This window comes from Leptosomus discolor, chromosome 1, assembly GCF_034619465.1.
Source record: "Leptosomus discolor isolate bLepDis1 chromosome 1, bLepDis1.hap2, whole genome shotgun sequence".
Taxonomy (NCBI): Eukaryota; Metazoa; Chordata; class Aves; order Leptosomiformes; family Leptosomidae; genus Leptosomus; species Leptosomus discolor.
The window spans coordinates 19,068,078-19,212,256 of record NC_141391.1 but is presented as its reverse complement, the minus strand read 5'-3'; the positions used below and the strand labels follow the sequence as shown (position 1 = coordinate 19,212,256).

Below are 144,179 nucleotides of genomic sequence, written 5' to 3'. Positions count from 1 at the left end.
AGAAAAATATCCTGTGCTCAGTAGCTGGATTAAACTGAACTCTCCTCATACAAGAAGTTATTCAATGATAGGATCAATTAATGACCTTATTTTCTAACTTCAGATACTGCAATTATTACTTCTGCAAAACAACTCCAAACTGATAAATAAATTTTAAAACATTTTTACTTGCGTAATTTAAACCTGAAGTGATTTTTCTTTAACTTCAAACATTTCTCACTGGAAATCTCGCCAGACAAATCCCTTCTTTGAGTGTTTTTCTTTATTACTAACTTATAAATTTCAGAAAGTAAGGCAGTGTATCTAAATGTTAACATAACCTTTACTCTAGGCTCCCACCTCACATTGAAATAGTTATTTCTGTGGAGAAAAATAATATTGATACATAGGAAAGAAGAAAGACTGAACATAATGGCTAATTCCATGCTTGTTCAATTAAAAAAAAGAACAAACCAAGAGACTGTAGAGTACAAAATGCACTTCTATTTGCAACAGAAGCTGCCCCATATCTCAGAGAGTCTGCCCATGGTGGCACAGAGTTGCAGTCTTCCACTGAGGCAGTGCCATGCTGGTGGGCTACCATAATGATATGAAGCATCCCCATGTTGCTACTGAGTAGCCCATGGTCAGAAGTAGACCAAGATTTCTGTAGTTGCTATGAACTACCTTTGTAGTAGTAACTAAGTAAGTAACCCATGGCTGAGCTTTCCCCCAAACCCAAGAACCTGCTAGTGCTTCAGACAGATGGGCTGAAATGGGAGGACCTGAACCTGTCTGGTCCTTTGCAGCAGGTTGCATCTGGGTTCCCATGGCCTCCAGACTGGGGAGATCTTGTGAGCAGGCACGACATATCACAGTCCAGCTTTGGGGTTCAGCCAATTTTACCTAAAGTTGGCATTTTACCAAGGGGCTGGGCAGAGACTGCCCTGCTGCTGAGCTCTTACACTGCCTTCCTTGGTGGCACATGAAGTGACTTGTACAATCTAGATCACAAGCAAGACAATGTGAAGCTGAGCACCAGCTAGAAAGGTAGCTAGGAAGGGAAGCAAGAGCAGCAAGGAGGAGGGTCAGGATCTGAGGAGGAGGTGGGGATGGTGGTACCAGCAAAGGCAGACTATGATAATAGCAAGGACACCTGGCTTTGGTCAGTGTTGATTTGAGGCAGGGCTTTTCCCTCGGGGAGTGATGAGAGAGCTCTTCCCCTGCCAAAGCTGTTGATAGAGAAGGTGGCAGCTTCCATGCTTGCGCTTGGGCTGGTTGTGGTGGTGGGCAATTAGTTGCCACTCCTGTGCCAGACATACTTCTTTGCACAGCAGGAACACATCAGGACAGAACTATGCCTACAAGTCAAGCCCAGAGCACCTGCTTGTTTCTTTCAAACTCCAGATGGTTTTGCTCCTTCCCCTAGCATACGTGACCACATCCACATCTTTCAATGCATACAAGCATGCTGCTGCACTCCCACATTGTGCATTGCTCTACAGAAACATTAAGACTGGTAGAGCTGCTGTGCCTTAGTGCTGTGCACTGAGGTGCTGCACTTGGAAAAGACTGAGATGTGAGAAAAATAGGGCATTGGCTGAATCCTGCAAACTTCCCACTAATCATTCACTAGGCTGTCTGGCAAATACCCATTAACAGCCTATAATCTAATAAAGAAGGCAATTACTGTATATCTGTCTATATGCACAAGAGATAGCAAGAATTTAAGAGCTAAGATTCATTTTAACTCACAAAAGATGAAGATCTCATGTTTTGTTTTGTTTTTTTTTTATTTTTATTTTTGTCCTGGGAGATGCTGCTCTTGTCTCTGCCTTGGTCCTAAAATGGTAAAGGCTTAGCTGATGCTTTTGGGATCAGGCAGGTTCTCTTTCACCCTAGGGCTGGATTGCTGTTCTCACGCCTCTGCATTCTCTAATGAATTTCTTTGGTTTTATGAACATGTTTCGCAAGTGCCATCGTGCTGGGTCTTAGCATGTGTCTGGGCACGCAGTGTAACAGCCACTGTGAAGCTGAACAAGCAGCTTGGCAACAAAACAGGATCCCTAGGACTGTGTGCAACAGGCATCCCTGAAAGAATGGGAATGAACCTCATACTGGGCGAGTGGGAAAGCATTCAACTGCTGGGAAACGGGATGAATTTAACAAATGAATATTGCTCCTTCATTTGGACAGCGCAGGCTGCCAGCTTTTCTCAGTAGCTGCCTGACAATCAAGTCCTGTGCCCAACATCTGACATGTCATGCGTTTTCCAGTTTCTTGACCTTCACCCCAGCCTTTGACTGTGTTTCTTGGAGCCTTCACTGGTTTCTCTGGCTTCTGCTCATTATTCCCTTTTGACTTGGGAGATGCATGCCATTTCCAAACGTACTGCCACAGACAGCTGACAAAAGCCGAGCCTCTCTCAGATAAGCATTACTATATCTTCTGTTTCTTATGGCTGCTACAGTAGAAGGTAAAGGTCTTGCATTAGCTGCAGAGTCTTCTCTCAAGTTGTTTGAAATGTCTCAGCCTTCCTGAACTGTTCTCAAGTTAAAACCTTGCACTTAAGAGGTTCATGCAGAACAATGCTCTTGGAAAAATATGTCAAAGGCATAAACCCATGATTTTTAATGCATCTTTTCCATGCATTTTCCTTCAGTGTAGTGCTTCATCTATCTCCTCATACAGTCTGTTGTAGATTAACATTGGAATGGAAACTTGTGTAACATATTTTCTAACACAGAAAAAAGCAACTTGCATACATTGGTACTTGACATATCAATGTGCCTATCATCCTGAGAAAACGTCAATAGTTGGGACCAGAAATTTGATCAAGGGGAATGAAACTAAAGTGAACAAATGTAATTGTACTAATTTCCATTCTCTGGAAGAACATGCTATTGAAGGTTGTTGTAGGCAAAAAAAACAGCTTGAATTGTAAACATTAACACGCAGCAGGTGACTGGGTATGTGTGTGTGTGCGTTTGACTGTCCAAAATGGAACTTTTCAATGCTGAAGCAGAAACTTGCTACTTGCTAGCTGCGACTGGGATGGTCTGCTTGCAAATTTTGATGATACATGAACTAAAGAAAAGCAGCACAACCTGAATACTCCAGTTAATAATGAGCCATGAGACACCCAACAGGTAGGAGGCTCATCACGTGCTGGGCTTCTGCATATGGACCATTTAGGTTGGGAAAACCAGGGGCTTGGAGTTCTGGAGAGAAAAGCTGGTCCCAAAAAAGAAAGGTCCCTATCAAGAAGAGATGTCAGAAATAAAAACATTGGAGGGAAGACCCTGGAAGCAGGGGAAGATCCTGGATATCAGGGAGTTGTGTGGAGACGAGTGCCAGGGGTGCCCAGGGACCTTGGCTGCTGATGCCCAAGGCTGGAATTGGGGAGCAGCAGCACAGCAGGACCTGGCCCAGCTTTCTGTCCGAGTATCCTGGGCAGCCACAACCTGCCTGTGGGAAGGATGTGGTGGCCTGGGGGAAGCAGGGAAGTGAATGCAGGAGGTAATGATAGAGGGCAAGTGCTTGAATTGTGTCAGCTTTTAAATAAACCCCGCTACCCAGATCCAATATGTGTTGTTATTTACTATGTCTCACTCCTGACAACGCTGTAGTTAAACCTCGAGCAGAGCAGAGAGGAGTCCATAGATGAGTAATGCAAGGAGGTTTTATTTAAACAGGCATCTGTGGAACAGAAAGGGGAGAATGTCTGACCAGACATTTTCTTTTATAAATAAATTTTGGGGTTTTTTGAAATGGGAAACAGTTGGCCCAACAGCTGCCAGTTATTTGACTGCATAAGATTTGCAAAGTGGGATGAGCATATTTGGAATACAGTTTTTCTACACTATTAAAAATATGTTGGCAGGGGAAGAGACACTTAAAACTACTTTTTAAAAGCGTACAGATTTTGTTTTCTGCATCTGAAAACGTTCTTATCCCAAAAGAGTCCTGCCTGAATCTGAAGCAAGTTGTCTGGCAAGCAAATAAAGGCAAGGCAAAGAATGATAATTCTGTGTCAAAGAAAATGTAGGTATGCGAAATGCAGTTTCCTTCTGACAGGTCAGAGAAAGTGAGCTGCTCCCACAAAATGAGGAACTCCTCTTTTTTTCTGACCATCTTTACAGTCAAAACCTCTCTAGAGTTTGGAAAAGGTTATTACTCATTATTTTTGCATTGAGAAGACTTAGGAAGACCATGTAAGAAGACAGGTAAGCCATGTAAGCAGATATTCCATGACTCTGAAAACTCACAAACATGGAAAAGCAGGTGACCAGGGTAGCTAGACATAGCAAGCGGCAAGGATGCTGGCAATGACACAATCATGGCTGGCATGATGAATGACACTTCCATTATCCGGGTAACCACAGTTCTTAACTAAGTGCTCCAGAACATCATTCCCAAGGTGGACTAAAGATGCACATACACTATGAAAAGGATGAGGCTGGGGAAAAGGGCTGAGCACCAGCCCATATTTAGTGCACACCCTTTCTACTAACCTGTGACACTAGAGCTGTACCCAGCAATGTCTGGTAGTGCCTGGTAAGCACCTGGGAAATGCTCATTCTGTGCTCCTTGAGGAGCAGCTCAGCTAGAAGCTGTGAGACTGACAAGATGGAAGGTTGTGCAAGTGTAACTCTCTGTCAACACAAAGTACAAGTCCAGCAAGACACCCAGTGCACACCAGCTCTGCCGCCCAGAGCTGGCAGGAGCCACTGGGAAAGGGTTCACTATGGTTTGTAATAAATAAACATGAAGAGGTTCTCTGAGCTTGTGCCAATATTTGCCTTGTGCTGGATTACAGCATCTATTTGCATGAGCTCCCAACGCCTCAGCAGCAGTGAGCACAGCACCACTGAATTTTGGAAGGTGTCTGCAGAGGGATGCACTCGTGTACTGCTGTACCATGCCACCTATGATTTTTGCTCTGAGGCTTACTGAGGGGCCTCAGAGCGAGTTATTGGGGCAAATGTGAAGGCAGGTTTGTACAGCCTGGGACAAAGTCTGAGTAATGCACAACTCCTATTTACAGCATCTGGTCCAAGCCCTCCTTTTGCTATAGTTGAGAAGTCAGAGAGTGAAATAGTTGCTTTAAATTTATTATCACCCTGTTTAACTATCTGCTTGATCTTTTTTTCTATTATTCTCTTCAAGGCAGAGGGTTGTGCTTGTAAGTGAAGAAAACTAAATCTAAGCACCAGAAAGCTCGCTTAAACTTTCCCAGGTTTTGAGGTGGCTTAAACTGATGTTTCATTAGTGACCCCAAAAATCTGCACTTTTGCCTTTTTGCTGTTGATTAGAGCGGTTGAAAAGAAAGGTTACTTAAAATAAAGACCTTGTTGCTGGCTTTATGTGTAACTTAGTCTTGCCATTTCTGATGGTGAAGTTCATCTACTCTCCATGTGCTGGAAGCTCCAAGACATCCCTGGGAAACTCCAGCTCAGCAACTTTTCCATTTTGGTCAATAATTTATCTTCTCTTTTCCTTCATCATTTCCCATGGCAAGGCTTATGTCAGACACAAACAGTACTGCTTCTCAAATAACTCAACCTCATAGAAGGAGGTGAGTTGTCTTTTATTTTTTATTTTGCTCAAATAACTCATAATCTGAATGAGTAATTTACCCTGTGCTTGGAGAAGGACAGGAAATATCAGGTGAATGCAAATAAGTAGGCAGATTTTGCAAAGCCAACCTTCAGGGAGGCTAGCTTTCTCCATTTAAATTAATGCCCTATGCCCCCCTCACTCACTCCTTACATCCAGAGTACCCAGAGTTTCTCTCCAGCCTCAAAATGTTTTTGTACAGCTTTGCACCAGAAAAAGCCATGTGTGTTGTGCTTCTTAAAACACTATTTAAATGCTACCAAACTGGTGCACAGGCTCTGTACTGGCCCTCTGGTTTCCCCTGCCCCAGTGCAGGGGAGCCCCAGCGAGTGTGCCAAGCATGTGATCTCAGGGGCTTGGGAAATGCACGTTCCTCACAAGGAGGGATCCCGCAAATCTGCTGATACTCATAGACACTTTAATAAGCTGGATGAATGGCTGATTAAAGCCTTGCCCAGCCCTGCTGGAGACTGGGTTTCTTACTCTGCTCTGGTGGTGCCTTGGCTGAAGGAAAGTGTCTCTTGCAGCTCCACAGGGAGTCCCAGCATGATCTACCCTGTGAAGGTGTCACGTCCCAAAATGTCAGCAGGGAAATGAGCAGTGATTTTTCTGGCACTGCAAAGAGGGTTCTGTGTGTACTGCCTTGTATCACAGCAGGACTGAGCAGATGATAGACAGGGCTGGTGGGAAAAGCTATTTTCTCCTGAAGCTCACAAGACCAGAGAAAGCTCATGTCACTCCAGCCAGCTAGCTTTGTGCCAGCTCCTCCGATAAAAATCAGCTTCTTGATTGTGGGCTTTGAATAGCCCTTAAAAGGCATCTCAAGATGTAAGAAGATTAAGGTCCTTCGCAGCTTTCACTTGCTTGGAAAGCTCTCAGAGCAGGGAATTTTCTCTCTCCTGTAAGCTATCCAGTAACCATGGCGGTATAATATCTTCCCAGCAAGCAAATACATGGAGTATCTTGGAATTATTCCTCCTAACAAACCCCACTGTATGTCTTCACAGCCAGATTTGACAACAGTATCTGCCCTGAAGGCAAGATCTTGTTTCCCTTCTTGATATTGGCTCTACAGAGTAGATCATCCTGGTAAGTGACACTGGCTTACTCTTTATGCAGTTTTATAGTAGAGCAGCTCCTTTGGATTTAGTGGTTTTACTTCCACTTTAGTGAGAGAAAATCTGCCCCTTCATTTTTGAAAATGTGGTATCTGTTTCTTGATTTGGCACTGCATATGGTAATTAAGGTTATCAGTCATTTTATCTATCCATAAAACTGCATCTATGTGTGAACACACACATGCCTGTATCCAAGTGAGATGCATTTAATCCCATGCTTTTACTTGCATACTCCTGTGTGAGTAAAGCTTCATTACCATCCTTCCCTCCTCACTGCCCCTCCCTCAGAATGTGGGGAACGTTATTTCCCAGAGTCCTTGGCCCTGCCACAGGGTAATCAGAGAATCACAGAATAGTTTGGGTTGGAAAGGACCTTTAAAGGTCATCTAGTCCAACCTCCCTGCAGTGAGCAGGGACATCTTTAGCTAGATGAGGTTGCTCAGAGCCCCGGCCAACCTGACCTTGAATGTTTCCAGGGATGGGGCATCGACCACCTCTCTGGGCAGCCTGTGCCAGTGTTTCACCACCCTCATCATAAAAAAATTCTTACTTATATCCAGTCTAAATCTACCCTCTTTTAGTTTAAAACCATTACCCCTTGTCCTGTCGCAACAGGCCCCGCTAAATGGTTCTCCCCATCTTTCTTATAAGCCCCCTTTAAGTACTGAAAGTCCTCAATAAGGTCTCCCTGGAGCCTTCTCTTCTCCAGGCTGAACAACCCCAACTCTCTCAGCCTGTCCTCAGAGGAGACGTGTTCCATCTGATCATTTCTGTGGCTCTCCTCTGGACTCGCTCCAACAGGTCCATGTCTTTCCTGTGCTGAGGACCCATAGCTGGACACAGTACTGTAGGTGGTGTGTCACCAGAGCAGAGTAGAGTGGTGGAGAATCGCCTCCCTCAACCTGCTGACCACGCTGCTTTTGATGCAGCCCAGTATATGATTTGCTCTCTGGGCTGCAAGCGCACATTGCTGGCTCATATTCAGTCTTTCATCCACCAGCACTCCCAAGTCCTTCTCCGTAGGGCTGCTCTCATCCCCCAGCCTGTATTGATATCGGGGATTGCCCTAGCCCAGGTGCAGGACCTTGCACTTGGTCTTGTTGAACCTCATGAGGTTCACATGGGCCTGCTTCTCGAGCTTGTCCAGGTCCCTCTGGATGGCAACATGTCTCTCAGGTGTGTCAATCACACCACTCAGCTTGGTGTCATCTGAAGAGTGCACTCGATCCCACTGTCTAATTCATTGATAAAGATGTTAAACAGCACTGGTGCCAATATGGACCTTGAGGGACATCATTTGTCACTGATCTCCATCTGGACATTGGACCATTGACCAGTACCCTCGGGATGCGGCCATCCAGCTAATTCGTAATGTGGTAACTAAGTGAGGATTTTGCTCTGAGCAAAGGCTCATTTTCTGGAGGCTGTCCCCATAACTCGTGGCTGGTGACTCAGGGCCAGCCCGATGGTGGACACGTTCTCCATTGCCTCTGAGGATGCTGTGGATGAAAGGTGATGGGGCAAGAATACATATTACAGGTACAGAGGTTCATCCTTCACAGGGAGACTGTGACTGTGGGAGATACTTGCACATATATATTTTAATTACAGCTGGTAATGTCTCCTGCTGAGAAGTCACAGCGTTTGTGGCCAGTGCAATGGGGGCGATCTCAGTGTAATCACAGAATCACAGAATAGTGGGGGTTGGAAGGGACTTCTGGAGATCATCTAGTCCAACTCCCCTGCTAAAGCAGGTTCACCTAGAGCAGGTTACCTTCAAAGGAGTTTCAAACATTCAAAGCAGTTTCTACCAGGATCTAGTTCTGCTTTAACATCCAAAAGGGTAATTTTTTTTTTTTTTAATATTGAAACAAAATATGGTTCATATTTACACATGCAGGTGCAGTTGTCTTGAGGCTTAAAACCATGCTAAAATGGGAGAGAAAGTTGGTACCTGAAGTGATAGCTATGTCGATGTGAAAACTCTCATTACAAAGATTGCTGGAGGTGCACTTAGAGTTTGAGCATAGTCTACCTGCTCCTTAAGAGTAACAATTGCCACTCCTTCCCAGAAAACTAAATTCACAACAGCTCATTTTTTCCCTACGACAGTTCTTCCCTTGGCAAAGCAAAATGAATTAGAAGCAAGATCTCATCACAACGGTCACCCTGCTCCTGTGCTCTGTGGTTGAATATATTGTAGCAGATGTCTCTGATGCCCTCTAAGAGCACAAGAATGTAATTATTTTCAGCATAGCTGAATCCTTAATCAGAAAAAGAGAGCACAGCGCAGTGGCTGTGGGCTTCATGAGATGGAAAGAGCCAGAAACAGACTGGAAAAAAGCAGACGTCACTCCCGACTTCAAAAAGGGCAAGGAGAAGGCTGCAGGGGACCACAGGCTGGTCAGCCTCGCTGCAGCTCCTAGGAAGATTATGGAGCAAATCCTCCTGGAAGCCACATCTAGCACATGAAGGAGAAGGTGATGGGGATCCAGCCCAACCGGGCTTACCAAGGGCAAATTGTGCCTGACCAAAACTGATTGCTTTCTACAGTGAGATCTCTGTGGTCAGGAGGGAGTTGTCAGAGATTTCAGAGAGATCTTAACAGCCTGCAGACATGGAGTGGCAGAGCCCTCATAAAATTCTGTAAAGGCAAATGCAAAGTCCATAGCTGGAAGGGAGTAACCCTCTATCACAGTACAGGCTGGGGGTCCACTGGCTGGGCAACAGCTTTGCGGAGGAGGACCTGGGGATCCTGCAGACAAAAAGCTTAACGTGAGCCAGCAGTGTGCCCTTGCAGCAAAGAAGTCCAACAGCATCCCAGGTTGCACAAGGCAGAGCCTTGCCAGCAGGTCAGGGGAGGTCATCCTTCCCCTCTGTTCACCCCTGGTGAGACACATCTGGAGTGCTGGGTCCAGTTCTGGGCTCCCCAGTACAAGAGAAATGTGAACACATATGAGTGTGTCCAGAAGGGGCTACCAAGCTGGTGGGGGACTGGAGTACATGGCTATGAGGAGATGCTGAGGGAGCTGGGCTTGTCCAGCCATCAGAAGAGAAGCTTGAGGGGGTCCTAACTGCATCATTAGCTACCTAACGGGGGTTACAGCGAAGATGGAGATGGACTTTTCTTGAAGATGAATAGGGGAAGGCAATAGGCAAAGGAGACAAGTTGCAACATGGGTAACTTCTCCTGCTTAAGGAAAAAGTCTTCTGAGTGAGGATGAAGAGAATAGAGGCCCAGAGAGGCAGTGACATCTCCATCCTCAGGGAGTTTCAAAACTTATCTGGGCAACTGCTGTAACTTCGAAGTGGATCTTGCATTGAGTGGGTGGTGGTGAAGAAAGGTGAGAGTTCTTCCAGCAAAGGGGAAAAAAATGTTTCAAGGTTTTACGAGGAAGATATCATAGCAAATGGTTCCTACAGTTCATCAACTGGAGTGCTAATGATTTCATTGGTAATATTGTCTTGTCTCCATCTTCTCAGCCATGCAGAAATTGTAAGGGGTTTGTTGTGATGATTTGGAAAATGTGACCAACAGAAAGAAGAGTATAACACTGTGACTACATCACATGGGTCTTCCCAGCTAGCTGTCAATCTTGCCTTGTTTCTAAGATAAATCCCATTTCTTGAAAAACATGTTCCTTTATTTACTTTTCTTTCCCCACCTGAGTGGGGTGACACAGGCTCCTATGGAGTTTTACATGATGTCTGTTTTCACTAGTGGACAAAAATCAAATAACACAAAAGGAAGGGCCATTTCTGTGTTGTATTTAGCACAGTCTCTGGTTTCCTCAGCAGTTAGGACAACCAACATATGAAGCCAGGATACAAGCACCCGATCCAGTGACTTCATGCATGTCTGACACAACCAGGTTGCCAGATTTGCCCTTGCATTTGGAGAGTGACTTGATGATGCTGGCTTTGAAAACAGACTTTGAAAATAAGGATCTAGCTCTGGTACAGCTTGAAAAATCCCATATCACAGGGACATTTTGTACCAATGTCAAGTCTGCTCAACATCAGCGCGGGGGTGTGAACGCAACCACGAAGCCTGTCATTGCGAGCTGGGGACGCGTACCCTGAGTGTGATGGAGAGCCGGGGAGCGAGCCTCCTTCGCTGCTGCTGCAGCTAAATTTCTGCATGACTGGTGCTTGCCGCCAGCATGCTCTCAGCTGTCACCTCCCTGCCTCCTGCCCTCACCTCCAAAATCAAATTGACAAATCACCAAAACTAAACATGAGCAGCCTGACTTGCTTGTATGGAAATAATTAAGTGTCTGGATGAAGGAGTGCATTAACTCTCTGATGTCCAGGGGTGTCTGTAAGTCCATCTCTGGCAGATAAGAATTTCCTGGGGACCTTCAGGCTGAGCATGGTGGTGCTGGGGTCTAACCCATAAGGCTGAACAGGAGCTTGAGCCAGGCTGGACTCTGAGCCATCAGTTAACCCCATACATCCTTTTATTCAAGTAACAGCTGAACAGAGTCTTGGTTTCTTATTGTTTCCTGGCCAAAGCAGAAGGGACAATCAACTTTCAAGAAGGGTCAATTTACCAAAGCTGAAAATATTGATGAGAAAAATTGACTGTAAGGAAAACTGACCCAGACAAATGTAAGCAACGTTTGGAAGTTAGGACCATGTTACTATGTGTCCTAAAACCATGATCCTACAAACACGTTAGACACTTACAGAGGTAGGTTAAAAAAGTAATGTGGCATGGAAAGGAGGCGAAAGAGAGAATAAACAAGGAAGGATGGAAGTCCATCTACCTAATTTAGACACCTGACTGCAGGCAAATAACAGCAAATCTTCTCTTGGGAAACCATTGAATCCACCTATTTCTCACTGCTGACTGGGTGAGACACTTCGGTGCCTACTTCAGGAGGGTTTGTTCATTCACTGCAAACTGGAGACCCCAGCCGGACACCAAACTGGCTCTCACCACTGGAGAAACAGTAAATGATTAAGAGGAACGTTATGTCACTTATATAGTGAAGATATAAGCAGCAAGGAGAATGACAAGAGAAGTAAAAGGAACCAGTGAAAAATTTGTGTCCAGGACAACAAGGAGGATACCCTCCTGAGGTCCCTTCTCGCCTGAGTGGTCCTGTCATCCCATGATCTTAAACTTAAAAACGCTTTGGGGAGGACCTCAGTGAGATGCTAGGCAACTGGAACATGTGATCAATAACAACGCAGACAGGATGCACATGCTTAATAAACACTTCTGTGATTCATTTAGACAATATTTAGCACCATGTAGTGATAAGGAGTTTTTTTCTATCCAGCAGTAATGGAAAAGGATGTTAAACACTAACTGCTAACAAATTAAAAATCACTGATCAGTACAGCTTGTATTCCAAAGTTTTTCTGAGGTGCACTAGCACTGGGAGAGTAGATGGTACCCTTTAATAAATCTTGGACACTCAGGCAGGTTCCAGCATACAGCCAGAATGATGGGGCTGTAGCGGTGTTTAAAAGGGGGAAAAATGTAAGACACGTTTGCTAACACCACATCCCCCTTGCACAAAATGATGGAATACCTGCCTCCTCCTTGAAGTCTCCAAGTACACAGTGAAGCATAGAGAAATACCAGGGAAAATCACATAGACAAAATAATTTCTGGCCAACATCATTAGCCCTATTAGTCACCCAGTAGCTGTTCCCTTACTTAGCAAAACAAGGCTGTAAGAAATGACTGCAGTATTCTTTTGGGGATTTGTAATGGATTCAAGGGGATTCATAACTATTTCAATCTTCTTATAGGACATCACTTTAAGCAAAGGCCATCACACAATATGACCCTAAAATAATCTTGATTCCACTTGTGTTTGTTAACATGCATTATTCTGTGCTGGTAGTGCCACATTAGCTAAAGCGGACGAAGCTCAGTAATTTGGGGAGTGTTCTTTCCTGGATGCCCCTGGTACTAACTTCTTTCCAAACACTTGTTGCATTGGTTGTTTCTTAACTTCTTTCGTGTACATGTGCATTTTCCATGCGTTTGTATATTTGGATCCTATTTTGTACTTTGCATATATTTTTAGAAAGTAAATATACTGTTTAATCCAAACATTTCCATATTCTCAACAGAGACATTTTAATAGTGATTTGAACAATTTTCTTAAGAGGAAGAACAGTGTCAAGGCTGTTTTATGTTAAAGCTTTCAAACACAGTTGTTTAACTTCTTTTAAGTGTCAGAAATTTATTCTTTAAATAAAGGAGAGTTACAAAACCTTAATGGGGACTTGACAAGTACTTAAGTGTACTGTTTAAGTTTTACCTGTTTCCATTACGCATATTGTAAGGAATCTGCACAGGCTCTCCAGTAGCTGTGGTTTATGTCTTGCGGTGCCACGTACTGGTATGACACGGGCACAAAGACTCCAGATTGCAGAGGAATTACCATGATGTTTCTAGAGAGAAGGACAACAAGTCTTGCAAATGACAGCACATACTTAAAGACCACAATTGTGCATTTCTGATATCCTCAGCAGGCAGCCTGATAACAGGCTTCCAACAAAATAAAAAGAAAATGTATTTGGGTCTGGCTGACCTCTGTGCAGAAGTGACTGTCATTCCCTGCTGTGTGTTCTCTCTCCCAGGCCTGCAGAGAGATGCTGCAGCCTTCTCATGGGTTAAGGTAACTCCTAGTTGTTCAATGTCCTCCAGTTTGTAACGGACCCTCAGATGCTGCTTCACAAGCTGGCACAGGTAAGACCACAGCTTATGATGGGGACAGAGTTTTCTGGACCTTGCCAACACACTACTTAACACTACTTAGCCTCACGGCTGTCCACAAAATCAGTCTATGCACCATTCAGTCCCAAAAGCTGTGAGATGTGGGAGTGCTCTGGGGAGGCAGAAATACAAGATGGACCTTGCTGAAAATCTGAAAAAGCAGCTGTTCAGGGGCTTGCTGGGACACCACCAGGTTCGATTCCTACCCTGGTTGCGCCAAAAACAGCAAAGAGGGGTAGGGAGGACATCTGCAGAAGAAGTCTAAAGCGATTAAACACCTAATTTCAAGTGCCCAAATTAAGAGCTTAAACATAGGGGAGGTGACTCTGGGCAAAGGTATCCTTATTGCAAAAAGCACGGAGTTACCTACATTTTACTAGCAGACGTAAAGTACGTTTTGACAATAAACCCCATAGGAAGTAACACTTTCCTGTACTGCAGCTGAGAGCCAGGGTAGTGAACTGGGCTGTCTGTAGTTCTTTGCTGGTCAGGGGTCCCATCTCCAGCCTGAAAGGCCCTTTCACAGTCTTTTTGACTTCCAGCTCGTTTTTCATGGCATGTTAACTTAAGAGCAGGTTCTCGTGCTTTTATTCTTGTTCAGAAATGTTATCCTTCACATGCAGCCCCATGGAGTTACCTGAAATAATTTTTGTTGACATCAGCCTCAATAGGTATATTACTTCCCCATGTGGAAACTGCAATGAAATAAAAGGATATTTGTATCTCCTGACTTTGCAGATACCCTCTCTGAGACACACGTCAGCCTTTGATTTTGTATTTCCATGTTATCAGTGAGTTTTCTCTGGCTTCAGAAAAAAGGTACCAATTATGATTCCTGTGTCCACCCTGCTGCTGCTGGGGTCTGTGGGCAGGAGGCACACAGGTCCTGGAGAAGGGGCTGCCGGCCTTGTCTTCATCATCTGCCTGATACAGACCAAAACCTCTTGACTTTGGTAGCATGTTACAAGATCATTCTCCCCCAGTCCTGCCCCTTGGGAAGTCAAGAATGGGGGGCTAATGAGAGACTTTGATTTTTTTTTCCCCCTTTTTTTCTTCCAATCTGCCCAGTGTTGTCTGTGATAGGATATTTTAAAAACACAGTTCTGGCAAACAGTAAATTTGCAGAAAGTATATGCCCACATCATCCTGTAATTAAGCATAAAGTTAAGCTGAATTCACTAGAGGGTTTCACTTGGAAAAATATTTGTCTGGTTAGGACTTCTGTAATCACAGGGCAAGGTGCCACCATGCCTCCTGCATCCCAGGGCTCACCACATTCCTCCAAAACATGCAAAGTCTATATTTAGTGACCCCCTGCAACCTGAGAGATTTGAACCCTACCCAAAGGCAGCTGTTTGCAAAATGTAACCTAGGGAGCATTCAGGGGCAACCCAAGATGACATGTTCGCACTTGGCCCATACTTGACCAGTGCTGGGCGTAGAAGACCAAAAGCCCATCTCTGCTCCAACATGGAGTCACTCAGGAGCTCCAAGACTGGATAGTGGTTTGGAGCACTCTGTCCACTTGGGTATCCTGTGGCTCTGGGTCCTTGTGAGGGGTGGGAGCCCTTTGCTTCAAGCCATAGATTTGACTCCCGAGAGAGGGGCTGCCATGCTCGGCAAGACATTTGTCTCTCTGAACATGTTATTTGCAGAGCCCTCCCTTGCCTCTGCCAGCCAGCTGAACAGTAGAGGGGTTTCAGAGTTACCTTGCTGCAACCAGGGCATTACGCTTGAGCATTGGTGCATCAGCCCAGGCAGGAAAGGCAGAGGCAGGAGAAGATATATCCCTAACAGGGCAGGAAGGGCCATACAGACATAAGCAGCAAGGAGTGAAGGAACAGCACTGGTGGTCCTCAAACCCTCAACCACTGTTCCACAAGTGATGGACAGATGGGACCTCACTACTGGTCTTGGCTTTAAAGAAGTTTTCTCCTGTTTACACATGTATCAGGGCTGCTTTATGTAATTCCTGATGGCAGCTTGGGGGCAGGCAGCAGCTCTGGCTCAGGGTGGGCTCCTGACAGCCTGTTTGGTACCTTTTGTACCTTATTTCTCTTCCCCCCTCACCATTGCCCCATGCGGGTGAGCTGCCTGCAGAAAGCTGCACTGGGTGCGCAGGACAGCCCCCAAGCAGCTGCTGCATGATGCCCTGCTCACCTGGGATGCATGGGGAAAGCTGGCAGAGCTGCATTTTGTTAGCACCCTTCCCAGAGAAAAACTGGTCTCCATTCAGCCGGCAAGGTTTAATGGGCAAAGCAATGACACTCGCATGAAAAACAGCCGCTGGGATTCCAGCGAGGCAAGCGTGGCTGGCTGCAGCGAGTCACTTCTCACACCTGTGCGATGCCACTGACTTTAATGGAAAGCCTTTGGATTTATAGCTGTGTCGGTGGAACAAGAATCAGAGCTAGTATGTCTTTATTTCTTCCCTTTGGTCTGCTCTGGGTGAAGCACCACTAGCCACTGAAGTCAGTGCAGCAAAACCTCAGGCTGGGATGAACAGCAGCTCAGTGCTGGTGGTGACCAGCAGTATCAGGTGATGTAACTCTTTCTATGGAAACTGATTTTACCCTCTCAACTCCCTACTCTGTTCCAAAAATACTGAAGAAAATATAAAACCTAAGGTGCTGGAATGGCAGAAAAAGCACATAGCCAAAAAAAAATTAATAAATACCACGCCTTCCAAGAGCTTTGGCTCACCTACAGCTGCCACCACCGAAAGAGAAGGCTTTAAACGAAATGCCTTCAGCCTTATGCCAAAGCAAGTGGCACAAACCCCGAAGGAACCTGCCTAAAAGTAACAAAGCTCCAGCTTTAATAACCACATAAACTTTCATAAGCAATTTAAAAAATGTTCCCTCTCCTTGTTTTGTGAAGACGACGAGTTATAAAGCTGGCTTACAATAATTACTGGAAGATGGCCTATTATATTTTTGTCTGATGTAAAATGACACAGAGAAACAGGGTGGAGGTAACAAAGTCACCCACAGTTGTCCACAAACACATCTCCTGTGTTGGACGAAGGAAGACGGGGATCTAGCATATGCCTCGCCTTGAGTCCATGGGGACTGGTGGTTGCCAAAATGCCAAACAATGAGAAAGTTCACTTCTCCTGTGATATAACATAAATAGGAGCACACAGAGCTCTAGGAGCAGAGGAATTGTCCCATACTACACATTTTCTGTGCGCTGGCTGACCCATAAGTCGCTTCGCATGAAATCAAACATCAAGGTAGATGTGTTCTCACCAGAAAACAGCCAAGGAAAGAAGCACAGAATGCCAAGGAACAGCCCTGTCTTGGTTATGATTTCTAGGTTTATTAAATCAAACACGGTCCTACTACAAGCTCGCTTTGTTCCCACAGCGCCCTCATCGTGTGCATGTCGTTAAAACTTACCAAGCAAAGATAAAGCCTGATGATGAGTAGCTCTTTTAGCATGTGTTTCATGTAACCATATCCCTGGGAATGCCTGTCTGTTTAGATCAAAGTCCTGCCTTGACCTGCCGAGGTGAATAATGAGGGGCAGGGAAGTATTTTTAACTCCACGGCTGGAGCTGGAGGCACATCCCAGAAGGGAGATGTGGGGTAGCAGTGGCACCAGTCTATAAAAGGGACGGCTGAAACAGCCTGGCCTTGAGCTTGTGGGGCTGGGGGCAGTGACCTGGCTCTGCAGGACTCGCCTCAGCGCACTCTCTAGACAGGGACACTGCTGTGGGGAATGGGAAGGGGATGTTAATTTTTAGATGGGGGGGTTGATGCAAGGTCAAAGTCAGAGGGCACTGAGGAGGTGATGTACAGGTACAGGTGTACTGTGGCAGAAGTGGTGGTGCAGGGTCCTGGCTCCACCGCTGGTTGAGGTTGGGAATCAACCACCCATGCAAGTGGTAGCTAGCAGTGACCACTCCTGGCAAGGCAAAAACGGGGACCTAAAGCCAAACTTCCAATTTCATATTTAAACATCTGAATATGTGACCTGGAAAAGCTCCTTTGGAGCTGTCTGTTACTCAGCATCCCAGAAAACCACATTTAAGTGCTGTTAGCATGAATTATGAAATTAGTGTGAATTTAAAGGTCTAATTCCTGTCACCCGTGTTACGAAAATCTAAGTTTTCTGATCTAATCTGTCATGGAGAATTCTCCTTTTCAGCCTGTGCCATCTTTCTTTCCCAATGTGGCTACATCTGAGCAATGTCATGTATTTAATTTTAATTTGTGAGACACTTTGGGGCAGGGTTAAATGTTACTTGCTATTAACATGGAACTCAAATGCTAGGAGCATTTTTTAAACGAATATTATGAATAGGAAAAAAGAACCACAGAATCATAAAATACCAGTTTGGAAGGGACCTCAAAGATCATTTAGTCCAACCTTTGTTGACAAAAGCACAGTCTAGACAAGATGGCCCAGCACCATGTCCAACTGAATTGAATCTTGAAAGTGTCCAGTGTTGGGGAAACCACCACTTCCCTGGGGAGACGATTCCAATTGCTGATTGTTCTCATTGTGAAAAAATTTCCTCTTGTGTCCAGTTGGAATCTCCCCAGGAGTAACTTGTACCCATTACCCCTTGTCTTTTCCATGTGACTCCTTGTAAAAAGAGGGTCTCCATCTTCTTTCTAGCCACCCTTTAAATACTGGAACATGGTGACAGAAAATGGCGAGTGGGGGACAGAGTGGAGACATGGCATCTTTAACGAAGCAAAAATGGAAACAGTGGAGTATATATAGTTTGTACTGTACTTATTATTAATTGGACAAATCAAATGAAATGCAGTCCAAGGAGCCCGCTGTGTGAGTCTAAGAACACTAACAAGTACATGCATTTCTCATCACCCGACATCCCGGAGATTTGGGGGTTGGTTGATTTACGGCCACTGACTCAAATTAATTCTCTTTCATGGGCCTTATTTCAGTAATACGGGTAGCACTAAATTCAGTCTAGTCATAAATCCTGTGCTGGTAATTCAGTTACAAGTGATGATGCTTTGTCAGTGCTGTCTGCACATCCTTCCCGGCAGGGCTGGCTTGGTCCCCATGCACGCCTGCACCTCCGGCCCTGGCTGCCCTCTCCACCCTCACTCCTATGCAAAAGCAAGGGTTCTGGGGAAGGACCCCTGCCTGCTGGAGCAGGGAAGACACCGCTGTGCTCATGGCTGAGCTGTTTTCATGGAGAAATGTTTACTCTCACTTAGCATGAGACACAAAGTTCCTCAGATGGGAGCGATGTCCTGAGCAAGGCCCTCCAGCTGCCCCTGCTGGAGCAGGAGACAGCAATTTTATTCCAGGGAATCTGGCTGCAGTATATATTTTAGAAGGAGATTAAGTGAATTTAAAACTGTTCTGCCCTTAGGAAAAGCTGCAACACCTTCCTTACCATGAAAACACCACTCATCTGCCCCTGAGCCCAATTCCTCCAGTGCCTTGTCAGAACAATCCCTGTCTAAAACCAAAGCAAACTACTATGGTTGAAAGAGGGATGCCAGGCAGAGAGCATATCCCGAAGATATGTAAAGGACTCCATGAGGTCTGCCCACCTTTCATGCTTAATTTCACATAAAGATGCTCGGCTGTGACAGTGGTGGGGGGCAGTGGGAAGTTGGGAGGCAGTGATGTATTCAGGCAGCTTTGTAGGAAACAGTGATGTAAAATGGGACTAAGCAACAGGGGCTCCTTCAGATGTCCACTCTCTGACGAAGGTGTCTAGTCTAACATCAGCCATCCAAAATGCACATCTCATGCCTCCTGCTCTGCTGTGGTCAGTGTGGTGCTGCAGGTTCCCACACATCCCACCTACCTAAGGCACAGAGGAGTTGCTCTTGGGAGATGTCTCGCTCCCTCTGGTACTAGATGGTTAGCTTGGAAATTTATCTTTAAATTAGTTACCTTAACACTAACTAATTAATTGTCTTAAAGTCACCTTTACTAAAGAGTCAGCTAACTTTTTGACAGGTCATATTAGAAGAGACAAATCTCTCGCTTGCTGTGTTTAGCTCAGATAAGGATATTGCAAGCCCTAAAGAGTTAATATTTACAGTAAGCTGAGAATGAGGGGTTCCAAGACAACATTCACTGCAGAAGTTTTAAGCACAGTCACACAAAGGATGTGTGAGGCACATAGGGCAGCAGACTTTCCCATTTGACATTGGTTTGGGCTAGAAGATTTTAAGGGATAATCTTTCTTTTTGCCTTTGATAAAAAAAAAAGGAAAGACCAACACACAACAAATTTCTTTTCTTTGATGAGATGTGAGATTACATTCCTTTTAACCTCAAATTTTATGATATGCTGTCACGGCGAAGGGGTGATGAATCTTCTGAGTACAAACTGTTCCAGCTGTTGATAAAACCATGATCACCGATGGCTTGCTGTGGCCAAATGCTGTACACAGTCTCTGCAGTGAGATCTAGAGGAAAGGAGCAGCTGCTTTTGTCCAACTCGGGAGGCCTGTTTTACTGATGGGCTTTGCTGGGGCACACAGAAAACTAACCAAATTTAATTTAACCCACCAGTTTTCTGGAGCTGAGTTGCAGTACACCTAATTTTTAAGCCTTAATAGTTCAGATATTTTTTTGAACATTTTTCCTTCACTTTTTTCTTTGAAGTTGTGTGAGTGCAACGCAAGTTGCCTTCTGCACCCCTCGCTCCTGATGACTGTTTCCCAGGGTCACAGATAATATGGGTTTTGTGGTCTCTTCCTTGATGCAACTGAAGGAGAAGGAGGAACAGGATGACCTTTTTCATCACATTCCCCTGTTGCACAAGGCTTAGTGAAGGAGCAGTGATGGGTAAGACAGAGCAGTGACACCGCTGGGGACAACAGGCAGTGCTGGCTGGCTGGTTTTCCAGGGTCTGATGTGGAGAGAAACAGGGTACTGCTGACACCCTACCAAAACTTGACCTCTGTTTGCTCTCAGACAAGGCAGTGCTGAGAAATGCCATGATTGCTTTGCATGGAAGAAACTTCTCAGGCTGAAAGAGCATCCGTGTCCACAGGGGACAGGACAAGAAGTCCTGATGCCTTGAAAGGCATCGGGGGCAGTTTGGGCTAGACGCACAGGGTCAGTTTCTAATGGCCCAGGCAGTGAGTAGTGGAGTAGGCTGCCTGGTGAGGCATTGGCTTGCCCATTGCTGGAAATTTTTAACTGAACAGGTCAGAGGAATACACTGGGAGCTGTGGTTGCTCTTCTAGGGCAGTGGGACAGACTAGCAGGGAGCAGAGCCCACAGATACCCAGAAAACATTTCTCTATAAAATACATCATGTGGTCCAGAAAACAATGTTTCTAGGATCACTAATACATCTTTCTTCTCCACTGAGGCCATTGCAGCTGTGGGTAATAAGTATGCCTACCTAAGTAAATGAGTATGCTTAATTTTATTAAGGACTGCAGAACTGGGACAACTATGTGAGATGTAAGGGGCTGTAGTGTTTTCAGTTTAACTCTTCCCCTAAATTGCACCAGAACACATTTATGCCATTAACAGAAAAAAAAAAAAAAGCCAAATTATTTACTGCTCTTTGCCAATAGTGACACCACGTTTCTTTTCCACCCTTTCAGAGTGATACTCTCCTTACTTCTTGCTCTGAAGTTCTACCAGTCACAGCTATTTTTCTGGGCTGTGCAGAATTCATAGATGTCTGTATGCAGGTCACATGCATTTCAACGACTCGAGGCTTGTCTCACAAGGAAAAACTGCTGGAGACATTTATTTTAAAGTAATGGAAGGCTGAAATTCTGCAAAATATGTTAGGAGCTCGAGCTAGACTAACATAGTACTGCCATAAGTCGATTCCTTCCACCAGTTGAAAACAAAAGCAGGCTGTATGTTGAAATTTCCACTCTCATTTTTTAATACTTTTGAACAGCAATCATATTTGCAAAACACCTTTTCCTTGTAGTTCCTTAACAGAAACAAAGGTGTGTGTTTTGTGAGTTGGTTGTGTCCTGACCAACCTGTAGCAGACTGGACATCTCCATAGTTGGGTGCTGGAGATCTTTCACTTCTCTGTTTTGATTAAATGATTTCTGACAAGGGAAATCTGAAGTTGGTGTGTCAGAAATGCATCCCCTGGGTCTCTTCTAGGGAACAGTGGCAGTGGTGAGTCCAAAGTGCCTCTAAGTGATTACTGCCTGCTGAAATTTATTCAGAGCTCCCTGGTCTGGAAAAGAGGTTCGACATGTCATGAGAACAAGCTGTTCAATTCTTACTGAGCTTTTGACTAGGTCAGCAATAATCTAAAAACTCTGTCATACTGTATATAACCTTACCTAGTCAACCTGCCAAGGCATGTGTGCTGTGCTTATCGCCCTGGTATTAGAGTGCTTCTGCTGGGAAAATAATTGTAGTGTTGTCACCAGGAGAGCCTCAGAGTGCAGGGCAGGATATATTGGAAGAGATAATATCTTTTATTAGACCAACAGACAGAGCTGATGAAAAGACATGTGGACAGACCACTCCTTCCTCGGAACTGAAAAGAGGCTGGAGTCTTCCCATCTCTTCTCTTAGCGACATGCTCTGCTCTCCTGGATACTTCTTTCTGACCATCCAACAGATTAATATAGCCTAGACCTGCATTGGCTCCTTTTGCTGTGTCAGTCCTAAAGAAACCTCTGGTTTCCTCAAGGCTTGTTTTCTCCAACTATGCCCATCCATCTAAAGACGATATTCCTCCTTTCATTTACCTCAGTGAGGAAAACCACTTCAGCCCAGAGAGCAAACCAAGGCATAGAGAGAAATGGCAAATTAAAGTCACAATATACAGCAATATCCTATTCGATGGCTTGACCTGGTACACTGTGATTTTGTCCCTTGCCTCTGCAGAGCTCTTGACCTTGCAGATAGCAGGCAGCCCTTTACAAGCTGGCAGAGGCTAACTGCACCCGTGGGTAAATTTGGGGTTTGCCGGAGCACTCGATGCAACCCAAGCAAGGTCTTCCTGGGTTCACGTGCCCATGTTACAGAAGTGGTTCCAGAGTGTGCATGGGTCTGGGGTCAAGCCCTGCCACATACCCGCATGTTCTGGCTGCCTGGTGCCTTCCTGGAGGGATGAGAAGGGCACAGACGTCCTGTCCTGCCTGTCCCTGGGGGGAGTTGGGTCCTGTCTGCAGGCAGCAGTGACAGCTGAGTGTCTCCATGAGTCATCCCACCAAGCACCCAGATCCGTGGGAGGTTGCACTGAGAGTAATAGATGGGTTTATTTCAGTAACCAGGTTGTGCAAGTAATTCCTTTTAGAATTCCTCTTCTTGTCAGTTTTCAAGGTGTTTGTTTTTTCTCTTTCAGCTGTTTCTTAGACTTTATCTGCACAGTTTTTCTTACTGATTCAGACATGGATGCTAGGACAAGCTATTAGGAGATCAGCAGGAGCTTTCATTTTGATAGAGCTGTATTCATGTAAACGTAATAATAAAACACAGCAGCGTAGTGCAGTGTAGTGTAGCGCAGTTACACTACTACACAGAGCAGATGCCACCTAATCCTTCGGCCACAGCTAGTCTCTGTCAGCACAGCTATATAAGTCTTACCCCAGACTGAGGTTGCTGAAATAGTAATGACAATTCATATACAGCCTGTGCAGGCAAGGTGGTGCTTTCACAAGGATAGATCATTCTATCTGGGCAGAACAGCCAGCAAAGACAGGAGAGAGTCTAAACCCACTTGCTGTAGGTCCGGTATGTATACTGCCAGCAGTGCACTAGCATAGTGCTTCTTACAGTGGCCTGGCCAGAGAGTGATTCCCCTTTGAAAGAATTTGCTTACAGCACTACAAAACTACAGTTCTTCCAGCAATACTGTCCTGAGCTCCTGGTGGAATGACAACCGCCTGTGGGACTGTTAGCACCCGTCACCTGGGGAGCAGCATTCAGCCCAAAGTGTTTGGGAAGATCCAGCACGGTACAGACACCTCTGTGAGCTGCAGAAATTACTAGAAGGACTCTGTTTCCTATGTAAATGCACATGAACTTTCAGACATGTGTATCTGATGGCTATACCTTTATCTACTGCAGCGTATTGCATGCCTCACTGGTTCCTGTTGTTATTGCCTTAGAGGTCTAAGTTTTGGTCATCAGTGTTTTAGGACAGAAAAATGTTTGTTTTCCTATTTCTTTGTCCAGTTTGGCTATTTCTTTAAGCATCTGTTTCCCAAATGTACGCCTCTCATTCTGCACTGGGAAGTGGTTCAAAACTAGGTAGGATGTTTGATAGATAGATTACATCCAGGACTCTAGTTTCAGAAAAAAATTGAATAGAGGCTTGAAGGTGTGGGCTGCCTCTAATCAAAACAGTGTTTAGAGGAGATACAGCCAAATTCTGATGGTGCCTGTGTCTGGAGAGGAAGGATGGGTCTAGTGAAGCTGTGGGAACTGTGCAAGACGGGTTTGCTTCCATCTTGTACACGGGTTTTGTAAGCTTAGCAGGATGCTTTGCCTCAGTTTCCCCATCTTTACAATCAGATGTTGCTGGGTGGGTCTTAACATCAACCATTCATTGCCTAGATACTGCAAGACTTTGTTCTTCATTGTTGGCAAAGTAGCTGGAGTAGAAAGTGCATGCATATTCTGTCTTGGTGTCGGCTGATGTTTTAGCCAGAGAACATGAACTGCACCACTCTTGGTATCACCCTTAGTGTACATTAAGTCCTCCTGCTTCCCCTTCCACATTGTTGCAGCCAGGCATGCCAAGATTGAGTGCAATTCTTTATGGACTGCCAAAGAAACAAATTATTATGCACTACAAAATGAAACTGGCATTTTAAATCTAAAACACATGACATCAGCATTACATGTGGAACCAGATACCATCAAATCACATGCCACCTCATAAATATTCAGGCTGGTGGGGCAAAAGAAATGAGAGTTGGATTGTGGGCCAACAATGCTCCCTGGGGTTTACAGCTTCATAAAAGGCTTTTAAGCAATATGAGGAGTGTACAGTCCATTTTGAATAACCCACGAGGAGCTCACTCTACAGCGCTTGCAGGTTTGCTTGGGAGGCTGTAAGACAGGGCCTTTTTGCATCAGAGCATTGGGATAGGGGTGGGTGTCCAGCACAAGGGCCATGGGAGGGGACAATGGCCAAGAAGGTAGCAGCAGGAGCAAGACTAATACAAAGAGCAAAGTCATTTGGCTTGAAATCCTGCAGAAGTGTGTTGCTGTTCAGCGTCACACCTCTGACCTGCTGGTACATTTGGAAGTGTGTGAAAGTGCCTGTTTGCTATCCCTTCCCTAGAGCATCCTTCAGAGCACGGAGGGGTTGCTCAGCTTGTCCCAAAAAGCAACACCCATGGTACCTGCTGGAGGAGGACAGGGCTTCACTTCTGTCTTGCCAAGATCCCAGGAAACTGGGTTTGGTTGCCTGGAATCAGCCTGCAGTGCGAACCCCCTCCAAAGCAACTGCTAGATATTTGAGAACTAACCTGAATAAACTTAGCATTTGATTAAAATAAGGATCACAAATTTTTCTTTTTGTTTGTGGCATTGGAAAAAAATTAATTTTCAGAGAAAGATCTCATCCAGACTCCAAAATAGCTTGGTACATTAGAAATGTGATCCTCCCATTATCTCTCTGCGCAGCCTCTGTGGAAAATTCTATTTAAATCCCATTTATATAATTCTAAGAAAAGACTCTCCTGCTCTTAGCATCCATACATCCTTAATTTATTATGGGTTCACCAAATATTTGCCCTTTTTTCTGAATGTAAAAAGGATATGAATTCAGACAAGTCTTATAGCATAACTGGATGCTAAGCTTATGGAAGATTTGGAAGGCATACTCATTATAAGGCACTTAAAAACTGCTCCTAAGGGCAGTGAAGGGGGCTCTTCCAGCATTTCTGTAATAATCTATATGCTGGAAGCAATATGCTGTAGTAATAACTGTTTCCTGATTTTTGTGCTTTACTTGTGAAGTACTGTTCCCCAAATTCAGAGAAGACAAATAGAAATAGCAGAGGGCTCAGGAAAGAGAGAGAGGATGAACTAGGGTTTTATTTACTCCAGCAAGTCTCTATCAATATGGTGCCACAAGCTGTAGAAGGGAATAACTCCCCTCCGGCACTTCTAGTCACCAAAGAAATGTATGGACAATGTGTGTGTACGAACTGGAAGATGGTGAGAAGGGCAGGATGCTCCAGCTGGGTCACCTCACTGCAGAGACTTGGCAGCGCTGTCACAGCCATGGCACTCCCATGCTGGTTTTGGCTCCAATGGGGAAGGCAGGAAAGCCTTGAGGGAGCTTTCCAGTGGACAGAGCTGCGTAGCCTCTGCAGCCCAAGATCCTCATGCCGGCTAGACAGTGTTCTTCCAACAGCTTGGACGTTGGATGGAGAGTGGAGCTGGACAAAAGTGTCGTTCGAGCTAAAATTTAATGTCAGAAAAAATGTTTGATTTAATCTCGAATGACCTTGCTGGGATTTTGCAGTCATTTCTGCTGTCTCTTTGTGTGGCTAGAGGACAAGGAGTGGTGGTACCTGATTCTGTAGTGGTGGGCAGGAGACCCCTGTATGAAGGCAGGCTCTGCTTGGATAGGACCTTTATGTGGGTTTGAAGGACATGTTCATCTGTAGAGTAAAATAAATAGAGTATGCAGCTGTATTGCGGGGCTGCAGGGGAAGCCAAGGTGGAGACAATCTTCCTGGCACTGCCCACAAAACGAGTTCCCTGGGGGCTAATCACCAGAAAGGGGTGTAGAGCACAGCAGGAGATGCCTCGGCTGGAAATACTTGAAGCATGAAGGGTGGCTGTGGTGGCCCAGAGCAGACTGCTGCTGGCCCTGGGCTGGGATGTGCCACGCGTTTGCCGTCTCCTGGACAGCTGCAGCCAGAAGGGCGTTTTTCATTTCACTTCTTATAAACAGCAAATTTCCAACTGCAACGATTATCTGGAAAACGTGACCCGCAAAGGGTCAAACACCAGAAGGCAGGGAACAAGAACTCATTATTCACAACTTTTATGATATTTAGAGCCAGCCCGTGGCTGGGTGGCAGACCAGCAGTGTTTGGACAGCTGGGGCTGGGAGTGGGGTGTGGGGCAGCTCACGCCCCTGGGGCACCCAGCCACCCCTGGCCTGGGGAGGCTTCTGCCCCACCGCAATAGCCGCCTCTCCCTCTCCCCTCTAGGAGTGCACATTCATTCATAATTAATAAAAATAAAGTCATTAAGGTGCATAGCAACAAATGGCAGAAAAGCAAGCAATGAACTCACTACTAGAAATCATAGCAAGGCAAAAAATTAAGCTCTTTTAACTTACACTTTACCTTTCAGTTGACATTTATTGGCTTACAAGTGTGGGAAGGGTCTCTGTCTTCTTCCCACCTCCTGATATTTTTTTTTTAAAGAAAATGTTTTTCCCTCTGCTGCAACTGTACAACAAACCTCTGAAGAGACAGGGTGATTGTAAATACAAAGAGGCAATAGATGGCTGCCAAGAGATAGAGGGCTGTGTGAACACACAAACTGGGGGCGGGGGGGGGAAAGCAAAAGGAAAGAATAACACAGAGACTTTTAGTTCTGCCTTTTTTTCATTTATACTGAGCTATGGTTTTATTTGTAGCAAGGGACACTAGGTAATTTCCAGGCAGAGATGTGGTAATTTTTAAATTGACAGTGCCCTTGCGAGTACTCAGTTGCATTTCTAACAAATACATTCAGAGCAAATCAAGAGAATGGAGGTGACTCTTCTATAAATATGGCTTTTTGCTATTCCCACAGACCTCTGGCTTTTATCCTTTTCCCCATAGAGTGAAGGACAGAGTTAGTGTAATATTTTCCCCTCTCCACTGGTAAAGCATACAGAAACTGAAAATTAAATTTTATGTAAAGAAAAATACTAAATGGAATGGAATAATGACTAGTAAATTGCCATCGCCTTTAACAAGCATAGAGAGGATTACAGAGGTTAATAAGGACATATTTTAGAGTGCCTGCTTATCCTGAGCTCCACTCACAGTCTGTTAGCCAGTGCAGATGTTGATTAATTCAAGTGGAAAGAGCATGGCCTATTATGATTGCACATGATGAGAAGAAGCAACAGGAGAAATGCAAGAAACAAGAAGATACATGCTGTGCCATGGTTCTGTTTACCCTACTTTTTTATTACTCCCTCTCACCAGCACTTGCCAGCATTTATTGCTTGGCCACATCTATAAACAAACTTGCTGAACCACACTTTAGACCAAGGCTTTCTCCTTTTCCCTGCCCGTGGGCACCTGGAGGCTGTTCAGTTCAGGTAGGCTGTGAGCATATGATTTATGGGGGCTTCCCAAGCTATTGCCTACTTGCTCCAGTACTGAAGCTGACGAGCTGCAGCTAGCCAGCCATGGTTACACCGGTGTTAAATTACTGTAACCAGACATTGAGCACATCTCAGCCCATCTCTGACTAGAGAAAAGGAGGACATTTGGTAAGAGGACCTGTGCACCAGAAGTGTTGTTCCTACAGGTGCAGCTTTGTGTGAAACCTCTTGCAACTGTGGCACATAGCTCGCTGGGGAAGGGAAACGCATATGTGAGCGTGGGTGATATCCACGGGTATCACGGTGCTGACGAGGCTGTTGGCAGCTCAAGCCAGGACCTGGCCAACCCTGCCCTTGGCCAGCCCAAGGGTGGGGTGAGGGACAGGGGTGATGGCTTGTAGATGTTGTACTTAGGAACACGGTTTAGTGGTGTTGATAGAGCTAGGAAAAAGGTTGGACTCAATGACCTTGGAGGTCTCTTCCAACCAAAACTGTTCCATGATTCTATGACTTGCAACAAGGGCAGGAAGCTTGCGTGGCACTTGGGATACACCTCAACATTACTGATGGTGCTAAGTGAGCATGCAACTGAAGGCTGGTGCCTGCACACTGTCACTGGGGAAGCTGGCAATTCACCATCCTGACTATAAATATCATTATTATGTAAAGGGACATGATCGGTCTACCCCTCCATACACATGCACACACGCACACGGTCTCTGTTCAGCAAGGCTTTTTATTTCCAGTGACTTCTGAAACAGAGTGTGTCTGTAGTGATAGGACAAGGGCTAACAGTTTCAAACTGAAAGAGGTAGATTTATATTAGATATCAGGAAGTAGTTCTTTACTGTGAGGGTGGTGAGACACTGGAACAGGCTGGATGGGGCTTTGAGCAACCTGGTCTAGTGGAAGGTATCCCTGCCCATGGTGGGGGGGTTGGAACTAGCTGATCTTTAAGGTCCCTTCCAATCCAAACCATTCTATGATTCTAAGATTCTGTGGAAACCTGGGTGCAGGGTGAGGCTGTGGCTTCATGCTATGGCTGAGCCAGTGCAACCTGATGATGAAAGGGACAGCCTGATCCCCTGTCCCCATCCCAGCCTGTTCCTTGCTGCGGGAGAGGGGAACAAGGAGGGGTGGAGGAGGAAGGACTGTTGGGCTACTAATAGCTGACAGGTTTTCTATTTAAGCATATCCACAGCTTGGTAACACAGCATGGTGGGTGCTAGTAGAAATAAAGTCCACCTCTGTCCGTGGCAAAATTTACTGCAATACCTGTAATACTTCCATTTGGCAGAGGTGACATCACACAGACCTAGTATGGAAAATGTGCATTTTTCCCGAATGATTCCATTGCAGATTGGTCCATGGACTGCCTGACCAATTAATACCAGTGGGAAAAGACTGCAAGTTTCACTCAGAACATCCTTATTTTTTAAGCTGCTATTAGGCTCTTAAAAAACCACACAAGTCTCTAGAAGCACATTTGACATTGAATAGTCACTGCTCCAAGGCACCCACCTACCTCTATCAAACACTTAAATTGTTCATATCTCCTTCCAGATTTGTTTTTAATCATAGAATCATAGAATGGTTTGGGTTGGAAAAGAGCTTTAAAGGCCATCTAGTCCAGCCCCCCACAGTGAGCAGGAACATCTTCAATAGATCAGATTGCCTAGAGCCCCGTCCAACCTGATCTCAAATGTTTCCAGGGATGAGGCATCTACAGACTCTCTGGTCTGTTTTTCACACAAAGTTTTCTTGCAGAGGATGACACAAGTACAGGGTGAGACCTTCTCTGGACATACCTGCCTGAAGTACAGGGAACTTTCCTTTTCATTGTCAGATAGAACAATTTAAACACATGTTAGTTTGAAGTAAGGGATCCTAATCAGATCTTGATCTTGGAGATGGGTTGTGCCCATTAGCCAGCACCAGAAACTTGCCTCTCCTGTTCCTGGAGATTAATATACTAACAGGCACAATTCTTCTAAATTACAGAATGTTTATCAGCTGGTTTTGCCTGTTTTCTTTTAATAAAAAAGGGTTTAAAAGTATAAGATATTGGTCTAGTGGTGCATTGCCACTGACTCCAGTGAGGAAAATGGAGTACCTGGGCTTTTGCAGCTTCAACAGGTGTTTTCCACATGTAAAGGCTTCTCAGAAGTGATGATGCCCACTACCCAATTTACAAGGTTTTCACTCTTTCTTCATGAAGGGATGTGGCTGCTTGTCACCTCCATGTCTCAGTGTACCAGGCACCATGACATTCTTCATGGTAGAATTGGATGTTTCACATTGGGATGCATACAAGACAAACCTCAAAATGAACTCTACCAGTGCATGATTCATCCCAAAACATCTCATCAGTGAAATGAATGATGAGGAACTTCTGGTTCTAAAGAGCTCTCTTAGTGGTGGCACGTTGCCTAGAAAGAGCACAATTTCCAAAACAGTTATGGACCTTAGAACTCCAGAGGGCTGATGTTCCTCAGAGATGCTAAATTAATTACAAATATGATAGTCCTTGATTCTTCTCTTGATTTAGCTTCAACATTGACCTTCACTTAAGAATAGGAGACCAGATGTACTAAGGGTGAATATTTTAATTCAGAATGGACTACTCAGGGAAAAGCCATGATTTTGAAAGCCTGTCATTTGGTTAATGTTGCAGTAAATGATGAGATAATATCCTTTGTTAAAGACCAATTCATCATGAAGAAAAATTAATCAAAAGGAATTTAAACTGTTAGGCTAATTTTCAAATCCCTGTTGGGTTGTGCTATTCCAAGATCAGTATGCTGCTTAGCTCCAGAGCTGGATGAAGACGCCTGGGGAAAGGCATGAGCTTTTTGGAGCTGGCTGCTTTGAGTGTTTTAAAACTTTCAGATTCAATTCTCTGTAATTTTGGTATCCAAGAAGCAGTCACACTTCAAATTGTGATTGATTGTCTGAATCTGAAAGCACCACAAGCACCCTAGATATGACACACTGATTCCCCAAAATCATCACATTTTTTGTCAGAAAAGCCTTAGCAATAAGCATACCAGTTTTTGAGCCTCAATTGTCAGCTCCAGAAATGTGTTCAAAGCATCATTATTTAGCCCTGTTTTGATAAGAAAGATTCAAATTTTCATAATGGACCATTGTACCTTGTCAGCCCAGTCTGAGACTGATAGTGGCTGAACGAGTGGCAGTGCATGACAGATGGGTTTCCTTCCTTGCAGCTTCCAAACTTGTGTCTTAATAGTTGTTTCTGCAAATTGCATTCCCTCATATTTCCATTCATCCCATGTCTCATCCTGGCCTACCAGAGGGTTCCTTAGTTTCTGTGGCTTCTGTTTTCTTCAATAGCTTCTCAACACCCACATCAAGGTTCATGATGTAACTCTTCAAGGTTACAGAAGAGACCTCCAAACATGCTCTGTGACTGCTGGAATATTCCTAATTATCTATGAAAGACAGGGCTTGGGCCTGAGATCCTATGGGGACAAGTTAACCTGTTGGTTTCTAGGATTATTTTAACAAATCAATCCACAATCTTTAAATTACAGCTACCAAAGTGTCAAAATATGTACTTGATACATTTGCTGATTTGCAAAGCCAGTTTCCTTAGCGAACCAGATGACCTCCAAACCCCTCAATGGGCATGAACCTGTCAAAAAGACTTGAGACCTAAAATATTTTGAGAGAGACTGGTATACTCGGTCAGTGGGCAGGGATATGGTGGGTCAAAAAGATCCTGAGGACTAGGCAAAATCAGCTATCTACTCAGTAAATGCATAGCCCTTTTTCCCCCAGTTGCATTCAGTGGCACCCCTCCATGCCTGGCTGACCAGCTCATCAGGTGGAGTGGGAAAGAGAGGGGTCTGCGAGGCCAGGATGGAGCCATTGGAAGAGAGACCAGTGTCTCTTTCTTGCCCAATTTTGGCGCTTTGAAGAAGGAGTCCAGAGTCTGCCTTTGCCTTGGGCAAGTACAGTACTGTAGTGGCTGCTTAGGGCTGCACAGCTACAGCCATACCAATGTAGATGTGGCTTTGTTATCTTGTTCTTATTATACTGGTTTTGGCCACTGGGTGTTTGGGACTGCTGTGGAAGATAAGTGTTACAATCCATTTTTATCCAAAATGGCTTGCAATCTCTTTGCTTAGCTTGTCAGTTGGCACACTGCAAATGAGCTGAATATTCAGAGCTGAGTGGACTCTGCTCAGATCGATGGTTGCTTTGCCCGTCCATGGTTGGAGGTCAACGAGGCAGGATCATTTTTATTAAGTCCTATGACATTTATGACATTCTTATGTCCTATGGCATTTATGACATTCGTCATAAATTTGTCTTTTCGCTTCTGCATGGAGCTGCTTAGCTCTTTTGGTCTGCATTTCCCTCTGATTATCGGTGTACATGCAAGTAGCCTGGCTATCAGAAAAGTCAGATAGCTGCAAAGTTCATGAATATAAAATGTGAATCAGACCAAATGATTTCTTTTAGCCTGCTTATCACAGTGGTTGCTTATCACACCTTGGGACTGACTTTAGATGTGACTCACGTTATACTAGTACTTGCAAAAAAAAGCCCTTGAAAATATTTTGATAGTGTATCTCAAGTAATTGTCAGCGTTTCTTTTAACATTGTATCGTGTGAGTACCAGCTAACCTTTGCAAACATAGTTCAGAGCAGGTAGAAAAGAAAAAGAGAATTTGGACTGATTTTGCCAAGGCTGAAATACAGGACACCAGCTAACACAAAACTACTGCTCTGCCTGACCAGCTCATGTTGTGCTTCTCCTTGTGAGGACACCTTGCGCTACAGAAACACAGTCTTTCATAAGGTGGGCATTCTAGCCGTCAACAAATTGCTGATTAACATGAGCTACCTACATAATTAATCATGGGCCTCAAATTAAATGACTGGGGAATCGATTCAGGTCAGAAGCTGTGAAGCTAAATTAAGGTTATTGGGGTTACAGTCGCTGATCTGCGGTGGAAACTCTTCAGCACTGGAGGCTGGAAATCAGCTTGGTATGTGAGACTTGAACATAGCACTTCTCCAGTCAGAACAGTTTCCAGGCAAACGTAACTGAAATTTTGAAATGTGATGATTAAGCTGATCTGCAAGTGGTTATCATTGGTGTCCAGTGAATTGAGATGCTGCACTAGTGTCCCTGGAGCAAAGCTGATTGGTGTTGCATCAAGATCTGATGCCCTGACCTTCAGTAATCTTCATCATCCCATTTTACAATCTCAGTTGGCCTTTTGCAGCTCCTTGAATCTAATGAAAAACCTGTAAGCTGTGAATGGCTGACTGTGGGCAGCAAACCTGAGGGGAACCTTGCCATGTCACAGTGCAGGGCATGGCTCGCTGGCCAACAACTTGTACTCTTCCAAGGTAGTTTGTTCTTTCACTGGTGTCTGAATTTAATAAGGGAAAGCAGGAAAATAAAATATCTGATCTGACAGTTGGTGATCCATTGGCCATCCAGAAAATGATGAGTTGCTGAAAATAGTTCAATAAGCAGATCTTACCACAGTGTGTCTGAATGGCTGGAAAACTATTTCTAGTTTCCATAACCATTTCCCTCAAGTGTCCTCAGCCTTCCAACATCTCAGTTGTTTAGGAATCATAACATGCAAGTTGCTTGGGCAACCAAAATCTGCCTGACCCCCTATATCCAGCTGCCTAGGAGACTCTGTGTTCCAGGATGTGGATGAGTCCTGGAAAGAAACCTTGGCCAGATGTGACATGGCTTCCCCATCACAGGCTCTGACAAAGTGCTTGCAGTGAGCTGAGAGTCATGTATGCAGACCGCTTGTGCCACTACACGAGGAGGAGACTCACAGTGTGGTTTCTGGCCAGGGGGAGTCTATGGGACAGCAGAATTTAATGTTTGTACTCCTGCACACCACAAAAAGGTATGGTGGCTGTTTCCAAACGGTCACAAACCCACAGCATGAAGTCTTGCTCTCCTGTCATGTTGTCTTTTGTTTAGGTTGATGGCTGGAAAGCACCTTCCCTTCAGAGAAGAATAAGCAGAACCTACCTGCTTTTCTGAAAAGCCTTCTGGCGAACAGCTGATACATGCATCCCAGCAGCCCAATTCACTGTGATTTCCACAGGGTACTGGCTTTGGTCATAGTTTCTTTTTACTCATGTTTTTGAATTCCTTCAAGTTTTTGAACCCACAAATGTGATTTTCAGTCTGGACTCTGGATGCTGTGCTAAGGATGCATGCCTAAGGTTGAATTGAACTATTGCAGCACACATTGATTGGAGGGATTGATACTCTTGACAAATTTGGTATCATTTCACTGTTTAAAATGACACAGGTCTCTGCTACAGGCATTAGGAGATGTGTCCTTGGAGACACTAAAGACTAAACCAGGTATACCAACAAGCTGTATACTACAAAAGTAATCATGCTCTGGAAGGGGACAGGAGACACCCTAGCAGGTTTCCTCCCACGACGTCACTGCACCCTCCTTCTGGAAGTTTCATTACAGCTCAGAGGAACCTGCAGGAAAGGACCCTCTCTGTGCTGCTGCCCAGCCCCTCTGCTTGTGGTGGTTCCAATGGATGTGGGGTTTTACTTGTCCGCTTTGAGAGCCCTTCTGGACTCAGCCTGGACATACAGTTCTTTTCCCTGCCTCCATCATGGGTCCTGACCTCCATGCTGTCCTCCACATACTTTCCTGTTTCAGTGAAGGAAGCATTAGCCTCTTTTGAGAGATGGGAACACAGATCCTGTATCATTTGCACAAGACACCGAAAAATCTCTAACGGGGTAGGGAACTGAGTGCAGGCAAATCCTCAAGTAAAACCTAAATCGATGGACCCTTCTCTCAGCTTCTGGTCAGTGCTCAGAAATGAGACTTCTGCACACTCAGTAGGAAAAGGCAATAACCATTGGCTTCATTGAAGTCTTCAGGAGCTTTATTTAAGATTTCATTGGAACCATGGCCTTATCTGGCAAGATCAGCAATAACTAGTGCCTCTGCATACAATGGATCCTAAAGCATAGTTAGATGTATCATCTACAGTCATTGCATAACTATCTTAATTTATGTTGGATTTTTAAAGCACAGCTGGATTTGTGAAAAGAAAATCCTATACAGCCCCTACAATGCCAGGTGGCACTGCTGACTCTGCAGCACATCCATGTAACCTTATAATGTATATGCCCAGTTACAACACACACCATGTCAGACCCCTGTCTTATTATTCTGTCTCAAAATCATTGCTGTTTCATTACTGGTAGGTTAAATGCTCAAATAAATTTGGCAGATAGCACAGCCTTTTTTCCTGACAGATGCAAAACCAGTTGCACATGTCCTCTCCCCATAAAGCGTGGGCTGTCTTACAAAAGCAAGTAGATGTATTTTATCCCAGGAACATATTTTTTAAAAAAATGTCTATAATCTTTCCTATCATGAATTGCTAAACTATAAGGTAGAATGAATATAAAGATTATTTTTGGGAATAGAAGGCATGAGCTGCTCCCCTGGTACTGAACTCGACCCTGGCGGTTTTCAGGACCCCTTTCCTGGTTGTACTTTCATGCATGTTTTGAGCTGTAAATTCTGATGGTCAGAGGTTTGGAACACCATTCCTACAAGGACAGGCTGAGAGTGTTGGGGTTGTTCAGCCTGGAAAAGAGAAGGCTCCGGGGAGAGTTTATAGAGGCCTTCCAGTACTTAAAGGGAGCCTACAAGACAGGTGGGGAGGGACTTTTTACAAGGGCCTGCAGTAATAGGATGAGGGGTAATGGCTGGAAGCTGGGAGAGGGCAGGTTTAGACTAGAAATAAGAAGTTCTTCACCCCTAGGATGGTGAGACACTGGAACAAGTTGCCTAAGGAAGCTGTGGGTGCTCCATCCCTGGCAGTGTTCAAGGCCAGGTTGGATGGAGCCTTGAGGAACCTGGTCTAGTGGGAGGTGTCCTTGCCATGGCAAGGGGGTAGGAACTAGATGATCTTTGAGGTCCCTTCCAACCCAAACCATTCTATGATTCTATGAATCTATGATTGCTGGAAAGTTTCAGCCTGTCCCTTGAAGATACTGCACCAAAAATCTTCTCCTCTCTCTGATTTTCAAAATTGGTGTCATCCTGGTCCCTCTTAATTAATCTGATCACTTGTGCTGTGCTACTGCTTTTGCAATTATGCCTATAACCACTATTAGAAGTGTGATGAATCATTTGTCTTTTCCTGGAAATGTACTTGAATCTTCTGCAGAATTGTCTCCAGTCCATCTTCTCCCTTCCTGTCCAAAAAAACTGCATATGTCTCTGCTGTTCTCCTCGGCTGGAAAGAGTTACTGAGTTCAGGACTGAGCTGCTCTAAGCATAAATTCTCAGAGTTGTTATAACAAGATGTTCTTCTGAAAAATAATTGTTTCCACCACTTTCTCCAAAAGGACGTGCACTGACAACAGGAAAAATGTGAGCTTCTTGCTCTGAGTGTTTGTCCTGCAGGAGCATTTCAGCAAGGCAGGCTGAGGGCCCGTTGCAGCAGGTATTGTATAAATGCAGTGCAGATGGTCCTAATCCAAAGTGCTTACAAGCTAATTGCCATGTCTCTGTACTCATTAGCGTGTGGGCAGTTTTCCCAGGCCATGGTGCAGGGCTGTATGTAGGCCTGGCCAGCTGATCCAGCTAACCACACCAGTACTTCTCTGCTCTGCTTTCTCATCGCAACTGCTAGCGATGCTGGCCTCAAGCTGCCAACCTCCAGAGCTGTGTTCACAGCTCCTCCATCGTCCCAGGGATGCCTCCTGCACAGGGACTTGCGAAGCTGCTGCACAGAGCTTCTCCCATCCCTGACTTCTGTCGTGATGCTTGTCAAACAGGTCCTCTTGGGATGGGTGAGGCAGGCAGTCACGAGGATGGATCCTACTGCACTTGTTCAACCCCTTTATCAACAGCAAGAGACACCCGAGGACTTACCTAATGGTGTGCAGACTAGCCAGTGGAATGCTATCTCCTGTTATTGCCCCTAAAAACATGCATGTTACCGCAAGCAGTGGTAGCAGCAGATAATAAGGGAACACGTGTTTACCTAAAAGGCCAGTTCTTTGCCTATTTGAGGAGAACTGTTTCCCAAGACTCACTTACCCTCCTGTTATGGCTTCCTCCTGCTATGAGGGCTGCCCTGTTTATCTCTTGTTTTTTCCATACTTCTAATTTACTTTCTCTGAAAAATATCTGCAAGTTGTTAAATGGTGATAATATATATCCACCAAGGGATGCTGGAAAGTTTTTAAATGGTGCTTGGGTGTTTGGCAGGCAGAAGGCAAATTGCTCTGTCTTTCCATGATCTCACACATCACATAAGGGTGAACAAGGGATTTCTAAACTGCAAAGTCCCAGTGCTGCTATCATTCGGCAAATGCTGGAGCCACACATTGAACAGCTCCTATTTTTATTGGAAATATTTCACTACAGTAAAAGCGGGTTAAAAACCAGAATACCATCCAATTTCTCAGCCCCAGAGGTGGTATTCTCCAAGTCAGGGTTGAGTGGCTCTGGAGGATGCTATGGTTGGGGAAGTTTGCCCTGCTGCACTGGCTAGATGAAAATACAGGATTTAGTCAGGATATGATTAGCACCAAGATCTTATATTTCCCCTTTTTACTGAGCTGTGTTCCACCCTGCAGGGACAGAAGCTATCATTCTTCTGTGCCTTCATTCTAGTACTTTAGTAAAAAAAAAATCACATTAATAATATATAGAAATAAATAACCTCTCTGTGTTGCATAGACCAAAAAGATACTGCCACACACACTGTTGTGTCCTCGCTGTCACCTGTGCTACTGAGTATCACTTGCACTCAAACATCCCCAGGGCCAACAAACAGGAAAATGCGATACATGGCGATCTTTCACATGCTTTCTGGTTTTAGCTGCTTCCATACAGGGTGATTTCTCTTCCTTTTTAAACTGTACTGAAATATGCTAGCAAGTAGTTGGGGCAGAGTGGCTGTGTTTCAGCAGTTGTGGCTGGAATAGCGTTACGTTGATGCTGAGCATATGTTTATGTTAATAATAATGACACATAAGACTCATTCCTACAAAGAATTACATCCGAATTAGTCCCATGCATATAAAGCCAATTACTCATCATGCATAGGGTTAAACATGCACGTATCTGTGCAGAAGCAGGACCCTGGCTGGCAGACTGCAGAGCATGTTGCTGTTGCAGGCTGCATGGTGATGTCGAACCAGTGCATCCCAACCCATCCCATCCCATCCCATCCCATCCCATCCCATCCCATCCCATCCCATCCCATCCCATCCCATCCCTGTGTGGGCCCTGATGAGCTCCTCAGATGTGGTTTTGCTGCACAGAGAACAACCTGCTCCAAGAGCCTCGGCATGGGTTTCGCATCCAGCACTGCGTGAGTGACGGTCTAGCCTAATTATCTCCTGCTGGAGAGGGTTGCATCCCAGGGAGTGCAGCACCCCCACCGCCAAGGCCAAAGGAGAGCTTTCTACCGCTTCCAAAAGGCCCTGTCTTGGGAGCACATCCAGCAGCCAATTTGCTACACCTTTATTACTCGTGTGGAGTTACACCTGCTTCACTAACTTCTGAGCTGGAGCTGTACAGACAGCAGCCTGGGCTGGGGAAGCTTGCCGAGAAACCTTTGCTTGCTGCAGTGGCGAGTGGGTGAGAAGGGGGAATGTCAGATCAGATGTTAATTCCTGAGGCTTGCCTAAAAGTAGTTTCTCAGAAGAAGGGGAAAAAATAACTTGTTTTGTCTCTCCTTTTTTTTTTTTTTTTAATGTAATCTGACACATAATGTTCCAAGTTACCAGCATCTCATATTGTGTGTTGTTTCATCCACTCTAAATATCATCTCTTTTTGCAGTCTGGCTTGACATATTCCTCTTAGATTATCTCATTTCTGCCCTGTACAAATGCATCTGTGGCTTTACAGAAAATTACAAAGTAAATATCATGAAAATGGGTAATTCAAGGCAGAGCAACCAGAAACTAAAGATTTTCCTTAGTGTCTAAACACAAATTTCCCCATAAGGACCTTTGGTACTACAAAGGCAGTTTATTCAAGTTAAATATTAAATGTGGGTCACAATTCACCAAAAGACATTCTCAACTTTCAGTGCATGGCTGTTCCTGTAGATGTCTAGTGACGTACATCAGAATGTGCTGAAACCCTATTGAAAACACCCAGAATTTAGGGCTAAGTGCCTTTTGTGCCTTTGCTACTTGAGTGTAGAATAAAGGAAATATAGATCACAGCTTTTAGCTTTGAAAATTGGTTGCTGCATAGATACCTTTAGCAGGCAGAGTATAGAAAGCCTTGAAAGACTCGACGCACAGTTCAGTGGACAGCAGCTATAGTAGTCCCACACTATACAATCTGTAGTATCACCAACAAATACTGCCAAATGCTGCATTGTTTCCAAGGAGATATTACATCATGTTAGTGTCTCGTAGGAGTTCGAAACCTGCTCCATCTGACATGTTATTTAATATTTCCATTAATAGAGCATTGTGAAACTACCCATTTCTGGTCAGAGACTAATAACTACCCTTGCACATGGATGGGAATTTTGGTATTTTCATGTTAAAGGATGTCAAAAAAACCTGGTAGAAAGCAGAGAAGAATGCTTCAAAATGCTTTGAGGGTAGAGAAGCACCTTGTTGTGAGAGCCCTGAGCCAACTCCTTCATTTGTGAGGGGCAGGAATGAGAGCAGAGACGGTCAGAAAAGTCAGGGAAACAAATTTGTTTTCCAAGAACTTGTGTCCATCAAAAACGGAAACGTTTTGTGAAGGCAGCACTTTGCTCTTCATCTGTTTGGGAGGGAAAATGGATAAAACTCTGACTTCTGCTGTATGAAATTAACAGTTTTTTGTTTTTCAACAGTGATATCACGTTGAGTAGTGATGAGCATAGAATATACAGGGGACATGTCCAGGGCAGGTTAGAGAAGCACACTCCTCTCCTGAGCCCATAGGAGAGAGAGGAGTGGAACAGCAGCACTCACCTTCACACTCTGAGATGCTCATTCATTTTCCTGCCTGTTCTCATCCTCCAAAAAACATGACAGTGTCAATAACAGTTTCACTAGTAAGGCAATAATGAAATCCTTACTTTGGCCTGGATTTTGACCCTGAACCACCACAAAACACCAATGAGCACTCAGAGCTCCTCTTATCTATTGTTACATTACCTCCCTGGGGACCAGTCTGTCAGACAAGAGGTAATCAGCTAAATTTGCAGCCACTGACATTTAATTTTAAAACTTTCTAATTATAAAGATAATTAAAGATTTTTTTAAGACAAGGTCAGAGAACCATCCGTCAAGGACAGTCTGCATGTCTTGCAGCCTGTCTTGGTGCAGAGTTTGGACTGTGTTATCTACCAAGGTGCTTTCCAGCTGTCTGCTTTCACACCTTCTGGTTTGGTTGGATGGCTGCAGCTAGCTCAGCTCTGGATGCAGCGCCCTCCCCCACCAGCTGTGCTGTGTGAGGTTTTTTCTGATGAGGAAGATGAGAAGCTTTCCAGGTGTGAGAATGTCAAAAGCAAATACAATCTCACATGGTGAATGACAGAGCTGAATCTCTTCCCATCCATGCCAGAACCACTCACGTGTCACCTCATTGACTTCAATTTTTCTCTCACTTCATGCCAGAGGGCAGGACTGTGTCACGGACAGTGGCTGCAGAATTTGGCTGCCACTAGTAAAGCCTTGGGGCTGCATGCTTCTGCCTTCCAGCCTTGCAAGAGGCTCTCACGAATTACCATTGCTCTCCAACGAGCAATGTAGGTCATACCTGATAAATTTGCTTACTGGATTAGTGGACAAGGGGGAAACAGTAGGCATGGTGCATTTAATACTGCACTGCACAACAGATTGATTTGCAAGGTCAGAAAGCATGGCATAAAATATGCAGAAAAAAGCTGAAAGGGGTTCAAAATGGCTTAGGGGCAGAAAAAAGGCAATGTCATTAATGAGGAAAATTTTAAGTGAGTTATCTTTATTATTGGACCCCTTTTTTTGCTGCCAGACCCCTTGAGGAAGGTACTGGGAAAAAAATGAAGGGGAAGTGCTTCTCAGAAGAACTGAGGTTTCCCCCTTCGCTCCCACATCTTCTCCCTGGTCTTCCCTGCTGTTTGAAAAAGATATTTAAGCCCTTGGTTTCAATTCACCCAATAAATAATTTTTCCCTCCAACGACATCCAAGGTCTTGACTTTGCCACCTGCATGGCCAGGCTGACCAGCGCTGAACTGCAGAACAGTTTGGGAAGACCCTATAGAATGACCCTACACAGCTCAAACTCCTCTGCTTTGTAAGAATCTTCGAAAATCTTGTTAAACTGTGCCACTTCAAACCTACCTGGGCTGTAGCCCTCTTTGAGGAGTTCTGAGACTCTCTTGGCTTGAGAAAAAACACAGGCACAAAAGTGAAAATGTAGGTTCCCCGCAGTGCCATCTTGCCTCGTTACTGCCTTTCCTGACACCACTTTCGGACCAACCTCTGCATGAAATGATTAGGAGGTCTAACGTGGCTGAGACAGCATTGCTTTTGGAAACTTAGGGCTTTTTTTTTTTCCTGCTTCTTTCTGATTTTTAGATTTAATACGTTTTCTTTTATCAGCTAGGCACTAAGTAACATCAAACTGTAATGAGAGAGAATAATTTAAAAAATAACTTAAAACAGACGAGTTATAAAAATAACAAATCCTGTGGGTAGCATCCAAAAGACTTTCTATCATGCTGACTGAGTAGAAGGCTCGTTTAATTGTCTCTATGCAAATTTTGTGTCACCAATTCCTGACATTCAGAAATCTTGAGATTTTAAAATTAGCAGGTTCACACCACTTTTATTTGCCTTTTGGCTGATTTTGGGACCTCGACCCAGCAGGCTCCATTGTTTCAATATAAGGATTTTTTTTTTCTTAAAAGTTAAGGGAAAGGAGCTTTTTTAATTCTTAAAAGCAAGCTGAGAAGTGCTGATGTTCACTGGGTTTCAAGAAACGTGGTCCTAAAATATTGCAAGTGTAGCCACAAAGGCCATAAGGAACTGCAGGAGTAATTTGTTTTCGAAATAAAGAAAATACACAGATTTCAGTTTCAAAACCTCCCTTTTTCAGTATTAATATGTTTCCACCAGGAACTGAAGCAACTGGTTGCTGTTGGGCTCTCAGCTGGACAGCAGTGCAAAGTGGACAGAGCCTGGAAGGAAAAACATGCCATGCAACAGGATTTCTTAAGGGCTCCACCCTGGGGTAATTAAAATCTTGATTTCACAGTCTCCTGAAATGACTGGAAAGGGTGTCATTGCCCTTCCCTGATTCAGGTACACCCATCACTGCTTGTCATGCACACCAGGAAGGTGCCCCATTTCTTTACAACAGACTTTCAGGTATTCAAAGGGCATTGCCACCTCCATCCCGGTCCACACCTCCTTTGAGCACTTCCTGCAAGCCTGGGCTGGACCCTCTCTCAGTTGATATACGGATGGGGCCAGGAAACCGACCCCAGGGAGAGCTGGGTTCCCTGGGGAAGATGACCCCAGACCCATGGTGCTGGCAGAGCTACAGCATGGGACCTGGACCCCCATTGCAATGCTGGATCCTGAGGCAGAGGACTGAAGCTCTGCGTGGTCCTTGCCTTTGGGGAAAGGGATTTCAGGAGTGCTGATACTGTAGCATATATTTCTGGAGACCAGGTTTGCCTAGGCTCCTGCTAACTACAACTGATATCCTGGGTATTAAGCATAACTGGGAGACAATCAGTTTACTGCCCAGTATTTTCCCTGTAGCTGAAGATGTGCATTAGCCCATGGTGAAGAATGGTTTACAGAAGCAATCCCAGTAGAAGTTAAATTGTCCACAGACAAGCTTTCTTTAAAAGTTCATCATTCTCATTTCAGAGGGTTTACTTAAGGCAGGGTCACGCTTGACCAGACAGGCAGTGTGTGAAAGCTCAAGAGCTGTGTAAAAGTGATGCAAGAGGGACAGAGCTGTGTTATCAGCCCTGGTACCAAACACGGACGTGGCCGTAACTGAGTTTTGTGTATACTGGCATTGTTTAAAAACTGCGCTGAGGCCAGGCTCTCCTTGATTAAGAGCAGCCAGATGGACACCATAAATCAGCTGGAAAACCCTGGGCCAATCTCTGTGCTCGGACTGATTCAAACAGCTCTATTTAATGTCACAACTGGGATTTGTACAAATGGAGCCCAGAGCAGAATTTGGCCTTTCATGTTTGTTTAGATTAAGAAATTTGGACAGTAAAAGCTCGCTTATATTCTGGCTAGCAGGCTGGATATTACAGCACTTGAATAGTGGGAAGCCCAGACAGATGGTTACATGAATCACAGCAAGGCAGGTCTGATTATCTTGATATTTTCCATGTGATAAAGTGGAGGGACATGGTGCCATATGGTGGAATATGTCTGAAGGACCCTTGGCAGCTGGGCAGGATGCGAGCTCTTTCCAAGGCAAGGGCAGAATTCAACACCCATTCCAGCTACAAGGGGGATGGACGAGGAGGGGGTGGCTTTCTGGGACAGCCAGAGATGCTGAGTCATTAGCAGCATCCTGATCAGAGGACAAGAGAGTAAAATGGGGAAGGTTGGTCAGGTCCACCGGTGCAAAGGCACCACAGGATGCAGGGAAACAGGAAGGGAGAAGGTAAATGTGTGAGGGTGAAGAAAGAAGGAGGAGGAGGGAAGACAGTGGGGCTGAGTGTCTAAAGAAAAGGCAAGGGAACAGGAGGGTGGTGCTGCTAATGGGGAACAAGTCTGCTCTCTGTTTCCAAAGGCTGTTGTTGTTTTGCTGGACCTCAGAGTTATTTCTTATAGGCTGCCCTGGAGTAGAAACAGCCTATGGTTTGCCGCTCCATCTTATCCTGAGGGCTGCAGAAAAAAGGAAATTGCATAAAAGGAGTGGATTTCCACAGACATCTAAGAGCTGTTTTTAAAAGTGAACTCATGTACACTTTCATATGCTGTTGGCTGGGGTTGCTGGTCCTAGGCTTTCCATTTTGTGTGTAGCAAATCTATTTGCAGAACATCACATTTTAAAAAAATATGTTACCTAAAAGCAAGGAAGTTTACTCTTCTAAGGTAATCAAAGGATACAGCGGGTTTATTCTTTTGAACCCAAACAACAAGAGCTCTCTGGCAGACAGTGCCCAGGGACAGCGATGCACCTGGGCAGTGGGTGCCTATCACGTGGACAGCATAAAAAAGATAACACAGTACTGCATGAGCCACCAGAAATAGCTCTGTCCTCACATCAGCAGTGAATCCAGAGCACAGTGCTAAAAAACACATTCAGGAGTTAAAAAAGATTTTAGTTGCAACTCCTTAGTTAACCAAAGAAGCAAGAGGCTGGTCTCCAGGGCCTGGGCGCCCAAGAGGGGTGGTGGGGGCACATGGTGCAGAGAGATGTGCAGTGTGCATCGCAGCTTGACCAGCGTTTGCCAGAGGATGTTTTGGTTGGGGTTTTTTTAGGGGCTGGCAGGAAAATCTCACATGTTTAAATTGGGGAAGTGTTGTAGATGTTGTTTGGGCCTGGTCAGGGAAATGAGGAATGAGTTTTCTTTTGTTTGGGTTCTGCGGTTTGCTTGCTGAAGCCTATGGCTGGCTGTATATTTAGCAGACCTCAAGAATAAGGTTAGATACATCAGTGAGCAAGTGGAAAAGTACTGGGGAGAAAGCACGTGAGGGCTGTCTGGGAGATACCACGCGGGCCGGCTGGACTGCAAGGCAGGCACACCAAGGCTCATGCTCCACGGCACTCGATCTGGACGGTGACATGAACCCCATGGGATGCAGTGTGTGAGCCCTGGTGACACTGCATCGGGGGCCCTTCACCTCCAAGCCCTCTGCTGCCAGCAGCCAGCCCAGCCTGGCAGCACAAACTGGAAAGGGAACATGGGAAACCAGTCTAAGAGGCAAAGTATTAATAACTTGAGCAGTAAGGAAACAGCAGAGTAGATGACGCTAGTTGGAAGTAACTGGGAAGAACAGTTTCAAACCAGGTGCCTAACTTTATACTCATGTGTAATCCGGCATGCAGGTATCTGCTCTGATTTATTATCGTTAACTTATGTCCAGCAGCACAACTCCAGCATGAAGCCATAATTCCCACCTTTTTCATAACTGTAGGCATCTCTAAGGGCTGCTGGAAGTACATGTGCAGACAGTGCAGCGACAATTTTTAACATTTTCAGAGTGGAGTTACACATTTGCTGTTTCATTCTAAGAATAGGAGAGGACTATACCTTATTGCTGTAAAGTCATTACCCCATAAAAGAGCTGATTTTCTCCTGCATGTTGAGGAAATAGTAAATGTCTCTTTTTTGCCGTTAGAAAATCAAATGGACAGATTGCACAACAGAGGAACTGAGCCCTTTTCATGGAGAAGTAGCTGTGTGCAGTAAGTGATGGCTTTTTGAGTCAGCAGACAGCTTCGTCAAGAAATATGGGGTACATTTGTAGGGACGTAAAAGTGTCAGCTCTTGGCTAACCTCTTACCAGAGGTAGTTAATAAGAGGGGCCCAAGGGAATGGAAGTGGTGAGGAGCAACCTTGTTATGCTCCCACGGTGTGGCTTCTGTCACGGCACGCAGTGTGAAAGGTAGGAAAGATTAACCATGGTTGTAGAAAAAGCAGGTTTTAGGGTGAGAAAAGGGAATCGATTAGATTTAGTGTCTGAGGCTCTCCAAAGGATGACTGTGGCAATTTGTTAGCCAGATCAACATATGATTTGTTACTTAGAGAGGAAATGTTCATCTCCGCTCAACATGCCAATGCGGGGATGGATGTTAGCGGAGACAAGAAAAAGGACTGGTTTGCCTCATTTGGCCTCTTTTGCAAATGTCTTCACTTTCAGTAGTTTATAGCTTCCATCTTCTCTGCATAATTCAGAAACACCTCCAGATAAACTGTGAATTCAGAAGCCAAGCCATGAAATCACATGCCAGCAGTGAGCCAGTATGTGGCACAGCCAGGAACTGGTGGCCAGTCCTCTGCTGCTGCCATCACCAGCAAGGGTGCAGTGAGAGGCGGAGGTGTCCTCCCATTATTTCCTCTGAGCTCAGGGACAGGCGTTTGAGGGATTATGACACACTCCCAGCTGATGAGGTCTTCCTGCAAACCAGCTGCCTGGATGGGCTGTGCAAAGATGAGCTCTGGGCAGCAGGACTGAAATGATTTCTTGGAAAGCAACGTGGATTTTCTGCTTTGCTGGAGTGGCTATGACTGCAGTACCACACCTGGGGCTCTTTAGCCTGGAGAAGAGAAGACTGAGAGGGGATCTTATCAACACTTATAAATATCTAAAGGGCGGGTGTCAAGAGGATGGGGCCAGGCTCTTTTCAGTGGTGCCCAGTGTCAGGACAAGGGGCAACGGGCACAGGAAGTTCCACCTCAACATGAGGAAAAACTTCTTTACATTAAGGGTGACAGAGCACCGGAACAGGCCGCCCAAGGAGGTTGTGGAGTCTCCTTCCCTGGAAATATTCAAAACCCGTCTGGATGTGATCCTGTGCAACCTGCTCTAGGTGAACCTGCTTTAGCAGGGGGTTGGACTAGATGATCTCCAGAGGTCCCTTCCAACACCTACCATTCTGTGATTTTGTGATTCTGTGTGCTGTGAACAAACAGCAATTACCCAGTTGCAAAGCAGAGGTCACTGTCATTACTGCCAGGGATCCTTTCTGGCCACGAATGATGCAGTAAATAATGTCCATCCAGCTCATGAGTCAGACTTCCAAAGCACATCTTCTAAGGTTTGATTTTAAAGATGCTCGCCCTTACCTGGGGACTGTAGAAGCCATTTCCCAGTCAGACTGCTCTCCTGCTTGTGCAGAGTCATGTGCTGGACTCATCTTAAACCTGTGGAGAGAAAGTTGTGTGGTTTTACGAAGATCATGCCGTTTGGGTTTTATGACTGCAGATATCTCCTGTCTCTGCGGGCTTCAGGAAGGCGGTATGCACACTCTCTTCCCAGCTGGAAGTAGAGACTAACTGTTTGGTTTCTTCTGCAGCTGCCTGTGGTGCTGTTGAGCAGGTGGAACATGTGAGGGCTTGCTGGGAGAGTGGGTCAGGAGCTTGCACACCGGGGCCATGCTCCCTTGTGGGTGGCCAGAGCCCTTGGCCGAAAACTGCAGGAGAAAACCAGAGCAGGCAGTGGGCAGGAAAGTAATTACACCATCTAGGCAGGTGTCTGTGCACACGAATGTATATACAAGCATGGGGCTGAGGAAGGTGCAGAGCCAGAAATGCATACAAGCAAACCTTTCAGGACACACGGAAGAGATTATAATGCTTTTGATTTACCCTAAAGCAGATTTTCCTGTTATGTCATGTGGAAGAGAAACATGTTGTTACTGTTTTATGGCAATCAAGGTAAAAATTTGTTGATCTGCCACTGTAATGATCCAGAAAGCCTGAGCTGGTATAGTGTGATGCTGAGTTTTAACAGGTGAGGAAAGGCAACAAGAGAAATGCATGAACACACCGTGCTAATGAGCAGTCACACCTAGAAAGGACAAGGGAAGTGGTTCCGTCTTTCCTCACGGCGGGAAGTGGGAAGATCACTACAGACAAGTTTTGTCTAATAAAAGCAAGTTTCTAGAGTACCTATTTATAGAAATATGTTTTGGTTGTTACTTTGCGGGATTATTTCCCCCAACAGCTGTCACTGAGAAGGGAAGGGGCTGACCCACAGCATCCCTTGTCTGGGCTGCTCCTGAAGGTCTCCACCATTGCTGACTGCAGCATTGCTGCTGGGAGGGGTGCAAATGACAATTGAGACTCCCATCTACTGCAATGCTTGTGAAATACTTCACCAGAATACTTGATCATTTGGTTCTTTCTGAAGATTAGCCAAGGCAAGCCATCAGAAGGTTCACAGATTTTTGCAACTTCTACATATGCAGATGAATTTTATGAATTAGACTGTATTTTAGTAAATTTCTTACCTAAAGTGATCTTCAGAATATGAAACATTTTAAACCTTGACCTGCTTGGGCTTTTTTATTGTTGTTTATAATAATGGGCTTAGTGAGACAGATTGCACTCAGATTTGAGCCTGATTCTCCCCAGTTACTTCCCCTCCCCTGGACATCGCCCCTTCATTTTCATCTGGGTAGCACTGTTTCCCATTCTGCTGCTTCTGACTGTACCACTGTGAGCTGAACTTATTTATGAGTGTTATGATTTCAGAACAGAAAACAGTTTTGAGATAATTTAGTGGCTGACTCAGCAGTTTTCCAGAGGATAACTTAATTTAGAGACATGATCTCAATTCCCCATCCTTGAAGCATTGAAAAGTTGCAACGCTCTCACAGATGACTCACTGGACGTCTCAGTGAAGCCCAAAGTCTGCCCGTCTGGGCATGTGGGATGGTGATCAGTGTGGCATTCAGCTTCTCTGCAAGTCCAGCAGACTCAGTTGAAAATATTTCTGGGCCAAACTTACAAAAATGCTGAATAGCAGACAGCTACTGTCCTTGCCCACAGGACAACTGATGTAAAATACTGGTTTAGCGTAGACTTGTCTGCAGTGAAAATCCCACAATGAGGAAAAGAAACAGATTGATTCTGTCCTGACATTTGGTGTGATTATTGCTGCAGTGCTTTAAAGCGTGGCTCTCACCTCTCTTTGTCAAGTGGATGCCATAAACTCTAAATCAAGTAACATTCTCTCTGACATCTTGCCTATTATAGTACCAGATCAAAAGATTTATATCTTGCTCAATGTAAAGTACTTACATCTTGTCTCTGGTGAGGAAAAGATTCAGAAGTGGAATTTGATGTCATTAAAAAAATTTTTCTCCTTAAATCAAACTCTGTTCATTATGGTGATTTAATTCAATGTATCTCCTGTCCATACCACCAGCTGCTCAGAGATGCCTACTCAGCTTTCACTAGCAAAATAAATCTCTCTAGCAAGTCCCACCAGTGTTTTTGTGTCGTCAAGTCAAAAATAGGGACTCTATTTGAAGAAATTAAACTTCAGACATATCAGAAATATGAGCCACCCCCTTCCAAACAACCAGTTCATTTTTACATTATATACTGAATATACATCTTCCATCTCCTCAATCAAACATGTTTGTAAGACTTTGCAGGGCAAGATGTGTATACATATATACACCCCCCAAGGCTCACAGATATACGAAATGGCAATGTATCTACTTGTCCCTGTCAGTTCTCTATTATGTATATATGAGTTTATTTTGAAGTCTGTTCTCCTTGCAGTCAGTAGTAAACTATGCAGAAGCAGCTGAGTACACCCAAAGTGATCAAAAACTCTGTAAAGGCAAAATTCCTGAGTGGAGATAATATATTTAAACCTCATAAACCTCCATGCTTATGCACTCTGCATTTTCAGAGATGTATATACACCGAAAAAGGATCAGTGGGGTATAAAGGTTAAGGTTGAAAAGATAATTGACAAATTTGGACTAGCCTTTTCCAGTTTGTCAACATGCAAATATTTCCTGAGTGTCATTCTTTTTCTCCTTGCTGGGAATCTGTGATAATAATTTAAAAAATGAAAGTAAATAGAAAAGCTAAAAGAAACCAGTCCAGTAAATCTATCCCAAAACTCACACACTCACCCGCGCCCCCCCCCCCCCCCCCCCCCCCCAGTCCCCTGCCAAGCACTGTGTTTTCAAATTGGCCCAGACTTCATTTACTGATTAAAAGCATGGGTCTCTGCTAAATTGTGGCAAGCCATGGCATGGTGGTAAACCACAGCTTTGCATATAGAAAGCTCTTGAAACCATTACTGTGTTGGCACCGCTCATGCATTTTACAAGTATTAGGTCTGCGATGCAAGTTATGAAAGAAATCTTTTTTGGTTTGTGAAAGTAATAAACATCTGGGGGAAAGGATGACCTTCTCAATTAGAATTAATGATAAAATAAACAAACAGCCTAAACCACATGGAAAAATAACATAGCTTTCTTGCATATATGCTCTGCATTATAGGACATGTGTAAATGCATAAAAAATGATTGGTCAGGTAAGAAACAAATATGTGTATGTCCTCCTTTCCTCTATGTTAATATAACATTAAGATTGAAAATATAATCATCAAACATCAAGACGGCAGCGGAATTATGTTCAATAAGCCACATGTGTTTCTAAATAAAAGATCTTGACCGGCCAGTCTTGATTACATTTTATGATGGAGTTTTACCATTACTGGACAAAGGCAATGACGTAAAGGAAATATTCTGAGATTCTAGTAAAGCAAATGATAGGGTATCTCACACCAAAGAATAATAATCAAAACTGGCCTGGAAACGAACATTGTCACATGGATTGAAAACTGGCTGGAAAGCTACAAACACAGTCCTATGAAGGATAACAAAACATCTAGTAGAGAAGCCTCATGAGGGACCAGTGTTTGATTCATTGTTACAGAAAAACTGTGTCTATCAGCCAAGACTAGGGGTAGCCAACATGCAGATCGGGGCAATATACTGCCCAGAATGAAGGATCTGGCCTGCAGCCTGCTTTCTGCTGCCAGCTGCCCTCAAAGTCCTTCCAGGCACAGGCAGGACTTGAGCACCACTGAGAACAAATAACTAATGTTAACAGCTATTCAGAAAGATGAACAAACAATAAATTGGGGTGAAACAAGGGAAAACACATTTTTTTTATGCCTGGGAAAAGATTCCCTGCTGTATGTAACTGTAGAAAGCAAAGAAGAAGGAAGTGATGATGCAGAAAAAAAACTTTAACTTTGAAATCAAGCAAAAGCAAAGTTCTCAGAGGTTTTTGGTTACTACAATGCCTGTCATCCCTCATGAAAGGCAGCTAAGACACCAGTGACTTTATATCAGACACAATTATTCTACTGAGCTGCACTTTGTTTTTCGTTTTATATTTATCACCACCCTGTGAAATTTTCTTGAGTATTGTGAGAACATGAGCATTTACCCAAAAAAGTCTTTGGTGCCCCTCAGAAATGAACATTGCAACTTTACCAGTTAATATGAAAAAGAGCACCACAGCTGGTATAATGTTACAGTCTGGAACTTGTAAATTTACAATGCTGTATGCAGGGAAGTGAGTGGCATTTGAACCGAGAAAGCTCCTGGTTGGGATCATTCCCACTTGACAACAGCAACAAGTAATAGACAAAGTGATACCCACTCCACCTCGATCAATATATAGGCCAGAACAAAAATCAGTTTTACAGTGGAAATTCTTCCACGATGTCATTTAGGTATTAATTTAGCAGCAGTATATTATTATTTCCTAACGTGGCATTTATTTTACCACTATACTTTATAGCCCTGAGTAAAAGAAGGAGCTTGCAGTAATTGGCCCACTCTGATTGCTAGGCTTTTGGTGCAACTCTCTGGAAGAGTAAATAATTGTTATCCCCATTGTCATGCACATAATTCTCTAGCTAATGGTCACATGCCAATTACATATCAATCCATATACGTCAGTTAGGCACTAAAGCAACCAAAGCCACAGGCTAGCAAGTCAAGCTCACCTTCATTCCCACATTCTCTAAAACACGGAAGTTGAAGAAACACCTTTTTGGGTTGGGTTAGGCAGCAGATGAAGTCACAACTGAAAATACTTGTCCTCCTCGTCGAGTGCAGTTTAGTCTATAGCGAGCAGTGACTGCTCTGAAATGCAGAGTGGCCACCCCAAATTAGTGGGAATGGACGCAAGGGGAGATGGGGATGGGGTGTGCTGGTATCATGGGATGGTGGGTGAGGTGACACCACCAGCAGCACTCTGTTTTCAGAGGGTCTGAAAGGAGGGAGAGGCAGGCAGGGGCTGCATATCTTGGTTATTCAGCAGGTTAATGAGTCTGAAAGTCATCTTGACGGTGTGAGGAACTAGGGAAGAGATGGGCTTTTACGTTACAACTTAAAGAGCTGACATTAATACATCAGGTCAAGACTTAGGAGGCACAGAAGCAGCTCCTATGCCCTGCAAACCACCCCATCACCTAGCAAAGCACCCACCAAATTTCCTCACAAAGGCCTGCAAGGCTGCAGCATAGCTTTGCATCTGCCGTTGGGCCTCCTCCCACTCACCCAGCGCTGAAGAGGGGTCTTAAATGAATGGCATCTTTCATGTGAGGTAAGGAGCCTTTCACGCTGCTGGAGTGGTCTAAAGGGCCTAGCAGCAGATAGGAAGCAGCACGGCTGCTGTGTTTTGGGACCCGTGCGGTGGAGCAGCCAGGGCTCTGGAATTTGCAGTGTAAACTATTCATGAAATGCGATGGGGGATTTTTATTATCCTGCCAATAGAAACTTTTGAACTAAAGAGAAAGGGGAAAGCTCTTGCACTGATGTAATTCAGAGGGTTTCCACTGATAACACTGGAGGTATGCAACCATACATCAACCTCCTTTCTGGCACCGGTTCCTTCTCAAACACAGTGTTACCCTAGAGTTTTCATTAACACCAGATTATAAAACCCTGTTAAAGAAATATGATTTATGAGCATCTTGTCCATGAATGCAAAGGTGGAGGTTTCCTGGACCATTTTTAATGGGTTTGCATTCAGGTGGAGAAGAAGGAAAGGTAAGGTAGGAAAGGCCTGGACCGCTGATGACTTCATGTCTGAAATAACCTTCCTCTGGTAGCTTTTTACTTTTCCTTATCAATCCAGTGAGGTAACTGTAAAATTATGGCATCTAAATAACATTGTAAAGCATTAAATAAAGTGCAAGACCAGAAAATATTGTAGAATAAATGGATAATGGGACATCAGTGTCAGCTCAGCCTTTTGAAACCAGCAGAATTGTTCTGAGGACAAAACTATGTGCCATTATGTCATACTGCAAAGCATTAAAAATCCTGCAAAACCTAGACTGTTCATTTACATGCATTTTAATTTCAGTTCACTGAAATGGATTTTTTGCTGCCTTGGTTACCGAAATTGGCCTGGTAAACACATGACTTGTCCAAAACCCTGTAATTCACTCATTTTTCTTGACAGGCCTCTCAGGATCAACAGTTTCCACTGACCTGTAAGTTTTCGAGCCAGCAGCAAACCTCTTTAGTGCAGAATTAAGCGGTGAACCTTGAACAGCAGCAGAATCAACATGATAGTCCTGTGATTACTATTTCAGGTTTCTTTTTAATAAATGCACTGTGCTCTTCCTGACACTAATTTTAGTGCACTCTTTTTAAAACTTTTGTGGCCAAGTACACATCCCCACAGCCAACTATGTTTTGACAAGTGCAAATGCATAAGATGTGAAGCTGATAGGCTTGCATGTCATCCCGAGAAGATGGTCCCTAGGCATCTAACTCTGATTATCTATGCTATGGGTTTTATTTCTCCTCAGGCCTGCCGTTAGCTTATATCCCAATTACATCAAAATAATTGTAAGGTGTTCTTGTATTCAAGTTGTGTGCAAAGTATTCTAATTTGTGGTAACGCTATATCGCTGATGCTATACTTCATGGTGACAAGCTATCCGACCCCATGCCTGAGAGTCTTCCAGAGGGAAAGCCCCCCCTAAGAACTACATCTTCTAAGTGCAATACTTAAAAGCATCTGGCAAAAAAGAAGTCATGTTCCTTTAATAAAAAAGCACATCTTTCAGTGAAGTCACTTGAACATGCCTCACATTAATTAGCTTTTTTTCCACACTCTACCCCTGTAAGTTATAATTAATGCGTACACAATATTTACGTCTCTATTTTTAGGTTGAGGGAAGATCCAGTTGTTCCTCTGCCAAGCTGGCGCTGCTCCCTGCTCACAGCGGGGACGAGGCAAAGCAATCTGGAGCTATCCTGTCCTCCCTGTACAGGTCACCAACCTGCTGTGTGCCTACTACGATCTCCGTGACAGCAGCCCAGCAAAGCCCATGCTGCTGATGAGCAGGGCTGTGCCCAGGACACCCCTGCCACCTCCTTGTCCCCTCCTGCTGTACGTGGCATTTCTTGACTCGGCAGCACTGTGACTGCCAGCTCTGTGGCTGCCAGCTCCATGCCTCCTCTGCTCCTACATCTCCTTCCCACCCCTTCAGGTCCTCTCCTGCTGCTCCTCTGCCCAAAATCCTGTGCCTTCACGGCAATGAACTTCTTCACTCTTCCAGCATCCTGAAGGAATTTTTTAAAAAAATAGGTCAACCTTTTTTTCAAATTATTTTTCCCTACTTTGTAACCTACAAGAGTTTAATTTTTAACAAAGTTTTCAAAACAGTTTTTGTTTTGAAGGGTCTGAGACTTATTATAGTAACAAACCCTTTCTTTTTCTCAAGCTTGAATCCTAAAATAATTCAAGTCTGCAATTATAGGTTTCCATCCAAATGTATGCATTTCAGTAGCATCACCTTCCTGTTATTTTAAAAGCAATAACCATTTAGCTTCGCTTGATAACCAGGGCCCATATCCTGATGATTCAGGAGGAATGCTGGGTCACAGCTTTCATACTGAGAAATAAGTGTGACAGGAATATCTCCTGGAATCTTATCTAAACTTACATTATTCAAATATTTTAATAGCTTTATGCATGTTTTCTGGCTTCAACAGTTATAATGACACTTAGGAAATGTGAAACTAATACATTCTTCCTTGCTAAATGGCTTTCTGCATCATGAGGAATAACAAATGTTTTTGCAAAATATTAAGGATGGACCACCAATGTCCCCTCCCCACAGCTAAACCTTTCTTCAGCTAATAAAAAAGCAGAGAAACATTCGTTTTGGAGGTAGAGTGTGAGAGGAAGAGAAACACGTGCAAGTAGTCCTTACAAACAAATGTATCCTGCTTTGTAAATGATGATTTAGAAAAGAAATATACCAAATGGAAAGAATTCAGAGAACAGGACTGGTCGGAGGACCAGGATCATCAACTGCAAGGAAAAGCTGAAGGATTTGGTATTGTTTAGTCTAGAAAAGAGGGTTGTGGGGACATAGTGTCCAAACATGTAGAAAGTAGCTCTAAGGAGGAAAGAATAAACTCTTTTCATATCCCCTGGGCTTAGCACAAGTTGTCATAGGCTTAACTGAGGAGGAGGCAGTTTCAGTCAGGCATCAGGGAAAATAGTTCCCAACTGTGGGGACAATGCAGAGACAGGCTCACAAGAGAAGTTGCACGTCGCCATCACTGCTCATTTCTAAGAACAAGTTATCCAGGAGGCCTTTAGGAAGGACATAGGAAAAGCTGCTTGATGACGAGGTTAGGTGATCTTCTGAGGTCCTTCCTAAATCTGCTTCTTACAATTACCCTGTCAGAGTCAGGAACAGCTTGAATACACTCTGAAACCATCGCTTTTTCCCTTAAAACGTTAGGATCCAGGAACTATCACTTGAGAGGTGGAGGGGCTGTGGTGGGAGCCTAGCAGGGACTTCAGGCACTCTTCTGCCCTGGTCCTGCTGGCTGCCCCTTTTCGGCAATTAAACTCTCGCATTGTAGCAAAAGCCAAACTCCATTTGGAGGTCAACAGTCCCCATCGTCCACATCAGCCAGAAGATCCAGGAACTGTTGTATTACCTTTGCGTGGCAAGGTTTCGGCAGTGGGGTACCACAGGTGTGGCTCCTGTGAGAAGCTGCTAAAAGTTTCCCCCATGTCTGATACAGCCAGTGCCAGCTGGCTCCAAGACAGCCCCACTGCCCAAGGCTGAGCCCATCAGCGATAGTGGTAGCACCTCTGGAATAACGCATTTAAGAAATGGGGGGAAAAACTGCACAAGAAAACTGCAGCTAGAGAGAGGAGTGAGAATATGTGGGAGAAACAACTCTGCAGACACCAAGGTCAGTGAAAAAGGAGGGGGAGAAGGTGCCCAGGCACCAGAGCAGTGATTCCCCCACAGCCCATGGTGAAGACCATGGTGAGGCAGGCTGTCCCCCTGCAGCCCATGGAGGTTAATGGTGGAGTAGATATCCACCTGCAGCCCATGGAGGACCCCACGTTAGAGCAGGCTTCTGCCAGAACCTGTGGACCTGTGGAGAGAGAGGAGGTTACACTGGAACAGGTTTGCTGGCAGGACTTGTGACCCCATGGGGGACACATGGTGGAGCAGTCTGTTCCTGAAGGACTGCACCCCGTGGAAGGGACTCATGCTGGAGCAGTTTGTGAGGAACTGTAGCCTGTGGGAGGGACTCACATTGGAGAAGTTCATAGAGGACTGTCTCCTGTGAAAGGGACCCCATGCTGGAGCCGGGGAAGAGTGTGTGGAGTCGTCCCCCTGAGGAGGAAAAGGCGGAAGAGACAACATTTGATGAACTGCCCGCAGCCTCCCACTCTCCATCCCCGTGCGTTGCTGGCAGGGAGGAGGTAGAGAAAATCATGAGTAGAGCTGAGCCTGGGAAAAAGGAATGAGGCGCAGGAAGGTGTTTTTAATATTTGGGCTTATTTCTCATTACACTACTCACTATTACCATTTCATTAGTAATAAATTTAAACTAATTTCACCAAGTCGAGTCTGTTTTGCCCATGACGGTAATTGCTGAGTGATCTCCCTGTCCTTATCTTGACTCATGAGCCTTTTGTTATATTTTCTCTCCTCTGTCCAGCCAAGGAGGGAAGTAATGGAGCGGCTTTGGTGGGCGCCTGGCATCCAGCCAGGGTCAACCCACCACACTCATATAACAGGCCATATAATCTGTAAACTGCTAGCAGTGTGGTTAGCGGCTGAGACAGGCAGGAAAGCCAAGTCCTTGCTTGATGGAGTGCAGTGAGTTTGGGCTCCCACCTTGGCTTACAGAAGCTGAAGACATGTACATCAGGTTGTATTGAGTAATTCAACACCATGTACAAGAAAAATAGAGCCGTTTCCTCTCAGATCCCCAGTCGGCGGGAGGATGTCTAGCTGATTTTTTATTCATCTGAGTCAGTTTTGAAAGCATCCCACTCTTGCAATGAAAAATTTTGCAGTGTGTTATGAAAGGACAACTAAAAACGTTGCCCATCATTGTTTTAATGTCTGTCATTCACAGCTTGATGGTCCCACAAGCTGTTAGGAAAAGGGAGTTCTCTATGGTGAATGGAAAACAGTAAATCCATGAAGGGATCAGAAGTACAATACAATCCATCAGTATGTTAAAAACACAAACTAACAAAAAATGTGGCCCTCTGGGTTCTTAAACACACTCGCAGTAAAAACTGTCTAGGTTATGAATTAGAGAGAGAGAAAGCGATGCCTGAAATGAATCCAGAGCGAGGATGATAATGTGATAACTTTTATGGATGACTGCGTGTTACACTCGAAAGGGTCCCCTGTTCATGGGAGCTTCCTTCACATTTCCTAAAGAGCCAATGTCAACAGTCCACTTTCTGCTTGCAATAAATTTAAGTCCCAGCAGCCATAAAACAAAGATGCTCTATTCTTAATGCAACCCAAATAACTTCCCATTCTAGTTACTATAAATGTTCCTGTTACGAATGTATAATTCTCACTGGGCATATATATGCCAACCTGAGTCATGTTACCTAATTTATCACTCTGTGCCTCAACCCATTGAAACGGGAATTTGGCTGTCTACGTGGCCAATGCTTTGTGGAGCTCCAGGGAGTCCATCAGCAACACCTGGCTATACACAAAAAATAGTGCAGGTTATTTATGATCTGTATGCTGATAATCATGCTTCTCAACTGCAGTTTTGGGACAAGCATCTGAAAACACTCCCTCATCAAATTTTAGGTGGTAGGATGTCTTTTCTCAAGAATATATTGATGAACAGAAACCAACCCCAGTGCTGAGCATCACTGTGAGTGCTGTGGACTGTGGGGTTTCCAGCAGCCAACTACTGTGATGGGTACAGCAAGAGCCAAGAAAGTTCATTTGTACTGAAGAGATGAGTGTCCTGCACATACCTGAACACACTTAGTAGATGTTTCCTAAAGTTAACCTCCCTTCTCTTAATGGCACCTGCATTTTGTACTCAGGATTACACTGCAAATTCAGTTCAGTGTATTTCCATCACTACCCACCTAGCTGAGAGCAAAGTTAAACGGCTCCAGGCACAAGTGCTCAGATTTAGTTCAGAAATGTTGCTCACAAAGGGAAGAGATTAGGCCTTATCTTAAATGAAATGCTATCCTTTCATGTCTAATACTTAGCTCCTATGTGATGTCCCTCATGGATGAATATCCAGTTACTGACTTTCAACTTTGCCTCACAATTTGCAATTGAAAGGTTGAACTCTGGACAACGACTGTAAGAAAATCGTCAGCACCGAGAAACCAAAAATAAACAATCTTAAAGGTGTATTAATGTGAATAAAACAGATAATGCATTAAAAATCAAAAGTAAGATATAGGAAAACCAGGGAGAATGCAAATGGTAGGAAAATGCAAATGTTACTTGCTTATGGGTGGTGTTGATATCAGGCCATACGCATGTTGAGGTGCTTACACCAGCCTTATTTGCTCACAAGCATCATACTGGTTTAACTACACTGATTACAAAATCAAGCTTAATTAAATCAGAGCAGTATTTGCATGCAGGAAGCATGCAGCCCTTCAAAGGCAAACTTTCCTTTGATGCGTTGGACTGAATTTCACACAGCATATGTAATAAGGCTGAAAGGGATATTAAGAATTGGTAGGATCATTGGTAGGTTCCTCTGTAAGGCTGGGTCATGGAAGTCTTCCCTCATATCTAGGCAGCAGGTGTGGCCATGGGAGGATGGCTCTAGCTGGCCATAGCAGTGATGCCACGTGGAGCATCCAACACTCAGGGTCTTACAGTACTTGCACTGTCCCCATTTCTACAGCAGAGTTGTCAGCTGGGGTCCCCATTCAATGTGCACACTCATCCCTGATGCTGGAAACTCATCCCTGATGCTAGAAACACACCACGCGCTGCAAACTGGGATCCCACATTCGTATGGGGCCACCCTGTATTTCTGGGATAGAGAGAGCAGGTAGATCTTTGTTTGTTTGACAAGCTTTGGCAGAACTACCCAAGCAAGGTGCTTCTCAACACTTATGGAGTCTCTGAGGCAGAGCATCTGGCACAAAAAGCCCTGCAAACTTTAGAGCATGGGAGGGGACAGATCAGGGTATTTCTTGTTAATGTGAACCTATCTGCACAAAGCATTAGTAACTGCTGTGGCCTGAATCACAGGATGTTTGTGGATTCTACTTAGCAACTAGTCACGCAGCGTTTAACAATTTTATCAGCAAGTTGCTATCAAAACAGAAGGGCAGGGCTTGCTACCTGGGCTTTCTTCTGCCTGGGCCCTCCAGGACCACAGAGCATGAAGGATGCTCTCAGACTACTACAACCTTTTTGGCAAGGAGCAGCAGCAAACACTGTGAAGACGAGCAATGAAGGATTCACGCTGTAGGGTAAATATCTGCCGCTAAAGCTCCTGTGCTGAGTTCCAGCATCCATTCAGATCTTCTCCAACCTTTTCTTTCAGTTCGGCTTTTCTCCATCTGAGTAATTCCAATCTGTCCAGGATATGGCCCTATTTTTAGCTGCTCACGATGCATGAGCAGCACAAGATTCTAGGTATTGGGATATTAAAACGGAAAGTTGTTGCATCAGATCTCACTGAAATACAACTGCCTCTGGAGTTTCTATTCAGATCTACTGAATGGCTTTAATTGCATTAGGCACTTGCAAGGTTCATAAAATTAGTGTTCAGGCAAATGTACCCTTTTGGGGCAGATTTGGTAGAATCACATTTATTCAGTGCAAGTTAAGTACAGCTCACTCACTTCTAGCCTCACATAGTTCCTCAGATATCATGATTTTCTTGGAAGGGAATGTCTGCTAGTGCTAACGTGTTTGGAAAGCTCATAAAACCTGAAGGTAGCTGCAGTCTCTGTATCCAGCATTTGCTAACAGTTCACTGTGGGTTTCCCTAATGTGGCAGATTTACAGGGGTCACATTTCCACCTGGATAGGTTTGCCCATGAATAATTCTCCTCTGTCTTGTGCACAAACGTGATTTTCCTACAACACCCATATATTTCTCTGTCCCAATCCCCCCCTCTGTCTCCCCAGTATTTTTCTTCACACAACACTGTGGCCAAGGCAACAGAAAGAAAATCTTTCTATGAACATGCATGTTACTTTCTGAGCCTTGTACATCTTTTTTTTTAGGGCAGAGTTCAAGCAGGATTTAGGTGGTGGTGATGATAGTTGGTGCAGTTTAAGGATGGTCTGGTGCAATTATATACTTTGGCTTTTCATTGTTCAGACTGACACAGGTCAGAAACACCCAGGCTGATGTCAAAACCCAGACAACGTTGGCATTACAAGAGGAAGCGCCCAGCAGGTGCTGGGTGGCCTGGCCCATGTCAGAGCATGCGGGGTGGCAGGGACTGGGGCAGTTTGAGCAGCACCAGCAGCTCTGTCCCTGTGGCTGGCTCCGTGGGAGTTTCTGCATCCCTGGGCAAGCAGTGAGGGAGAGCTGGTGGTTTTCCCATTGAGAATCTCTGCACAGAGGCAGCACTGGGGATGCTGCACAGGCTGCAATCGCATCCTGCCCCCAGCCTCTGACACGCCACCAATTTTCAATGGTCTCTCAAAATCCAAACTAAAATCAATAAACAAAGTCCTGGTCTTCCAGAAAGAAACTGTCAGTTAACCTCTGAAGAGTCCTTTGGGAAAACCTATTCTTCTCGTTTCCCGTTTTTGGCAGTTCTTAGTGGGTTTGTTTATTTATTTTTACCCCTTGAGATTAATTATCGTAAGACATGGGACCTGCTCACCGCCAGCGCCACACCAGAGGTCTTTTTACAGGCAGGGTGCTCCAGGCTGCCTGTACACCGCTGCTGAACCCTACATGCTCCCCCCATGCCTCTGTCGTTTGTGCTGCAGCAAGGGGAAGTGAGGCTTGTAAAGCTCTGCTCCCTCCGAGTTACTCCTGCCAGCTCACACCCCCGGCGCTAAACTTCCCATCCACTTTTCTGGCAGAGCAGGTTAGCGAAAGGTATGGGAAAGTTAGTACCAGCGAAGTACTGCAGCTAACAAAAACTTGATGGCTATATGTTAGCATATGCAAACATATTTGTGCTGTGCAGAGAAGAAAGCTTCTCCGATCTTGCTCACCAAATGGCAAGATTTTTATGTATGTATGTATGTATGTACGTACGTACGTGTGTATGTATGTATGTATGTATCTATCTATCTATTTCATTGAGTAGGTGAAAGAGTGAGTACTCAACAAAGAGTGCAGGGAATGTGCTCATGGTAGTAGATAAAAGAACACCTCTAAGCATGTGCAAGCATTTTGGAAACCTTATGTAACGTTTCCTTTGCAAAATAAACATATACTTACAGCCCCATTTCCAAAATGTCACCAAGAATATCATCACTTGCAAATGTTTCTGGGGAGGAGGTTGCCAAACTGCTAAATATATTCCAGGCTTCAAATAGACATTTTGCAGCATTTTCTTTCTACCCTGATAAATCTTTTCTTAGCCTTCTCACAGAAGCTCAGAGACCTGCTTGGGGATGGCATCCCACTGGGCTGGGTGCTGTGGAGCAGTAATCGGAGACTTGCCTCCCTATTTTATAGTCGTGGGCGCCATGCCAGGGCAAGCCTACGACTCCACTTTTTCTCCACTTGCTAACCCCCCACAGGACTGGCACCCTGGTGGAAGGAGCAGAAATGGACATGACCAAGGGGATGGGAGTGGAGGGATGGGACAGCCTGCGAGAGCACTGGGACAAGGTCCGCACGGCTTGCGGGGACAGGGGCTCACCGCCCAGCCTGTCACATAGCTTGCACCAAGGCCCAGAGACACAAAAATTAGCTGACATAATGATTTTTGGAGACGCATGCTTTAAAAATTCAGAAGGTTTTTTATATGAGGGTTTGCCTTAGTGGTGCATGGCCATCTGTCTGTAAATTAGTGCAGACACCAAGAGTGCATCCTTTCAAGGTTTTTACACTTCAGCTGAAAGACTTTACAAATTCAATGAAGAAGAAAATGGTCCTCATGACACGTTAACATACATAATGCACATAAGCCTCTGCCCTAACCATCCATTTCTCTTTCCAAAGGATATTAGTGGCAGCCTGGTGGGCTTTCTGAGATGGGACACACCAGCACAACACTTTCCAAGAGCTATCTCCTAGCGGTCACAGATGGCTATGGCTTTTTTTTTTTTTTAACTGGCTAGGCATTGGGTAGGGAGGAAAAGCTAACAGTCAAGATCCAGAAAATCCCAGAAGCACTCATACTGCATCCCAGGCTTTAATATTTCATCTTTCCTTTACTTACACTTACATGATTCCACTGACTTGCAAAAATGGGAGTGCAAGGAGAGGGCAGGTGCCCACATCAATCTCAACAACGAGATCACTGAAGCACTATCACATGGACACGCTGGGTGACATAACATGGAACCAAATTCATCATTTACTGCTATTTCAGGCACATATAGCAAGAGCAGCTGCCACCAAGTTATGGAAGCAGCACATACATTTCTGCTTCCAGGAGGAAAACCAGTCTGGGTTCTCCAGATGAAACGTAACCTTGTTAAAGCTGGATCGATTCCCAATCCAGTTCATCACAGGAATGTAAGAACTCTTCTTGTAGAAGGAAAGTGATAGTATGAAAAGCTGCACATGAGATGGCAGGACCTCTCTGCTTTTTTTTGTGATCAACATGGGAGAAAATGCACGTAGAGCCTGTGACAGTTGGAAAGGCCAGAGGGAAAAAAATATCCCTCACAAAGTGTGGCAAGACCGGATCAGAAAGAACTTCCTGGGCAATCAGGAGTAACCCCTTGCTGTTCAAGACACTATATTTAATGAGGTTACATGATAATGTACAAACCCAACAGCTGTACCAAACCACCACCATTCACAGAGCTACGCCTTTCGCTCCTGGCTGGCTGGGCTCCTCCACAACCTCCTCTTCTTACCATGGGTACGCTCAGTATGCTTTCTTCCCTTCTCCAGCCGATATTTATTTATAGCCCATTTACACCCACTTGTTCTTGAGCCAACTCCATCCACTAGCTTAACTAGTGGTTCCTCCTCCTGACCGTCCACGGCTTTCTGGAGCACAATGGCAACCCCTCAGACTCCCCTGGGCTACCATGGCCACCTCTCCTTCTCACCACCAGGGACTCCCACACCGGTACCTGCACCCACACCCGCACCCAACCCGCTCCTCAAACGGGGACCATCCCTCGGGAGGGCTCTGGAGAGGGCCGTGTCCTGCGCTGACCTGCTGTCTGCGGGGAGGCGGTGGGTGAGGATAATTCCGAGGCAGCACCCACCCCACCCCACCCCACCCCACCCCACCCCACCCCACTCCTGGGCCCACCCAGCGCCCCGGGGCCCAGCAGCTCCCGCTGGCACCGCGCTCCGCCCCGCCCCGCCCCCACCCGGGGTCCCGCTGAGCGCTGCCCCCCCCCCAACCCCTCTGCAGCGCGCGCAGGCGCAGGGGGAGGCCGCGCGCCCCTTCCCCGCCACCAGCGCACTCCCCCCAGCCCGACTCCTGGCGGCGGCGCATGCGCGTCGCCTTCCCCCCGCCCCCCCCCCCCCTTCTTCCATACCCCTTCTCCCCAGAACGGGGGCGCGAACCTGCCGCGGGGCGGGACGGGGGCGTGGTCTTTTGTGAGGGGCGTGACCCGTTGGGGCGTGTCCCGCTGGCGGGGGCGTGGCCGCGGGGGGCGTGGCGCGGCGCGGCGCGCCCTGTCCATGGTGCGGGCGGCGGCGGCGGCGCGGGTGTCGTCGCGGCGGGAGGGAGGCGGCGCGGGGCTGCATGGACGTGATGTCCCCGCAACAGGAGCACCTCGGGCCGGGCCGCTCGTCCTCGGTGAGCGGCGAGAGCAGGGTCTTCGCCGCCGCCGACAGCAAGAAGGTGAGGCCGCCTCCGGGAGACCCCGAGGGAAGGCGCCCCACGGCCCCCGCCCCGGTCCTGGAGCCCCCCGCGGGTCAGCGCCACCCCACTGGCCCCATCGCCCCGGGTCCTGCGCCGCCGCTGGCAGGGCAGCGGGCTGAGAGGCGCGCCTCCGTCGGGACCGGGGCCGGGGGTAGCTGCCGGAGGAGCTGGGGCTGGGGCTGTCCGCGGGAAGGGCTTGATGCACGGCTGACCCGAGGAGCTGGGGGTCCGGCGGTGCCCGGTGGAGCTCGGGGGGCTCTGCCGGATGGGTAACCCCAGGGAACCTAAGCGGGGTTGCCGCACGGATGTCCCGGGAGCAAAGGGAGGCTGCTGCCTGGGTGTCTGGGGTAGGTGAGGAGCGCTGCTGCAGAGGTGTCCTGGGGAGCTAGGGCAGGGCTGCTGGGTGGCGTTCGGTGGGCTTTGCTGCATGGCTTTCCCGGTGAGCTGCGGGGGTGTGTGGGGGGCGTGTGTGTTGCTGCATGGATGTGCTGGGGAGATAAGGGGGTTTGCTGCATGGCTGTCCTGGGGAGACCTAAAGCGGGGCTTTGCTGGATGGATGTCTGGAGGTTTTTCTGGGTGGGTATCAGAGAGAACTGGGGGTAGGTTTGCAGAATGGTTATCCAGGGGATCTAAGAGGGATCTGCTGCATGTGTGTCTGGGGGGAGTGAGGGAAGGGTTTGCTAGAGCTGAAGGGGTTTGCTAGCTGCTCTCACACGTGCTTTGTACAAGAGAAATGTAAGAGCAGCTTCCTGAAGAAGCGCCTTGCGCTAAGTATATCACAATTGATAGCAGAAGAGCATCATCTCATCTTCAAAACTGGTTGTAAAATCTGTTTGATGTCTCAAATTGCTTTTCAGCATCTGACACGATCAAGTGTAAAATGCTCACTTCTGTGAAGAGCCAAGTACTTGTTTCAGCCTTATACTTAGCTTTGACGAGCGAGCTGTAATAACCACATTCTTCCCACTGTGTAAAACAGGAACTCTTTTTTTCCCTCTTTGGTTTAGCAAGTGCTGTAATGTTTTTCTACCCAAAGTAGAGCCGGTGCCTTCCTGCCTTACCAATTTGCCTCACAATGGCATTTAAATCTATGCACTGCCTTGTCTTTAGAGATGCACAATACTACTGACTGCCAAATAGGCTGGCAGGATTAGAATGACTGGCCAGGTTACAGTGTCCTTTACTAAATCTGTCCACCTGGTGACATGAGTTTAGGACGTGTGGTAGTAGAGGCTGAGCTTGTGTCCAGTCCCGCTGCTGAGCGGTGGTTGGGGCTTTGCTGGTGGTGGCAGAGTCGTGCGGAGAGGTGTCCTGATCCCTCTCCTCCTGCCGAAGCATCTCTTCAGGCTGGGGAGCAATGCTTTTCATTTCCATGGGATGTGTCCGTGTGTGCTGTGTCCCACCAAGGCATGCAGTGCTCCAGCGTGACCGCAGCCCTGGGGACCTCTTCTCATGGCAGCTGCTGCCAATGGTGAAATGGTTGCCTGGAGAGTGTTTGGCCAAGATTTCTACCAGTCTTTGCTGCAGTTAGTACCTGATTGGTTTCTGAAGAGGGAGCGTGATACACATACACAAAGTGGTGGAGTACCTTCTGCTGCCTAGCTGGACAAAGTGTGGAGTAGATACTCACTCTCTCCAAATACTGCGATCTAATTTGAGATGGCTAAATGTGAAGCCTTGGGTTTTCTTCTATAATTTCTTTCCTTTTTGCCGAAGACAGCGTACCATGTACCTTCCAACCTGGCAGAGCCCTGATGCCAGGCACCCACCTGAAATGAGAAGGGATGATCAAGTACTGTGAAGATGAACATTCTTTTCTTACAAGTTCTACTTCATGATTCAGCATTCTGAGGACAAATATTAATGGTAGCACTTGTGTTTCCTATTCCTGCTCCAAAGAGCCCACAGTCGAAGGAACACAGACCTTGTTTTTGCCAGCGCTGACAAGGGAGCGACGATATTACTTTTTACGGATCTTGGCAGACCTTTTGGAATTCCTCAGCCTGGAGGCACATGTGGCAGGGGTACAGATGGAAATCCTCCTGTGAAGAAGCAGCTTGAGACCCTGGCTGGGCCGTGCAGCATATGGCAGCTTTGCACACCACGAACAGCCAACACAGGCAGCTGCAACATCCAGCCAACCGCTCAGCTGCTTGTCCACGGTTGTGGTGCTCCCTTGAGACTACTAGCACGCCATCTCTTTGTGCCTGTCTGGGGAAGAAGATTACTACCTTCATGCAGCAGTGGGCTAGTCCTAATTTAGCCTGAAGCTGGATCTCAGTGACAGTTTGAATGTTTTTTTTACTACTTGAGTCCTACGGACTCTCTCTGTACCTCTGTTTTGTCTTCTGCTCAGTGCCAAAGCATCATATTTTTTTCACAATACAGAAAGTCTTTCTTACTACCGGGGAGATTACACTGCTTGCTGTGGTTACATACAGTTAAATGGAAGAATGCATTGGCAAGAAAGCAGTTTTGATACTGATTGCACCGCATGTCGAGTTGAACAATTTTGTTGCAAATATGTATTTAACATCAACTATTTTACTTTCTGGCACCAATATCCCCAAATATGGGATGCCAAGTGAACACTGAACCTTTCTTCCTTTTTATTATCATGACTGTACCTTTCTCAAATTAAATTTATTTAGCTGAGATTTGCTACATTGGTCTGTGGTTGTCTGAACTCCTACTTTATCTTCCGCTTGGCTGAAGGATCACATGCTTGCTCACATCATAAGACCAAGAGACAGAAATTGTCTAGGACTTTTTTTTCATGTATTTTGTGTGACCATTTAAACTATTTTCCTGGAAACATTGCCTTTCATTTTCTTGATGTGCAAAGTAGTTTGAACTGCTAACCTACCTCACAGACACTGGGAGGTTCTCTCTGTTAAGTGCTTACAAGGCATTCAAGACACCCTGCTAAAAGGTGACGTTGAAGTGCAGTGTTTTAGTTAATACTTTTGGAAAAATTCTGGACCAGATTTTCTCCTTTACTGGTCTTACCGGAGTCACTGGACTATGTGTGGTTGACCTACAGAGAGGTTTTGTACTGACTGTTTAGTTTAGTAACCAATACCAGTAAATTGATGCAACTCTGAAGTGGATTGAAGTAACATGAGTAAGAGTGATTATACTAGTAGAGCTTATTTCTACAAATTTATCAAAACAAACTATGCAGCAGAGACGTCTTTTATGCCAGTGTAACTGTGTCAGCAGTAGCAGCTGCGGTCATTTAACCATATTTATAAGTTCCTGGTGTTTCACTTCTCCCTTCTTAGAGGGGCTAGATTCCAGCCAACCCTGAATATTTTACACAGGACAATATTTGGTAACACAAGGAGTCACTCTTAAGATTTTTTGCCGCCTCCTTGAAGATTTCAAGTAACTACTTATAATGTTTTGGAGTCTCAGCTATTTTTAATATTTACTCATACAATGCGTGCAAAAAATTAGCCATTTTGCACACTAAGCAAAGTAGTATTTATGGTTTGAGACTTGAATATGGTATCCCATGACTATAAGATGTTTTTCTCTGTGATTCTGATCACAAATACAGCAACAGTTTACTGGCAGCGAGAGTTACAGTGTTCCCTAATAGTTTACTAAATGGATAAAATTCAAGCAAATTAACAGAATTGGAAGAGTAAGCATAGTCATACATAATCTTCATCCCTTTACTTGTCTTACTCTGCAAAGATGAATCAAGTATGTATTTGCCATTACATTTGATGATACCTTGATATCATGCCCTTATATATATGTTTTTTAACATAAAGCTCCTTAAGCAGAGATTTCTTCTTCCTGCAAGTCTCTGTCCTGTTTACTATGATCCCGGCTGAGGATTTGGTCAGTTGCTTCCAAAATCATACCTGGTAGTGCTAGGAACCTCAGCTGTCCAGGAACGCTTCTGGCACTGTTTAGTGAAGTGATGGACAACTCCTGTCATCCTTCAGACATATCCTATAGCAATTTTATCTCTGATGAGGACTGGGAGAGCCCCTGCTTTGATGAAGTCATCCGCATAGTTGATCTTGGTTTGAAATCACCTTGGCAGGCTGTGCTGCGTTACGATAACTTACTGTCGTGATGTGCCTCCTGATGCTGCTTTACTTGCAAACTAGCATTAGCAATTTTTCTTCTTGTCTGTCCATGAGAGAAATTCAAAATTATGCATAAAACAATGTATTCTAGTTCTTGAGTTTCCTAGTCTTGGAGTTCGGGTTTTTTTTTTTTTGTCCCTCATGATGTCAGTAGGAAAGAGAGGGACTTGGCAGGTCATGCAGGATCTAATACCCAAGTACTGCATACATCAAATTATTGCCTGTTTACTTAATGCTGCTTGAAGTATCCATGTGGAGTGTGGGGAATCTCCTCTCTCTGTCATCTGTAAACTGCTCCTGAGAAAGCCTTGCTGTACAGAAACATCACAGAAATGTGTTAACCTTCCTGCTTTGTGTCAGGCTTGAAAAGGAAACTTTGGGCTTCATCAAAAGCACCACAACCAGAGTTGCTGGTCTGAGCACTGTGGGTGCAAGCAGCTGACAGTGGGACCCACAGGCAATGCTCTCCTCCTCCACATTTTTAGTTGTCTTCCACATCTCCGTCTTTTGATGCAGATGGATGAGATCTTTTGAACACATCCATATCAGTGCTTCCAAAGGTTTGTATCCTTTGGGAGGTAGTTGGTAGAACATCTTTTGCTCTTTGTTTCTTTCCTCCATTTTTCTCTCTACTCTGAGATGGCCTTTAGTCTCCAGCTTTGCTGTGCTCTCTAGCAGCTGCTGTTCCATGATGATGTGCTTTTGCTTCCATTCTGTTGATAGCTCTTTCCTCTTGTGCCCCTGCAATTGTTTTCTCCTCAGTTATCCATCCAAAAATGGCTTTCTTTTTAGGAAAGTCTTTGTAAGTAAAAGTATTCTGCCAGCATAAACAAAAGCACATAGTTTTGTCACCTGTTCTGCCTTTATGGTAAATGGTCTCTCCGTGGGACCTAGACATCTCTGCTGCCTGAGCCAGCAGTTCAAATACAGTCATCTTCTCACCCTGTTTATAAGGGCTCAGGAATGTTATAGGTTAGTACAGGGCCATTTCTTGCTTTACCAAGGTGTAGGAGATTCTTGTTATTTCTGGTATTTTTAGACAACCATACACTGTAAGTCTAAGAAATACTGGGTATAGCACGTAGGAAAAAATTATTTATTACCTCTCCTAAGTAGCCCAGGGATACAGGGGAAAGGGTGATGCCCAATGCTTCTGGAAAATTTGACTGCTAGGTGTTGAGGTTTATTTTGGTTTTTTGATTGTCAGGCAGTTAGTTGAACCTTTCCTTACAATTTTTGGTAAAGGGTTGTGTTCTGTGCTTTGGTTTATGTCTGGCTAAACCAGAAATGTGTGCCACAGATAGATTTTGTTGCTCAGACAACAAGAAGAGAGTTTACATGGGTGAAATCCCTTGTAGTTATTAACTTAGATACTTTTAAAGAGTAGGCTTTGTTAAAATCAGACTTCTTTTTATAAGAAAAATAAAGCAGTGAGAGGGAGAGCTTAGCCACTTGAATGCAATCTTCAGCTCAAGGTAGTGGCACATCTGAGTGTTGTCCCTGTCACCTGGTTAAATGACCCAGGCAGATGTCCCAGCCTTAACCCACTTTGGGAGCTAGCCTGTAGATCAGGAGCCTGAAATCCTTTCATCTCTGGTGAGGCTTCTACAAGGGTGTCTGCACATTGCTGAGGAGACATTTCTGCTGTGTTGACCTGTCAGTCAGGAACTGAATACATTTTTCCACTCTTTCATGTAGAAATTGATATCAGGTAATATTTTCTTATCCTAAGCTCGAACTACTCTCTGAGAAGACAATCACTCCCTACGTTACTGATCTCACAAATTTGTCTGTTCCCTATCCTTTGCTCACATAGCAAGGAAAGGATTGAGCTCATTAACTCAATTTTCTTGGTCACCTTAGTTTTCTTCTACAGTCAGTGGAGGAAACCAGCACTTCTAGGACAAGATGAACTGTGTGCTAAATGTGTCCTTTTCTCTCTGTTGACTATAAAAGGAGCACAGGGAGAATAGCTCAGGTGTGCAAGTCTGAGGTTTGGTGAGAGGAGTCCTCCTGCACATCTCTGACCATCGTATCGGTCAGGCAACATAACCTGGCAGTGTGGGCGCTGTGCTCCTGGGGAATCACAGCACACAGCCCCTGCGTTAGCCTGCCTGCTCCGACCTCCTACACTTTCGCAGTAGCTGCAGTGGGTTATCTGCTTATTGCACAGATTTTCACTTCTCTAGATACTTGTAAAATATTATAAGCACTGTATATCTCTTACTTATTTGTCATCACAAAAGAAATAGTAAGTACCACAATTTTTTCTACGCATTCTTTATTTAATTAATGCTCTGCCATTATCTTTCTAAGCTTGAAATAGTTAAGTGATAGACACAAAGTACAAAAGCGTGCTTTATCTTCAGTTCCAATTTTTTTGAGGATGTCATGTGGATGCTGCTGTATGTTACCATTTTCACAGAATGGGGATTAATAGCCTAACTCAGCAATATACTAATTTACGTAAATTCCGTATAATATCAGTATCCACTTCAACTGCAAGGCAAAATTTGTTGGCAGTCAGGAATAGATTTCTCCTCCAACCCACGACTTGTGAGATACTTATGAAATTTTTACTGTAATCCTGTAATCCGTAGGGGTTCTGATTCCTGAGAAGAGACGGCATATTTTCAGTGATGGTTTGCAAGGTTACTGTCCTCAGCATGGTGGGCTGATCTGCTCATAAACCACCTACCATCACAGTTTACAAAACAGTGTTTCAGAATGTAGGTATGATCATTATCTGGTGTAAATTCATCCTTTTGAAATCTATAGCCCTATGTCTGTTTATACCAGATGAAAAATTAGCCAAATACTCAAGCATACCCCCAGTCCAACAACTGAAAAACCAAAAGTTTTTGTTTCTGGTAAAAATACAGTCAAGACAACCACCACCAGAAATGCAGGAAGTATGAAGTTAAACCTGAATTGGAGGGAAGGGGATCAGGAATGCAAGCTTTTGAACTGAGGCAAAAATAACTCTCGTTGGTCCTCACTGATACAAGATTATCATCTTTGCATCTGCACACTGTAAACATTCATTATGGATACTGATTTTATGATACATTTCACATGGGTGTGACTCAGCCAGCAAGTATGAGGTTTTCTCTCTGCGTTGACCTTTCTAATATTTACATGAAAAAATGGGAGGTTATGATGTGGGACACATGTTGAGAAATGCTTTTCTGTGTCCCACGCTTAGATAATTGGTGTTTGCATCTCCTTTTGCTCCCAAACATCTGCTCCCAATACAGCTGTCCAGGATGTATCTCCTCTTCTCCACATTGCCAGGGTGCATCCTTGCACATGTAAACACAGAGAAACTGAGGAGAGCAGGCAAAAATGAATTTGTCCTCTTCCTTCTCAAAGTAAATAAAAAAGCCCCTTTCTATCTGTAGTCAACGTCTCTGTGTAATGTTTTTATTTGCATACAGCTGACCTGACTCACTTCACTTGTGCTGTGAAAATTTTCCTTTTCAGATCTCATCAGTGATCTTTTTATGTTTTTGTAAGCTTTGCTTAATAGCTTAGGTCTGTATTAAGGGGCTGCCCAGAGAGGCTGCGGTGTCTCATCCTTGGAGACAGCACAGACCTGAACTGGAGGTGGTCTGGAGCAGCCTGCTTGAATGGGTTCTGCTCTCAGCAGGTCCAGAGAGGCTGGACCAGAAACCTCCTGGGATCCCCTCCAACCTGAATTATTCTGTGGCTCTCTGCCAGTCATTTGAGCTCTTATTAAACTTGCTGTAGTAATAATCTTTACATTGGTCCTCAGACATTTAAGTCAGGACTGGAATCTCACTGCCAGAGGCACTATTCAGCACTGCTAACCCAAGCATGAAAAAAATTGCTGTAATTGAGAGAGATTTTAAAATGCTGCGTTTTTTCAGTGGCTTCTTTTTCAGAGCTGAAAAGCCAAAGGATCTAAGAGCTCTTTGAAAACATAACCAAACCTCCACTGTGATCACAGGAGCTGAGATGCTCTAGTTTTAACCACCCCCTGAAAGCCACCTGCCCAATAATCAGAGTAGCTATAAATTTCCAATTGGGAGTTGATTCTTTATATAAAACTCCTACAAAAAATGCTGGTTGGGGGAAATCTGTGGCTTGTCTTCTGTAGGATGTTAGACTACATTGTTACACAGATTTCTTTTGCCTTCATTGTAGATATGCTAGTTTTAAAAATGCTAACAGCTTCTCAGATTTGCTAACAGTAAGACAAACTGATTTCCTTCACTAGAGAAATTCAGTATTTTCTTTCTTTTTTGCACAAAACTAGCAAAAATGGGCATCTACATTGTTAGTAATCTGTTAAGTTATTATCCAGTTATTTTCTGATTGGATAGAAGACAGCTAAATGTTGCCAGGCTTAATTTCTCAGTCTTGAGAAGGTTATTTTTTGATGAAAAAAAGAGGCAGGAGGGGATAATTTTTAAAGGTGAGCTGAAATTACACAGTTGAATTTATAACAATTGCTGCACGATATCTGTAAGTGAGTATCTGACAAGACAAAGAAGCGTGCTCTACATAAATAAAGGGGGAACCAAAAAATGACACAATAACAAATGCACTGCAATGAGGAAAAGAAATGCACTTGTCAAAAGCAAGTAAAGCATGTAGTACTGTAGAGTTTCATTTTTCTGAGGGGAGCATGCTGTGCACCTGCCCAAACAAAATGTGCACCACATCCAGCAGATGCATTGGCAGAAGAATCAGTTGTTCCCTAACATATCCATTCCTGGTAGTCAGTGGTTATTCTTAGTATAAAGGAAGAAGGACTTGCTTTGCCATTAGCTGAGAACAGAGACTTCGTGACTGTCAAGGTTTCACCTGTTTGTGGGCTCTCAGCAGTTACCAGGCTGGTGTAAGGGTCCGCTCCAGCATTGGATGCTGTCCTGTCGGGGTCTCAGGAGGAGTTCAACTCCGGTCCTTTGCTCACCAGTTTATTCTGAAAAATATTTGAGCTAAATATTGAGCTAAATAAGGTAACAACCACCCTTCTGGTGAAGGGTCAGTGCGAGGAGAGGTCGTGCACCTTGGCAGTAAGCTGCACAACCGGTTCTAGAGAACAGCTCCAAAGTTAGGGCCAGGACTCCCTTGTCCTGCTTCTGGCTGCAGGAGGGAGACAGTACAGTGGTGAATACATCTGTGTTCAGGGAAATGGGTGGTTTTGTTTCCTGTGGGTGCTTTTGAAAATTTCTGCCTTTGGGGAAAGGAGTGTTGTTTATTTGCTCAGTATTTTTACTGTACTATTCAACTTCCCTCAGTGGGAATCCATGCTCCCTTGATAGCTGCTGACATTTTCAGCTCTTCCCTATGCTTTGCCTTTTTTCTCCTGCTGCATTCTCTGTCTTCGAGTGTCTCCTTTTTCCCACTCACTTCCTAGTTCTGTACTGGGAACTGCCCTGCCTCTCACTCCCCTATTTTGTCCCATACATAATCAGGAATGAAAAAAATGTCATTATTGACCACCAAGACACAAGACATAATGCTCCAACTAGATTAGTAGGCAAGGAAAATGCCCTCATCTCTAAGGATCTGGAAAAAAAAGGTAGCCTAATGTAGCACATAAGGTTAGGTGGGTAGAAGCCAAACCTTAATTTATGGTAAATGTCAGACCTGACACAGAAATGTATGATGCGTTTGAAATTTGAAACACCATCTGGGTATTTGATAAATTTAAAGAACAATAGATTATTAAGGGACAAAAAGAGGTTAAGAACAGGCTCTAGGAGGTTATTTCATGTGTGCAGTGTACCTCAGGTATCTGTGTATAGACACTAATGATCAGCTTTTCTTTGTCACTGGCTTTCTGGTTGTACTCCTGTTTTTCTCAATATGTGATATTTTACAACCGTTTCCCCCCTCTGGGGTTGCTGATGACAATAACTCAGCCTTTTTCCCATGGTCTGAAATTGGAGTCTGGCTGCAACAAGTCTGCACACATGCAGTTATTGTTCTGAATCTCACCTGTGATTTCATTTTGTTTCTCTTTCTAATCAGAAAATGAAGAGTTTGGCCCAAAGACGCCAGTCTGCACCATCTTTGATCTTTGTCAAAGCACTTAACAGATCTAGATCGGTCTCAAGGTGAGTCAGTGAGTTTTGTTGGCTATAGTGTTTTGCAGTTTCTCAGACCAAAACTTGGAATGTTTTTGAGCTGTTGTCTACAGCAGGTTGTCAAACACAATGCAGGCTGCTCAGTAGCTGCACAACTATAAAGCCTGCTGGAAGATGTGATAGACCTAGCCCAGACACTGACTGATCTCCTAGAGGGGGTTTCCCCAGTGCTGCCACACTAAGCTGTTTATACCCAATTGGGTAAGCAGAGCTGCTCCGCGATTTGCAACCAGGCATGCAACATTTGGGCTCATCAGTTTTGATTAATTTGGAGCTGGCTGTGATTGCCTGCTGGGGAGATGGCATGGGCAGAAGATGAATGTTTCCTACTTTTTGTCTTGTACGCTCATGCAGGGCCAGGCATAACTCAGGAGTGGTTGTTGTGGGATTGTACAATTTAATTTGAGCTGAGTTTCTATCATGGACTGCTGCATGGTAAAGGCTCTGCAGGGCTCTGGAAGCACCTGCTGGTTTAGGACAATGCTGTGGGCCAGGATCTGGTGGTCACAGCCTTCTCCCATCCAGCGTTAACACTTGTGGGGCTGAGTATGTGGGTGTGTGCGAGTGTGAAACATTCAGCATTTTTCGTCTTCATCTTCTGCCAGGATCAGCTGTTCCTCTTCCCTCCATACCCCAATGTAAAGCTACCATAGAAATGGGAGTTTCTGTGGAGTTAGTCCCCTGTCCAGCCCCAGCCCTGACCTAACATTTGAACCACTCTGCATGCCTAACTTTTGTCTTCCTGCACTACAGTTCATTAGACTTTAAACTTAGAAAACATAAGTGTTTATCGAGAAGTGAACCATCTGGTAGGCTGTTAATGCTTCCAGCTGTGTAGAGTTCTTTAGGAAGAAACATTATTGAGGGAAATTAAAGTATGGCTTTGTAAGGAATAGTTTTTCCTACTTTGTGGTGTGTTAAGTAATCAGTATGTGAGCTTTGGAAAGTTTTTTGTGTTTGATCTAACTAATACCTGGTTTCATATTTGTCATCATGCAGAATTCCACGGTATTTCAGAAACCTGTGAAAGTATTCTGTGAAAACATTAGAGTTGCAAAATAGGAAAGGAAAATGAGTCAAAACTACTTGCAGGTCTTTTTGCTGGCTATGACATAAAAGAAGAAACTTAGAAATGAATTCCTAAAGGCTTTTGCACCTTTTTGTGTAGTCTAGTGCCCTGAGCCTAGGACTTAGAGCCAGCAACATGTGTTCTGGTTCTGTCTGTAAAATTTCTTCTGTGGCCTCTCTCTGACTTTGTTTCCAAGTCTTTAAAATAAGATGAATGGGTATTTTGTAACCCCTTCATTAGAATACTGAAATTGTTTAGATTGTCTGTACTACCATATTTATTCTCCATTTACTATTATTTCCTCATTGTACTTGTAGCTATGTTCAGAATTGTGATACCACCTTTTGGGTATAGATGACACGTTCATAACCGAGGTTGCGAAATTAGAGATGGACTTACTATGGGCAGTAGCAATAACTGGAGAGTACACGGGACAAGAGATGGGATCTCTCAGCCCTTGGACTTTAGGGTTTCCTGCAGTTTATACATCTATGTCTCCATAATGTCTTCTCTTCAAGCTGTCTTAAGACTTGCTTCTTGATATTAAGAGAATGAACTATATTCGATGCTTATATTTCAGTCTTCTGGCATTTGCCTGCTGGGGTTCAGACATGAACATTTTTCTTCAATTCTGATTTATTTTATTTGTTTGTTTTATTGCCTGCTCTGTAAGTATCAGAAGTCAGACATAGCTGGAGAGAAGCTGAGTGGGATACACACTCAGTATGTACATTTTCACCTACAAATTTTACACTTTCTTAAGTGTAAATATGTCTTGCTTGTATAGCCCAGATCAGAATTATTTCTAGATCTGCTATGTGGAAGGATTTTTTTGTAAGGCCAGTTGGCAGAAACTTTGTGGTGGACAGGACTGAAGGGGGGGAAACATTGCCTTGTTCTGCAGTAAGGGCAATGCTTTGCCTACCTGATGGACCCTCCCGATTTCACAGCTGATGGATGCTGCCTTAGTCATGTCTGTCCTCTGCCAGTGGCATGCAACAATTTAGCTGCTCCTGTTGTTCTGAAGTCTGTGGCCTTAGTGAGAGGTATTGGGTGAAGTCTGAGAACTCCGGAGCCAGAGCAGGTGATTTTGTATCTTCAAAGTCTATCAGTTAGAGGGTTACACTCTGGATGGTGTTTATTATTGTTCACAGGAGCAGTAATTCTCACCTGTGCCTGACTTCCTTATTCAGCTGTGCAAAACACATTCCTCTTCATCACCAAAGTGATGGATGAGTTTGAACTTTCCACTTGGTTTGTTGTGTAAATGCTTAACTCCTGTGAAGTGCTTTCTCTTAAGGCGAGCTGAAGAGCAACAAAACGTCTTCTCATGTTTTCTAATCTCCTCCAAATGTTTTATCTCAGACCTGTCTGAGCTCTTAGTTCCTCTTCTTGTAGACACAGCCAGCCTGCGAAGTCCATTATTCTCATCTGGCAGTAAACCTTAATACTGGGACTCCATAACACTCACTTGTTAATGGTTGATTAATGACTTGTAGATAATAAAGCTCCTATCTGAAGTTAGCAAACATCTGTGAGGGATTTATATGAATCCTTTCACCTCAGCAGCTGGCTCACCTCAATATTTGTTGAAATTAATGAACAAGTGCAAAGTTTAAAAGGGCAGGAAATACTTAGAAGCACAAGTCAGTTTGTGTTTTATACCACTTTATATGTCAGGTGTCCTTGGTTTGTATACAGGGCACTTTCATAAAATGTGGTGGCACATGCTTTGGAGAGACTTACTTTGGGGCATTTTAAAGTTTTTTAATGATATTTATTTAAAGAAACCATTGTGACAGCTGGAGATGGCTATTTAGCATTCAGAGGATTAAGGTTTTTTAATGTTCATGTTGTTGTAGCTGTGGTGGCACAAGGATGTAAGTAAGGCAAAATGATCTAGCTGGAAAAAGCAGATGCTTGTTTGTGCCATTGTCCTTCAGTCCTGAAAGAGAAGCAAATCTGGAAGTCTTGTGTGCTTAAAAGCTTGTCTTCTTTTTCTCCAGCTATATCATTTGGTTTAATGAAAGTTAAGCCTTCCTTACAAATCTTGCCTTTCCATGTCAGTTATATAAAAGGAGTTACAAGATATTTGGCCTACAGAAGAATTCTGGGATGACTGTATGGCACGGTGGTGCACAGATGTGCAACCATGCTGTAATCACTGCCTCGCTCACTGTAGCTGCAGGCAGCAGAGGAACATAGTAAATCGTACAGATATTGTAGTGGTATTTGGGCCCTTACTTCCAAGAGGTGAAAATATGCAGACTATTCATTGCCTCCTGTTCTTGGTTCTCTTCCTTTTTTTCTGTACAGTTTCTTTTTCCTCACGAAATAGTGATGAATAGGCATAGAAGGACTGTTTCATATCATCAGATGTCCTCTTTGGAAGCACTTTGAGCAAAGTTATTGTAGAAATTCATTGGAAAAGTAAGCTTTTGATATTTTTCTTGGCTGATACTCAGGTGCAAGAAAAGTAAGTTAGATTGTTAACTCCATTAATGTGTAGGAAACCAGCAAAAGGTTTGAGTTAGTTATATTTGGCCCTGGCCCTGTTCTGCAGTTGTAATTTTCCTCTTTTTCTTGGTGTCCTTTGATGAAAACTCCACGACTTAATTATATACTCAGTGCAACAGTGGGCTTGAAACAGAAATGTCTGAGGCCTGGATTTAAGCATCAGGTCTTGTAACCTCGAAATAATTGATACAGAATAATAAAGACTTGTTTCAAGTCAAATTTTCAGACTTTGTTCTGCTGTCCCCCAAAACAATTTTTGCATGTGAAAAAGCCCAAGTTACCAAGTTTCTGCTCTGCGTTGGCGGACTTCTGCTCACGTCTCAGATATTTCACAGGGACAGACAAATTCCATGCTGCAGCCACTGGCAACTTCCCCTTTCCTAATGCATGTCTCACCAGGTCTTTAAAAGTGATATTTTTACATGCTGAAACTCACTAATAATTTCACGATTTCTGAGTCTGCATGACCATTTGTAGATGTGTGTCTCTACACACTAAAGGTGTTAAAATATCGGTAATGAAACTACTCTTTATTACAGCATGAAGCATGTTTATGATGTTATTTTGGTATAAGCTAGAAGCAGGGGCTGTTTTTTAAAAAAATAAGCATAATTTTAAAAAGGTTTTAAAGAACCTAAAAAAGAAGTACCTAAAAAGTCACCCCCACCCAATTTTATTACGTAGATTTTATGGTTGAAGAAGTTAAAGTTAAAACATGAGGATTTCAGAAGTTCGCAAGGTGTTTTTTTCCCCTTCTGTACATGGAAGCAGTGTTATGCCATTCACAGAGAGGCTGCTCTTCCTTGTCCCAACACACAGTAAGTGATTCTGGCATGTTATCTTCCAGGGGTCCTGTGCCAAATGCTAAATATCCCAGATAACGAAGATCATATGTGTAATCTAGTAATACATTCCACTTGGCGCTAGTCAAATACAGAGTGTTCCCAAAGTCTTGGACATTGTGTTTTCAGGGTCTTAGTCAGGAGATATGTGGATGATCCAAGCTATGTGACTAGATGAGGACAAAAATAGAGACTTTTAATAAATGTAAATTGCCAGAAGGCCTTAACTGTCTCTTTTTCACAGGGAAGATGAGTATTTGGTGTTTCAGGCAAATCTGATTGCAGGGAGGAAGGGAATAAAAGTTCATTGCAAGTAACTAACTTGTTAAGTAGGTATTTCACTTGTAATCATTTTGCTCATTCTTCACTCGTTTCCATGGTAGCGAATAATTTCGCCTAGCTAAATAATCTCTGCGAGGCTCGTTTGGTTGGTGAGGCTCAGCACCTCGGTGCAGTACGGGGGCATCGAGAGGGAGTGCCTGTGACCCCATCGTGCCCCACAGCCATTTTATTTACCAGCTGTCGCAGGACGAGGCCTTTATGGGCAGGTACAGCCCAAGCAGCCTCTGTCCCCTCAGCCATCATGGCAGAGGTGGGTGTGGCTCTCATGCAGCCCCCTGGGCACTCTGACAGCATTTGTTGGAGTGTGGAGTGGGGATGGCACCCACCCCGCTGAGGCCACCCTGCTGCTGGGGTGCCTGTCCCCATCGGTCACCACAGTAAAACCTGTCAGGAAGAGGAGTGGGACCCTTGGCCAGGGCCGCCACAGCCTGGCTGATCGATGGTGCCATTGCTGGTGGCACATGGGGCATGGCCTAGGGATGGTGTGAGACAGGTGACGCCTTGTGGCTAAATCTGAGGCGCTTTGAGAGACAAAGGCCGCCATGTGTGTGTGTGCCCATTTCTGTGTGTGCCTTACACTTATGACCAGTGTGGGGTTTTGCCTCCGAAGCTGTTACGCACCAGCAGCAGTGGTGGTGTGAGGAGAGATGGGCTCAAGACCAGGATGGGAGGTAGCATGGCCAGGTACTGTCCCAGCCTCCATCCATTTCAAATGCAGATGTCGCAGTTTGGGTGGGAGGGGGTTCCCTTGAAGGCTGCAGAAGGGAGGTGAGGGGAGAAGATAATGGAGTAATTCACTTTATTATACCGGCGCCGCGGGCAGTAGGGGAAGAGGTACAGTGTTTGAGGCAGAAGTGGCTGTCAGGCAAGCCAAGGCCCTGCCTGGGGGTTGCTCCCTGGTGTGGCCCTCACCCTCTACCCCATGGCTTGTGAGAGACTGACTCGGGTGGCGGGGGGCCGGCTGGCACGCACAGCTGAAACTACACCTCTAAAGCCTCTCCCTGCACCCTCAGCCACCCAAATGGTGTGGGAAAAGGACTCACAACTGCCTTCATTCACCCTTAGGAAAAGGCATGGTGTGGCAGGGAGCCCTTGCGGGCAGTCTTTCTGAAGCCACAGGGCCTGTGGTTTTTTGGGAAGCACAAGGGATATTGCTGTTGTCAGAGTGCTTCCCTCAGGTGAAAATCAAAGTGGCGGCACCCCGTGGGCAGCCCTGGGTCCTCCATTCCTCGTCTTACAGTCCCTTATCTGAGAGACTCCAATACACTCAAGAATATGGAAGAGCCATTTTATGAAGGAAAGGAAGAAAAAGAGCAAAATCCCACAAAATAGAGTTTCCCAATGTGAGAAATTAGGTACAGCACTGCTCATTTTGTCTTGACTTGTGGTATTTCACGTCTTTTTCCATGTCATGTGGTTATAAAAATCACAGTTTCATTGGAAATCAAGTTTCTAGTTGCCAAGATGGAGGGAAAATCCTGTTCCTAAAGACTCAGTTAACAAAACAAAAATGCTTTGCTTCTGAGTTTAATTTTTAGATTAATTCAGCCTCAGAACTGATCAGGATTTTTTCTGCAGTTTTCCAGTTCATCAGAAGTTTTGATGTTTTAGCATTTTATGCTTAATCTGGATGGTCAGAAATCTCTGTATGAGAACTTCCCCAGGCTTCTCCCCCCAGTATGTCATGTTTCCCTATGTAAGGTAAGGATACATGAATTTGTAGAAAAATAGTGATTTTGTAAAAAAGAATCCCACTATTTTGTATTGGATTGCTCTTCCTTTCTAATGGAACTGCACATAATTGAAATAACTTGTGATGATGTTGTACAAGTTGTCATTTTTATAGTATTTCTAATTCATGCTTGATTTAAGCCAATTATGACACTGGAGTATTGTTTCCTTAAACAATGTGCTTGAACGCAAAAGTTATTTTTACATAGTAATAGCTGTGGATAAAATTTTATTAACTGTTAACAAGGAACAAAGTGAACTTTCTGAGGCCTCAAATGGCCTTTTAACTCAGAGATTGGCATTCCTGTTCCCCCGCTGTGTTTTTTCTGGTTTGTTTTGTGTGTGAGCATGTGTGTGTATGTGTGCATATGTTTGCTTTTGATAAAACCCATCAGTTCTTCATTTATGACATACAAACTGGCTTATAGCGATGTTTGTACATCTGGAGATTGAAATGAGCTGCAGCTCTCAGATATGCTGCCTTTTTTATTAAAAGAAAAGGACTAGAGGTAACAAGAAGGAAGGCTTCGAAGCAGGGTTTTGGAGGGATTGGAGTTTAAATGAGGGATTAATTTTACAATAAATGACTAATAGTTTAACACTAGTGCTTTAAGCCAATTCCTCTTTGGATAGAGTTGTGACAGTTTTAAGATGAAGACAGCAAGGGGCACTGCTCAGCGGGATGAGCACAGGGCTCTGCTTGTCCAGATGTCTTACTGTCCGCATGTGCTTTTGGCTGCAGCCCATTTTGGGGGCTTTCTGGATTAGGCCTTGAGGTCTGGCAGAATGCAGCTGTTGTCCAGCCATTGTGTATCCCTGATTTTAGACTATAAAATCTCTGCCAAATGACAGTCTGGCCAAGCAGTTTGGGCAGTGGCATACCTGAGGAAATCACAGACCGACTCGCTCAGACTGCTTTGCGACTGTTTATCTTGTATAAACAAGCAGAAAGCCTCTAATGATGTGCAGGCTGATGTGCAGCCTCTGGTGCTCTCACCTCTGACAAGGGCCAGCATTAAATACGCATTGAACTCTCCTCCTGGCTGATACAGCACTGCTTCTCCTGGTCGACTTGCTTCCTCATGGTGCACAAAACTGCTGGTGAGGAGTTTTTAATCACATCATGGGAGTAACAGGCTGTCTTTAGATTTCTTCTGTGCCCATGTCTATAAGTATTTAAGTATGGGGGAGCTAGATCCAATAAAGGATAATTAGCCTCAAGGGCAAGACACGGGAATCATTTTGGTACCTGAATCTAAAATCATGACTTAAAACCCATCATCTCAGCAGCTTCCTGACCTCCCAAGTGCCTCTGTTCTTTAAGGCTCTCTTCTACTGACTAGAGAGCTCCCCAAACACCTAGAGTTGTGCTTTTGCACATCCCAGTACAGCATGACCGTTGGCAGCACTGAACAGGCCTGTGTCAAAGAACTAAATGCTGCTTTGTGAGAGGCTCCTGAGAAGCTCCATCCACTAGTCCACAGACCCTATTTAACCTACCTGGGCAAGAGCAAGGCCCTCACCAAAGCTGTTGCACATGTTGCTCTCTTTTAAACCTCTAGCTGAGTCTACTTTCTGGAGTGTTTTTTAATAATTGTTTAGGGCGGTGGTTTCCAAACATGCAATATCAGGGCTGAAGTGGGAAGGAGTCTGGCTCATTGGGTACTTTGGCAGGGAGAGGCCACAGTCTGTTGCAACCAAGGTTTGTGTCATCTAGCAAACTTAGTGTAAGAATGGTAGGTGTTTCTTAGCCTGTTCCTTAGGCAGGTCTTCACAGACCACCACTGCTCTTTGTGAAACTGCTGGCCTCGAAATCAGTGTGCTTTCAATGGAAATTAATCACCCAGTTTCAGCTCACTGCCTCCTTAGGCAATTCATCTGCTGCTTCCCAGAAGAGCAGTGCGACTACTAAAGCAGAGGTTATTTGGAGTGAGTGGAGACTTTCCTTCTCCCTCCCGCAGTTGAAGCTGGGCCACTGTGCAGAAGGACATGCAGTGCTCCTGGGACCAGAAACCTAATGTTCACAGGAGTGAGCTTGGCTCTGTAGGTGAATGGTAAAAGCACTTACCCGGGAGATGGAAGGCCTACCTCTGTTCCCAGGATTATTTTTACCTATCACCCATGGGCACATCCATGTTCAGCCTGTCCTGTCCCCTAGCTGAAAGTGGTTGTGTGTACTGAGGTGAGTGTGCTGATTTGGATCCTAGTGCGCTCTCTAGGGAGCTAGTGCACTGAACTCTGCATCGAGTGGGAGCAGGTATCTAAGTACATCTAGGTGCATCCTAGATCTTCATGGCAGGATTATTCATAAAATGCAGAAAAGAATGGTGAAGACCTTCACCTGAATGAATAAGCAGAGCTGAGGTGTTTTCATCCACCTTCCTTCCCTTTTTTCACCCTGCATGTTCTGGAAGTAAAACCGTATCCAATATATTGCAAGGCACCTAATTTTATCAGTCTCCTCTGGAAACACATTTGGTTGCTAAGCCCCTCAGACTACCCAACCTCACACTCATTCCCCTCAGTTTTGCTGTCCAAGAGCAGGACAGGTTTCCTGGTGGGTGGTGTGTCAAGTGTGACATGCATTTCTACAAGGAGGTCGCTAATCAGACATGGGCAAGCTCTTCTGGTATATCAAAGGCTCAAATAAACATGGGGGAAAAGGTCATCATGTGAAAGGCTCTTTTGTTTCCCCTTCCTCCAGGCTGCCGTTCTTTGCAGGTAACTGGCCTGTGTCCGCTTCTTCCTTATGTAAAGGAATTACCATCAGGTGCAGGGATGTGGGGAATCCTGTACCAGCTTTTCTTCCTCAGCTCAGGTCACTGGTGGAATAGAAACCTCTGGCTAACCTGCCTGAGTAGCTATGCAAAAACCTCATTGACTATGTACGCAGTTAGTTATAGGAGAGCAAACAGGTGCATGTGGCTGCAACTAATTTGTCTGCTGGCTGTTCATAAGGAATGTGGGTCATTACACTTGCAATAGCTGGCAGCGGCAGGCATATCAAGTAATCTCTTCACTGTAATAGGATAATTCCTGTGCTGTAGTACTAGTATCAAAATATGGCTTAAAGCCCTTGAGGCAAACCAAAACCAGATTCGTTCCTGTTACAGCTGGGACAGGTGCAGTGAAGAGGCAATCCTGTCTTCCGCGCGGCACCCACATTGGTCCCCTCTCACAGGGAAGCGGTCCTTACCAACTTAAGCCAATACAAGCGCTGGGCAGATCCTCCCTTCACATCTGCGGTGGAGCTTTGTGGAGTTCACCCCACAGCGCCCCACAGTTGTGGGAACACAGGCAAGGCCAGGCAGCAGCGACTTCAATAAAAGCTGCAGCTTGCAGGAGGATAAAGCATGGTGAAGGGGCTTATCTTTTAAAGGCAGTACTTGCAGCTATTTATAGGTCACTTTGTATGTGATTACTTTGTTTATAATCAGCAAGTTTTCTCCTGAAAAAAGGGCAATGAGGGAACAGCAGCTGGTGGATTCCAGATTTGCTTTCCTGGGCCACGTATTTGAAGTCTTACCCTGTTTTGAATGCATTTGTTTTTCTTAAAACAAACGTTGCTGCCCAACTGCAGACTCTATCCGGGTGACACAAGCTGAGGAGGGGAAGAGCCTAGCTCTTCCCATTGGAGAATGGGAAAATCAGAGGCTAAAGGGGAATGACTGTTGGGCAGTGAGACTTTTAGAGACTGTGAGCAGCCCCCCTGGTGTTACCCAGTAATTGAGTGAGGTGACTGGCAGCCAATAAGCCTAGGCAGTCACATAGAAAATGTTGTTTCCATGTTAAAAGGTCACACAAGTGCCTTATTCTTGCCCATCTACTACCTGTGTGACATGTAGCTGCAGACAATAGGGTAGGCAGATACATGCAGGCTCACTAACAGCCAAATGTGACCGTCCACAAGGGATTTCTGAAGATGCTCACACCAATCTTTTCACCTCATGTGCACCTCAGCTTGAAATGACCTGTTTCTGCAGAGGTCTGCAGCATGTCCTGGTTATTTTTGGTAGCCCACAATTCCTGGCTATTACATGACCTATGCTGAGCTCCTGTAATACAGTTTGCAAGAAGATATTTGAAACTGCCTTGTGAAGGAAAGGTTAGTTTCATCCATGAGGTAGCTCTTAAAATCAACAGAGTGGAGCCAGGCTTTTAAATGTCCCAATTGTAATTAAGTGGGATTAAATGTCCCAGTTGTGATTGCTGCTTCCCCCAAAAATTAAGGTAGGACAGAAACCTTATTCCTTCAGGCTTCTAAAATAATACTGGATCCTCCTAGGGCAACATGGGTGAAACTGAGATCCCAGAGTGCTCCCCTGTATGCCTCGGAATGGATAGGTGGGAGCCAGCATGGAAGTGTCAAAGGTAGCCTGTGCCTCCAGACTTCTTGTAGGCCACAAGAAGCTCCAAAAAGCCCAGACAAGTGCCATTCTGGAGTGTTAAGTTCTGGCCTTTTCTTGCCCTTTGTTCTTCCTACTTTTCTCCCCTCCCCCATCTAAACAATGAAACCTTTGGGAAGACAATGCCTGGAATGGCATTTCTTTGGTGCAGCTGAAACGGGAGAGTAACTCAAGATGGTGCTGCTATGTCACTCAGTAAAAATAAGTGGGAACTGCAGTGGGGAACAGAGGACCCATTCTTCCAAAGGCCAAAAAAGGTTTTATTGACTTCTACATGTGAATATGTCCTCTCCCAAACCTGTCCTCTGCCCAGGGAGACTTGGACCAAAACCCCTTGAACTTGTTGATTGCTAGTAGAGTTGTATAGCAGGACTAGGATACACACACTGCAAGAGCTTTTCAATGAGATTTAAATAACTTGCACTAAATTCTTTTCTGGTGGAAACAAGCAAAATATGACCAAAATTTGAAGTGCTAATTTACACCAATAGAGAATTTTGCCTTTGTGCTAAATTTTCAGAGTAAACACCTTGCAGCTGTTTGTTAAAATAAAACAAAAAACTTTGGAAGCAAACCAAACCACAAGCATGTTTCCTGTCTCTAGCCACCACACTCTAGCACATATTTGCTCTGCAGAGAATATTGTCCTTTTGGCTATGTAGAAATTACTTAAGTGCAGCTTGTTTTCAGTTAAGCTGCCAAGCTTCCATCCTGAAATGTGTGAGGATTTTTTTTAATGATGCATTTTACCCTACAGCTACGTGGTATTTTCTGCAAGTCTTAATTGTTTACTGATTTTTGGAAGACTACAGAAAAATAACACAGTTACATGCCTTGACACCTGGAACATTTAGTGTAAACCATGTTATTAATCATATTAATTTTTATTACTTTTAATAAGATTTTGACATTGTGCAAAGGTGATTTGAGATACTTACAAAAAAAGTTTTAGCATACTAGAATAATTTAAGTTGGAATATTTTCTCAATGTATTTTGAATTAAAATGTGTACACTGAGTTTTAGAAGTAGAGGAGTGGTACCTGATTTCTTAAATGTAAGTGATAGCCCTGATTTCTGCCCTAAAATGTAGATTGATCTATTTATCTGAGCGAAACTTGCTCCCAATCTCTATTAATATTCATCTTCCTTCTGTTGTCCAGGCCTGTGCTTGCCCTGCCTGTGCTGAAGAGGGGGTTGCAGTGCGTTTTGATCCAAAGGCACTGCCACCCTATTGGGATTCACTGCTTTATCTTGGGTGCAGTGTTTTTTGCTGCAGCTTGCTGAGGTCCAGCCACTCGCATGGGTAGAGCGAGGATAGCCCTGCACTAGAAGCTGTGAACTGGGGCCGACGCATACTCCAGAGCAGAGGGCTTTCTGTGAGATCCACAGGCACAGTCCATAAGGGAAAAGGCAGGGGTGAGAGGCAAGTGCCTCGGATTTGTTCAAATACATTACTCCTAAAAAAGAAGTTGCAACCAGTAAAGCACACTTATAAAGTAGGAGCAGGCATTTTAATACTTGGTAACTAATGCTTGTTGAAAAACCGAGCAGATCTCACGTGTTTCATTGTACAAAAGCTACTGTATGCGATGGTGATGGCCTACGGGACTTTAATGGAGTGCTGCAGAAAATAGACTTGCTATTTCTGGAATGCTGTGCTGTTTTCGCAAAGTGCTGCTTCAACTGTATAAGATTTACCATAGATAACAGCAAGCAAACATGCCCAGCATCCTCAGAAAGAAGCTCCCTTAGCATAGCAGGGATCAAGTTGACAGCAGATTTTCAGAAATGGGTTGGCAGCCCATGTGATTAAGAGAGTTTTATGCTTGTCTATCCAAGTCCCTTCTATAAATAGTCAGCGTAAGATTACAACAGCATGCTAACTTTGTGTCCACCCATATCTTACCTACCACCTTCCTGGAAAACGCTCTTGCCCTCCAGGCTGATACTTCTTGTGCTTACTTTCACCCTTCGGGTATAGTTATTATTTATTAGAATAAAGTGCCATATAAACTTAGATGAAATGCGTATTCTAAATCATGAGGAGTTGAAGTGGGAAGATCCTGAACGCGTGGGTGACTTTCCGAGGGCACTGGTTGTGGCTGGAAGGCAATGACAGCAGGGAGTTGTTAGCACCTTTAGAAATGCAGAGGATTATTTTTTATATATATAATCTGCCTGTCTAAATAGGGCTCTGAGCTGCAGATTGCTCTCTGTGGGTGAGCCTTGTCTGCGTGGAGCCTTGTTCATGGTGAAAGGAGCTGTGAAGCCAGCAGGTCTTTGCATGGCCGTGCCAAACAGGTGGTGGGGACAGGGCAGGTTGGGCTGAGCAAGCCGTGGGAACTGGGCATGGCTGTTGGCATCCCTGTTTTCAGCTCCCTACTCCGTCTATAAATGGTTGGTGAGTTTGTGCCAAGCCAGAAGCCATGTCTCAAGGACACCTTCAGATAGATAGCATTAATGTGCAGAACCATGTAGTATCTCCCAGTTTCTGCCCCTTTCTATCTACAGCTGGTTTGAGCAAATGATCAAGTGCAGGGTGTCACTCTTCAAGTCATGTGCTTTAATGGGCTGTCAGCATGATAGAGGCTAAATTCATCAGGAGCATGAACAGGACCATCTGCATTGTCTTGTGTTCGTTCCCAAGCATGGACATTTGGTTTCAGTGTTCAAGAAATCTTCTTTCACTTAGTTTTTCACTCTTCTCTTTTTGCATACAGAACATAACGATCTGTTATCATGGTTTTGTGGCTATGATAGGGTACAAGTCAGATCCAGACTATCATTTGTGATGAAATTAGACACATGTTGAAGTCCTGCAATGTTAATATTGCACTTGAGTGCACTATAAGCAGCCCTGCAAGGCAAATCAGTACTCACTGCTGTGTTACAGGTTTAGGGTTTTTTTCCATCTTATCTCAGGGTTGACAAGGAGCTCCTGCACACCAAATTTGAGCTCTTTTCTTTTGGCTGGTTAAAGAATTGCTCTCAATACCTTATTAAGTTAATTATCTTGAATGCAAAATACCCTCTCGCCACACGATATGGGTAATTCGTCTTATGTGTTAAAGGATTTCCAGCAGTAAACCACCTTGGTTTCCAAGCTCCAGTTAGCAGGGCCTGCCTCATTAGCAAAAATATGAAGCAAGCATCTATTAAGCTGCTATTGAAGTTCCTTCTCACAGGGATTTTTAGGAGCTTAAGGGTCTGAGTAGGAGGCACAGAAAAAAAAGTGCAAATATTGTTACCTGATTTCCAATATAAGCTCTATTAAGAAAATGTAGGAGCTTGACTTCTAGATCAGGCTTGCTTTTGGGGGTATCTCTGCTGGTCACAAATCACATGTCGTCCCTGACTGATAAATCCATTTTGACAAAAATCCATAATGTGGGCTGGGCTGTAGACATTTCTTACTGTGCAGATAGCTGCTGTTTCCACTAGCCTTGAAAGGATGTGAATAACTCCTGCTTCTCTCAGTGGGTTGCTCTAGCCCAATGCTGTGACTCAGTGATGGTAAAGTAAACGCTTTGCTGAGGGACACTGAAGTTGAAAATTCATTGGCTTTATTTTTCCTAAAAGACAAATTGCTGGTTCTTTACAGCCATCCAAAACTGGCCTTTGAGATACACAAAATAAGCCTATTGTCTCTGAATGCCATGAGGAGGGTTGGCAGGTGCCTTGCTTGGTGGCCTCTCTAGCCTGTAGCCAAAAGAAGGTTAGGTTTATGGTGCAAGCTGCAAGCTCTACATGTGTAGGTGCAAAACTGGAAGGAGCTTCTGGTCCTTACCTGGGCTTTAGCAGTGGCACAAGCATGCAGTATTTTTGCTTATGGTACCTATGTGTGAAATGAGTATAGGCTACGTTGTTCACTGTGAGAGGAATTTGGAAAGGCATTATGTATGTGTGTTTGACAGACCAAGTGCAGCCTCTCACATGGCTGGACTGACTCAGATTTCAACCTTTTGAATAGCTGCCATTTTACTGCTCTGCTAATGAAAAGGTGCATTTCTTACCTGCTTCTTGTGAAGGACTTCAGGGGCTAAAGAGCAAGATGATATTTTATTTCAATAGGTATCAGTCGTGCGGACAGCATTGTCAGCTGCGTCATGAGAGGAAATAGGCTTCTGCGGCTGCAGAGCCATCATCAGTGGAGAGAAGTTCTAACAGAGAACAATAACCGATGACCAAAACAATGGAGTGACATTTAGGATGGAGCATGAGCAGTCTGTGAGAGGGATGTCATATAGCTGAGATACCTGCAATAGCTCATTCCAGCTTAGGTACCTTGGAACAGATTGTTCCTCTGAGGCATCTTAGAGCTTAGTCTAAATCGTACATAGGCTGAAGTCATCATGACTGAAATCAAGGGAAAGCTTCCCATTGGCATAAATGACATTTGGATCGTGGATTTAGTAACCACTTGACGGGGGCTGTTAAACTCTCCTTTGGAAAGTATAATTTCTTTCATTGTTTTCACTACAAATAGAGAATAAAGCTGACGTCTCCATTACACCAAGAATAAACACTTTGGGGGTCATGCCATTCAAGTATCGGTTTTACTAAGAAACCCCAAAGAAGCTCTGCAGAGGGGGAAGAAGTATTTTTTGTGCTTTTGTGGTTTCTGGTAAATACAGAATTGACGAAGTGAGCACTGATGTGTTTGTTTTCACACTGAACGCAACAGGGATGTATTTTTCAGTGTTCGGTTGACCGCTTTGGATTTCAACTTCATATAGTACACCTACAAAATTGAAGAGCTCTTTTAAATCATTGTGTCTTTTGAATAAGCACAAAATGTCTGTTTTGATTTATTTGAAAAATAGTAAATGTAAAAATTTAGGTTCTGGAAATGCCAGGAGAAAAATCAATTATCTTTCTACTAATTTCAGCCAGTACAGTGATTTTAGTTTTCTCCTGAATAGCTGAAGAATATGTCTGTAGATATTCTCAAATTACAGAATTTATTCCTTGGTTAAAACCTCACATGGATATTTGAGACCCCTGAAATAGTACTTTTGAGAAGAAATGTCCACTTCAGACTAGAGTGTTACAATCTAAACACCCGTATCAGCCTTGTTTCTACACAAAGTGGAACATAGCTGATTACTGACTCTGCAGGATATCCCCATCTTTCAGGAATCAGTTCACAGTTCCTTCTTAACAAACCCAGATGATGGCTTTTTTTTCTGCCAAACTGGAAAGATGTTACTTTGTGGGGTTTTTACATGTGTTAGTCATAGAATGACTTTTAGGGGAACACAGAGAAGGCAGAGAAGGCCCTACATCACTGACTTTTACTTCTTAAAATATATGAGAAATCACATTGACTTAAGTACTGAGTTTTGCATAATTCTATTAAAAGGAATTTTCGAAGAATCAGTATTTGAGTGCTTAGCATGTTTTGAAAATTAGACCCATTTAATGACCAGAAAAAAACCTGAGCCACTAAAAACTGAACTCCAAAAATACCTCTCATAAATCCCTGTGCCTGAGGGTATTATGATCTGCATTTTCTTCAATGTAGGAAGACTTGGGTTTCATTCATGTCTTGTAACAACGGAACATTAATTGAGAGGATCAAAGGCATGCTTTCCAAAAGACATTTTTGTCACTGCTGGTGAATTTCCTCCATGTTCCTTTGTCCTGGGGCTTTAGAAGGTTCTGGATGGATTAGTGACTTCAATTTTCTCCACTTTGCTTCAAAGAAAGAAAATATTTTCACTTTTTTTTTTTTTTAAAGGCTCATCAGGTAAACTCAAAGTACGTGAGAGTGCTTATTAGAGTTCAGATGATAGGTATGCTTAAAAGGCACTAGGTCAAAAGGCAGATTTCGTGAAAATAACTGATTTATGTTGTTGCATTTTCTTGTTCTAAAACCAAGTTCAATTTGCTTGACCCTGCTGGCATTAATAAACCTGGTACACTTTCATTTGCTTACCTACATGACAAAGATTTTGCCTAGTTTAATTTGAGAGGTTCTGGCTTACAAATCAGAATGTAGAAAATGTACAAACAGGAATAATCAAATGGAGTTGCTTATATGGAGACATAAGAGCCTGACCCTACAGGAATATCAGTAGGGGAAGGCCCTTCAGTATGATTTTATGAATGTTCCTGCTGATTTGGTTACAGCAGTGTAACATGAAAGGGTTTTTGCTAACTAGTTGTTCTTACTGGGTTCAAATATAAGTGAGTATTTCCCTGACTTAACTTTTGAGGTAAAGGCCATGCATGGCTTTCACGCAGGTGGACTTGTCATGATTCCTGATTTCTGCTTAAGTTTCTGTGCCAAATGCTGCTAGGGATTTTATGAAATTGAGTCCCAGTAACCTATCAGTCACCAACGAACTGGTGAATTGGTGAATTCCCGTCCCACAGAAATGGCAGGGTAGGAGAGATGCTTGCTATTCCCCTGACTGCTGTTGCTGGCACAACTCCTCTCTCTGCTTTAATCTCCACACTCCTGGACACCCTTTCTGCTTGGGAATGGTCAGATAACTTAGGTTTGCATTATTCATTCTGAAAGTCATTCCTCTTCTTTCTCTCTTCCCTGGAGAGGTTGATAATGAAAGACAAGATTAAGAAACAGTTTAAGACAAATTAGGTTGAGGAATTCTTTCCAAAAATCAGGGTCCCAGCCAGAAAGGGGAATCCAAGGCCAAACAAGGCTCTCCCCAGCAGGTAGAGATCCTCGCCAGCTCCTTAGAGATCAGTGAAAGTGTGTCCCGCTAATGTAGGCCAATCTCAGAGCTTATCCTTTCTCTCCCAGCTGTCAGGATTTCCTAAATAATTTCCTGAATAATCCAGCCACAGGTATCAAGGAGAGGAGGGTCGGGAATCATCCAGGCTCTAAGAAAGGTACAAGAAGGTTTATAACCTTCTTTGAAAGTTTTCTCTGCTCAGTCTTGTTTTGTTTCATATCTCTCCCATTTGTTTTGTGGCTTTCACTGTGTGAGGTCCGTTTCCTCTCCCAGCAAAGTCATTAGGTATTTTTGTCATCCCTTCCAGCGGCACTGTGATTAAACTATAAAAATAAATAAATAAAAAAACCTATGTATTGCAAAGCTGCTCACTTCAGCCTTTCCTTGCTGAGCTGATCCTGCCAAGTGTTAGCTTAATTTTTCTTTTTTTTTTTTTTAAAAAAAACAAGAAAAAATGAGTAAATACAGTTGAATAAAAATTGAACTGATTCATTGAACCAAAGGGAAATGGTTTATTTGGAGGCACCTCTAGGGAAAGCAAATAGTTGAAAAGTTGTGTTTAAAAATTGTGAGTAAAGATGCTGATGGAGCCTGGTTTTAATCCAGAAATTCATTATTTAAGGTACATCGGGGTGCAGGAGAGCCAGGTTCAGTTCTCTCACCTGCCTGGGAGAATTTGAAGCTATGTCTCTGGCTTTCCAAGGGAAAGTCTGACCTGCAACCGGATTCTAGAGAGCCCTAGAGGAGTGTCCTCTGCTCAGAACCTCACATACATTTAGTTTGGCTCTGTATAAGCAGACATTTGTTAGGGCAAGGCTCAGAAACTAGGGATATCCTGTCTGGGTGAGTGAGCTGACCACCATGCTGGAGAAACACTCATTTCAATAACTGCTTTATGTAGAATAGTTAGATCAGGAGGGGTCGATGGAATCATGTCTCCACCATCAGTAACCTTGGACTGCAACCTACCTGGTACCTCCTTAGAAAAGATCAGTGTCTTGCAGGAGGAGCCTGATCTTTCCCCTGTAGACCTGGGTTTGGATTATCCATCAGCCCTCACATAGCACAGCCACAGATGAGTATAGCTGTGCTCCAGTCACACAGCCAAACCCTGCAACAGGAGCTTACTTCAATGCTCGTGGGTCATGTGCTGGGAGAGAGAGAGGCTGAGCAGCCACCTTCTCATGTTGCACCTGGTACATGGCCTGTCTGTAGCAAGGTTCAGTTGCACCTTATGTTTGTCCTTCGTTCTGAATAATTTCTATAAATTGCTTTTAACTCAGAATATTAATCTTCTGACCAAGGTGAGTGTGCAGTTATGAGTGTGCAGTTATTCGTTAACGCATCATGCCTGTGTTTCCTCTGTCTTTATGGAGAGCCTACAGAAGGTGCAGTATTTTCTCTAAGACGTCAATACAAAGGGAAACAAATACAAATAGACAAATTGGAGAGGACTACATTTAAATTATTGTCATTTGCTAAATGCTATCCATGTGCTTGAGCTGTGAAAGACTCAGCAAGGACAGTCTCTAATAGATTTTGTGTCAGAATCGGACTGGTGAATTATCTTCATGGTCCCTCTCACCTTTCACTGAATGTGAATAATTTGCCTTTTGGCAGCAGGTATGGGAACTCACTGCTTGGTTCTCGCTCACAGTGCAGTTGGCTGATTTGCTTTCCTTTATTCCCTTTATTTCCTTTTGCAGGGAAGGCTGCTTTTCCCCCATCAGCCCAGAGGCATGTCCCCTTGTGCAGTCTTTCATGTGCCACAACCGAACATTCATCCTGGATGGCCACGTGCAGCTGAAGACAGGTCTGCAAACCCAGGAGCGACACCTTTTCCTCTTCACAGACCTTCTCGTTGTTGCCAAGTCCAAGTGAGTATGGCACCTCAGGCACTGCTCCTACAGAGCTGCCCTTTTTCTTGGTGAAGCATAGCACAGATTTCCATAATGCTTTTTTAGTAGTAAATCTTCCCTAAATCATAAGGAAGCTTTTTATTTGATCGATGGGTGTTAGGTGCCTGACTTCTCCAGGCAGCTTTTAAAACCCTATTGCCATGGAAGTATTCCAGGATGCAACATTTTAAAGAAGTATCAGATGTTCTTGAATATATTGCTTGTGTTGGATCATCTTCCCTGCTTTGGGAGCGTGGTGTCATAGAAAAGACTCATTGGTGCTCGACTATGTCTGTTGCGCTTCCCTCAACTGTCTGTTGTGTCTTAGACAGGTCATCTTCAGTCCTATGGGGTGTGCGTAACACCGGTGACTGTGTCACAGAGGGGTTAGCGGTCTTAATGCTTGCCTGGAAGCTGCTTTGATACACCCCAGCAATGAGCAGCTGTATAAAAATAGAGATTACAGGCAGCATCACAGTTGTGCTGGGCCAGGAGGAGCATGGGGAAGGGGAAAGGGAAGGGGAAGGGCAACGATGCTGAGCAGTCTGGGTAGTGTTCATGTGCAATCAGGCTTGCTGCTGAGCTCTGATTATTCACTCTACCATTCACAATTAAATCAGATTTACAAGCTGTGTCTAGCATGCCAGCTTCATGCAGCATTTGTGGTTTAAGGCAATTTTAGAGGGTGCTTTCACTTGTTGTTATGGGTTATGGGAAATAATAAAAAATCCTGATGCAGCTTCATTCTCTGTTAGGCACTGTGTTTGTGGTTTCACAGGGTGGGTAATCTCGACGTGAATCCTGGGCTTTTGCAGTGTGTCTTTTCGCTTAAGCAATTGTTTCAGAGGCTTCTGGGAAAAGCCAGAATAAATCTGTGTTTTCTGTAGAAATCTGAGCTGTGTCTATTTGAATCACACATGGTAAACATAACCCCCCAGCTGAACTCCTTCACTTGATGTGGTGTGACAACAAAGAGGATATTTTACCCAAAACATGTTCCACTATGGATGGGTGGTGAACATAAGGATATTTAGGGGAAATCTTGCTATTCTACCAGCAGTAGCACTAATAGTATTGTTACTGTATTTATTTATGTTTGTGTCTTGTGGAATTCACCTCACCTAATTTAAGTTTTAAAATGTTAAATATTTGCAACTTACCTAGGCTTCTAGGCTCCTTTTGTAGTCACTGAGGGAAAACCAGCACCTGCCTGCAGTGAACTCACCTGGCCCTGAAAGGGTGTTGACGGTGGGTGAGGGGAGTCATCCTCATGGGGGGTCTCTCACTCTGCCCAGTGGCTATTCAGCAGGCACAGTCCACTAGCTTAGCTCTTAAATTGTAGGAGACTGAAGTCAGGAGAGATGAATCCCTCCCTCGCTGGTCAGTGTGCTGAGCAGAAGCAATGCTACAACCCCAGGTTGAGCTGCACGTTACTGCAGGTTTGGCTGGGTCCCAATGGGACTATTTGCATAGGAAAGCACTACTCAGTGTAACCACTCCAAAATCTGGTCCCCAGGGAGTAATAGCGGCTCTTGCAGCATTTGATTTAATGTGTTGAAGAGTCTGAAATGTTTAAAGAAGGCGGAAGAGAACAAATTGTGCTTTTGCATGTGAAAAAGGGGGGGGGGGGCAAGTCTTTGCTAGAAATGGTAAAAATAGTGTTTTGAATGATGTTACTTCATGTATTTTAAAGAACTAATTGGGATGTTCTCTCTACAGCTGTCCTGTCAGCAATTAAAGCATCAGAGCTGTCACTAATGAATACTACTTAAAAATCAGCATTTTTAAAGCTATCTCACACTAAAATACTGTTGCTGATTCCTGGAGAGAAAACCTGCGTGGCGTGTATTGCTATGTGGCTGTGACTATTGATCGTTATTGACTTTTTGATAGCTGATGCAGAGTCAAGGCACCAGGGCACTAGGACAGAATTAATGATACAGTTGAATCTGACTTAAAATCAGAATTATTCCTTGTGAAGGTGCTAAAAATTTGTAATACTCTTTCGTATTAAGTAGTTTTTCAGATTGGGCCATAATGAACATCTAAGATACCTTAGGTACAGCTCAGCACTGTACTGGTGCCAGCTTAGCTGCAGGTAGCTAGTCACCATACAAAGGGAGCTGATGTATAATTAGACTCCTTGTGATCAGCAAACAGGTACAAGTATTTCCTAAAGAAAGCAACAAGAATCTTGTGTCCTCTGAGCTTGCTGAGTAAACTCCTGTACAGCACTGACCTCCAGCTTAAAGGCAGCAAACTGACATAGCTCCCATGGAAATTTGGGGGGGGTAAGTCCTCTCCACAACTGGTCTATGTATGACTTTGGACAAGGTGCCTGTAGGTTCATTTTCTGCTACTTTCCAATGATTTTTGAAATGTAGACTGTTATCTTTTCAGATCATCCATTAGCCGAGCTTATAAAAAATAATACTAACGCGCTGTGCTTCTCTCTCTGCTGCCCTGTCCTTTACCACCTTCATGTGAGGATTAAGTCATAAATTAAGCAATTTAGAGTTTTTCTCACTAAGCCAATGTTAAGTACGTAAAATGTTATACATTTTATATATATTGATTAGATTTCTTACAGAGAGAGTGTGTTTTTATTTGGCAGAGTAAATATTTGAAGGATCTGTCAGTTCAGTGGTCAAGGTTTCTCATGTAAGTTTTTGTGAGCGAGGCACGGAGAATTTGTAATACTTACATGCATATATACATATGCATTTTAAGGTTATTTTCCCAACGTGGCTGGATGTAGAAATTAATGGTTGAGTGCATACATGAAATTACGGTAGCAATCTCACAGTAGATCCATTAATGCTTTTGTCAGAGGGTCCTATTAAGGAGATTAGCAAATCTAGTGATAAGTTAATCTTCCATCTGTTAACAGCTGCAAGGTATCCAATTGCCACCTCCAGAAAGCAAAAGGAACTGAGTTTACTCTGCAGAGGTAGCACAATTTGGGATGTGTCAATGCCTACACCGTTGGTGTTCACGATTAGACTCTGGATCTGCCTGATAGTTACAGTGGAACACTTGCAAGGGGACTTACTTCCTTAAAATAAATAAAAATCTTCGTTAGATTGTTACTCTTCCTATTCTTCAAATGTTCAGTCATGCTGCTTCCTTAGTCAGCGATGATATGTTCATTTCTAGAGGTAATGCTTTGGCACTTAAATAGAAGACCCACATTTCACAAATACTGAGAACCCATGGATTGCATAAAGGACATGGCAGATAGAGATAAAATTATACTTCAGGGTCTTTAGATGTTAATGGAGGCTACTGTTTCAGCATCTCTGCAAACCAGGCCACTTGAATACTGATAATAGCTGAGAGCTGTGACTAGGCATGGCAAACAGGGTAAGACTATACATCAGGCATGATTAGAGAACATCTTTGTGCTTCTGCCAACACCCTGCTGACACCCGCTACTGGCACTGTAAGGGTCTGGCTTTATGAACTGTAAATGTTCAAAAAGTGAAACAGCATGTTGGGAGTTTGCTGTATTGGGTAATGGGAAAAAGAAATTGAGGAGAAAGGGAAGGTCAACAGATTCATTCGGTGGAGTCAGAACCAGGCGTCCATTTATTAACATCTACGTTAGAATTCACACCTATTTTTTTTGTAAATCTACATTTTCACGGTTCATTCTGTGGTCAGTCAGTTACAGGTATTTCTGTATTCTTAACAGATCTCACTTGTTGCATCACAAACTGATTTGTTGACGAGTGTCTTGAAATGTCCTCCTATACTTTTAAGTTTCTCTTTGATGGGGTGACAAAATGTCATAGAGTAAAGAGGGGTGGAATGTACAGCTGACCAGCTAAAGTAGGCTGACCATGGTGTTTAGCTTTTAGTTTAAAAAATACTCGAGATGGTATTTTACAGTATTTTATGGCAATCTAATTGAAGTGCACCTTTTTGCCAGGTGCGATGTGCACTTATGGCCCTTTCTCGCCGACCACTGTAAACGCTGCTGGATTATTAGTGGTGCCCTACCCCGCTACATCTGTTAGCATAATGTCAGCTGGAAACCTCAGACCAGTCAGCATACTGCAAGTTCATCTATGTCCTCTTTAAACCTGTAAGGTTCAAGTACTTTCATGTTTCAGACTGTATTAGTTCAGTCTGTCCTAAATCAAATACCTTGTAAATGAGACTAATCTCAGAGAAGGTAGTCTGTGTGTATCAAAGCTGTAAGAAACTGCTTACCTGGCATATTTATTTATAGAGCACTAATCACCATGGTGCCTGGCACTGTCCCCATCCACATTTGCAACACAGTGATGAGCTGACATGCTCTTGCTTGCAGTCCTTGGATTAGAAGGGCAAAATGCTTTCAGGGAGGCGATGCTTTTCCTCCAGCCTTTCCCTGCTGGCCCAGGAGAACCAGAGCTCAGGTAATTCAGTCTGCGAGGCCTCTAGTGCAAACCTGGCTTGAAGTGAGTGGACATTGCATTGCTACAAAGCTGGACTGACTTTGTGAGATTTTACTCATTTCTCACTGGTGCTCACCAATCCTACGAAGGAGGGAGACTTATCATGAGAAATTAAGTGGAAGAAAAGAGTTGAAATTAAAATGTGAAATTCTGTAATTTTGACCTTTACTGTACTCTGATGTTTAGAAGGATAAAATACAGGAAGGGCCAAATTTTTAAAAATTGGGAAAATTACATATCTTCCTTGTAGTTGAGAGATATTTTGAGAATGCAGGAAGTCTTGGCTCATTCTTCAAGTGGTGTGGGCCTAAAGCTACCATGCAGCTAGTTGTGGAGGCTGTATGTGTCCTGTGCTGTAGTTAATACAAATGGCAGTTTCCTGCTTGTTCTTTCTTCAGGTTTGCTTCATTTGCTCTGGCAAGTAGTTGTCACTACTTAAACTCACCATAGCTCTTGACCCTGGGGCTAAGCAGTCCAGCTATACTGTAAACTCCTCAATGGCATTAAAGTCACGAAAAGGAGAGTCCAACACAAGTGGCAATCTTTGCCTCATGGTCAGATTTGGAGGAGAGCTCCAGACATGGGCAGAAGTTTTCCCCTCGGAAGGGGGATGTCCAGGGATTCTACAAGCAACCTGTTTATCCCACATACAAGATATTTGTTGATCCCATTTAGATGCAAAATTGATATATATTTGTATGCAACCCAAATAAAACATTGTTTTCTTTAGAGCAGAAGTGCTTCTTCCATCTGCTCCAATGCAAGCTTCAGATGGGCCTGAAGGAAGAAGAAACTCTGAGTTGTTTACCTGCCTTTCTATGTTTTCATGTGTGTGACATACCTGTGAATTTCTGCCGGCAGGTCACATTCTCATTTCAAATTAAAGTGCCAAGCACGTCTCTGTGAGATGTGGACAGCATTTTGTACAGAAGAAGTGTGTGAAGGCAGCACAGATTCAGAGAGGTCCTTTGTTTTGGGCTGGCCCACCACAAACTGTGTGGCAAATTTCAGGTAAGAACTGAGATGTGTTTTATTTGCCAAGTTACTTAAATGTTTTTAGGCTGACAGGTAACGAGACTCTTGCAGATTCATTTCAGCACCAGTGAATGTGGGAAGCAGGAACTTAGTGATTCTTAAACCAATTCCTTCTACTGCTGTGAGCAAGTCACCCTCCATGCCTCATTTTCTGCCTCTCTGCAAATGTGGCAGTGATACTTGCTTATCACTTACAAATTTGAGAAAGTATGTGATTGGCAAAGCACTGTCTGTGCTGCAAACTTGCTCAGTGGAAAATCTCTTTTTTTTTGGTATAACTTGACAAACACCTTGGCTAATTAATAAGATAAACTACAAATAGCAAACAGCTGAGCTAATGAAAGGATCAAAGAGACTCTCGTAGGACACTTTTAAACAGAAGAGCTTGTACTGGAAGTAGCAGGAAACATACAGTGAAATACTGACCTTGTCCTACTTCTGTTTTTAATTTAATTGTGCCAGAGAAAGTGTCAAAATTCCTCTTAAAGCAGAATCTCTGAATTTTAGTAGAGAGAAAGATTTTTGGTCTGTCTTTGCAGCATTGACTGTAGGACACGTAAGGGCTGTAGAGGTAATTTCGGTGATTAGGCTAATTTTAGTCTCAGCAGGAGGGCTCTGTCGTCACTTTGGATAAGGGAGGGCTCCATCCCCCTGAAATCCCAGCTGCTTAGCCACAGTAATTTGGCTGGGTCTTGGAAAATGCATTTTCCTCTTTACCAACAGAGAGCAAAAGCTGACGCATGCAGCTTAATTTGTATGTCGCATTGGCCGTATTCAAAGACAATGCTCTGCACAAACTGCTCTCTATTGAGCTGGTTGTGCTGTTTATGGGTTTTTTACTTAATAGTCCTCAAACAAAGATGAAATTTTCTATTGATTTTCAGTTGAAGTCTTGCCAATAAACATGAGGTTTGCTCTAGACACAGTACATGATCCTTTTTAGGTATCAGAAAGTAGTTCGATAGGAAAGCAATAGGTTCAATCAAAACAGAGTCATCAATTTTATAGAAGTTAAATTCTTTTATTTCTAGAAGGTACACAGAAAAAAAAATCTAGAACACCATGCATGAGTCCGTAGATGCATATCTGACAAAACTGAAGCAACCAAAGCAGAATCACATTTTTAATGTTTGTAAAGTGCATTCCCCTCATAGCATTGTTCAGTGGGTTTGTAGTTCCCTAAAAGCCTGCTCTGAAAATTTGAAGAACTTGACTTGCAGAAGCAGCGGTGGGAATAGCAGTTACTCCAGCTGGGGCAGGATTTAAATCAAGAAAGTTGAAGCAAAATTAGGTTAGATTCTTTGCACTATCCTATTATTAGTTACATTCAACTGTACAGTTTTGTATCTTTGAAAGTGTATACGTGAGATAAAGATAAATGAGGTAAGCTTTAAAATGGCCAAAGTTAAACCCTACAAAGTATAATGGGACCATTTTTTCATTTGGCTTATGTGTATTTTGTGATGTGGTGATAAACCAAGTAGTAAATAAGAAGAGAATTAGAATAGTGAAAGTGGAAAGAAGTCTACATACCCGAGGAAATACCTTTAAACTTTTGAATTAAGCTTTTATTTTAAAATGCCCTCCTCTTCTATTTGGACATTAGTTTAAGAACTCAACCCATTTCCTACTGAATTCACTGGTAAAGCTTTAGCTTCTGTGATAAAAACTGAGGCTTTTGATCTATGTGGCAGGCTTTTCAGTTGATTTTAAAGGAAAGTAGATTTTTCCATTCAAATCTGGAAAAACCTTTTAGTTTTTGTGATTATTTATGGAAATTGCAACCAAGAAGCAGTCCATTCCACTGTGGTTTGTACAAGTGCTGTTTTGGTATTAGAATGATGGCTGATTTGTCCCTGTTTTTCTATAATTCTTGCAGGTCTGCAGAACAAAAGGAAACGTGGCTGTCATTTTTGCAAAGGTACTTTATTATACAGTCTTTGAAGACACTGAAAAGAGCCCCAGTCATCTAGACCAGTGAGTCCCAAGCTGTGGCACCTATGCCATCATCATAGATAAGCTTTCAAAGTGGTATTAAAAAAAAAAAAGTCTTGTGTCTTCTCCCTGCCAAAGATGGTGTGTGATGTTCATGTAACGATCACTACGCAAGGAGGGAAACGCTTCCCTGTGCCTGCAGATGGCTCAGCGCAAAACTGGAGGGATTCCTGTCACACATGGTCCCTTCCCTACACAGTTGTAGGAGCCTGTGCCACCGTCGCTCTAGTTGAGCCTGGGGCTCTTTCCATGGTGATGGCATCTAAGGAAACCCAGTTCAGGAACTTCTGCTCTAACCGACCTGTTGCTCATGGCTGGCTGTATTTTGGTCTTACGAAATGTACCCCAAGCTGGAGGGAATGGTGGGAGGGTTTCTGTAAATAGAACTGTCTTATTTCAGCCACTGTTTGGACAGAAAACTGCTAGTGGTGGTTTTGTTTACTGGTCACCTAGTTGTGCTTCTTGAGGTTTCTGTCTTTATCTGATTCTTCAGAGTTCCTGGAGTTAAATCATCCTTGCTGTGGATGATTTCTAATTCACTCTTCTCCTTTGAACTGGTCTGTGCAACAGGATGTAACTGGTTCCAGTAGGAGCCTGTAGTGCAGACTGAGGCGTCATGGGTAGTTTTAACTTGATTTTTTAAATCCAGTTTCTCTGCTCCTTACTCTGATTTCTACAATGAACTTTAATACAAAGGGCATTAATGGGGGCCACGGTCAGCACCCCTTCCAGATACTCCTAGATGCTTTCTTGTCCTCAGAGGTCTTTCTACTGCAGTACATCTGCAAACAATCTGCTGCTTATCCAGTTACTTGATTGCTGTTTAAATCTCCGCCTTGCTATTTATGTTTACAGTATTAAAAATGTACTTGTTTTGTACTTGTTTTGTCAGTCGAATAAGAGAAGAGAAGGAAAAAGACTATCCTAAAAGCATTCCTCTGAAGATAATTGCAAAGGATGTGGGAACTTGTGCATATGTAAGTGCTCTTAAGCTATACAGAGGTCTAAATCCACATCACCTATGACTGCCAGTCACCTGTAAATCCTTTGGATATTGGGAGGGTTCCTTTGGTTTGCAACCTCCTTTAAGGATCCAGCCCCTTTAAAAGACTTGGAATATGCAGCCCTGAAATGTTTGTTTCCTGTGTTTAATACATGAGTTCCATTTTAAAGACAGAGTGCTTGGAAAGGAATACTGGTTCTGGCACACAAACTAAAGACTGTACAGTGTGAAGTCCCAAGAAACACCTCTAGCGGAACTTATGCATAAGCATCTTCAGAAATGCCAGTACAATGTACCCTTTTTTGCTTGTTAAACTGATCTAAACCCACAGCTGCCCTCATACAATTCTGTGAAGTTGCAATGTGTTTTATTGGTTATAACAATCCTAAGTCAGTAAAGCTGTGTGTATGAACACCCTGAAATTGCCTTAAGCATGTTTTTCATCATCTGATGCTGGTAAATTTATAGGAACAAGGTAAATTGGTAAAGAAAGATCATCCACAAGGTGATTTGCACCTTTTCTTACTAAGTAATTTTTAACCATTTTAAACTAAGTTTTTGTATGCAGCCAGTTCCCTAGGGATACCCTAGCATTCAGTGATAATCCATCCTTCCTTCCTCTGCTTTGTATATATTTGTCTTTTCTTTCTAACTGTAAGATCTGCATTTCATGCTCAGAGCATCTGCAAGGAAATGAGAAATTTTCACAGAAGGTCTTTGAAGGTCTTTGCCCAACAGTGAATCTCCACTTAGAATTCTTTGTTTTCATAGACGTAAGCATAAAGGAGTCTGCCTTTTTTTTTTCAGAAAATAGTTATTAAAGTAAATGATAATAGTTAGAATTGCCAGGTTGGTTAGACAAAAGTTAATAAACAATAATTGTGATAGTTCAAATGCAGGACTGCAGATCAAGGTGTGCTCAGGTGTAAATGTCTACAAATCATACATGTGCTCGGGTGTTGCACTCTCATGCCAGGGTTTGTTGGGTTTTTTTTTTAAATGTCATTTCTCCTTAGCTATAATTAGCTTACGTGCCAAATATAGTTTCCTGATCCTGACAGTCCTAGAAATTACACACTGTAGTCTAGCTATTATCAGTAATAAAACAGAGGAGGAGCAGATGGAAACTTTGTGATGCAAATTGTTCTTATGGCACTGTGGTCCCTGTGCTGCAGCAGCTGGAGTTGCCCAAGAATTATTTCATTTTTGGAGGGTAGGGAAGGCTGAGCACAAGGCACAAACCATTTCGTTATATTCTAGCTAAGAGCAAAACTTATGCAAATGTGCTGACCTACTCCTGAGAGCCAGATGTCATTGCTGCGGGCAAATGTTAAATTTTTTATGGTATGAGCATTCAGTTATGTCCTGAAGCAAGATATACAGTATTCTCACTACTTTCCTTTGATTGCCATGGCAGCTTGTTACCGTCAGGGACTCATACAAATGTACAGCTCAGATCTTTTCTAAATGCAAAATATCAGGGGGTTGTTTCACCTGAATATCCTATGGCCAGTATAAAACAGATATGCTGCACAGGGTAGAGCACACTTTCTTGGCACTGGCAGTGGACATTTACATCCCGGCTCTGCCACCTTCCCTTCTTTGGGCCATTGGATACGCCTGGACGGTTTGTTGCAGCAGGCATGTGTTTGTTCTGCCAGGGCTTTAGGCTGGCCATGAACCAGCTGCAATGCAAAAGCTGTGTAGTCACGTTAGTGGAGCCAAACTAGCATGCCTCTAAAGAGGGCTTAGTAACTTGTGCTTGATGTGTGGGAGCTGCCTGCTGGCTTGGAAGTGAGGCCAGCGAGGGTGTGATGGTGCAAGCAAGAGCCACTCTGGTCACACTCTGCCCAGTTGTTTTTGCCTCTGCAAGGTGATGGCAGCAGTGCTGCCACATCCCGGTGGGGCTGAGGATGGAGTCATTACTCCTGGTGTGTTTGAAATGCACTGCCCTGCATAAGAGCAACCCGTGGTGCCGAGATAAAGAGCATTGCCCAGCTGCATGGGAGTAATACTGGTGCCAGGCAGCGGGTGCTGAAATCTTACTCTGGAAGGACTGCCTTGTGGAAGGTGGCACTTCCTCCAACACAAAGCTTGGCACTTCATGCTGGTTGCTGTAGCTATTTAGAAAGCAGTGTTTCTGCTGATCAATGCTTTTCCATACTGCTGATCAGCAGATTCTGGAGGATGCTGGAGAGGTAGCATTTTAACTGGATGAAAGATTACCAAGAAGAAGTGCTTCTGGTACTAAGCCAGCTCTAGCTTTGAGAAATCTATATAGAAGGTGGCAAAGGATAGAGAGATGAACAGCCTGTGTACAGTATTTTCTTACTAGGGAGATCTTCAGTAGAAAAGGACAGAAATGATTAACAATTGATATGAGAACCTCTTATTTCACTGAAAGCACTCACTGAAATACTTCATTTTTTCAAAGGAAACTTGCATGCTTTTAAATTAATCAAACTATTACATTTCCCTTATGCAGTGTCTGAAGTGCAGTTAGTGGCTGTGTCTTTTTGCATATTTTAATGTGGAGGTCTTGTCCCCAGTAATCATGGCACTTTGCCTTCTGATGGAGCTATTGGGGAAGCAGGGAGCAAATACAGAAAGTGTGTGACAAAGCAGAGGAGTCAAACCTCAGTCTCAGACAGCTGTATCTTTATGTAGTATAGCTTATTTATCAAGTGAAATTTTAACAGGATGTTCTTAATTTTTCCAACAATGAATTATGCAGAGCTATTGCACTTCAGATACTCTTTGCGAATCCGAATTTTTAATGCCACTTTCCTCTTCTCCTTTTTTCTGTTCACAGTCAAAAACCCTAAGTGTAACCAATGTTGATACAGCAAATGATGTAATTCTGATGGCCCTGCAGCAGTTGGGAATTAATGTAAGTCCTTGCACTAGTTTTAATGAGTCTTTTTGTAGTCACTTCTAATAATCAAATCTTCTCTTGCACTTTTTCCAAGTTTTAGGATATGAACATTAATTAAATCCTTTATTATAGCAATTCAGTGTTGAAATGAAGCAAAAAAGTGCCTCGTTAACATATAGACCTCCAGAGGTCATCAAGCGCCTTAAAAGTTTTGATTAAGTCTCTCATCCCTGTAAGGGATCTGTCATGTTTGAAGTTACTTTAAACCTGTTTTGTTGATGCCTAAGAGGAGATATCTTGGCACAAGAAGTGAGAGTTTGTTACAGCTCCTTTTGCATGCTTCAGTGTGAACAGGAAACCTACTGACCTACTTGTTAGTTGGTTTCAAAATGTGCAAACATGCGTGATCAGCTGTGTCCCCAGATTACAAGCACTGCTCTCAAGTGTCCAAATCAGACACTCTAAATATCCACGGACCTTTAGTGTTACGTGAGATACAAATGTGACAGAGTGATTGCACAGAATCTGAATGCACCCAATTTAATCAATGTCCTGAAACTGTTTTGGGAAAAGGCTTTTACAGGACTTCATAGAATCATAGAATACCAGGTTGGAAGGGACCTCAAGGATCATCTGGTCCAACCTTTCCTGGCACAAGCACAATCTAGACAAGGTGACCCAGCACCCTGTTCAGTGGAATTGAATCTTGAAACTGTCCAATGTTGGGGAATCCACCACTCCCCTGGGGAGATTATTCCAATGGCTGATTGTTCTCATTGTGAAAAATTTTTCTCTTTTGTCCAGTTGGAGTCTCCCCAGAATAACTTGTACCCATTACCATTTCTTTGTCGCCACCCTTTAAATACTGGAACATGGTGATAAGGTCTTCCCTACTCAAGGCTGAACAAACTGATTTCTCTCAGCCTTGCCTCATGTGACATGCTTCCCAGTCCTTTGATCAGCTTTGTGGACCCTCTCTGGACCCTCTCCAGCCTGTTCACATCTTTTTTATATAGTGGGGACCAAAACTGAATTCCAGGTGTGGCCTGATAAGCGCTGAGTAGAGTGGGATGATGACCTCTTTAGTTCTGCTGGTGATGCCCTTGTTGATGCAACCCAGCATCCTGTTGGCTTTCTTTGCCGCAGCAGCACACTGTTCACTCATACTGAGCTTGTTGTCCACGAGGACCCCCAGGTCCCTTTCAACAGAATTTATCTCCAGCCACGTAGATCCCAGCCTATGCTGTACTCCTGGATTATGTTTTCCCAGGTGCAAGACCTTGCACTTGTCCTTGTTGAACTTCATAAGGTTCTTGTTAGCCCACTCTTCCAGCCTATCCGGGTCTTTCTGCAGAGTGGCTCTCCCTTCCAGAGTGTCTGCTTCCCCCCTCAGTTTGGTATCATCAGCAAACTTCATCAGGGTACACTTGATCTCATCATCCAGATCATGTATGAAGATATTAAACAGCATTGGGCCCAATATCAATCCCTGGGGGACCCCACTTGTGACAGGTTGTGAGTTTGAAAAAGAGCTATTTGCCACCCCCCTCTGTGTGCAGCCTGTCAGCCAGTTCCCCACCCAGCACAGGGACCACTTGTCTAGACCATAACTCATCAGTTATGAGGTGATAATGCAGGATAGTGCACCCAGTAGATGCAGCAGTTCCTAGTATAGCAAGTACTGCCTCAACTGGCTCCCTTTGCTCTAAACCAAACAAGGTAGTGCCTCAGTTGCAGTAACAAATCAGTGCCAGGGACAAGAATTCTGTCTCCCTTACTCTGTTTCTGTCATTGTTTCACAATGATTCTGGCCAACAACAATGGTCATAGAAGCTCCTGGATGACAGCTTTTTAACTGGTCTGTCAGTCTGCTGTTTGGATTACAAGATTTTCTTAAATGTCCTTCTCCTGATATATATGTCGATCTCATGACATGGAATCTGACAAGTCTTTCCTTACCGCAGCCCTGAGTGTAAAGAATGAAATATGACCAAAATGCCACTCTTGTGTTTCCCTGGGGCTTCTGGAGACCCGCAGCAAAAGTTGGAGTAACTTCAGAATTTGCCTTCCCTAGATGCATCATCCCGAATTGATATAGGCTTTTAATGCATCCAGGGGCCTATTTGGCTAACTTGGTATTTCTCAGGCACAGCAATTTCTGTCTGGCCATGTTGATGTGGCTCAGACATCCCATTTACACCAGGGCTGGGGCTCTGGCCTGGGATCAGGATCCAGCAGTCTGTCCAATTAAGGTAGCTCTGGAGTTGGTGGAGGGTCTGCAAGATAGAAAGGATAAAATGCGAGTTAAAATTAGCATTTTAATTTCAGATTGTCTCCCCTAGTCTGCACCAAAAATCAAGAGACTATGCTATATTACAACTGCAAGTCTTTATTATGATGTGCTTCATTTTAACCCATTTTATGGTTGTCATTTGCACTTCCACATTTTGTGTATAGAAAAAACAGGGAAATGATAGTATTGGAAGAGAATATTTTGTTAGAGATGATCAGGAGGAGGAGCTGGATGGGTTTCAGCTTTGTGTTCTTTTGTATGTATCACAATCAACCCTTTCCTCCACATTTTTATTTCGAGTAGAGAAAGAATGAAAGCCATCTGAGAGATATAAAATTTTGCTTACAGAATTATTTGTGCAAGTAATATACTACATTTTTTCACTGCATCTTCATAGCATAAAGCCTTTTTCATTAGAGCCATATCATAAGATTAGCAATAAAATCAAACCAGCTAAATAAATTAAGCTGTAGCCTGTGTATTGTTCTGTTCTTTATTGTAGCCTGTAGGATTGTTCTGACTGTGAGGAAGCTTTTCCTTATATTCTGTCTCGAGGTTTTTTATTTATGTCCAGAGAGAACCACTTGAGAGGAGCTCTACGACTTTTCAATGGCAATTATAAAAACTAGATTTCACATGTTGTGTGATTAATGGGGCTATTACTTTGGCTGAGTTCACTCTGGTTTAACACATCAGGGTTTTTCCCTCTGTGGTTTCTCTGGTAAAATGACAACTAGTTCGTGCAAAATGGCATTGATCATCTGCTCCAAATTATCAAGAGGGGCAGAAAGAAGGGCCTTGGGTTTCCCAGCTCCGTTAAGTACACTCGCTGATTTTTCTGGGACAGTCTCATTTATACTGACAAATGACCTCATAAAGCCCATTGAGGACGTTTGCAATTGAGAGATGAGCAGTCTGCCTCCTGAAACTGCACTTCCTAGCTCTTCCCCTTCCCCTGCTTCCCCTTCACAGCAACGAACCCTTCCATATATATATTTAAAAGGAAAAGTAAATACCCTTTCTTGTGCTCCTCAGCTGTATTTATTTGCTCCTGGCTGCTTGCCCTGAGGCATGAGAGGTGTCTCCAAAGCCTATTTATTTTCCTTCTGCCCCCTGCTAGCTAACTTAACAGCAGTGCTAATATGGGCCAGAAAGCTCTGTCAGTCAGAGAGCAAACTGCAAAGGCTTTATGGGGTGTATTAGCATTACACTGGCTGCGTGCGGCAAGTAGAATGAGTCTCGAGTCTCGAGAGCTTTGGGGACACTGAGTGAATGTCCAGACAAGGCAGGATAGTAGGCAAATCTGTTTAAAAGGAGGTAGGATTTAATTTTAGAACTAAATAAATACTATCATGAGGTATTTATCACCTTTTGTAGCCAGAAAGCTTTCAGATTTTAATTATCTTGATTTAGCAGTGTCACTGAAAAGGGATTTAAGGTGTAATAGATCACTCTTCATACAGTGTATTTATCTACTTGCTATTACCTTTTGTCCTGAGTGTGGTTTATATTCAATGTCATTCTTTTTATTGCTATTGTCTCATTGTCATACCTGAAATAATGTACTATTCTCCTTCTTCAGTTAAACTGCAACATTGACTTGTATATTTATGCTAAAGGTGATATTTAGAATTTGCTTTCAAATCAGCAGTTTTACACATCTTTTCCCAAAGATATTCACATTCTCCAGTCCTCTGGAAATTTTCTCCTTTGATGTAAATTTATCCTTTTCACTGTAAATTTTAAAAGAGGGCTTAGCAGTCTTAAAGCACCATCCAGCACTCCCAAGCCCTTCCACACAAAAGGGCTGCACAAAAGGGCCCACAACAGCTCTACAAGGAGATCTTGGTGCAGCGTTGAAGTGCCAGGAGCCACTTGGGTGCCATCCTTGCCTTGGAATCGTCAGCACAGGCACAGGTCTCAGGCGAAGGTGCTCCTGTCCTGCTCTCCAGTGCAGGCCACGGGGTGCTGTTGACTGGCGAGCCTGAGCTCCTTCTGCTTGCAGGGGACATAGAGAAGCTGGGGGGATGGTGGAGCAGAGGTCTCAGGTGTGAGGCTGGGGGTTCCTGTGTGCCAGAGCATGTCCCGGAGGATGGGATTACCCTGGTACTCAGGACAGAGCTGAAGGGTCACCGCTGTCCACTAAATGCTCTGCAGCAGGTCTCTGCTTTGTGCTGCTTATCTGTAATCTCTCCAGACGATCAGACCTGTCTCTCCTTGGGGGGCTGGGTGCTGCTCAGTGCTGGTAGGGAGAAGTGGGGCACAGAGGTGCTGGGGGACAGGACCAGCACCCAGGGCCAGAGGTTCCCTCCATGCTGGGGTCTGCCTTATTTCCAGCCTTCTGGGAGTGGGGAGGCACATGGGTTGGGGACTGACTCAGCCACATGGCATGGGGGGCTGGCATGGCTAACCTGTTGGTCTGGCCTCAAAAGCAATCCTGAGTCCTGGCAGGCTGTGAACTCTATCCCTCTGCTTCCAGGAGCAGTGAAAGAACTGGGGCAAATCTACCCCTTTTCCTTCAGAAATGACAGGCTCCAGCTCCTCTCACTGCTCAGAGCTGGACCCTGGTCACATAAACCGCATTGCACATGACAGGCACAATTCAGAAGATTTGCTGGTGGCACATTTGGGCACTGCAAAAGTGAAGGAAGTTCCTTTGATCCCACTGGCAAGGTGCAGATTGTCCTCATATTATGAGAAACCTAACACGAACTTGTTCTTAATTAATGGCTGACAAACTTATCCTTAATTTTGGTTTTAAAGGGCTCTGAAAAAGACTACAAGCTCTGGGTGATTTCAGGAAGAGAAGATGCTCCTTACCCTCTTATTGGTAAGTTCTTGACATGGTTTTGTTTTTCAACATTCACTCAGTTTTTAGTGCTGAAGGAAGCAAGAAATACAGAGAAGATTGAAATGCAGTTTCCTCTTTTGTTTTGTTTTGTTTTTCCCATTTTGTCTCTTACTTCCCTGTCACGCAAGTTTGCCTATTTGGGGAGCTAGTCAGATGCTGATCCTTTTTATTTCTGCCCCAATTTTGCTGCATGAGTCTCAGTCTTTCTACAGAGTTAGCCTCTCCACTCACTCACTTGCTTTCCTGGAGCTGGTCCAGCTTTACCATATTTCTTCCTGTACTTCCATAGCATTGTTTACTCCCCTCCTCAGTAAAACTCAGCAGAGTTTTGAGAAATGTTCTCTTCTTCTACAACTCAAGTCAACTGATTCAAGAGGTCCTTTCCAATCCTGTATTTCTCGTACTGGCTGACAGCTCCCCTCTGATTAGGAGCAGATTATTGCTTGTTCACTTTCTAAAATACTTTTCAAAACGTTTCCTCTTCAGGAATCAACCCAAAGCTCAGAAAAGATTGGATGGAGTGGTTTGATTTTGGCCCATGATTCACTGAGAACAAATCCCTTCCTGTTATTAAGAAACTTTCCATGTAGAAGCCCAGCATTACTTGTGCTATATAAGAGTTCACAGATGATTAGAACAAGAAAAATGGGTGGATTTTCTCTTTTCCTCCTGCAAATCTAACCCTAGTAAATCTTAACATTCCTTCTTAAAGCAGCCTTAGCTACAAATGCTTTGCTGGAGTCAGACAACATTAATATTTATAAAATGTCTAACTTGTGCACCATATTGACAGTGCAAAATGTTTTGTCTTTGAAACATACCACACTTTGTCTTTTTGACTATTATGTGTAGCTTCTTCAGGTAAAATCACAGCCATGGTTTTAAATATAGAACCAGAGAATGCAGAAATGGGAAAAGCCTTTCTAGTTGACTGACTCTCACTGGAAATTCAGTTTACGATCTTTGGAAAAGGACAATCTGGTATTAAACTGATGCTGTTATTGATGTTTATGCAAAATTTTATCAGATAAGACCAGCTTTTGTGGTAGGTAGGCATAAGAAGCAGAGTTTGACTGTGCTTTGGCTTCACACTAGCTATTATCTCAAATAACGTTTCTTCCGCTATCAGTGTTGAAGTCTAAGTGCAAATTAACTAAAGCCTCTAAACATTGCATCCATGTTTAATATATTTCAACTGCCAGGTCTTTAGACAAGACCAAAAAATATCTTTCTACTGGCATTTTTGAAAGCTCCTCCGGAAATTAATTGCCTCTGTGTAGTCCCCAAAGATGCTGGTTGATGCCAAGCATAGCTCATTTGCATTAGCCCTGTGATTAACGTTTCCTTCCTGTTTCAGTCTCAGACAGGAACCATAATTGTGCCTCATTTGACTGAGTTCATGGCTGTTGCATGGAGAGGGAGGGAAGGTCACTTTCACAATGGATTTTTTGGTTTTGCATGCTCAACAAAAATCTCATTTCTTGCCTGAACCATATGAGCAACCAGTACCATACCTAAACTTTTGATGTCACAAGTAAAGCAGTAGGAAGAATAGACACTGAATTCAGAAACAGTCACATGTATTTTTTCTGGTGGGCTTTTATGTGATACATCTGTAATAGGTCTGGTTTTACTCTTATGTCTCTTTAAGTGAGACTGAAAACACAGTAACCCTGTATCTGCCAGTGTATGATTTATGCCAGTGTAAATATGCAGAGAAGCATCAATTCTGAGATTACTGAGAGAGAAAGTGCTGCAGGCCAGCACACAAAATCTGCTTTTCCTCTAAGGCAGATGGAGTTTTGCAAGTCTCCAGTCAATCCAACACAGATTATTATGATTTCTCTTTGAACAGGACATGAATATCCCTTCGGAATTAAAATGAGCCACATTCGCGACGCTATGCCCCATGGATCAAAGCACTGTGCCTGCCCCAGGCAGCTTCAGGGGTCCTTCTTGACGGAGCAGCTGCCCCAGGAGCTGCAGTGCCAGTTTGTGCTGAAGCCAAGCCGCCTGGCTGTGTGCCAGCAGCTGAACGGTACGTGTCCCGTTCACCCCAGCTTCATTCACCCACAGACCGGCCACCTCCCTGGCTCTGCTATAGAAGGCAAATGGGCTGGGATGGGGGGGCAGCGGAAAGCGAAGAGGAGCATGCAGCTGCACCTTCCAGCTGCACGGAGGATTTTGCAACGTAGCTCTCTCCCTGATTTGAGTGTGCTGTTGTATATGTGTCATCTTTGTAAGGTACATTTTGACAAGCTGCCTGTCAAATGGTTTTTCTAAAACCAGCAAAAGAAAGACAAGGTCTCTCCCCTGCAATTTTTTGTAAGTCTATTAGCTGAGCTTCTCTCTGCAGCTCTTACTGTGCTCTGAAGCAAGGCAGAGTGGTTTTACAGTTCAGGAGTCAAGGCTTGACTTCAGCACAGAGTTCCCAGGCAACGTTTGGCAGCATCCTTTATCTCAACAAGGTACTTAGGACTACACACCTGCCTTAGTGGAACCCTCACGTGGCAAAGCCTAGGCATGTACTTAAGTACCTAGATGAAGTGAGCAAATACAACTTCTTTGTTTCAGTTCTCTTTGAGTAAAATGAAGACACTAATATTTTCTTCTGCCTTTGGCCTTGATGCTGCAAAAATATGAGCACCTGCTCTCTGTTTCGCACTCTGTTGTCAGTGACACAATGGCTGCTCACTGCTCATGAGTAAACAAACAAGGAGATCTTTACAGGATTGGGGCATTGGACTAAAAAATCTGTAGGGCAAGGATGCATCCCATGATGTGTTTTTATTGTGCTTGACACACTGGCATACTCAGCTCAGTTAGGAACTCTGCCCTACTTCACTATTAATGATCTTATAATAATAAAAGTAACATGCGTACTGTTATCCTGTGCACTCCCCAAGAGCTAAGATCTCCTACAATGTATGAATAAAGCCCATTTGTAACGTTTTTAGAAATTAAATATAGCAAGGCTATACCAGTGTCTATTACAAAATATTCCGGAAATTGATTGCATTTTATATAAATTAATTTCCTTTCCACATGCCTTCATCCCCCCCTTCCCAGAAATTTGTATCATATATTACTTCATGGCATATTTTAAGAATGAGGCAATCTAGCAAAGGGGTGTAATTAGGTTTACAGGCCCCACTTGGCAGCTGACGTTGACTGGCAAGAGAAAATAGAAATGCAAATCAGGCCTGTAAAGTTCTAATGCAGATGTGTTGTCATCGGTGCTGTGCAAGCCGCGGGAGGGGAGGTGAGGCTGGCTGTGGGGCAGCCTGCAAGTCTTGCACAGGGGCTGCGCTAAGTGGGAGAAGGAGGCTTTTAGTCCATTCACCTTTCCTGCTTTCATCAGATAAAACTTTTGAAGTGATGTATAGGTCTGGCTGCTTGCAAAGCACATTATCTTGCATACAGGGCTAGTCATTGTGCTCTTCCTAACTCCTTCTCACCTACTTTGATTTTGGAAAATGGTGAAGGGTACCTGTGTGCAAGCCAAGGCTATGATCTGGCTTTGGACTCATCTTCTCAGCAAGCCACAGTCTGTGTTGTTGTTAGGTAACCACTAGGCACACTACCACATACAGAGCAAATTTACAGGGAACAGAGTCTGTAACCCTGCATTTCATGGCACACACGCTGTGCTATCCTCCCTCCCATCATTTCCCTGTGCTGATACTGCTGTGCTGGACGTGCTGTCCCTTCTGGAAGCAGCAAGGGGTAGCTGCCCAGTTGTACCAGCGTGCACCATGGTTAGGCAGTGTTGTAGGTGTTGACAGGCAGACATGACTGACAACTGGCCGTGATGTCAAATAAGTAGCGGTGTTGACACCAACTGTGGTGGTGGAGTTGCATCAGCTGTCCTGGCAGGACAGTTAAAAAAAGTACAGAAGAATTTACTGCGTGGAAGAACTGGAGTGTTTCTGTTGCCTCTCCTGCAGCCTTTCAGCATGTAACCGGAATGGTCACCTACCAGTCAAACATAGCCATTAAGTAATGCTCATCAGTACACATCTAAAAAGCATTGTAAATACTGATTTGCTTAAAGTTTAACTTGAAAGAACTGATGGCTGTCAGTGACTAGTCTGTAATCCAAATTATTATTTAATCATCTGTTAAAAGAGAAAGCAAAATTTCAACAAGTTGGTCTCAATACAGAAAAGAGGTCTTTGAAATCTGTTTGACAGTTAGGGGTTTGATCAGAAAGGGTGCTATGTTGTTAAATAGATCTGAGGTTTTATTTAGAAGTTTCTGATTAGTTTGCAAGAAGAGGAAATGCCACTTGCATGGCTGGGGCACTACCTATGAATAGAAATTGCCTGCATGTAAAATGTGAGCAGAACAGATGACTGCTGTGAGCTCTGAGCAAGATCTACAACCAATGAAGTATTGTTTTTATTCTGATTCTGTCCCAGAATAATCCACCAGAGCAAGGCCCTGATGTTTTTGTATGGAAGTACTTCTGCAGAGCAATAATTGGCATCTGTCTTGGCTGAGAGGAGGCTGGGCTTCTCCTAGTGTTGTAATCTTGCACAGGTTCAAGAGAAGAAAGTGTACATCCTCCCCTTCTCATCTGCTCTTTACCTTAAGAATTCTCAACCTCCTTAGAAAAGGGGATATGAAAAGGATGAGTTTTCCTGTTGTTCAGTGAATGTTAGTTTTGTGACATGGCAGTTTGTAGCTGGACTCTAGTTATTGGTTTCTGCCCTGGTATGTTGAAGAACACTGATTAAGATTTCCTTCCTGTCCCAGGAGAGAACTGCAATTAATCACAATTACCCCTTGCTCACATTGTCAGTTTGAGCCACGGCTTTTAAGAGTGGAGCAAATAGCGAGAAACTAAGAAAAGTTCCAAATTTTAAGACTGCCTTTTTTTTTCCACTTCTGCTAGTCCTTATTCTCCAAAATAGCATCTCTCCTTAATTTTTACTTCCACTGATATCTACAGGGTTGCCAGAAGAAAACACCAATATGTATTTGCTGTTGTGTGAATAGAACTCCAAGTGAAGCAAATAATATTCATGTGCTAATATCCAGCTCATCTGAAAGAAAAAAAAGTAACTTTGAAAGTTATAGGTTAGTTATGTTCTCCCAAAATATGACGTGTTAAGTAAAGCCTTAGACACTGCCAAGCTTATATTTCAGTAATCTTTGGACTGCTTAAAATGTATATCCTCCTTATTAATTTTTATGAAAATAATTTTTCATCAGGCTTTCACATTCATATGTTCACATTTTGAGTTAAACTGTAACTTTTCATCCCATAAGCCTCTAATGAAAAGACTTCCACCCATTCCCAAAGGGAGCATTATCTCCTAGAATGGAATGGTGTATAGAAAAAATCACTATTTGGGCTAAAAAACAAATGTAGTAAAATATAGGAGAGGAAAATCTGATATTATGCCACAATCCTTACTTCTGCAAACCTTGCTTCTACCCTCTGCCCTCCACAACAACAGAAAGCAAAATGTTTGACCAGGTGGAAGAACCAGCTAATAGAAAGGTGCATAGGGTTGTCAAGCAACTAAATGCTGGCTACTGACTAAACTGACTTTGCTTTTGTCCATTAGGAGCGTACTTGGTAGAGTAGGGTTGATGGTTGGACTCGATGATCTCAAAGGTCTTTTCCAACCTGAATGATTCTATGATTCTATGAAATCAAAGCTGACTGACTTTGAAAACACCTAGAAAAGGAATAAAATATCAGAGTAAGTTTTTCCCAGTTAGCATTTTCATCATAAACAGTCTCAACCCACCCTTAGCAGTAGTCCGTGCTGTTAAGAAGACTTTACACTGGCTGATGTTGAGAAAGGTCATATGAAAACCACCCTTTTTGTATCCCAGTGCCAGTATTTCCTTCTCTATACACCACAGATAAGAGCTTCAGTTAATGGTGTTCTTTACATTGAAATAAATGAAGACAAACAGAGCCCATCAGTGTGTTGGCATCATGCTGAAATGCCATCTGGAAGGCGTTGATTAAAGGGCAGACACCGTCCCTGAGCCATGGTCAGCAAATGCTTGGAGTGAGGACACGAATGGTGTGCTTGCTTTGCGGAGAAGAGAGCAAAGGCAGAAACTTTTCCTGGTCTGAAAACACCTCAACCCATTAGTTGATTCTTGGGTGTTACTTGTGGGGAGAGCGGGTGCTCTCCTGCAAAGCCAGGGGACCTAGGATGCCTCCGGACAGCAAGCCAAGGCAAGGGCAGTGGTGTTTATGTATTATTGTTTTCCAAAGAAGGTCTGTGGTTTCACACCTGTGGGTGGGAAATGAGTTAGTTAACACAGTCCAGCTCAGTGTGAAGTCAGTGGGCTGGGGTTTTCCATCCTGCACTTTGTGGTAAGTGCTGAGGCTGTGGTCACCAGTGCAGTGCAGATCCTGGTGATCCTCTTAAGAGCATGGGTAAGGCAGCACATTCTCCACACACACACGCACAGGTATGTGCATGGTGGATTAAGCTGAGCCGGATGCCAAGGAGCTGGTTGAGTTCATGACATTTTTTCCTTTAAAACCATAGCAACCACCGCAAAACAAATACTGGAATTAGAATTGAAATGCATTTCTTCTAATAAACACCTTTCTCTTTTCCCAGACTTAAGCCAAAAGTCATTTAAAAGGAAAAGATCTATCATAAATTGGGCTTTTTGGCGTGGCCCAGGCACTCACTTGGACAATGCACCCCTCTCCTCAACATCTGCTGCTCCTGGGAAGCTCTTTGGCCTCTTGCTAACAGCCATCTGTGAGGATGACAACCTGCCCAAGCCACTCTTGGTGAGTCCCAGGCTCAGGGCTGGCTCTTACAGCAGTGGAATTTCTTTGTGTAGTGAATGAGAACATGGGGACACTTTGTAAATGGGACACTGAAATTACCCAAGCAGAGAAACCAGAAGGAAACCTCATTTGTGGTTCTCAGCAAGAACTTTGGTTTTTAACATATGCTGTGGTCAGGCCTGGTTAATAACAAACAGCTTGAGAAATGCATGTGATCAGTCTGCTGCTCTGGGCTGGTTTTTCTTTATAGCCCGTGCTATAAGGCTGGTTCCCTAACCACAGAATCACAGAATCACAGAATGTTAGGGGTTGGGACCTCTGGAGATCATCTAGTCCAACCCCCCTGCCAAAGGAGGTTCTCCTAGAGCAGATTACACAGGATCATGTCTGGGTAGGTTTTAAATATCTCCAGGGAAGGAGACTCCACAGCCTCCCTGGGCAGCCTGTTCCAGTGCTCTGTCACCCTCAGAGTAAAGAAGTTTTTCCTCATGTTGAGGCGGAACTTCCTGCACTCCAGTTTGTGCCCGTTGCCCCTTGTCCTGTCGCTGGGCACCACTGAAAAGAGCCTGGCCCCATCCTCTTGACACCCACCCTTTAGATATTTGTAAGCATTGATAAGGTCCCCTCTTAGTCTTCTCTTCTCCAGGCTCTCAGCCTTTCCTCATAAGAGAGATGCTCCAGTCCCCTCATCATCTCTCACTAACCAGTCCTCACTTACACAGTGTAAATAAATGCCATGTTCACACATACTTTTTAAACTGCTTCAGAGATCTCTGTAAAATCTGCAGCTCAGTAAATGTGGCATCTGCTGTCCCATATAGACAGCCCACGCGTGCATACAGGTGCTACCTGCCCTTAAGCAGATGGTTTCAGAGTCTTTCTTGAAGGCATCCCGTGGCACACAAGCACTCTGGGTCCTCATTTTTGATCTGACAGCACCACTGCAAAAATAGATGGAAAGGCAGAGGCTGGAGGAGCATCTTTTCATTCTGTCTCAAGGGAGCACTAGTGCTGTGGGTGCTCTCAAAACTGGTGTAGGAACATGAAAAAGGTTGTCCTAGAGCCCATTCCTAGGCATAATTAAGGCAGATGTGTGGCATTTTTGGCCAGGACTGAAGGCTGCCCTGTTGTCAATGCAGCAACGTTTACAGAGTGGGAGGATTGGGCCCCTCATCCTGATAGCCTGACTTTCATCTGGAACAACTTGGCCAAACCCCACTGAAATCAGTGGGGTTACACCAGTTTACAGGAAGAGATGGTTTGGCTCCTAAGCTTGTGCTTGATGTGCTGCTTTATCACTGCCTGAATAGTGAATCATACCAGGACTTTTCAGGTCTTTTAACAGTGTGTGTTTGTTATTTTCTTTTGAGGGAAAAGTGTGCATTTTTATCATTTACATTATTTAAATAATCTCTCCAGAGATGGACTCTGTAAGAACCTGGTCCTTCATTCTCTCTGTTTGAGAGATGAGCCAGTGCTGCACTTCAGAAATGTCTCCAAAACATAAATATTAGTAAATTTTATCTGAAAAAAACAAGAGTTACTAAGCATAGAATCACAGCTTGGTGCTTTGCATCTTAAACACCGTGTTTATGCCACGAAATATAACTTTGATTTCATGCAGCATCTCTGGAGAATAGAATACTGCATCTGAGGGACTGTATAGGATTTACTTGCAAGAGAAGGAAAATATCAGGGGTGAATGCTGCAGGCAAGACTGATATCTCTGCTTCAGAGCCTCAAACTTGGTTTCACAGCTGAAGGGCTCTCTTTTAGCCATTGCCACACTGAATTGGCTTACACCATTAGCTTCATTCGTGTAATTTTGTCTGGGTTTACTACTTTAAGAGGGGCTTCCCAGTTTTATCTTGTGGGTATTTTATTCAAAATATATTTTCAAAGCATTTGTTCATGCGCTAAGATCCTGTGCTGTGGGACTCAGCCTGTTTTGACAGCAGACCTCTAAATCCCTGCAAAGAAAATGGAAATGCTGACATGAGTCCTACTGCCATGAAGGTGCTCCTCCTGCACTTACATGAATGCTCAGCTTTCAAGTTCTGCAAGAGCGAGAAAGAAATGTTAAAGAAGAAAAGTAAAAATAATAGTTTCCATTAGACTTACTTGCAGTGCTGTGTGTCAGGAAGACCTACCCCACAGCCCAGACAAGGAGAGTCACCAAACCCCACTGCTTGGCCATTACTGTTACAGTAACTCAGTTTAATGATGACAGACTCTCCCGCAGTGTCCCTTTTCTTGCCGTCTCTTTTGATAACTTGGTCCTCAGACCACTGTGCGCATCCACGCCATCCCAGAGACAGTCTGCACATGCTTCCCCTTTGGAAGAGATGAACATGACAAATTCCACATTGCTTGGAGCAGGCCTGGGAGAGGTGACCAGCATGTCTGAGAGACAATCACACAGAATTAAGCAGATGGAAAATACATACATACTACCTCAGGAGAGGCCTCTGATTTCAGCGTTTTCTTTTCTGCTTGTTTTCCTCTCATATTTAGCAGCAGAAATCAGGCTCTCCTGTTATTTTAGAAGCTAGGCAGGAATCTGCATGTTTTCCCTTTCCTTTTAAATGTCTCATGTAGTGAGCTGCCTACCTGTTTACTCCATTGCAGCCTCGTTGGCTTCAGAGGAGCCATAAGTCAAGCTTTAGCCTCCTCTGGGTGACCTTCTAGGTGGGAGCACCTTGGCCCAGCAGTGGTCCCACTAACAGCCCTGTGCTGCTTGCAGAGTACGATACCACTCACAAGAAGCAAAATGGGCAAAAATCTGACTCAGGTCAGAAGCAGGGATAGATATTAATAAACAAAGCACTTTCCAGCTGGATAAAAATCTCATTTTTTTCAGACATCAGGCATGGAACAGAAGTCTTCATCTCTGGTTGATGATAATATTGAACACACTGATGAGTAGTGAGGGTCTTGTATCATCCTGCAAACTGTTGTCTGGCTGAGGCCTCTGTCAGGTGCAGAGCTTTGCATTAGGTAGACCACTCTCCTTTTCCCATACCACAGTGTTTATATATTTAAAAGACTTGGCTAAAACTTGTGCAGGTCCTAGAAGATCATCCAGGAGGTTAGTGCTCAGCAGTGACAGCACAGTATTTCTAAGGGGATGTTTTCCAAAATCAGTGCCCCAGACCACAGCTTAGCTGTGCAATTTGGTGTGGCTTGGAGGGTGAGCCTTGACTTGGGTTTGATTTGTGAGCTTTTTTAGGACTCAGAGGTTTTCACCTCTGGCAGAAGTGGCAAAACTACATTTTAATGGCACTAGACAATAAAATGCATTTCTGAAAAAGCCTCACTGCCTTTTAATTTTGTTTAGGACATGCTTTCCCTCCTTTACCAAGAGGGCCCTTCCACCGAGGGTATTTTCAGACGCTCTGGAAGTGCAAAAACCTGCAAAGAGCTCAAGGAAAAGCTTGATTCAGGCGCTGAAGTGGACTTAGCTTGTGAATCCATTTTTGTGACAGCATCTTTGTTTAAGGTATGTGAAGAACATTCCTTCCCCCCTCTTTAGGTGAGAGGAGCGCAGATCCCGGGCACAAACAAACAAGTAGGACTTTTTCCCCAGGACAGACCCAAAGAGGCCTTGGTGGGTTGAATTAAGAAGAATGGGCTGGCGCATTAACACTGTGAGGATCTCCAAGGAAGGCTACCACTGATTTAGGATGGGGAAGAGGACTAGCCAGCTAGTTTTGAGGCCAGCTTTCCTGAGGTCTCAGCTACAATCTGGTCCTGTTGCTCTTTTTATCTCTGCTTGAAATCAGCGAAATACTAGAAAGGCAGGTTTGCAGACCTGTTTCCTTACTCATCAGTAACACCCTACACTACAGACCCTAGCGAGTGTATACTGTTGCCCAAAATATTTGGATTCATTTTTTCATGCATTATCTTTTCTTACAGACTTGTACATTAAAAACAGTGTTCCTTGTCCAAAAGCATCTCAAGCCTTCAATAAAATTTCAGCTACTAGGAGGATCAGCGTATTTCTTTTCACATTTTAGTACAGTGCATCTGTTTATGTGTAGCTTTTGCGTAAAAGAAATAGTAGTCTCCATTCTCAAGCAAGCACTGCTTCAGTGGAATATTTTTATTGTAGAAAGCCATTTCTCTTGCTCCCATGTGAGAGGTTTTCATGGATGAGACTTACACAATTACTTTCCTAATCATGGATTTAGTGCCCAGTGCATTTAGGGCGGGACAAGTGCACCATGCAAAGTGCTGGTATGCAATACTCATCCCATGGTAGCAGTTTCACTGAGGGGCAATTGCTTAGCATTTATAAGAGTTACCATGTAAGAGCAAATGTGTTATTCATGTGCATCATGGCTTCCCTTACCTGAGCTTGTTTGGGAAGCCAGGATTTGGTCTAGCTGCAAGTTGCAACAGTTTGTCCACCAGTGGTTGAGGTATTAGGAAACAAGAGCAGCAAGAGTATCCATCAGTAGTGTAAGTACTCCATTACCAAAAGGGATTGGTTAGGGGAAGGCAGGTAGGGGTGCCTTGGAGTGCTTGTGGTCTGGAGGCACTGGAGTTTGTCAGCTAAGGAGAAGAAACGGGGACTACAGATGAAGTTAAGTGATAAGTAAAGACAGACATTATGCAGCATCAAAATAACTGGTCCCACTGCAGATTTTTCAGTTCAGCAATAGCAAATGAAACATTCAAATACCTCTATTTTGACAAGAAAGGGTGAAGAAAGGGCAGGAAAATATTCACTTTAAGCATGATCCAAAGTACTTCTTTATCTCAGATGATTTGCTGCTGGGTTTGGTTGCTGTGTGGAACAAGATGCTTGTCAGCTAGTGCTGTCCTACTGATATATCGTCTTGTATCTGCATCTTATTCCAACTCCCTCCCGCGCTCTAGAACAGCTGTTCATGTGTTTTGTTCTCCTTTTCTCTTGATAAGGATTTTCTTCGCAACATCCCAGGCAGCATTTTGTCATCCCAGCTCTGTGATAAGTGGGTCTCTGTGATGGATCAAGGAAATAATGAAGAGAAGATAAGAAGCATCCAAAGGTAAAGTTATTTATATTCTTTGTAGTCTTTTCCTGTTAATTTGTATTCCAGAATGAAGAAACCCAAATATTCACCTTACAATTAAATTTTTAAAAAATAGATGCTAAAAATGTCTTTGTATGTGACAGAGCATTCAAACTTACGTATATACTTAAGCGATTGCCTGTATGGGATAATTTTCCAATTCTTTTCTATCCTAATTTTCTGCCTTTTGTGGATACCAGTGAATAAATTAAGTGTCCTTTCATGAAAAAAGAAAATCTTTGTAGTATTTATAAATATGCTGTCCAAGACCTGGATTTCTGCCTGATACCAAATCCAAAGTCATCCACACGGCACTTTAACATCCTGGGTGAAGGGGTAGCTGAAGCCAGTTCCTCATATATTCCCCCTCATTCATCTCAAATTTTAGTGACCATTTTGAAGCCGAGATGGAAGTGTGAATGAAATACTGGAGCATAGTGACAAGGGAAGCCTCCACCCTCGCAGGTGACATAAAACAGAAAGTGGGCAAAGTTTATGTCATGGGAAACAGAGCTGTGGTCACTAGCTGACCTCACGCATACTTACATACATGTATACTTATGGCAACTAGATGGCATGGAGAGACAGCTGAACTGTTTGGTTAAGTGAACAGTGAATTATCAGGCAACTTAGGTGAAATGCAGTTTCGTGCTATACATTGTACTCGGTTCATTAGTTTGACAGTGTAGTTTTAATTATGTGTTAGGGCGTTTTCTGTCCTCCCAGAAAACTGTTCAGAGATGTGTCACAGTGAGGGAAAGCAGCTGAGCAAGCACATTTCTTTGACACACTCCCTGGTTTAATTAGTGGACCATGTTACCCTGTTTCTGTATTTTCATTATCTTGACTCATGTGTATCTATGGAAAATAGTTTTATTTTGTCCAGTCACTAATTTGAAGAATTACATTTGTATATGTTTTCAGGTTAATAGACCAGCTCCCCAGAGCTAATGTTGTTCTCTTACGTTACATCTTTGGAGTACTGCATGGTATAGAGATGCGATCTGAAGAGAACCAGATGAATGCATTTAATCTGGCTATCTGCATTGCACCTAGCTTGCTCTGGCCTCCTGTTTCCTCCACTCCTGATATAGAAAGTGAATTTACGAAAAAGGTAAGAGACACTGCAATGTGGTAAAAAACCAAGCCATCCTTCATCCTGTTCAACTGGGCCATTGGTTACAAACGTGAAAACAGTCAGCACCTCTTCATATCAGGACTTGTCCTCTTAGCAGGGCTGCAGAAATGTTCAATGATCCCTTCTCTTAATCTGCCTGGAAGAAGGGGAGGGAGGTCATAAAGCAATGCCCAGTGTATTAGCAAAGTACTTCTCTCATCAAAAAGATCTCTGGTTGTCATGACCTCAAAAGAGGACAGAGTAGAAATGGAAAAGATGTATGCAAGGATGTATACTGGGAGATTTTAGCTGTGTCTGGCTGTTTTCCTCAGGCCCAGGAGGTCTGGAGAGGAGCTCCTGCCTGTCAGGGGGCTCATCGTGGATGGGCAGTTTGCTCCTATTCCTTATCCATATGGTGAGCTTGCCCTGAGTGGAATAATGGACAATCTGACAGGACATCTCTCTCCCATTGCTTTGTTGCAGATTTCTAGTCTGGTACAGTTCCTCACTGAGAATTGCTGCCGGATTTTTGGAGAGGAAATTACTTCCCTCTTTGGAGAAATACTGATGACGTGCAAGAGAGAGAACAGCTCAGGTAATACAGATGATGTTTTGATCCTGTTAGACAGCTAAAGTCAGCCAGGCAAAAAAATCTGGTATATTCCATGGAAGAATGCTGTTTGCTCTTCATGTGGTGTTCCCAGATACTGCTGTTCTCTTTCCTTTGCCCAAAGTGTTGGTGATATTCACTGATGCAACTTACCATAGACCTGGACCGTATCACAAAATGCTCTTCCAAAGAATCCCTTGCTCCTGTTCCAGTCATCTGAGACACTATGTTAAAAAAGGAGGGGAGGGGAAACAGAGAAAAAGAAAGAAAAAAATCTGGAGAAGGTTTCACCACAAGTTTAGAATTTCTGCCCCAGCCTCTGTTTTCCCAGAATGTCATTGATCAACACTGGGAAGTCAGTGATCCACAATGGTTATAATACAGCCGTCGCACCATTGTATTAGGGGTGAAAATGCCTATTCTTCATCATGAAAAGTGAGAGATCTCCAGTTTCAATGGGACATCCAGATTCTGCTACTAGCAGTGAAAAATCATGGAACTGGTGACTGAAAATGTCTGACAGACTAGTTGGCAGAGCAATCCAGAATAACATTAATGCTCTTTTTCTCTCCAACTCTGTGACAGTGTTGGTTTTGACTGGAGTTTTGAGTCTCTCCTTAAAATATTTCTAATGCAGCATTTCTATAAAATAAATTTTGGCACAGCTGGCCTGTACTGAAAGTGGGAATGGCGCTGCTCGGGCATGCCAGGCTGGCTCAGTGTGGCCATCCCAAACTCTTCATGCTCTGCCTCCAGTGAAATTTTGTGAAATCCAGTGAAATTTGGCCTACCTCCTCCCCAAGAGTGGAAGCACATGGGATCTGCTGTGCTGGGAGATGCTGGGACAGAGAGCTCAAACCCACAGAGGGTTATGGCAGCTGAACAAGTTTTCAGGCACGCACTGAGGCATGGTGACTGCCCATGCGTGAACTCTGTCTGCTGCAAATGTGAGGCAAATCAGCTTAGCACGGGCCAGAGCAAAAGACATTTAATGTAATTTCAATTATCGCATATACAGGATAGGGCCCACGTGTGCACTGCTCAGTGGAAATGAGCCTGTTTAAACTGAGACTAGAATATTCTTCATAGTGTTGCTCTTAAAAATACTGTATTTTCTGGAAGACCATAAAAATACAAAGCATGCCCTGTTTTCTTCATTTGTCTGAAAGAAGGGAAGAAAGGTTAAATATTGCTCTCAATATTCAATAGCAAAAAGAAAAATTCAATAAATTACTTATTCAATATACAGCATGTAAGTTATTGTTTACAGCTGGATTACCTACTACTAAAGTTCCCCACTTAAAAAAAACCACAACACAAAAAACCTAACCCTTATTTGTGCCATTATGCTGTTTCTTGACTGAACTGCAACTTAGCACTCATTTCAGTTTCTCCATTCAAAATTAGTAATTTTTTCTGAAATTATTGGCATTTCTGCTTGAAGAATCTTTAAAGGGCAAATGCTTCTGAAAGTTAAGGACAGTTGCCAAAAAAAAAAAAAAAAGCAGTTGCTTGTCAGCAGGGTGGTTCAGTCACTGCTGTGTTAACACTTGGTTTGTCCTTGCAGATGCTGCTTCTCTCCATCTGAATGACTCTTCCTACGACAGCCTGGAAAATGAGGCAAACGATGAAGCTGACTCTTCTTCTAGCGACTGGATTAAGAACCGAGACCAGGATAACAGGAGCAGGGAGTCTGTCTTCACTCTGAGCGACGGTGATGCGGAGCAGACGGAGGTGGATGAAATGCAAAGTAAAAGCAAATCAAAACAGTTGACAATTTCTGTTGATGTACACCATAAGTTTTCGTCACAAGAAAACTCCAAGAATGAGCCTCTCCGCTCCAGTGCACTGGGCTTCTCTTCAGCAGCTACCTCAGGCTCTCTCAAAACCTTGAGGAGGCACAGGCGCTCCTCAGAGCCCACAATTGGCCTCCTCGCCCCCAGCTTCGCCCGCGTTGGTGATGGTCATGAGAAGGCAACACGCAAAGCCAGCTGTGATGTTGTCCTGTCTCATGAAGATGAAGACTATCTCCGTCAGCTTCGGTCATTGCAGATGGAAGGGCAAAAGCTTATCAATCAGAGCTTGATTATAGGGATTAACATTGGTAAAAGTGACAACACAAACCAAAACATTGAAAAGAAAGACTTGTCCCATTGCCTTCTGCCTCCAACACCAGAGGGATTAAATATTTGCTCAGGATTTAGCTCTTCTAGCCTGTCTTCTCCTGGGACATCTCCGTCTGTGTCGTCGATGAGCTCTCTGGACAGTGCTTTCTCTCAGTTTTCAGACCAATCTGTGTTTACCCCAACTGAAACCTCCTCCCCTTTCGATAGCACTTTTCAGTCGCTAAAGAAACACGAAGACACTGCCACTGAAACGGCTGATGACTATTTGGTTACACCCACCAAGTTGCCACCATCTCCACAGCCTACCAACACTTTGGCTGAGGGGGGCTTGGTGGAGCCCAACAGCAGGCCAGCGCCCCTGAAGCCTACTGATGGAGTTGACAGCTATTTGATTAAGCCTGACATTCAGCCATTACCTCTGAAAGTCACAGGAAGAGACAGACTGCATGATCCAAGATCAAAGAGGAGGTCTAGAAGAGCATTACAGCAATCCAAAGTTTGAAGAGACTGACCAAAGCTTTTTTGCGGAGGAATCTTAACACTTAAAATAAACACCATAAAGAAAATGCCTTTGGTGTTAATGTGTGTTCATTTTAAGTTTAATATCCACGTTGTTCAAATTTAATTGAGCAGTCCCCAGATTCACAGGTTTTCTTTTTTTTGGGAAACCGTCTGAGTAGCGTTCCCACATAAAGCTTTGCAAGAACATTTGTAAGAATGATAAAAATTGCTAAAAAGCAAGAAAACAGAAATCTCCTGAAAATCCGGAAGGGTCCCAGGAGGTAACCAAGAGCAGCGCCCCTGTTCTCTGAGCCTGCCAGGGCAGCAGGTTACCTGCTGGGCCTCTCCCCTTGACCACTCGTGTGTTGAGCCTTGCGGATGTGAGTCCCAGTCCTTTGTGGTTTTGATGTAGCGTGCAAAGTCAGCATAGATTCCATAACTGTGGTATTATACTACTGTTCTGAAACTGATAGGTATTACCTTCATTGTCCTCCAAGGAGTAAGTGTATTGTTTTCTGTATGTTTATAAGGTATGTTTGATAGGTGTAGTTATTTCTTTCATGCTGCAAGAGAAAGAAAATGATAAGCTCAAAAATACGTAAAGAGATCCGCCGAAGCTTGTAACTAACACCTCGCAACTCTGTGTGTTTCATTTATTGTGCTTCGTTGGCTGTTCTGTTCGTGTTTCAGTTGTGAATAGTTTAACATTGCTGTAAATGGCATTATGTATTATTGCAAGCAGAACACATGTAATTTTATTATGCAGCATCTAAAACATCGTATAATATATTAAAAGTAATGCATTATCTAAATGCTTTGAGTTTGTATAATATATCCTGATAAATTTTGCTATTATATATGTTCTGAAAAAAATGTGTATTTTTGTACTTGCAAAAAACTGCTGCTAATTTTACGAGTTCTGTTTTGTTGTTACAGCACTGATATTGATGTGTATGCATTCAATGCTATATATTAAATATTATTTGTTATGTCATAAAGTCAATTTATATTCCGTGTAAATTTTTTTTAGGTGTCATTTGTACAAGCTGTTGCTGAAGCAAGTGTCCCAGTGATGCTACTGCGAATCTTGGGTGAGGAAGGACTGCAGCATTTTTCCTCCTCTTTGGGTGGCATCATTCATACTGTATGTTACCATCCTGGTGACTTCTGTAAATTTTAGTAATATTCAAACAGGAATTCCTACCCTTTTGCTCTTCATCTAGAGAGATAAGTGTGTTTTCACACAATGTGGAGGTGCAGGGAGATCTTTTTAGGAAGAAATTCTTCACTGTGAGGGTGGTGAGGCACTGGAAGAGGTTGCCCAGAGAAGCTGTGGCTGCCCCCTCCCTGGCAGTGTTCAAGGCCAGGCTGGATGGGGCTTTGAGCAACCTGGTCTGGTGGGAGGTGTCCTTGCCCATGGCAGGGGGTTGGAACTAGATGGTCTTTCAGGTCCCTTCTGACCCAAACTATTCTGTGATTATATGAATAGATATTAGGGTTGTGAGCAAGGAAAGGAGGGGAGCAAGACACTGGATGAGAACAAAATTTATTCTTTAATATTGGCAGTTATAGAGAAAGCAAGAAGGAACAGCAGGGCTAAACTAAACACATCTGGGGGTGTGTGCATGCGTACGCTGCTTCTGAAATGGCTTTGATTCATTCATTAGCTTTCCGTTGGCGAAAGCCCTCCCCCACTGTAGTTAATACTGCCCAGTGCTGGAGTTTCAGATCCTATTCTGCTTAACTATGCTCTCGTAAAGGTGCTTAGGCCCCTAAGTCACTACCCATTTCTGAAAAATGTAAATACTGTCTCGTGCACTAAGCTGTTTCCAAGTATTATCAGCATAAAAGGTTTTTAGCTCTTTATCAGACAGAATGGAGACCCTCCAGATTTGGCGGGGGGTGTGTGTGTGTGTGTGTGTCTGTTAACACAGTTAGACAAATTCCTTACTTGAAAATACAGAATCAGAGGGTTGTTATTTTGGGCTCTAATCCTGCAAATGTTCTATCTCTAAGCCGAGCTGCATTTGTGGAGACCCACATAATGCAATAAACCATCATGCACTCAGAACTATACCAGCGTGGGTAATTGTGTGCAGCCTCAAAGACTTCACTGCAATTTATTCTTTTTCATCTTTTTCGTATTCAGCTGTTTTAATGAAAATGGTAATAAGCAGAGTCTGATATGTAATAGTCACCTTCCAAAGGTAAAATTCTTTGTATGTATTTTGAGACCTGTTGTCTAATAGCCTTACATATACACCTCCTTTAAAACGGAAAAGAAAGATGCGATTTTGAAATAAAACAGCTACTCTGCATTTCTTTTTGAAACAGTAAAAAGCATATTGCCGTGCTGCCAAGAGTAGCAAATGCTGATTCATTGCAACAATAATAAAGCTTTAGAAAAATCTCTAGTCTCTGCAATATAAATGTTCTGTCCTACAAATGATATCTTCCAGCAAGTCATTTATCTCTGCTAGTCTGAAGTAAAAGTATATCCAAGAGTGCTTCAATGTGAAACAAATTATGTGTCTGCTTTTGAGCTGTAGCTAACGCTAGAGTGCTTTCAGCTTTAAACATATGGTGAACAAGCTGGATGTAGACCCAGTACAATTTAAAATGCATTTCTGTCTTACAAGACATACACCCTGCTGCTGCACGAGGCATGTTCTGTGACAGTCACAAAAAAGAGCACTAATGGAGAAGATCACTGTCTGCAGCTCCTCACTGAAGGAATTAAATGCTGTTGAAATCCAAAATGGATAATACTGAACCTTTTCAGTGTCAGATCTGACTCTGGAGACTGCAGCAGCTTTAGGTATGTTCTTGTTGGGAAGCCAACATTTGGTGTATGGGGGTCCCTGCTTCTCTCTTCCCCTGGGCACCCCGGTGGGATGGGACAGGATCTTAGGTCCAGGGAACGTTAAAAAGAAAGTTTTGTGACTCTTTTCATGGCTCTGCTGATGGCCTGTGAGAAGATGTTGGCGTAAGAGTGGCCCGAAGGGCTGAGCCCCACCTTCTGCCCTGGCTCCAGCTGGGTGCCCCAAACACCGGTTCCTGGTGAGGTCCCGGTCACTGCAGGACACTGTGTCTTCCCCAGCCACCTACCTCCCTCAGCTGGCAGTGGAGAGTGGCTGCTTTGGAGGAGGTGCCCAAGTTTTAGTGACAAGTGGTAGGTGAGATGTTTCCAAAGTGTTTTCTTCTTTCCTGGAGTAACAAAACCTCACAGAAAAATAATAAAATGAGGAGATGATTGACTTAGGGAAGAAACAGTGGCAATGACTCCTTGTTCACTGCTGTCAAGCACACAAAATGAAGCAAACTGACAAATTACCTCTCTCACTTGGACTTTCTGTCCCACAGGGGTTCATGATCTCATCATTAACGAGCGTCCTGCCTCTGTTTCACAAGTACTAACCATCATTCCTTTCAGGTAATTTCAGAGATTAATATAATGTAAATTTAGAGCAATTTGTTCTCAACCTACATTGAAAGTTTTTGCCTCTTTTTTAGCCCTGGTAGAGGGCATATGTGCCTGATTTTTTTTTTTTTTTGGGAGGGGGAGTGGATGGGGTGGGGTGGGGGGTGGTGCTGTTCCATTTTTCACCATCAGTCTCATAAATGCTATTGCTTCACCCCTGCAAGCTTTATCTCTCCACACAATTCAAGAAGTGGGAAGACATATTACATCTTTCTCTGCTTAAACTAGTTTGTAGAGTTCAAGAAAAAACATTACAGGTCCTGGGGCTGAAGCATGACCTTTAAACTGAAGGTGTCTCTCCATCCATGCCTCCAAATCACCAGATTTCTGTTCATACCTGATGTTCCAGCTCCTTTCTTGTTCTGGGGACATATGTGGCTCCAGCACCTGATGGCTGACATCTAATTTCCAGCTCTGTTCCTGATCTGCTGTATGACGTTTGGCAAACTTATTTGCCTCCTCTGCTCCCTGTTTCACACCACTAGACTTTTCTCTAAATATCCTAATTTGCTGTGACATGCTGGTGGTTGCTGGGGTCTGCACAGCACCCAGCACATAGTGGGGTGCTGCATGTGTCAGACCTGGACAGCGGTGCTGCTACATGAGGGTGAAACCCACTGACAGCCCTGAGTTGGTTATGGCCGTGGTGACCTCTGTGTTAGATGGAGAGCTTGTTAACCAAGTTGCTTGTTATTTAACTTTCTGCCACATGCACATCCCCCCTCCCATGCCTACGCCTGGAGCAAGGATGGAGAAGTTCCTGCTTGAGGGTATTTCTTCCCGTCCCAAACATAACTGTTCACCCATGCATAACCAGGTGTGAGAGATTGCGAAGTGGCCAGTGCTTTTGGGGACAACACACACGTGCACCCACACATATGTCCACACGGTGGGGCTGCCATGACCCATGCAAACAGGCTTGCTTCACACATCTTGCAGGCTGACCTGTACATCTATGGCACATTCGAGACAACGTCCACATGCTGGACCTGTCAACCGCTTCTCATTTTCACCTATAAAAACACAGGGGCATGGGATAATTCAGGCTGGAAGGGGCCTCAGGAGGTCTCTGGCCCAGCCTCCTGACACGGGCTTGCACATCCATGTTGCTCATGTCTGGAGGAGGCATAGCAATGCCCCAGCAATTCACTGCTGTTCATCACGACCAGGGAAATTTAGCAAAAAGTAGCTGACTCAGACAGCTAAATAAAATCTTTTGGAGCAGATGATGATGATGATGATTTTTTAAAGAACCCAGAAAATGTCTAAGAAACTAGCAAAAGCTGTAGTCTTAAACCCAATATTCAGGTTATCCCAATAACCTTTTATATTAGGAACAGAGACTATGATACAGGTTTTCCCTCAGTATTTAACATCTCCCCATATCCTGCCTGGATCCAAAATACCTGAACACACATAAGGAGCCTCGGTGGCACCACTGGACAACCTCATGCACTCGCATCATTTTGGGGAATCATCTAGAAGAGGATCCAAGGCACCAGCCACACTGGGGTCTTTTCCCTCACCAAGGGCTGATACAGGAAGAGGCCGAGCAAGCGGGCACGTTGAACCTTGTCTTTGGCATTTTTGCAAGGCCACTTCCCCTTGGAAGAGTCCTCCGCTCCTGCCAAGTGTAAGAGGCGGTGGAGCGTGATGTCTGCCGTCTGAGCAGAGCCCTACATAAACATCGAGGGAAGCGAGCCAGTGCTCTCATTCACAGAAGCGCTTGCATGATTTCACTTACTCTCAAGATTAGCTACCAGCGTCTCTGTATTGAGGCCACCGTCAAGCTAAAATAATTGACCCGTTAGTGTCCAAAGGATAAGACTCTTTGGTTTAGCGTGTTGAATATTTCTGTTAGGACATGGTTACCACACAGGGCCTAAAGGTTTTGGGAATCACTTGTGTTTTATAAACATGTACAATGCACTCCTAATGTTTTTTCCTTGATACTAAGTTTGCTTGAGGCCTTATTTTGTCTGGGTTTCGTAGTGGCTTCACTGCAAATGTCAGCAGTTCCTCGAGGACAATTACTCCAGTAGCTGCTGCCAGTTGCATTAAGTTAAATATTTCAGAATTTAGTCATTCTATGACCCTACATGGGAGAGGTGTTTTCAACACAGAAATTATTTCTCTGCACTTGATTCTCTTGTCACAAACTATTTCCGTCAACCTGCTACAAATCTGCTCTCAGACGCAGCTGTAATTCTGATGTGACAGTTGAAGGCAAGGCTCTCCTCCTCCTCCTCCTTCTCCTCCTCCTCCTCCTCCTGAGTATGGAGATCTTCTGCAGGGTTTCCTGCTATCCTGGAGCTGGGACGGGCAGGGGGTGGCGGGTGGTCTGCCAGCTGGGAAGGGAAGGGACAGGGCCACACTGCTGATGTGCATAGCTGAGGCTACGCCATCCCAGCAGAGGATTTAGGCAATGAGTCCCCACGGTAAAGGCTGATGAAGCAAGAGCGACCTGTGGAGGGCACTCGCTGATGGTTAAAGCCTGGACCCAAGAGGACCCTCCAGTGATCAAAGGGCAATGCCAAGTGTGGGATCCCAGCCACCCCATGTCTTGGTTTGAAAGACAGGTGTCTGCTGAGGAAGGCAGGAGCCTCCCTTGAAATGGAAAATGCAACCCCCTTCCCTCCAAATTATTATAATTTTGAAATTAACGGGCCTTCAGGCAAAGATATGGGGAATAGGAATAACAATTCTTTACATATATATGTATATATATATATATATATAACACAAGGCAGGAAAAAAAAAACAAAACACTGGTTTACACTGACAGAGTCAGAAATACAACCTGACACCCTGTTAGGGTGGCAGTAGCAGTCCGATAAGGTGGTGGCTGCAGTCCTCCTGAAGTGATGGATGTGGTGCTGTTGAAGCAGCGATCTTGTAAAAGGGTCTGGTCTTCCTCGGAAGGTCCAGTGGTAGGTAGGTAGCTCTTGTCCTCTGGGACTCCAGTGGGGGGGAAAAACTCCTCTGGGAATCCAGTGGAAGAAGGCTGCTAGGGTGTTCGAGATCTCAGTTTTTATTTGGCATGGACTGTTTGGCTCCTTCGCCCCAGGCGGAGCATCTCACAATGGGATGGGGAGTCGTGAGGCAGTTCCTTGATGGGCCATTAACAGGAGATAGCCCAGGAGCGAGTTATCGATGGGTCAGGCGATAAGGCGTTGTTGTGCCCATTAACAGGAGATAGTCCAGAGGGGGGAGGCAGGGAGCACCGCCCCACCTGGTCTCAACAGCTCCTGAAGATGGTAATAGAATATTTTTTTTTCCTTTTGGCACATTTTACACTGTAACCTAGGACACCCCACCTGCGCCAGGGGAACCCCAACCCCCTCCCTTGGACCATTGGAGAAGAGTGGTCAGCTCATGGTTCATGGGTGAACCCCAGCAAGTAGCATTGGGGCCACCCCCTTCCCAGGCTGGCAGGGCTGAGTGACTACAGTGGTGTGGGACTCACAGGGTGCTGCAGGGGAAAAGCATTTGGAGATGTTGTACAACTTCTTCTGAGGTGTTTTAAGGGGGTTCTGGGAATGCACAAGACTTGTTATGGGATGTTTAGGGGAACGATCAAAGGGAGGGATCAAGGAGGACTGGGGAGGAACTTGTGTGAGAAAATTGAGGCAAAAGGGGATAAACGGGGCTGGTCTGGTTAACAGCTGGCTGGTTAGTATGCTGGTCTGACTGAGCTCTGCACCTGATCACCACTGCCAGCCCTACAGTCTCACTAAATATTTTCATTTCACGATGTTTACTACTAATACTAATTACTCTTACATTCTTTCCATCCACCTTCTGTGTGGGCACACCCTCTATTCTGAGCCCATGTGACAGACCACCAGCAACCTTCAAGCCAGACTAGTGGGCAGCAGCACGAGAGCCGAGTGCCGGCAGCTGGAGAGGGACCACGAACCTCAGAGGATGGAGGATGCCGGCCAGCACCTGGGGAAACCAGGGGCTGAGGCCAGCTCTGGGACAGACTGAGTAGCTAATGCCAGCTACCGGAGAGACTCATTTTCCATGTGTGGGCACATATTTCACTAGCGGATGTTAGTCCTGACCAGACAGAGAGGAACAGTACCTGCCACTGTTCACGTGTGCGTGAGTGCTGTGTGTGTGTGCAACTACTTTATAACATAGTCTGCAAACAGTTTTGAATAAGAAAGGTTTTTTTTTTTAATGTCAAGTGCCCCATGGACAGCTTGCACAAAAGATGTGTAAGATGTTTCAAAAGGACTTAGGCAGGATAGAGATGATCCCCCCTGAGATCCAGCTGAAGCCACCAAGGTTTCTGTCACCATTTGCTACAGGGAGCAGCTCACGTGGTTCCCTGACCTCTCATCAGGCAGCACCAGCTTTGTTAGCACAAGCAGCCTGCTTAAAACGTTTTACCTGAACAAACTGGTTTTATCTGAAACACCATTGAAAGCACTGCTGAAATTTCCCCTAGCAGAGCTGGGGGGGCTGACTTGGTGGGGGTGGTAGGAAGGAGGCAGGGCTGCGCTCAAGTGCTTTATTGGCACATCTGATTGGGAAAGGGATGACTGACACTGTGTCCACAAGTGCCTTTGACTCAAGGAACCTAAGATGACTAGGCAGCCAAGGAAGTCCATGTCCTAAAGTCACTTTTCAAGCAGGACTTGGTCTCTAAGGGTGGTTGGCATTGAAAAATGCTCTTCATTGCTCAGGCCCATCTGAATACTTCCATGGCACTGCTGTCTCTCTACTAAATATCCAAATACTTGCAGAAATGAGCAGCATCTAAATGATGTCATACTTTTCATGCAGAGATAAGATGAGGAGTCTGGAAGGTCAACTTCAGCAGAGTGCCTGGGCTTGGCCTTAGCTAACTATGTAAACAGTCCCAGAGAAGTCCAATAAGATTGGTTATGTGCTTAAATTCTTACTGGGCTGGAGGCCATGTGCTTATTTTCTAAATAAATTAGAAACCATACCAGATGTTCCTACGTTGCTGGAAAAATTGATCCCTGTCAAGTTTCCATTTACAGTTTTCATTTCTATTGTGGTGATCTACCTATTATTTTACAAAGTAGAGACTTTGAAAATATTCTTTCATTGTGTAAGAACTAAGAAAAATTATTCAGTACTTATGCATGGTGCAGTACTTATTCTTATGGGTGGGCTGCATCTATGGCTCTGTCTGACCACGCTGCAAGATCCTGGGTGCTCGATCCCCTTCCCTGGGGCTGTTTCCTGGCTGCACTTTAGATGTACAGTCCATGCAGGATGTAAGGGGGAACTGGTTTACCCTACCACAGACTGGTGAACTGGTAACAATGGACGAGGAGGAGGCTGAGGTTCTCAACAGCTTTTTAGCTTAGGCTTCACTAGCAACCTCTCTTCCCACACCTCTCGTGTGGATGGACCACAAGAAGCGGACTGGAGGAGCAAAGTGCCTCCCACCATAAGAGAAGATAATGTTCGTGACCACCTGAGGAACTTAAACATAACTAAGTCTGTGGGCCCTCATGAGATGCATCCCAGAGTCCTGAGGGAACCGGCTGATTTAGTTGCCAAACCACTCTCTATAATATTTGAAAAGTCATGACAGTCAGGTGAGGTCCCTGGCAACTGGAAAAAGGGAAACGTTGCACTCATTTTTAAAAAGGGTAGAAAGCAGGACCCTGGGAACTACTGATCTGTCAGCCTCACCTCTGTGCCTGGGAAGATCATGGAACAGATCCTCCTGGAAGCTATGCTAAGGCACACAGAGGACAGGGAGGAGATTTGAGACAGCCAGCATGGCTTCACCAAGGATAAGTCCTTCCTGACCGACCTACTTGCCTTCCATGATGGAGTGACTACATTACTGGACAAGGGAAGAGCTATGGCCATCGATTGCCTGGACTTCTGTAAGGCCTTTGACACGGTCCCCCATAACATCCTTCTCTCTAAATTGGAGAGATATGGATTTGATGGGTGGACTGTTTGGTGGGTGAGGAATTGGTTGGATGGTCACAGCCAGAGGGTAGTGGTCAACGGCTCGATGTCCAGACGAAGAAGGTGATGAGTGGCGTCCCTTGGGGGTCTGTACTGGGACCAGTGCTGTTTAATATCTTCATCAATGATATAGACAGTGGGATGAGTGCACCCTCAGCAAGTTTGCAGATGACACCAAGCTGAGTGGTGCAGTTGACACACCTCAGGGACGGGATGCCATCCAGAGGGACCTGGACAAGCTTGAGAAGTGGGCCCATGTGAACCTCATGAGGTTCAACAAAGCCAAGTGCAAGGTCCCGCACCTCAGGTAGGGCAACAATCAGTATCAATACAGGCTAGGGGATGAAAGCAGCCTTGCGGAGAAGGACTTGGGGGCGCTGGTGGACAAAAAGCTGGACATGAGCCAACAATGTGTGCTCACAGCCCAGAAAGCCAATCGCATCCTGGACTGCATCAAGAGAAGTGTGGCCAGCAGGTCAAAGGAGGCGATTCTCCCCATCTACTCTGCTCTGGTGACACCCCACCTGCAGTGCTGCATCCAGCTCTGGGGCCTCCAGCACAGGAAAGACATGGAGCTGTTGGAGCGGGTTCAGAGGAGGGCCACAAAAATGATCAGATGGATGGAACATGTCTCCTCTAAGGACAGGCTGAGAGAGTTGGGGTTGTTCAGCCTGGAGAAGAGAAGGCTTCAGGGAAACCTTATCGTGGTCTTTCAGTAATTAAAGGAGGCTCATAAGAAAGATAGGGACAAACTTTTTAGTAGGACCTGTAATGATAGGACTAGATTTAGACTAGGTATAAGGAATAAGTTTTTTAGGATGAGGGTGGTGAAACACTGGCACAGGCTGCCCAGAGAGGTGGTCGATACCCCATCCCTGGAAACATTCAAGGCTCTGAGAAACCTGATGTAGTCGAAGATGTCCCATCTCATTGCAGCGGAGTTTGGACTAGATGACGTTTAAAGGTTTCTCCCAACCCCAACTATTGTATGATTCCATCTTCTACTCTGGTCTATCCTCTCCACTTAAATTTAGTAGACACGGGCTCTCTCCAAGGAGCTTTAAGGCTCCTTTCTTCTCTCCATGCTTATAGAGGGAATGCAGGCACTACCTATGCAAGGAATGATTCATTGCTCTCCCAAAATCACTAATAAAGAATATACCTAATCCATGGGAGGGATCGCATCACATCCTTGGAGGCAGAACTTGTTTCTTGACATGTGGATCACCTACATCATAGGCGAGGGTGTCCATCACATCTGCAGTCATCAGCTAATAGATGTATAAACCACCAGCCCCTGATGCTTCTTGTATTTCCAGTGACAAAGTGGCTCTAATATAATGCTTGTCACCTTCACTGGAAGAACTCACTGTCCTTTTGTTGTTGCAAGCACCTTGCTTGTTTTTCTCTGCCAGTCTCTCATCCTTTGATCTCCTATCCGGGTGACACTGACATAACTCAAATCTGCAACTTGGCTGCATGTCCCAGACCCAGCAGGCAAATCTGTGGGGAGGAACATGGCCATTTTACTATGAAATTCCATACATCTGCAAGTCAAAACAAAAATGAAAATGTCTCGCATCCCACAGGGGTGTACCGAAAAGTGATTTTAGGAATGGAGCACATTTAAGAGACTCATTTCTGTGATGAAGAAACCCAGCTTTTGCCATCTCCTGAGAATCATGTCCCTGCTGGACCCCAGCCAAGGTGCCTAAGTGCTTTCCTCACTCGGCCCTTGGAGGGCATTTGAGTGAACACTCAAAAAACCCAAGACAATGCATCAGGTTTGAGGCAGGAGGCTGGAATACTTTATTTTCCTCTCAGCAAATGTGATTACAAAATAGGTCAGACAAACTGTTATGGATTCAGCCTGTTCTCTTGCTGATGCTTGATTTCAGCTTTTTTTTTTTTTTTTTTTTTTTTTTAATGTGGGTGTTATTGATTGCAAGGAACTGACAAAAAACATGCACCTAAGATTTCTTTTTCTGCCAGCTTAGCTATTTCAAAAGGAAAAAAATTGCGTAGAATGCTCTTTTTAAACAGAAAAACAAGCCCTTCTTACAAAGGTGACCTTATTCTTTAAAAGAAATAAACAGACAAAACAACAACAACAAAAAAAAGCAAGTAAAAGTTTTGTGTTAAAAGCTTGGAGATCCATGATTTTCAATCATGCATTCAATTACCATGAGACTTAAACTAGAGATTTCGTGGCACATTGCCATGTGCCCAGCGTTTTGGCTGTTGGCTGAGGAATATCCATGTCCAACCGGGCTCTAACATCCCCCATAGGGAGCCATCCTTGAGAGGCTCCCTGGTAGCCACCAGATCTGGGTGGTTCGTTGCTCATGAACACAAAGAAACTCATCAAATACTGGTGAAACTGATGCTTTTGACAAAATTTCCCAGAGCAGCAACTCTTTCTGGAGGTGGGAAGGTGAGGACAGGACTGTCCCGAGCACCCACTCGGTGATGGGACCATCCATGAAGGAAGAGCCTCCCTGCAGCGTCGGGGCTGGAGCCAGTGCTGGCTCTGCCTCCCTTCTACCTCCTTGGGGGCAGCCAGTGGCGATGTGGGAGAGAGGGACAAGCTGCGGTGGCCTTTGCCTCCTTGCACAGGTGATGCCTCTGCATTTCTGTGTAGGTGAATTAGGCAAAAACCTTTTTGGGTTCACATCAGCTTCTCGAACCTGCTGGTAGCAGCCAGTTCACTGCTGAGCTCTGCTGCATGAAAAAGGCATCCTGGGACTTTGTTTCAAACCTGCCACCTGCAACAAAGTGCTGATGAAGGGCTGGCTAAAACTGCAACTAAGTGTCCCCAGGCCCAGGACATCTGAAAAGCCCTGGGATCCAGATGTGGACTGCAGGACCTTGTCCTCCTCAAGAGGATGGGTCACATACAGCCTGCTGCTTTTCCTGAAGCAGTGGAGTTCGTGCCTGCTTTGAGTAATTAAAACTCCCTGCTTTTCAATACAGAGCTTTTTGCTGGTTGAGGGTGTGTGCGAGAAGTTTTATCTGCCTGAATATTGGGAAGTGGATTTGTTTTGTAGGTAACATTGACCCTTGTATCAAAATCAGTCCAAAAGGATGTCATCTGAACCCCTTATTTGTAGACTTACCGTATGCAATTGGTCTTCACCAGAGTCTGGGCACTCCATGAACACCAGCACATGTATATGAAAAGCTCCATATGCATATGTGTGTATTCACCTACGTACACAGATGACGAATATCCTCAGCATTGCTAATTTCTTTCTCTCCCATTGAAAGGTTTGCTGAGATCATTAGCAAGACCTGGAGGTTTTCGTCCTCCTCCCGCTGCCCCTGACATGTGCACACGCACTCTCACAATTAGCAAACAGCACAACGAGCTGTGTGCTGTCAGTCGGTTGCCCAGATTGTTGTAGAGACACTGCTGGCTGTGGAAAAGGGCATCAAAGAAAGCAGGCTGGGCTCACAAACAGCAGATAATTTATTTGCAATGAATAATTCAGCTAGCTTTTGCTGTGAAGCTGAATCAAATACAGAGCATTAAGCACACTGAGATCCCCAAATAAAAGGCACTATTCACTCCTAGCACAAAGGAATATTATTTACTACCATTAATTAACTTCCACACAAAGCCATAGCCATTTCTTTAGGTTCTGAGAAGGAGTAAGAGGAGAACACGAGCACAGAGCTGCTATAATTTCCCTTTGGTTTTGTCTTGCTCTTGCAGACACACACTGGCTGCAGGCTGGAGTGCAGGCAGATACCTCGTTATAGCAGGGAGGGGTGCACTGGGGAACCCACCACCCCCTCACCCCTCATGACTGGGCTGTGCTGGGGAGTCCTACCCCATTCTGCCACAGCGCCGGGCTCCGATGGTGATGGCCATGGGGCAGTGCCCAGGCCTCCCAGTGCTGGTGCAAAAAGCTGGTAGATGGTATAAACTGTCATTCCCTGAGCACACACAACTTAAAGGATTCAGACTGCTCTGGATAAAGCCTAAGGAGGCAGAGATGTGTTCGCCTTTGGGAAATGGGTTAACGGCCTGGATGCTCCATCTACCTAGTGAGAGCGTTTTTTAACACTTAACGATCCTGTGTGCTAATTAGTTCCCTGAAGTCTCTTATTTGAAATACCAAGCTTTAGGATAATCAGAAATGCAAATTCTTGTCAATATCAGCAATTATTATTACTGCTGCAGTAGCGACTAGAGAGCAGCTCTTTGCAAGCAAAAAGGGACATAGGAGGCTTGTGTCAGGTGGTTAGGGAGCTTGTCTTCGGCAGTTACATTGTGCTCTTTCCTCATGATGTTGTAGATCACAAAAAAACCCTGGGTGGAGATTTTCAGTCAAAATATTTTTCTGTTGGAAGACAACGGTTTAAGTTATGCTGAAATATCTCATAAATACACATCAATTTTCTTAATTGTTTCCATTTAAAAAGTGCTGAAGTCTTCTTCCCTTTATCTATGAAAGTCCAAATTTTCTTCTGACATTTCAAATGAAAAAAGCAAAATTAAATTCTACATCAGATCTTGCTTCAATTGATGACATAGTTTTAGAAAAGTCAAGAAAAAAGTCAGAAATTCAGTATCTCAGGTTGAATTAAATGTTCCATTTGATCCCATGTGATTTCTCTCAGCTTCTTTGTTGAGAAACCTTCAAGGTTTTGCAGCCTCAGCAATCTGCTGGGGTGTGGATGTGGTGTGGCTGAGTGGGGAACAGAGCCGTCAGCGACCACAGAGTGCTACACCGGCCAGCCCAGCCTGAATCTGGAGACACATCCCTGACAAAGGGCAGGACAGGGGGTTGCAAAGTGCCATTTTTAATTGAAAAAAATATCTGGCTAGGATATAGTTGGAGAAAAACGCCTGGCTCTCTGCCCTGAGTCCAAGATGCTCAGACAACCCTCCTGCGCTGTGATCCAGATGGTTCTCCTGCCCTGGATGTCCTACAGCCCCTCATGGCTGAGCATCATCTTGCTGACATCTTGATATTACTACAGTGTCATCAGATCCTTTTGAATTTAGATTTTCCTGTTGGGATTCACGTCAAGATTTAGACCCCTAATTTTAGGTATCTACATATGCACCAGGCGTCCCAGCTCCCTCTGCAGTCAGTACAGTCAGTAAAGTGTAGACAGCAACTTGGTTGATGACTCAAGGCATGGAGAGGGTTTGGCAGGTGAGATATCTTGCCCAAACATCAGTGATTTGAAATGTCCTAGGACAGTGGGTGTGTCTGCACAGGGCTGGCAGATGCCACATGGCAGATGTCCATGCAGGGTCCCTGACCCCCTGGGGCAGCACCTGGAGGCCAAGCAGGGTCTGCAGTCTGCAACGTGGCCCTAGACACCTATACCTTGGCAGCCAGATCCTTTCCTGGTGCTTGCTTTAGAGGAACGGACTCGTTCTCTGGACTCTGCTGACCATATTGACTGGATCCCCAGCAGCTACTATGGGAGTGCAGGACTTGGATCATGTGTTGACACCTGCGTATGCACACCTAAACCTTGGTGGGCACCCGAAGAGCACGCATCCAACCTGAATCCCAGCCTGCCATCCCTTTTTACCTTAACATTGTCTGCAAAAGCATCTTCTCAGCACCAATCTCCAAATGGTCTTGAGGTGCGGAGGCACGCGGGGAAGGACAGACCCCAGTGGAGCCCCTTCCAGTGCAGACAGCCATGGGGATCTCATCTGCTGGTGACTGCTCTCCAAATGTGGCTGTTTGTCCATGCCGTATTTCCCCTGTTCCCTGTAAGCATGCCATGCTACTTGGCATCAGAACACAAGATAAATACTGCCTCCTCCACCTACTTTTATCCAGGTGACTCTCAGAGTAAGAAGTTAATAAGAAGACATTCAAGAAGCATTTTTTACAATATTTTTTTTCTGAATCAAATTATTCTTTTTTCTAATTTTTATCTGTGTTTGAAATGGGAAAAGTTTGAGCAGGAGAGGGGAAAGTTCCCAGCCAGCACGTATGTGCAGGGCAGGAGAACTCAGCTGGGCTCAGCTGAGGAGACCTGCTCTGCTCCCAAAACCATCATTACTCTCCCACTCACAGACATTATAGGGAACTTTTCGCCAGAACAGTGGCCTAGGCTTTATTAATTATTTCTATCTAGTCAAATGAATTCTTCATCCTTAATTAGGCCATTGAGGAAATGTTTTGACAACAACCATTATTCTGCGACCTCAGTAGCCAGTGACGCACCGAACAGCAACTAACGGGGCAAGAAGAGCATCTCTCTGCGTCAGAGAAATTATCTCAGACAAGGAGGGTGAAGCAAGCTGATCTCACCATGCTCTAAAACATGAAGGTCAGAGCTCTCCATTCAGCAGCTTGCTTTAGGAATAATTATTGGAGGAGTCGTTCTCCTTAACTGTGAGGAACAGATAACCACCACCCAGCTGGGATGGGGGATAGCTCATCTCACACTGAGCACATCTGTGTGCTGCACTCATGGTTATCTCCTGCAGGGTCTTCAAGTCCCTCCATTGTTCTGTGACCCCGTGGGCTCACAGAAGGTTCCTAATCCAGAGCAAGCAGTGTGACGAGCACCAGATCCCACCTCGACCCAGCATGCTGGGCTGGGGGCACAGGACACCTGTCCCAGCCACCCCACATGTCCCACAGAGCCATAGGGCCTCTCGGGAATGATGTCCATGGCCCTGATTTGTGAGCCAGCTCAGGGCGAAGCTGCCTTGCAGCTGAAGGAGCTGCATGACTGGATCCAGCCCATGTTTTTCTCTAAGCTGTATTTACTTTAAAGCAGTTTGTTACACAGCTTTGGACCCCAGCATGGCATGACACAAATGAACACTTCACCAGGCTGTGAGGTTGTGCTCAGACATTGGTGAAGGAGGACTGAAGCTAACATGCGGCAGAATGCACATTGCCTCTTAATACTCCTTCTTGAGATGATGCAGTATTCTTCTATTTTGGAGCTCCTTTGTTAGATGTTGTTGAAGGGTGTTAGGAAGGACATTTCCATTGCAAGTTGTACTGAACAGCTTCCCACCCAGGATTATGGCCTGTTTGGGGAAGGGGAAGAGAAGAAAAGCTGGCGCTGTAGCAGATATGGTACAGCTGTGCCAGAGGAAACAGTCAGCAACGGAGGTACAGCCGCTTACTCCTTTGCCTGCCAGTATTTGTAACTGTCAAAAGTCTTGTTTTCTAAAAGAACATAATTCTGGGGGAAGTGTTGAACGGTCCCATAACATGCTATAACTAACCACATCGATCCAATTTATGTACATTTCTCAGATCCCTCCCTCTATAAAAACCACACTGGCTTCTGGCTGGAGAGTTAACAGAACAAATCTCTGGCTTTCTTTCTCTCTGCCGTAGGCTAATGAAAAATTGAGCTGCCAGTCTTTCGGCCCATCACCTCATTAGGTCAAGAGTACATTTCACCCTCTTGGGGTGGCCGTGGGACTCTTTGTAGCCCACATGGCTTCTGTGTTCATTAACACCCAGGGAAGCAGCTCAGCAGTTCAGGGGCAGCGAGCAAGGAGGGTGGGTTCCCCTGTCCCAGCTCCACTGATTTTGTGGGCGCCAGACTTTTGTATCCCTTTTAAGTTTAAGCCTGGGCTGATGCTGGTCAGCCACCATGTGTAGCACAGAGGTGATGTTCACCCACCTAGCAGAGAGGTCTTTCCTAACATGACTCATTATCTGTGGGGGCTAGACATTTACAAAAGGGAAAAGACTTCACTGATAATGCTTGAGTGTGGGACAAGAGAATAGGCCAGGCAGTAACGGTAGGAGAATCCGGGGCTCAGTACAAGATGTGTGCAGTAAGTGAGAGGATACAAACTGCAACACAAACAAACCAAAGCTGCTGAAGGTGCCGTGCGTTGGACAGATAAAGAGGACTGTGGGATAACATGTGCATCTAAAATTTCCACATTTTTCAGACCATCTGGTCATGGCCACCTCAGGCTCTCTTCTGAGCCATGCTCTCCTTTTACTGAAAATCCTGCTGCAAACCAGGAGTCTGTCAGCCATGACAGCCTTGGGGACCCCAGCGCAGAGACAGGACATTCATGACTACCTAGGAATGGGCCTTAACGATACAGGAGACTCTCAGTCCTCAGTGATTACTCACAACTCCATAATGATTACTCGTTTTGTTCAGGACAATCACACAGGCAGTCCCAACAAAGAGATAGTTATGACCTTAATGTTTAATGAGTAAACATGTAGAAAATGCATTTTCTTTAGCTGTGCCTGCATTAGAAAAAAAAACAGGCTCATTGCATGGAGTTTCCGAATGCAGCTGTTTCTTTCTTCTCACTACTGAACCAGGTCATTTACACACAGATGGGATGTCTGTCTTATGCCTATTTGCACCAGGATTTTAGGCTACTAACTGAAGAAGGAAATGACCCACTCTCCTAAAGCCTGGATGACGTTTCAGCCATTCAAGGATTAGTGTGAGATTGGTTCCTCTACAGCTGAAGGATCATTCAGAGGTGCCTTCTCCCACCCCAAGCTGTTCTTCATGGTGAAATAAGTGCCACCTCCTCCAACCCCCAAAAAAGGGGTCTTGACCACTGATTTAGTCCAGCCACGTGCCTGCCAGGTGGATGGAGGTACATCAGAAGGTACTTCCGAGTACAGCCAAGTGGTACCATGACACCAAGGCTCCCATGCAGTTGATGGGGACTCAGTTTCCAGAGCCTAATTCAGGACACATGAAGTTAAGCCTCTACTGCTCTCTGTTCACTGTATACTGAGTTCAGGTGCCTCCAGAGAGCAATCTAAACCAGCTATATTAGGTGCTACCCCTTCTCATTCACCATACAGAGAACAAATAGAGAAACACCTCCCCGGGATTCATTCCTCCTA

The 144,179-nt window shown here is 44.2% G+C and overlaps 1 protein-coding gene across 2 annotated transcripts; it reads left to right on the top strand.

The window, feature by feature from the left end:
• Positions 1–63,350: 63,350 nt before the first annotated feature.
• ARHGAP20 (Rho GTPase activating protein 20) lies at positions 63,351–125,889 on the top strand. Of its 2 annotated transcripts, none has more exons than XM_086481797.1 (15): positions 63,351–63,449; positions 73,580–73,665; positions 93,011–93,181; positions 98,506–98,655; positions 100,559–100,600; positions 101,567–101,651; positions 104,490–104,567; positions 109,609–109,675; positions 111,552–111,734; positions 116,296–116,474; positions 119,812–119,973; positions 121,401–121,510; positions 122,459–122,648; positions 123,135–123,246; positions 124,829–125,889. In XM_086481797.1, exons 1-15 carry the CDS (start codon positions 63,351–63,353, stop codon positions 125,887–125,889), a joined length of 2,775 nt encoding a protein of 924 aa, XP_086337923.1. The 2 variants fall into 2 exon arrangements, with proteins under 2 accessions (XP_086337923.1, XP_086337922.1); XM_086481796.1 differs by having other exon boundaries at positions 98,503–98,655.
• The last annotated feature ends 18,290 nt before the right edge of the window (positions 125,890–144,179 follow it).

Coding starts and splice junctions, on each gene's coding strand:
- ARHGAP20 (XM_086481796.1), top strand. CDS start 63,351: ATGGACGTGATGTCCCCGCAACAGGAGCACCTCGGGCCGGGCCGCTCG. Junction 101,652..104,489: donor ATGTGGGAACTTGTGCATAT/GTAAGTGCTCTT, acceptor TTCTGTTCACAG/TCAAAAACCCTAAGTGTAAC. Junction 104,568..109,608: donor TGCAGCAGTTGGGAATTAAT/GTAAGTCCTTGC, acceptor TTGGTTTTAAAG/GGCTCTGAAAAAGACTACAA.